Source organism: Eptesicus fuscus, chromosome 13 (genome assembly GCF_027574615.1).
Source record: "Eptesicus fuscus isolate TK198812 chromosome 13, DD_ASM_mEF_20220401, whole genome shotgun sequence".
Lineage (NCBI taxonomy): Eukaryota > Metazoa > Chordata > Mammalia > Chiroptera > Vespertilionidae > Eptesicus > Eptesicus fuscus.
In genome coordinates this window covers 74,167,085-74,298,241 of record NC_072485.1, presented here as the reverse complement: position 1 = coordinate 74,298,241, position 131,157 = coordinate 74,167,085, and the positions used below count along the sequence as shown (strand labels likewise).

The following is a 131,157-nucleotide window of genomic DNA, read 5'->3' as shown; positions in this document are numbered from 1 at the left end:
ACCTTTCTCACATGCTGGCGTGTGAGCTCCTTTTGCTCACCTTTGTATTCCAGTGTCTAATCCATTACCTAACAAGCAGAAGGAGCTAAACCCACGTTTCCCGGGTGAGTGAATGAATGAATGCACGCGCTTTATCTAGTACTATTGATGGAAGGGAGGTTGCTAAGGAGCAGATTTGTGGTTCCACTGAGCCCTGGCTGCAAAACAGCTCACTCACGGATTGCCTTAGTTAGGTGTCAGAATTGAAAGACTCAATAGCATTTCATATGATCGTCACCTACATTTTTATTACAGTGACCACTTTGAGACCTTTCTATGAATATTGTCTGCTTGGATGGCAGTACATGGGGTTGGGGAGGGGGGAGTGATGATGTAAAAGGAGTAAGTTTGTGGAAATAAAAGTTCCTGTGCCGTTCAATAACTCCTGTCTCCCAGTGGGGGAGCTTTGGGTTATGGAGGGCAGGAACAGGAGTGGTAATGCTGAAGGCGGCAGTGGGCTGTGATGTGTTTATGCTGTGCGTTTCACTTGCAGGTGAGGCTCTGTTGATCTACTGGAGGGACAAACCATTCTCAAGTTCACGGTATTGATTAGATGCAGGTACAGGATGGGCTGCTGAAGCGGGCGCGTTGGCAGGATAATGACAGGATACTAATAGATTCAGAGAAGCGGGTTCTCCATCGTGCAACTTGTGGTCAGCCAACTACATAATACGCAAGAGTGAAAACCACTTTCCTTATAAATATTTTCTCATTCGGCGTTTCCTTGATTTGCACAGCTTTGCCCAGTTAATCCAATTAGTGGGGTTCCTTATAATTCAGAGTGCAAATACTCTGATGTTATCTTAGGTACATCTCAAAACATAGTCAAAGAAATAAACAGAAAACTTGAGATATAAACAGAGGAAGAGAGGGGTTTGGGGTGGGGATGCAGCGGAGCGTTTCTCGGTCAGAGCGCCATTCTGGACACACCTTCCCGCGGGCTCTACTAGTAAATGGCCTGCCTCTGGCCCAGGACATCCCAGATGCAGCTCATTTTGTACCCCCTTTACCATATCAGCCAACCAACCAGGTACTGTTTTACTTAATAAGATGGATTCTATTTTTCAAACTTCAAATTTTTTTTAGAAAGGCCAACTAAGTTAATTGCAAAAGAAAATGAATAATGCCAGCTCCAGTGGGTCTGGATTTTTCTGTTCTGCTCTCTGTTGGAGTCCCTCAGTGCCTAATCCAGGGCCTCACGGAGACTCAAAGACAGTTTGTTAAATGAATAAATGTCATTGTCATCACAGAGAAGCAAGTATTTCTCTAGGACACGTTGTCAACATATAGCTAATGAAAACATTTTAAAGTGATCATCTGCTTCCCATGTAAAGTCCCTTTGCGTGCTACCCACCATGCACCACACTTTTCTAGGTCAGAGCAATGGCCACTGACCTCACCTCATCATTTACTTAGGGTCTTTCTCAGCCCCTAGATAGGCAACTCCATTCTTAATGGTTTTGTCCATCCCTATATCCCCAATACCTAGCCCAGTATTTATTCAAATATATAGTGGAACATACATATACCATTATTATTCCCTTGACTATAGGAATATTTATATGCATACACACACACACACACACACACACACACACACACACACATACACATTATATATACACTAGAAGCCCGGTGCATGAAATTTGTGCACGGGTGGGGTGGGGTAGGAGGTCCCCTCAGCCCAGCCTGGACCCTCTCCAATCCGGGACATCCCTCTCACAATCTGGGATCGCTGGCTCCTGACTGCTCACCTGCCTGCCTGCCTGGTCACCCCCAACTGCCTCCTCCACCAGCCTGGTCACCCCTCACTGCCCCCACTGCCGGCCTGGTTGCCCCATGCAGCCTGCTGTTCGGTTGTTACTGTGAGGGTGTCGTGACCAATTTGCATATTACCCTTTATAGATGCATGTAATCTTGAGTTTGCACATAGGATTTTTCCCTTAAGTCTCACTGGTTTACCTAAAACAGAACTTAGTTACATGGCTGCACCCAGCTACCATTGAGCCTGAGAAGTATAATCCATTCTGGGGAAATAAATTAGATGTTTTGTTTAAAAGGTGGTTTTGCTCAGTGGATAGAGCCCTAGCTGGTTTTGCTCAGTGGATAGAGCATCAGCCTGTGAACTGAAGGATCCTGGGTTTGATTCCCGGTCAGGGCACATGCCTGGGTTGTGAGCTAAGTCCCCAGTAGGGGGCATGCAGGAGGCATCTGATCAGTTTCTCCCTCATCATTGATGCTTCTATCTCTCTCTCCCTCTCCCTTCCTCTCTGAAATAAATAAAAATATATTTAAAAATAAAAAATAAAAATGAATAAACAACAAACAAATAAATAAATGGAAGAGGGGGCGACATCTAGCAGTCTGTACCCTAGCCTAGCATCGAAGGCCTTTTAAAGTCAAGAATCAACCCAGCATTCCAGATTTTTTTCACCTTCCCGCGGTTTTAACACTCTGTCCCCACTGAGCTCCTGTGCTGGCTGTCCTGAACACTCAGCACTTTGTCCCCCTCTCTCTGTTTACTCAGCCCTCCTGGAATGCCTTGGTGCTTCATGTCCAAGCCACACCTTTGTTTCCATGAGACGTTCCCCTGACCACTCGACTCTGAGATGGTTTGTCCTGAATCCCAACTCGTCCAGCCATGAGCCTGTGTGTGATTTGCTCACATAGCCACACTCTTCTGCCTCTGCCGGCTCTTCTTTCGATGACATGAACAGCGTTCAGGTTTTCGTTGTTCACTTTTTACACATTTAGGTCTCATCCCCCACACCCACCCCTCATTCTAGATTCCCTGAGGACAGGAGCCCCTTACTCAAGGAACATTCCTTGGCCTCCTGCCTCTCATGTGGCCCTTGCACCATGCCGGGGACTTAGTAGTGAGTAAGACATGGGGTCTCACCTCACAGTCGTAACATTTCCCATGGCACCTGTTTTTAAAACTTGCACACTTGTAGGTGCTTTATCAATTTCTGATGCTTTGTTGAGCAACTGAGCTGACATTTGTTTAAATGATTATTACTTACTAGAGGCCCATTGCAGGAAGATTCCTGCAAGAATAGGGCTTCCTGTGGCCTGAGCGAAGCAGAGAAAGGAGCGAAGCCCGCCAGGGTGGGCTTCCCTCCCGCTGCCGCCCTGTGCTTTCCCTCCCACTTTCTGCTTTCCCCCCCCTCTTCCTTATACATTGTCTTCAGTCTTCATTCCGCCAGTGTATGCAAATTAACCACTATCTTTGTTGGGTTAATTTTCATACTCACTCTGATTGGCTGGTGGGCGTAGCTGAGTGATGGTTAATTTGCATGTTTCTCTCTTATTAGTGTAGATATAACATTTATTGAGTAGTTACTATGTGCTAGGCACAGTGCTAGCCCTTCACATGCATCAGTTCCTTTCTTGTGACAGCTCTGAGGTAGGCACTATTAACTTATACAGGGAAAGAACAAGGCACAGAGAGGTTAAGTTACTTGTTCAAAGTCACTCAGCTGGGAAGGGGTGGAGCTAGGATTTAATCCATGCAGCTCGATTCTTGAGCTTCTAGTTACTGTGCTACGTTAAGGTGACTGGAAAGTAAGGGTGATCTCATGAGGCGAAGACTCAGCGGCATCGTTTACCACAGCCACCGCACTCTGGGCAGTGCCGGCACCTGTTCCAGCAGGAGGCTTTCCTGGGCTAGGATGCCCTTTCCCGAGGAGCGCCCCCAGCTGGGCACTGCCAACCTGCCACTCCCCACCTGAGCCTCAGCTCCCATCCTGCGTCCCCTCTGCGTCCCTACTCTGCATACAATAGAAACATCTCACCACCCCCCTTTATTCCCTGGCGGCTGCCAGGCTCTGCTCTCATCCACTCTGCAGGGGCAGGAGGGAGCAACCAAGCAGATGGTGAAGTCTGGAGACTCCTGCTGGATTAAGACCACCAACTTGTTTTGTCTTGCCCAGTGCTTAAGGGTTTTTAAAATTTTGTTGTCAGCATTTACCAATTGGAAAATGCCATGCAAAATCTGGACTTTCGGCTTCTTAGGAAAAACTGGAAGATTTGGGAAACATCGAGTCAGGCTGCCAGGTTCAGATGGAGCATGTCTGTCTGAATTGACACAGTGCCCTCCCGTCTATTACCCAGATGCCCACAGCCGCAGTCATTTCTCCTACCAGCCTGCAGCAAGTAAGAATAAGAATACAGACACCATCCTAAGCGCTTTCATTGCCTTTCATTGCCTCAGTCCCCTTTGGAAGAGGTGCTGTTACTACCCCACTTTACAGATGAGAACATGAAGGTCCGCACTAACAATAGTGCACGGGCTGCACTCAGACCCACGTGCTGGGCTCCACGCTCTTTGCTTTTCAGGACTATCCTGCTACCTCTCCGTGCAGCATTGGCCTGGCCCTTGTGCTGCCTGAAGTGGACTCACTGAGAACCCGCAGAGATGACTCCCGGCACAAATGGCAGGCAGCAGGGCAAGGCCACCTTTCCTTGCGGCTCTGAACAAAGCCGAGCCTGCAGAGGACATGGGGACAGTGAAAGGACCCGGTGCACACCTGCCAGTCACTTGGGGCCATCTCAGAGCCAGCTGCAGGGGAGCGTTCCCCCTTCTCTCTCTTCCCTCTTGGAACAGAGGGAATTAATTCTACTGAGTCTGCATCCAACACTCGCTTGAAACATTAGCCCGGAAACAAGTGTAATCCATCTCAATCCCGATTCTCCCCCCGAGGTGGGCGGGGGTGAAGCGCAATGCCAGGCTGAGCAACACCTGGGCCTTCAGCTGGGGTCCGAGGTGGCTGCCCAGCCTGCCTGAGCCCCTCCGGCTGCATGGTGAGTCCGCAGGGAGATGGTGGAGCCTGCAGCTCAGAGAGAGATGCATTTGGTCAGGCTAGCTGCCTGCGTCTCCGGAAACAGCCCCCTTCACAGGCTCCCAGTTAGAGGCAGGGGGTGTAGCCACGCCAGGTGGGTGATGCCTGTCCCAAGACCCACTGGGGAAAAGTGTCTCGGAAGCTACTCGCCGAGCACTTCCGTGCGCCAGGTGCTGTGGCTGCAGAGATGAGCAAGCCCAGGACATAGTGAGGGTGATCATAGGATTCCAGTTAGGGTCGGGAGGAGGAAGAGGAGAAATGAAGAGACAGCTGAGGAGGAAGGAGGTGTGGGGGTGGTGATGGAAGGAGACAGCTAATGGAACACTTTGAAGTTACCGCTGTGCAGCATACTCTAGTGCCCATCTCTGCATGAGGCCTTCAGGGGAAGACCCGCTGCTCACGAAGGCCTTCTTGATATCTTGGAGCCATGGTCGGCAAACTGTGGCTCATGAGCCACATGCGGCTCTTTGGCCCCTCGAGTGTGGCTCTTCCACAAAATACCACGGCCTGGGCGAATCTATTTTGAAGAAGTGGCGTTAGAAGAAGTTTAAGTTTAAAAAATTTGGCTCTCAAAAGAAATTTCAATCATTGTACTATTGATATTTGGCTCTGTTGACTAATGAGTTTGCCGACCACTATCTTGGAGGATGCAACAGACTCAGGGTGGGTGGGTGGTGAGAGCTGAGCCCCCAGAGAAGGCTCACGCCACGTGGAGTTCCTGAATGCCAAGTGCTCGCCCTCCTGCTGGTCCACAGGGAAGGCTCCCTAAACCTCAGCTCCTGCTCTTACATGACAACTGTTCTTGTCACCAGGTTCCCCCTCTCACCCCAACCTGCACACACGAAGCTGAAAACTAGTGGGGCAGACAGCACGGGACATGCCCCGTGAGGACAAGGGGAGTGTTAGTCTAGCGCCAATCCTAGGGAAGCCTGGCATTCGGCAGGACAGGGCGCAGGACGGACCTTGGGCAATCCCAGGCCAGCCGTGGGCAGCTCAGCTCCTGGACTGGCCAGGCCCACCTCCGGCACCCCTCCCAGCTGGGTTGTTTGCAGAACCAGAGGAATGTTAATTAATCCTGTTATCTGAGCTGAATGCTTTCTGGTTTAATTTCTCTGATAAAACCTCCCTGAATGGAGAGCTCTCAGAACACCAAAGGAGGCCTTTCTTTGGGATTCCTGAGGTGCAGTGAGACCTGGCGAGGGTGGGGGTGGGGAGGGTAGCCTTTCTGGCCCCAGGAACCCTGAATTCAACAGACTCTTTCTTCTCAGTATTCTGACTGCAGACCCTTCGCCATCCAGTCTTCTTGCCCCAGTAAACATGGCTACACTTCAGAAAGGAAGGGGGAAATATAAGTTAATTGAAAGAAGGAAAGGAAGGAAGAAACCATAGTCTAAAAATCTGTAAGGGGTACATGTAGGAAATTCAAAATTCAGAACATGGGGTTACCTAGAATTTTTGCACCAGATTTAATAATCATGTAATAGTTGCGTGCTTACATGTGCCAGGAACTGTCTTTATTGCTTTATAGGCACTTTGTTTGTAATCTACTCTGAAACACTCAGTTTAGACTGTGACATGTAGCTACCTTATTTAAAGTGACAGCACGGGACAGCCATTGAGGCATCTGTTCTTGAGGGGAGGTCAGCTAGAATTATATCAGAAAAGTCTCCCTCCAGAAGAGGTCATTTTAAGTGTTTTGGCTTTCTTTTTTGTTTTTTAATATGTTTTAATTTTTTTCAGAGAGAGGAAGGGAGCGATAGAAACATCAATGATGAGAGAGAATCATTGACTGGCTGCCTCCTGCTCACCCCCTACTGGGGATCGAACCTGAAACCAAGGCATATGTTCTGACCAGGAATCAAACCGTGACCTCCTAGTTCATGGGTCAATGCTCAACCACTGAGCCACACTGGCTGGGCAAGTGTTTCGGCTTCCTTAACCTCGAGAAAGACCAAATGTTTTGCCAGTTAGCAAACTGTCAGAAACAGGCTTTCCTTGATGACATTAGTGGCATGTTGATAGGTTTAGTGGATATTAGAAAAGGGCTCTCAATTACCATTGGTGAGTGGTGGTCAAGAGCACATAAGAGTTCAAGTCTTGATTGGACGTGACTCTTTAACTGTCTGGTGGTGTGAGGCTGACTATAAAGGTTTGTTCAGTCCCATCTCTGTACAAACCTCTGAACTATTGGGGACCCTCTCATGTGTTATAAAACAAGACAACACACCCAAAATGGAGTTGTGTATGTTATACCCCATGTAACCAAACCGAAACTTAACAATTCCAGTGTCAGCCTCCCAGAAATGGAATCTTAAGTCAATCAGGAATCGCTTGATCAGAACTAGATAGGCAATGTGCCTGATAGACCCCTGTCACCCCCTGAGGAAAGTGACCTTGAAATAACCAATCGGCTTTTTTGCCTAGTATAACTTTCTTATTCCTGCACCCATCCTTCTGCCTGCAAAAGTTTTTCTATTTGTACAACTCCTCACAACTCCTTCCCGTCTGCTAGATCCCATTCTGCAGAACTGGAGGGTATTTTTGCTTTAAATAAACTCTTAAGATTTATAATACGCCTCAGTTTATCTTTTAACAAGAAAGGCAGCAGTTGGTCTGAACATCTAATCTAAAAAAGACAATGAGGAGGGGCTTCAAATGAGCATAAGAGTACAGGTTGTAGAAGTTATATTATTCCTGTTCACTCATAAGAGTTTAGCAAATGTTGGCAGGGTAGGTGAGGGAAAAAAACTTGCCTCTATTCGATTAGGTTCAGAATCTGGGGTATGTGAATTAAACTGACCAAAGACAGATCAACAGGAAAAAAAGGTTTATTTTGTATGTACATAGGGGGTTTCACACACATAAACTCCCCCAAAGTGGTTGGGCCTGAGAACTTACCTACCATTTTAACAACGAGTGATAAATTGTGGCAAGGTGACAAGACAAGGGACACTGGGTTTGGGCTTCTAGGGGTGGTAAACTGTGAAAAGGTAAATATATGGGGGAACTGATGGGAGAGAAGGGTTGTTATGCAGACTCAAGTCGTATTACAATTCTGTGATGCAGGCTTTATTATTACCTCCACTTGCTGCTGAGGAAACAGGTCCGGAGAGATTGAAACACTCATCCAAGGACACAGAGTCAGAATATAAATCTAGGTCAGCGGTTCTCAACCTGTGGGTCGCGACCCCTTTGGGGGTCAAACAACCCTTTCACAGGGGTCGCCTAAGACCATCGGAAAACACAGATATTTACATAATGATTTATAACAGTAGCAAAATTACAGTTATGAAGTAGCAATGAAAATAATTTTATTCTTGGGGGTCACCACAACATGAGGAACTGTATTAAAGGGGCACGGCATTAGGAAGGTTGAGAACCACTGATCTAGGTCATTTGACTTTAAAACCTGTGCTTTTTCCACCATGTGGAAATAAGTTTTACTATTTTATTCTTGATTTTTCAAATATCACACAATCACAGGAAAACTGGAAAACATGAATATTTAAAACTAGAGACCCAGTGCATGAATTCATGCACTGGTGGGGTCCAGCCGGCCCACCCCGATTGGCTGGGGGGAGGGACCTCAGGCGGTTTGCCAGCCAGTCCCACCCCCTGGTCAAACTCTGGTCGAACTTCCAGTTGAGGGGACAATTTGCATATTACCCTTTTATTATATAGGATTATTATATAGGATAGCATAATTCTACTACTCAGAGAAAACCACATTAACTTTTGGTGTATTAGTTCTGGGCATTTGTATGCATATTTCGTTGAGATTGTACAATGCTTATGGTTTTGTCTTGCTTATTTAATGTTATAAAGGTTTCCTTATATCCTTAACAATTCTTCATTAACATTATTTTAATGTGAACTTTTCATCCTGTAGTTGTGTCATACCACTTGTTGTCAGACATCTAACTTTGTTCTGATTTTTCACTACCACAGTAACAATAGGGCCATCTCTGAGGGAAACCTCTTGTTTAGATTTCTTACTATTTCTTCAGGGAAGATTCCTGGAAAGGAAATTTATGGGTCAACAGGCAAGAATGTTTAATGGACATTATGAAGCATTGAACTAGACCACAGTGTGCTCTGCCTCAGTGAACAACAAAGGCACACATTACTTTCTAAGAGAGACCCAAAATCAAGATAAATTACCACTGAAACTGAGCATTTTGGCTAAGAACAGACAGATCAGCAGTTTACCTAGTGGTGCTACTTTTCTAACCAGTAGGGGGCAGCACAAACAAATACCATCAGAGGTCCTCCTTGGCCACTGAACTTGACATTTTTGTAGTGTGTGTGTGTGTGTGTGTGTATGTGTGTGTGTGTGCTTGCTTGCCAAACTTCCTTTGTTAAAATTTAGTAACAACGAAGTCATCAAATTTACAGGGAAGGGCCAGAGAGGAAAATCTATTTGACTCGAAAGATTTACAATTTGTAGGAATGTTCTGGAGAACTGACCCAGATGGCAAAGGGCTAAAGAGAAAAGGGTCTTTCCAATGTGGGCTTGCTCCAGGGGCTAGGGAAGCAGGTCAGGGTGAGAGCAGCAGCAGGAAAAATGGTGTTGGCCCGTGGGATTGATGGCGGTGTTCTGTGCCCTGCAAGAGTGAAGGCTGGGAAGGGACTAGATCGCCCCGAACATGATTGCCAGAGGAAGGAGTCACGTGCTAGGCAGCCCGAGGAAGACCTTTGGAACGGCAGGCACAAGGTCAGTGATGCAAGGAAGGGAGGTGTTAATGAATCACAGAGAAATATGCTGTGTCTAGGAATGCCAAGGGGCGGGTGAGCCTCAGGAAGGAACATGATGGCAATGTACCTGGAGCCGGGGTTGCTGACCCGAGAACTGTGGGCCGTGGAGAGCATCCTAAGGAAGTCAGTGCATATCCCGAATGTATGCAGGGCTCATACTGAAAAGTAGGCACTGTTTTCTGTGGGGGATGGAGGGGGAGAGCTACAGCTTTCAGGAGTCTATGACCCCAAACGATTAGGAACAAGTGATCTATGTATATTCCTCCATCTCCAGGATCAAGAGCGCTCTCTCCCCAGAGCCGAACCCCTTCCGCCCTGTCCCAAAGACACTGGGTCTTTCCCTACAAGTGGCAGGAAACCCTGCCAGATGGAGTGGTAGGTGCACCAGCCTCACGCCTGGGTGATGGAGGGCTTGGCAAGAGGTGTGGGTAGGTCAGATGAGACATGAAAGACCCAGGCTGTGCCCTGGGAGAGCTCAGTGCAGGGCACAAGTGGGAGGTGACATGAGTCACACACCTGGAGCTGCCCACCTCATCCTCTTTGTACGCAAATCCTGCTCTTCCTACAACCTGCTCAAGCCCTGCCCCTTCTGACCACTCAGATATCTGCCTCTCGGAACTCTCTGTCATTATTGCCCACTTGGTAATGCTATGCTGTGTCTCCGCGCATCATAAATGAGTCACTTCACACGTAGGTGTCGCAGCCACAACCGAAAGTGAGATCCCAGAGAACTGGGACTTTGTCTTCTGCATTTCCAAGTGAATAATTATTAATGAGAAATTAATTGAAAACTAGTCATAGGTGTTAAATTCAAAGAGATTGCTGTGTTAGACGCCTTCACATAGAATTAAAATTTAATAATATCCCAACATCCCTTAAAGTAGGTGTCAATGTTCCCAGTTGACTGGTGAAAAATGGGGTTTGGGAAAGTAATTAAGTAGCTCTAGTAATTAATGCAGTACCCCGCAAATATATGAAGGGGCTGGTTCTTTTTAAGTCTCTCAGTGCCAAGCACACAGTCAATTCAGAGTAAAAACGAAAATGCCTTTAGCATCCCACTCTGATGAATTTGAAATTTTAAAAATTGTTATATCTAAAAGCAACTAAGCCCTAGCCGGTTTGGCTCAGTGGATAGAGCGTGGGCCTGTGGACTGAAGGATCCGGGTTCGATTCCGATCAAGGGCACATGCTCAGGTTGCAGGCACAATCCCAGTGGGGGGCGTGCAGGAGGCAGCCAATCAATGATTCTCTCTCATCATTGATGTTTCTATCTCTCTCTCCCTCTCCCTTCCTCTCTGAAATTAATAAAAAAATATTTTAAAAAATAAAAGCAACTAAGTTAAAGTTAAATAAGCAAAACCCAACAAACCATCTGAGCTTGCGCTCGGCCCTTTCTGACCTCTGTTTACCAAACAGGCAGAGGACTCAACCTGGAACTGACCCAGGGCCAGCGGAGGAGGGGAAGCAGGAGGCCCTGGTCGGCGAGGGTTTCCTGCGGGAAAACCCAGGGGCTGAGTGTCCCGCTTCCTTCTGGTCGATTGTTCACAGGAAGGAAGGAAAGGGGCCCCTGTTCTTTCTCCAGAATCCCGTGATGCCCACTGTTGAGCAAGCAAGAATATTGATTCCCCGCCCCCACTAAGAAGCTCTCCACATCTCCCCCTCCCTGGGGCTCATGAAGGGGAGTGTGGGGGTCCTGGTGGGGCACAACTTCCTTTATTTCCTCCTTGATGGCAAATGCATGCAGGTTTAACTTACCACCCTTTTCTGAACTCGTCATTTTTGAACTCGACTCCACACGAGGCATCTTGGGGTAGTCCAGAGGTAACTGGGCTCATTCTTTCCTTTAATAACCAGGAAAACAAAACAAAACAAAACAAAACAAAACAAAACAATAAACGACGAGACCCGCCCGTCACCACAGAGCAAAGGAGAGAGACCAAAACCATCTCTGGCTCTGAGCTCCTGCCTCCTGCCACCTGCTTTCTCTCATCGCCACAAGCCCCGTCCTCATTGGTGCTGGGGGCTCCTTCCAGCTCTCTGCACCATTCAGCCCCCCCAGGATAACGAGGTTCTATGTAATTCTCTCTCAATGTTATTTCCTATATTTGGGGGAGCTAACTGAATTAGGTACATCGCAGAGCAAGCACACTCACCTGCAATATAGTAAAATGGTTAAAAGTACAAATTTCCAAGTGAGACTGCCCAGGTTCAAATCCCAGGTGTGCCTCCTGCAGCTGTGTGGTGTCAAGTAAGTCCCTTAACTTCTCTGTGCCTCAGTGTCCTCATCTGTAAAATGGGCATCTAATCTAATAATAGACAAATATGCAAATTGACCGCACCTTCGCTACACCTAAGCCACGCCCACCAACCAATCAGGATGAGTATGCAAATTACCCCAACAAAGATGGCGGCTAATTTGCATATCAAGACAGCATCCAAAGAAGCCAAGAGCTGCAGAAGGGAGTAAAGCTTCGAAGAAGCAAGCAAGCCGGGGGGGAGGAGAAGGGTGGGGCGGAGGCGGGGCCGGGGGCGAAGGGAAACTCGGGCGGGCTGAAGGAGAAGGCGGGGCAGGTGACAAGGGCGGAGCGGAGGCAGGGTAGAGTGCAGCAGGAAATCCTATTGCAGGATTTTTCCTGCAACGGGAAAGCTAGTAATTAATAATACCCATGGATTTGCTGTGTGTGTGTGTGGGGGGGTCATTTGTGTAAGGTGCTTAGAACCCTGCCTGGCAATTAGTAAGCACTAGAGACTCAGTTATTCAATAATTCCCATAACTTCCAGGACGTCTCTGCCTGTGGCCTGGTCAGTTTCTGTGTTGCTGGAGCCCGTGCCCCGGCCTTTCCTTGAAGGACACCTGCTTTCATTTTCTTCCCTTGTATGATCCCGGGCCTCCCCACGATACATGTGGCTCAGGCTGCAAAGGGAAATGGAGAAATCTTGTTACTTTTTTATGGAAGACAGTTTTAGCTTCGTTTATTTCTACTCCCTCATTCCAGCGTGAGGCAGACAACATTTCATACCTAAAGGCTTCTCACCATGCCTTTCCAAAGAGAAGATCAGTCCCCTCCTCCCCACTCCCCACCCCTGGAACAATAGACAATGCCCCTAACTGTGTTCGTGATGCAGAAAGAGCTTGGTCAGTAGGGTTTTAATAATAGCCTTTGTAGGGGAGGAAAATCTATTTATTTCTCTACCCTCTTAGGTTCTGAGCCTCAGGATTGTAAATGACAGAATAACAGGGGGAAAGCATACATATTTTACTGGATATTAATATTTTTACATGGCCGAGGCCTTCATAGAAAAGAAGTGATCGTCTCAAAGAAACAGACTCGGGGGCTAACATACCATTTTAACAAAGGCGAGATATTATGGAAAAGGGATTAGACAAAGGAAAGGGGTGTAGGCTCCTCGGGGTGGTAAACTGGGGGAAAGTGACTAGGAACTATATGGGGGAAACTAGTGGAAGATAAGGGTTGTTTTATCAAGGCTTATGTGTGCAGGCTCATCTCATTGTCAACTCCCTGTCTTGGGTAATAAGAGTGTTTATCTCTTCCTGGTACCATGGAAATTAATGCCCTGCTTTTAGGCAGAAAGGGGTAGTAGAGTGTGGGCAAGGAAGAGGCAAATCTGCTGACTTTGGGGGAACCACCATGAAGAAGGATTCTGAAGCATCAGGGGCTCTCAGGGGAAGGTGGAGAGAGCATGAAGAGGAGGGAAAACGTGCCTCAGGTCACATACTAGGGGCTGCTGGTAACCCAGGCCAACCTCCTGCATCTCGCAGGGATTTAGCCCTGGAGAAAAGGAGGTGGATTAGGAGTTTCAACCTATAATTCAGGTAGTGATAAGGAGGGCCAGGAGGGTGGGGTGGGGGGAGAGAAAGTCTGAGTGTGCGTGTGTGCGTGTGTGCGTGTGTGTGTGTGTGTGTGTGTGTGTGTGTGTGTGTGTGTGTGTAAGAGGAGATTGCCGAACAGTGAAAAGAGGCAATTGCAAGAGATTCTTACAAGTAAACATAAAGCTTTACTTACAGAAGGAAATGAAAGGAAGGGAGAAAGGGAGAGAGAGAAAGTTCAACTTTCAGAATTTGTTAAAACTAGAGAATTTTAGAGCTATGAGGGCTCACCCCAAACCTTGCCCAAACACACCCCTTTCTCAGATGAAAAGTTGAGTCCAACCGCTTGCAGGAAATCATGTTAGTTCCAGGTTTCAGGGTCAGAAGTTAGATCCCTGGACCCCCAAGCTGCATCCCCAACTTTTCCCTGTTCCTTTCATTAACAGAGCAGGGCAGTGCTAACAGAGGACCTTATTGTCCCTGGCCCATTTCAGCCACTAAGGCACACGTTTTAGGAAGAACAAACTCTTATATCAGGTTTCTCAGCCTCAGCACTATCGACATTTTGGGCCAGGTAGTTCCTTGTTGTGGGTGACTGTCCTGTGTGTTGGAGGATGTTTAGCGACATCCTTGCTACCAGATGTAAAGTGCCATTGACATTTGCTCCTGCCCCCAGTTGTAAGAATTAACAATGTTTCTCGATATTGCTAAATGTCCCCAGTCGGGTGGAGGTGGGGGTACCAAATCACCCCTGGTTGAGAACCAGTGCCTTGTATCAATGTGCTTACAATGAGTTCCAGCATCTCATGGACTAAAAACCCATAAAATCTTAAAGGTCGAGGGTCTTAGGTCATTCATCAATAATTAATATGTACTACTATTTGTAATACCTTAAACAATAAAATTAAACTTTAAAAAAGAATTAAATGATTAATATGTTCCAAATGATCTTTTTAAAAATGTATTTCTATTGATTTCAGAGAGGGAGGGAGAGGAAGAGGGAGAGGGAGACAGAAACATCAATGATGAGAGGGAATCACTGATGGGCTGCCTCCTGCACACCCCACACTGGGAATCAAGCCCGCAACCAAGGCATGTGCCCTGACCGGAATCGAACCGTGATGCCCTGCTTCATAGGTCAACACTCAACCACTGAGCCATGCCAGCCGGTCTCCAGATAATCTTTAGAAAGGTGATTTGTTGATTCATTCATTCATTCAACAAACATGTATTGTTTAAGGACTATATACCAGGGCTGTGGGAGAGCAGTGAGTGAGATGGCTTTCAAGGGTTTAAAGCAGGCATCCTCAAACTACGGCCCGCGGGCCACAGGCGGGTGTTTTTGCCATTTTGTTTTTTTACTTCAAAATAAGATATGTGCAGTGTGCATAGGAATTTGTTCATAGTTTTTTTTAAACTATAGTCCGGCCCTCCAACGGTCTGAGGGACAGTGAAGTGGCCCCCTGTTTAAAAAGTTTGAGGACCCCTGGTTTAAAGCAAGATCAGTGATGTGACAATGAATGGTCATCCTTAGGATTTAAAGGATTCCACAAAAAATGGGAGAAGGGAAAGAAGGCAGAGAACTCAACAGTTAGAGGATGTGGACAGAAAACCAGAGAACAGACCGCCACACAAGTCCATCTAGGATTGGACTGCTGAGAGCATGGACTTCCAAGTCAGATGCACCTGGGTCTGAATCTCGGCTTGCTATGACTTGGGCAAATGCTTTTCTTAACCTCAGTTTCCTTATCTGTAGAATGGAAATAATAACAATCCTCAGCTCATGACTGTTTTGAAGATTCATTAAGATAATGCATGTAAAGTTCTTTGCGCAGAGCCTGGGACCTGGCAAACACTCAGTAATTCTGCGGAAGCTTCTCTACGCATCTTTCAGCTCCTACTAGTCTACAGTCAGGAACAAAGGCGTGCTCTAGGCAAAAAGCACACCCACTGCTACCAAAGAGAGGAGTAAGTCCTTGGGCAGTTATTTTGGGTTCAGCCACCTGATTGTCCCTTATTTATGGCTCGTTGGTCGTGTGTGTGCTTGGTTTTGAGGTGTCTTATGAATATTACAAAATAATCCTTTATTTCCTATATGCACAAAAGCAATGAGAATGTTGAATGTGCTACTTTACAGGAGATGTTTGCTCATAATGGAAATGCAAGTAGAGGTCATTTTTTTAAAAATTGAAAGTCAGATCATGGAGAATTTGCACGTGCATTTGAGGCAAAGCATTGGACCGTGGGGACAATGATACATATAAAGTGCTTAATAACAAGCTTGGTACACAGTAGGCACTCAAGAAATATCTTCCATCATCATCATTATACAGAAAAGAGGGAATCCTAGAGTAAGTAAAAATGATGGAGATTATGCACTCTACAGCTACCAGCCAGAGGCAAGGAAAAGTGACAAGCAAGTTGGAAAAAAATCTCAAATATGTGGCTAGGGTTGAGCATCAACCTCAGAAGCCTCATGCAAATTTAGGAGCCAACTGGGGATTGGAGACACAAGGGCTTAGCTCGAAGAAAGTGGAAATTGCCGCTTGGAGATGTTTGTTGCAAGCCATGGGCGTTCCGTGAATTTAAGGTTCCTTTGAATCTGTTCCTCGTTAAAGTGAATCTTGGGGGATTGGGGTATGGATCGCATAGATCTGTGAGCCCTTTATGGAAACCATCTGGGAAGGGAGTGTCATTTGCCTCAACAGACTCCCAGATTGATGTATTTGAAGGAAACATGCCCAAGAGAAGGCTGTATGACTGCAGCTGGGAGAAACAGTAACTTCAGAGCATAAGCTAACACCTTCTCTTCCGTGGGTATGCAAACTTACACACTGCTTGGTCACCTTAGATCCACAACAACTCATTTTTATTGACTATGCAATACGTGCCAGACAGTGTTCTAAGCATATTTCATGGCCTTTCACCAAAAACTCGATGAGCTGGACACTGTGATGTTCTCATTTTATACATCTGGAAGCTGAGACTCAGCTTGCTTCAGGGATCCATGTAGTCAATAGTGCAAGCAAGAGGTGAGCCAAGCAGTCTGGCTCCAAAGCCCCAGGCCATTAACAACTGGCCCTTTAACACCTGACCTATTTTTATGTATAAAAGCTTCTGTACTATCATCATATCGCTATCAGGGAAACACGGTCATTGAATTGACGTCAAGGAGAATTATGACCAAGACAAAGCCATTTGACCCTTAAGTGGGTGAATTCTGTGAAGCTTACGGAAGTCAAGGGAGGTGAGAAAAGGGAGCCCTGTGGATATAAGTCACTTCCAGGAGATTGGCAGAAGCAGGTGAAAAGAAATAGAATTATAACTACAAGGAGCAGCCAGCCATGTAAAGGCTTGTTTCTCCTTCTCCCCAAGGTGAGGAATGCACATTGGAAGGAAGGAAAGGAGGCTGGTAGAGGGGACGAGGATGAAAGGGAGGAAAGATGCTTCATGGCAACACGTGGGAAGGGATGGTGCTCAGGACAGTAGGGGGAGGTTTGACCTCCAGTTAGATTTGGAGCTGATTTGGGCTTTACTTGTTCACAATCCCCCGATGAATCATTGGTTAAATTTTTAGTAATCTGGACCCACGCCGAACTGAAAGCCCACATCCTCCCGGTGTGGATGGTTCATTTTCTAATTATTAGAGGAAGTGGGTATGCTTCTCAGAGCTGCTACTAAATAGCTCTGTGATCTTGAACCAATAAGTCACTTCTTGTCTCTGAGCCTCAATTTTCCCATCTGTAAAATGGCAGATTTAAATGAGAGATCCTGTGTCTTTTGCAAAGTAGTGACTTCTAATAGGAATAGAAGAATGTCCTGCTCCTTTATGAAGGATGAATTCCCTTACGGTGCGATTCTTACCTTAGAGTGGGAGAGAGGCCACAGTCACTTCCCTCCATGCTGAAGAGAGAAGTGCTGTGACCAAAACTGTAAACAAACCTGTATTATATTCATAAATGCGTATAATGTTCATTGAAATTGTCTAATTTGTTACCAGGATTCTAGGGGCCTCGTTCTAAATACTATGAAAACTCATGACCTTTATTAGCCGTATACATATCTGAGCCCCAGGAACATCATGGATATGGCTGGCTTGTTGCTGGAGAATGACATTATTGTTATCTGAACGTACACGTCCACCCATTGGTTGAGGGATTACTGAGCTCCCTAGGAGCCTCGTTCTCAGGAAGGAGGACCAAATGGTGTATTTGTGTTGCCAAGCATCAGCCATTAGCAGCATCTAATAAGCAGAAGTTCCCCTCGCCATCAGAGCTATACGATTCAGCTTAGCTAATGCACAGAGTGCCTACTACGTGTCAGACACCAAACAGGAAAATGGGGACCATAGATACCAGTTTTGCTGATCAAGGCCTGTAACCACAATACAAAACACAAAACAGGAAACCCTGACAAGTATCTGACTATCTGGCATGCGACCATTAGGAATACAAGGGGCGCAACCCATCAGCTTGAGGGGTGTGTGTGTTTGTATGCCTCTGTGGTGTGTGGTCAGTGTGGAGGGATAGGCTGAATAAGGTAGGAGGTTTTGTGGTAGGCCCCCACAGAGAACACCTGCACAAGTCATGCTTTTATTTCATTATGGCTCTGCTATTGCTCAAGACCATATATACCTGGTGTTCCAGCAGCTCCAACACACACACACTCTCCTACCTCTAGAGTGCCTTGCTGTACACTAATGGCCCTAAACCAGCCATTTGATTCAAGATGCAGGCGATATATTATAGTATTACAGTAGCAGTTCTCGAAATGTGGGCCATTGGGACCTGTGCAGGCACACGAAGGGCCCCAGGCTCAGTTTAATGCTCTGCTGCAGCTGCCTGGAAATTCTTAATAATTTTTTAATTTTGTTTTTAAATCTTCACCTGAGGATATTTTTTCCATGGATTTTAGAAAGAGTGGAAGAGAGAGGGAAAGACAGAAAGAAATAGCGATGTGAGAGAAACACATTAATTGGTTGCCTCCTGCATGACCTTGACAAGGGCCTGGGCCGGGGAGGAGCTTGCAACGGAGGTACGTGCCCTTGACTGGAATCGAACCCAGGACCCTTGGGTCTTCAGGCTGACGCTCCATCCACTGAGTCAAACTGGCTAGGGCCTTAATAACCTTTGAGCAAGGCACCCCACATTTTCAGTTTGCACTGCAAACTATGTAGCTGCTCTTTGTTAATACCCTTTTGTGGGGCCTGTGAGCTTAAAACGATTTTAATAGTAAGAATAATACACAAGAATAATACATAATTTGCCTTTCCCACTCTCCTCTCACACAAGTCCATAGTGGTGTTTTCCTGAGGCTACATGACATAGATATTGCTACAGAGTGAATGCAGAATCGGATACGAGAATCCAGCTGTTTTGTCTGCAGGCAGGCACTGGAGAAACTTCCAGAAGTAAAACCAACGCCACTCTTCGCACTGTATGCATGCTGCTTTTGGAAAATATAGTCAGTTTTCAGAAAAATATGTTACTTGTGTTCTTAAAATTGTTATTAAAGGAATTAATAAATAATTTTAATTTTCCCCCTCAGTTTTAGTTTTTAATATATTAAAAAACGGATAGATACAATTCACCAAAAAATGAAGGTTTTTTTGGGTCACCAATAAATTTTAAGAGTATACAGAGGTACACAATGCAATATACAGATCATGTATCCTAGAAATGTGCCCTAGAAAACTATAGGATCTTATTAACCGATGTCACTCCAATAAATTCAATTAAAAAAATAAAGGGGTATTGAGTTCAAAAAGTTTGAGAGCCATGGTTCCATAGATAACCACTATTTTTACTAGAAGAAAGGAACCATGAAGGAATGCGATAAAAAAGATACAGTGGGCTTGTTGGCTTATACTTGCTGTATTAGTCAGGGTTCCACAGAAAAACAGAACCTTTGGGAAATGAATATAAATGGAGACTTAGAATAGGGATCAGCTCACGTGACTGTGGAGGCCGAGAAGTCCCATGACCTGCCCTCTGCCAGCTGGGGACCTGGGACAGCCAGTGGTGTCGTTCAGTTTGAGTCCCAGGGCCTGAGAACCTGGGGCCCCCGTGTCCAAGGGAGAGAAGACGGCTGCCCCACTCAGGCAGAGGGCAAATCCCCCCTTCCTCTGCTTTGCTTTGTTTTTGTCCCATTTATACTCTCAATGGACTGGACGATGCCCATCCACATCAGGGAAGGCCATCTTCTTCACTTAGTCTACCAATTCACAGGCTGACCTCTCCCAGAAACATCCTCACCGACACACCTAGCAGTAATGTTTCATCAGCTCTCTTGGCATCCTTTAGCCCAGGCAAGTTGACACATAAAATTAACCATCATACTTGTTTATGCAGATAAAGATATGTCTATCCAAAGATGAGGCCCAGAGGTCATCTTTTCCTTACCTTGAACTTCTGCACAATTTCCCAAACTGTCGTCTAACACAATGCCCTTGTTTTTACTTGTTTTTCTCCTTCATAGAAGTTCCAGAGGAGCAGCTTTGGGGTTCTATCTAGACATTGGAGCCTTCCAGATGGAGGGGCTGCTTAGAGAGGCAGAGAACACCCCTGCCCTCAGAGGGTTCCAGCAGAAGCTAGCTGCCCACTTCTGGGGGGTGCTGCCCCCTTCGGGAGGGTGCTGCCCACTTCTGGGGGGAGTTTACCCACTTCTGAGGAGGTGCTGCTCACTTCTGGGGGTGTTCACTTCTGGGGGATGCTGCCCACTCCTGGGAGGTGTTGCCCACGTGTGGAGGGGGTGCTGGAGAGGAGTTGAGCATGAGGCAGAGAATTGGACAAAGTGACCCGAGAGGTCTTTGGCACGTCTGGAATGTTAGTACATGTTTTTCCTGACCACATCCAAACACACAGGGCTGAAGTAGGAATGAATGGGTACATAACTTAAAAGGGAGATAGAGAGAGAGAGAGAGAGAGAGAGAGAGAGAGAGAGAGGCAGGCTATTCTGCCATCCCCAAAACAGTGGGTAGATGCCAGAGGTCCTGGTCTTGCACAGAACGGGCAGCAGCTGGGAGGAGAACTTTCTCCGGGTCCGTGAGGGACAATGGGTGGGCAGGGCAGGGCGCAGTGGGAATGAAGTGGCATGTTCTCATTCTCATGACTCTGACTCACTGAGATTGACATTTTTTAAAGCCACGCTCTCTCCTTCCCTTTTAGGGGCCTTTGTCCTCTACTTTTAGCACCAACGTGGTGACAGCTCTCTCCCCACATGCCTTTGAAAATCCATCTCGTACGGGAATGCTAAGGTGTTTGCTGTTGATAGTTCAGCACATCCGCCCTGGGAAAGGAACAAGGAGATCCCGGAGCCCCTGTCTTTACTGCAAGGAACAGATTTTCCATGGAGGAAATCTGAGACAGTGGGTAAGCGAATAAGGCATTTGGGTGGGTGGATCGGAGCTTTCTAGAATGTTGCCAACCGTGCCTACTGTTCTAAAGGGGTCATTGATTACATCTGACCTCCCTTCTCTGCATCTATCTTTCCCTGTCCGTCCCCATTCTTCCTCTTTTCTCCCATAAAATCTTTTTCGGAGCCTCTTGTTATATCCCAGGCATTGCCTACATACCGTACTGGGGGTTCTGAGATCCATCACCCTATGTTATTCATTCTGTAATTTGTGAGCGGAAACACAGGTGAGCTGATCACTGTGACAGGTGGAGGCAAAGGCTACCGGGGAAGGAGAACCAAATGCTAGGGCTCCCCGCCTGGGATGGGGGGAAGCACACTCCTGGCCTCGCTCCTAGAGGGGAAGTGGGTGTTTAGATGGGGAACGAGAGCATGAGGCGCTCCAGGTGAGAGCACGAGGCACTCCAGGCCCCGAGAGGGGAGGTCATGTGCCCAGGTCTGCACTGGTGCGTTGCTGGGCCAGCGCTGACACCCGGTTCCACAGCCTGGACCCTGGACCCAAACATAAGCAGCTCACCTGGCACAGGGTGAGGAGGAAGAAAAGGAAGAGTGACCAGGAATGAGGCAACTTCACACAGCAGCAGCCCTTTAGTCACTCTGGTGAGCAGGCAGAGGGGCACACACGTAGGGAACACAGGCCAACAAAGCCGCTTCTTTGAGGTGCTGGTAGCTTGTAGTCACAGCACAAGCTGTCTGACATCCATCCATTGAGCGCCTGCCCTGGGCCAGGACAGACATCACTCCCTCCCCCTCCGGAGGAAGGGAGGTTGCTAAGGAGCAGATTTGTGGTTCCACTGAGCCCTGGCTGCAAAACAGCTCACTCACGGATTGCCTTAGTTAGGTGTCAGAATTGAAAGACTCAATAGCATTTCATATGATCGTCACCTACATTTTTATTACAGTGACCACTTTGAGACCTTTCTATGAATATTGTCTGCTTGGATGGCAGTACATGGGGTTGGGGAGGGGGAGTGATGATGTAAAAGGAGTAAGTCTGTGGAAATAAAAGTTCCTGTGCCGTTCAATAACTCCTGTCTCCCAGTGGGGAGCTTTGGGTTATGGAGGGCAGGAACAGGAGTGGTAATGCTGAAGGCGGCAGTGGGCTGTGATGAGTTTATGCTGTGCGTTTCACTTGCAGGTGAGGCTCTGTTGATCTACTGGAGGGACAAACCATTCTCAAGTTCACGGTATTGATTAGATGCAGGTACAGGATGGGCAGGATAATGACAGGATACTAATAGATTCAGAGAAGCGGGTTCTCCATCGTGCAACTTGTGGTCAGCCAACTACATAATAAGCAAGAGTGAAAACCACTTTCCTTATATTTTCTCATTCGGCGTTTCCTTGATTTGCACAGCTTTGCCCAGTTAATCCAATTAGTGGGGTTCCTTATAATTCAGAGTGCAAATACTCTGATGTTATCTTAGGTACATCTCAAAACATAGTCAAAGAAATAAACAGAAAACTTGAGATATAAACAGAGGAAGAGAGGGGTTTGGGGTGGGGATGCAGCGGAGCGTTTCTTGGTCAGAGCGCCATTCTGGACACACCTTCCCGCGGGCTCTACTAGTAAATGGCCTGCCTCTGGCCCAGGACATCCCAGATGCAGCTCCTTTTGTACCCCCTTTACCATATCAGCCAACCAACCAGGTACTGTTTTACTTAATAAGATGGATTCTATTTTTCAAACTTCAATTTTTTTAGAAAGGCCAACTAAGTTAATTGCAAAAGAAAATGAATAATGCCAGCTCCAGTGGGTCTGGATTTTTCTGTTCTGCTCTCTGTTGGAGTCCCTCAGTGCCTAATCCAGGGCCTCACGGAGACTCAAAGACAGTTTGTTAAATGAATAAATGTCATTGTCATCACAGAGAAGCAAGTATTTCTCTAGGACACGTTGTCAACATATAGCTAATGAAAACATTTTAAAGTGATCATCTGCTTCCCATGTAAAGTCCCTTTGCGTGCTACCCACCATGCACCACACTTTTCTAGGTCAGAGCAATGGCCACTGACCTCACCTCATCATTTACTTAGGGTCTTTCTCAGCCCCTAGATAGGCAACTCCATTCTTAATGGTTTTGTCCATCCCTATATCCCCAATACCTAGCCCAGTATTTATTCAAATATATAGTGGAACATACATATACCATTATTATTCCCTTGACTATAGGAATATTTATATGCATACACACACACACACACACACACACACACACACACACACACACATTATATATACACTAGAAGCCCGGTGCATGAAATTTGTGCACGGGAGGGGTGGGGTAGGAGGTCCCCTCAGCCCAGCCTGGACCCTCTCCAATCCGGGACATCCCTCTCACAATCTGGGATCGCTGGCTCCTGACTGCTCACCTGCCTGCCTGCCTGGTCACCCCCAACTGCCTCCTCCACCAGCCTGGTCACCCCTCACTGCCCCCACTGCCAGCCTGGTTGCCCCATGCAGCCTGCTGTTCGGTTGTTACTGTGAGGGTGTCGTGACCAATTTGCATATTACCCTTTATAGATGCATGTAATCTTGAGTTTGCACATAGGATTTTTCCCTTAAGTCTCACTGGTTTACCTAAAACAGAACTTAGTTACATGGCTGCACCCAGCTACCATTGAGCCTGAGAAGTATAATCCATTCTGGGGAAATAAATTAGATGTTTTGTTTAAAAGGAAGAGGGGGAGCCCTAGCTGGTTTTGCTCAGTGGATAGAGCATCAGCCTGTGAACTGAAGGGTCCTGGGTTTGATTCCCGGTCAGGGCACATGCCTGGGTTGTGAGCTCAGTCCCCAGTAGGGGGCATGCAGGAGGCATCTGATCAGTTTCTCCCTCATCATTGATGCTTCTATCTCTCTCTCCCTCTCCCTTCCTCTCTGAAATCAATAAAAATATATTTAAAAATAAAAAATAAAAATGAATAAACAAACAAATAAATAAATGGAAGAGGGGGAGACATCTAGTAGTCTGTACCCTAGCCTAGCATCGAAGGCCTTTTAAAGTCAAGAATCAACCCAGCATTCCAGATTTTTTTCACCTTCCCGCGGTTTTAACACTCTGTCCCCACTGAGCTCCTGTGCTGGCTGTCCTGAACACTCAGCACTTTGTCCCCCTCTCTCTGTTTACTCAGCCCTCCTGGAATGCCTTGGTGCTTCATGTCCAAGCCACACCTTTGTTTCCATGAGACGTTCCCCTGACCACTCGACTCTGAGATGGTTTGTCCTGAATCCCAACTCGTCCAGCCATGAGCCTGTGTGTGATTTGCTCACATAGCCACACTCTTCTGCCTCTGCCGGCTCTTCTTTCAATGACATGAACAGCGTTCAGGTTTTCGTTGTTCACTTTTTACACATTTAGGTCTCATCCCCCACACCCACCCCTCATTCTAGATTCCCTGAGGACAGGAGCCCCTTACTCAAGGAACATTCCTTGGCCTCCTGCCTCTCATGTGGCCCTTGCACCATGCCGGGGACTTAGTAGTGAGTAAGACATGGGGTCTCACCTCACAGTCATAACATTTCCCATGGCACCTGTTTTTAAAACTTGCACACTTGTAGGTGCTTTATCAATTTCTGATGCTTTGTTGAGCAACTGAGCTGACATTTGTTTAAATGATTATTACTTACTAGAGGCCCATTGCAGGAAGATTCCTGCAAGAATAGGGCTTCCTGTGGCCTGAGCGAAGCAGAGAAAGGAGCGAAGCCCGCCAAGGTGGGCTTCCCTCCCGCTGCCGCCCTGTGCTTTCCCTCCCACTTTCTGCTTTCCCCCCCTCTTCCTTATACATTGTCTTCAGTCTTCATTCCGCCAGTGTATGCAAATTAACCACTATCTTTGTTGGGTTAATTTTCATACTCACTCTGATTGGCTGGTGGGCGTAGCTGAGTGATGGTTAATTTGCATGTTTCTCTCTTATTAGTGTAGATATAACATTTATTGAGTAGTTACTATGTGCTAGGCACAGTGCTAGCCCTTCACATGCATCAGTTCCTTTCTTGTGACAGCTCTGAGGTAGGCACTATTAACTTTTACAGGGAAAGAACAAGGCACAGAGAGGTTAAGTTACTTGTTCAAAGTCACTCAGCTGGGAAGGGGTGGAGCTAGGATTTAATCCATGCAGCTCGATTCTTGAGCTTCTAGTTACTGTGCTACGTTAAGGTGACTGGAAAGTAAGGGTGATCTCATGAGGCGAAGACTCAGCGGCATCGTTTACCACAGCCACCGCACTCTGGGCAGTGCCGGCACCTGTTCCAGCAGGAGGCTTTCCTGGGCTAGGATGCCCTTTCCCGAGGAGCGCCCCCAGCTGGGCACTGCCAACCTGCCACTCCCCACCTGAGCCTCAGCTCCCATCCTGCGTCCCCTCTGCGTCCCTACTCTGCATACAATAGAAACATCTCACCACCCCCCTTTATTCCCTGGCGGCTGCCAGGCTCTGCTCTCATCCACTCTGCAGGGGCAGGAGGGAGCAACCAAGCAGATGGTGAAGTCTGGAGACTCCTGCTGGATTAAGACCACCAACTTGTTTTGTCTTGCCCAGTGCTTAAGGGTTTTTAAAATTTTGTTGTCAGCATTTACCAATTGGAAAATGCCATGCAAAATCTGGACTTTCGGCTTCTTAGGAAAAACTGGAAGATTTGGGAAACATCGAGTCAGGCTGCCAGGTTCAGATGGAGCATGTCTGTCTGAATTGACACAGTGCCCTCCCGTCTATTACCCAGATGCCCACAGCCGCAGTCATTTCTCCTACCAGCCTGCAGCAAGTAAGAATAAGAATACAGACACCATCCTAAGCGCTTTCATTGCCTTTCATTGCCTCAGTCCCCTTTGGAAGAGGTGCTGTTACTACCCCACTTTACAGATGAGAACATGAAGGTCCGCACTAACAATAGTGCACGGGCTGCACTCAGACCCACGTGCTGGGCTCCACGCTCTTTGCTTTTCAGGACTATCCTGCTACCTCTCCGTGCAGCATTGGCCTGGCCCTTGTGCTGCCTGAAGTGGACTCACTGAGAACCCGCAGAGATGACTCCCGGCACAAATGGCAGGCAGCAGGGCAAGGCCACCTTTCCTTGCGGCTCTGAACAAAGCCGAGCCTGCAGAGGACATGGGGACAGTGAAAGGACCCGGTGCACACCTGCCAGTCACTTGGGGCCATCTCAGAGCCAGCTGCAGGGGAGCGTTCCCCCTTCTCTCTCTTCCCTCTTGGAACAGAGGGAATTAATTCTACTGAGTCTGCATCCAACACTCGCTTGAAACATTAGCCCGGAAACAAGTGTAATCCATCTCAATCCCGATTCTCCCCCCGAGGTGGGCGGGGGTGAAGCGCAATGCCAGGCTGAGCAACACCTGGGCCTTCAGCTGGGGTCCGAGGTGGCTGCCCAGCCTGCCTGAGCCCCTCCGGCTGCATGGTGAGTCCGCAGGGAGATGGTGGAGCCTGCAGCTCAGAGAGAGATGCATTTGGTCAGGCTAGCTGCCTGCGTCTCCGGAATCAGCCCCCTTCACAGGCTCCCAGGAAGAGGCAGGGGGTGTAGCCACGCCAGGTGGGTGATGCCTGTCCCAAGACCCACTGGGGAAAAGTGTCTCGGAAGCTACTCACCGAGCACTTCCGTGCGCCAGGTGCTGTGGCTGCAGAGATGAGCAAGCCCAGGACATAGTGAGGGTGATCATAGGATTCCAGTTAGGGTCGGGAGGAGGAAGAGGAGAAATGAAGAGACAGCTGAGGAGGAAGGAGGTGTGGGGGTGGTGATGGAAGGAGACAGCTAATAGAACACTTGGAAGTTACCGCTGTGCAGCATACTCTGTGACGCAAGTCTAGTGCCCATCTCTGCATGAGGCCTTCAGGGGAAGACCCGCTGCTCACGAAGGCCTTCTTGATATCTTGGAGCCATGGTCGGCAAACTGTGGCTCATGAGCCACATGCGGCTCTTTGGCCCCTCGAGTGTGGCTCTTCCACAAAATACCACGGCCTGGGCGAATCTATTTTGAAGAAGTGGCGTTAGAAGAAGTTTAAGTTTAAAAAATTTGGTTCTCAAAAGAAATTTCAATCATTGTACTATTGATATTTGGCTCTGTTGACTAATGAGTTTGCCGACCACTATCTTGGAGGATGCAACAGACTCAGGGTGGGTGGGTGGTGAGAGCTGAGCCCCCAGAGAAGGCTCACGCCACGTGGAGTTCCTGAATGCCAAGTGCTCGCCCTCCTGCTGGTCCACAGGGAAGACTCCCTAAACCTCAGCTCCTGCTCTTACATGACAACTGTTCTTGTCACCAGGTTCCCACTCTCACCCCAACCTGCACACACGAAGCTGAAAACGAGTGGGGCAGACAGCACGGGACACGCCCCGTGAGGACAAGGGGAGTGTTAGTCTAGCGCCAATCCTAGGGAAGCCTGGCATTCGGCAGGACAGGGCGCAGGACGGACCTTGGGCAATCCCAGGCCAGCCGTGGGCAGCTCAGCTCCTGGACTGGCCAGGCCCACCTCCGGCACCCCTCCCAGCTGGGTTGTTTGCAGAACCAGAGGAATGTTAATTAATCCTGTTATCTGAGCTGAATGCTTTCTGGTTTAATTTCTCTGATAAAACCTCCCTGAATGGAGAGCTCTCAGAACACCAAAGGAGGCCTTTCTTTGGGATTCCTGAGGTGCAGTGAGACCTGGCGAGGGTGGGGGTGGGGAGGGTAGCCTTTCTGGCCCCAGGAACCCTGAATTCAACAGACTCTTTCTTCTCAGTATTCTGACTGCAGACCCTTCGCCATCCAGTCTTCTTGCCCCAGTAAACATGGCTACACTTCAGAAAGGAAGAGGAAAATATAAGTTAATTGAAAGAAGGAAAGGAAGGAAGGAAGGAAGAAACCATAGTCTAAAAATCTGTAAGGGGTACATGTAGGAAATTCAAAATTCAGAACATGGGGTTACCTAGAATTTTTGCACCAGATTTAATAATCATGTAATAGTTGCGTGCTTACATGTGCCAGGAACTGTCTTTATTGCTTTATAGGCACTTTGTTTGTAATCTACTCTGAAACACTCAGTTTAGACTGTGACATGTAGCTACCTTATTTAAAGTGACAGCACGGGACAGCCATTGAGGCATCTGTTCTTGAGGGGAGGTCAGCTAGAATTATATCAGAAAAGTCTCCCTCCAGAAGAGGTCATTTTAAGTGTTTTGGCTTTCTTTTTTGTTTTTTAATATGTTTTAATTTTTTTCAGAGAGAGGAAGGGAGCGATAGAAACATCAATGATGAGAGAGAATCATTGATTGGCTGTCTCCTGCTCACCCCCTACTGGGGATCGAACCTGAAACCTGACCAGGAATCAAACCGTGACCTCCTAGTTCATGGGTCAATGCTCAACCACTGAGCCACACGGGCTGGGCAAGTGTTTCGGCTTCCTTAACCTCGAGAAAGACCAAATGTTTTGCCAATTAGCAAACTGTCAGAAACTGGCTTTCCTTGATGACATTAGTGGCATGTTGATAGGTTTAGTGGATATTAGAAAGGGGCTCTCAATTACCATTGGTGAGTGGTGGTCAAGAGCACATAAGAGTTCAAGTCTTGATTGGACGTGACTCTTTAACTGTCTGGTGGCCTGAGGCTGACTATAAAGGTTTGTTCAATCCCATCTCTGTACAAACCTCTTAACTATTGGGGACCCTCTCATGTGTTATAAAACAAGACAACACACCCAAAATGGAGTTGTGTATGTTACACCCCATGTAACCAAACCGAAACTTAACAATTCCAGTGTCAGTCTCCCAGAAATGGAATCTTAAGTCAATCAGGAATCGCTTGATCAGAACTAGATAGGCAATGTGCCTGATAGACCCCTGCCACCCCCCTGAGGAAAGTGACCTTGAAATAACCAATCGGCTTTTTTGCCTAGTATAACTTTCTTATTCCTGCATCCATCTTTCTGCCTGCAAAAGTTTTTCTATTTGTACAACTCCTCACAACTCCTTCCCGTCTGCTAGATCCCATTCTGCAGAACTGGAGGGTATTTTTGCTTTAAATAAACTCTTAAGATTTATAATTTGCCTCAGTTTATCTTTTAACAAGAAAGGCAGCAGTTGGTCTGAACATCTAATCTAAAAAAGACAATGAGGCGGGGCTTCAAATGAGCATAGGAGTACAGGTTGTAGAAGTTATATTATTCCTGTTCACTCATAAGAGTTTAGCAAATGTTGGCAGGGTAGGTGAGGAAAAAAAACTTGCCTCTATTCGATTAGGTTCAGAATCTGGGGTATGTGAATTAAACTGACCAAAGACAGATCAACAGGAAAAAAGGTTTATTTTGTATGTACATAGGGGGTTTCACACACATAAACTCCCCCAAAGTGGTTGGGCCTGAGAACTTACCTACCATTTTAACAATGAGTGATAAATTGTGGCAAGGTGACAAGACAAGGGACACTGGGTTTGGGCTTCTAGGGGTGGTAAACTGTGAAAAGGTAAATATATGGGGGAACTGATGGGAGAGAAGGGTTGTTATGCAGACTCAAGTCGTATTACAATTCTGTGATGCAGGCTTTATTATTACCTCTACTTGCTGCTGAGGAAACAGGTCCGGAGAGATTGAAACACTCATCAAAGGACACAGAGTCAGAATATAAATCTAGGTCAGCGGTTCTCAACCTGTGGGTCGCGACCCCTTTGGGGGTCAAACAACCCTTTCACAGGGGTCGCCTAAGACCATCGGAAAACACAGATATTTACATAATGATTTATAACAGTAGCAAAATTACAGTTATGAAGTAGCAATGAAAATAATTTTATTCTTGGGGGTCACCACAACATGAGGAACTGTATTAAAGGGGCACGGCATTAGGAAGGTTGAGAACCACTGATCTAGGTCATTTGACTTTAAAACCTGTGCTTTTCCCACCATGTGGAAATAAGTTTTACTATTTTATTCTTGATTTTTCAAATATCACACAATCACAGGAAAACTGGAAAACATGAATATTTAAAACTAGAGACCCAGTGCATGAATTCATGCACTGGTGGGGTCCAGCCGGCCCACCCCGATTGGCTGGGGGGAGGGACCTCAGGCGGTTTGCCAGCCAGTCCCGCCCCCTGGTCAAACTCTGGTCGAACTTCCAGTTGAGGGGACAATTTGCATATTACCCTTTTATTATATAGGATTATTATATAGGATAGCATAATTCTACTACTCAGAGAAAACCACTTTTGGTGTATTAGTTCTGGGCATTTGTATGCATATTTCGTTGAGATTGTACAGTGCTTATGGTTTTGTCTTGCTTATTTAATGTTATAAAGGTTTCCTTATATCCTTAACAATTCTTCATTAACATTATTTTAATGTGAACATTTCATCCTGTAGTTGTGTCATACCACTTGTTGTCAGACATCTAACTTTGTTCTGATTTTTCACTACCACAGTAACAACAGGGCCATCTCTGAGGGAAACCTCTTGTTTAGATTTCTTACTATTTCTTCAGGGAAGATTCCTGGAAAGGAAATTTATGGGTCAACAGGCAAGAATGTTTAATGGACATTATGAAGCATTGAACTAGACCACAGTGTGCTCTGCCTCAGTGAACAACAAAGGCACACATTACTTTCTAAGAGAGACCCAAAATCAAGATAAATTACCACTGAAACTGAGCATTTTGGCTAAGAACAGACAGATCAGCAGTTTACCTAGTGGTGCTACTTTTCTAACCAGTAGGGGGCAGCACAAACAAATACCATCAGAGGTCCTCCTTGGCCACTGAACTTGACATTTTTGTAGTGTGTGTGTGTGTGTGTGTGTGCGCGCTTGCTTGCTTGCCAAACTTCCTTTGTTAAAATTTAGTAACAACGAAGTCATCAAATTTACAGGGAAGGGCCAGAGAGGAAAATCTATTTGACTCGAAAGATTTACAATTTGTAGGAATGTTCTGGAGAACTGACCCAGATGGCAAAGGGCTAAAGAGAAAAGGGTCTTTCCAATGTGGGCTTGCTCCAGGGGCTAGGGAAGCAGGTCAGGGTGAGAGCAGCAGCAGGAAAAATGGTGTTGGCCCGTGGGATTGATGGCGGTGTTCTGTGCCCTGCAAGAGTGAAGGCTGGGAAGGGACTAGATCGCCCCGAACATGATTGCCAGAGGAAGGAGTCACGTGCTAGGCAGCCCGAGGAAGACCTTTGGAACGGCAGGCACAAGGTCAGTGATGCAAGGAAGGGAGGTGTTAATGAATCACAGAGAAATATGCTGTGTCTAGGAATGCCAAGGGGCGGGTGAAGGAACATGATGGCAATGTACCTGGAGCCGGGGTTGCTGACCCGAGAACTGTGGGCCGTGGAGAGCATCCTCAGGAAGTCCGTGCATATCCCGAATGTATGCAGGGCTCATACTGAAAAGTAGGCACTGTTTTCTGTGGGGGATGGAGGGGAGAGAGCTACAGCTTTCAGGAGTCCAAACGATTAGGAACAAGTGATCTGTGTATATTCCTCCATCTCCAGGACCAAGAGCGCTCTCTCCCCAGAGCCGAACCCCTTCTGCCCTGTCCCAAAGACACTGGGTCTTTCCCTACAAGTGGCAGGAAACCCTGCCAGATGGAGTGGTAGGTGCACCAGCCTCACGCCTGGGTGATGGAGGGCTTGGCAAGAGGTGTGGGTAGGTCAGATGAGACATGAAAGACCCAGGCTGTGCCCTGGGAGAGCTCAGTGCAGGGCACAAGTGGGAGGTGACATGAGTCACACACCTGGAGCTGCCCACCTCATCCTCTTTGTACGCAAATCCTGCTCTTCCTACAACCTGCTCAAGCCCTGCCCCTTCTGACCACTCAGATATCTGCCTCTCGGAACTCTCTGTCATTATTGCCCACTTGGTAACGCTATGCTGTATCGCCAGGCATCATAAATGAGTCACTTCACACGTAGGTGTCGCAGCCACAACCGAAAGTGAGATCCCAGAGAACTGGGACTTTGTCTTCTGCATTTCCAAGTGAATAATTATTAATGAGAAATTAATTGAAAACTAGTCATAGGTGTTAAATTCAAAGAGATTGCTGTGTTAGACGCCTTCACATAGAATTAAAATTTAATAATATCCCAACATCCCTTAAAGTAGGTGTCAATGTTCCCAGTTGACTGGTGAAAAATGGGGTTTGGGAAAGTAATTAAGTAGCTCTAGTAATTAATGCAGTACCCCGCAAATATATGAAGGGGATAGTTCTTTTTAAGTCTCTCAGTGCCAAGCACACAGTCAATTCAGAGTAAAAACGAAAATGCCTTTAGCATCCCACTCTGATGAATTTGAAAATTTAAAAATTGTTATATCTAAAAGCAACTAAGTTAGCCCTAGCCGGTTCGGCTCAGTGGATAGAGCATGGGCCTGTGGACTGAAGGATCCCGGGTTCGATTCCAGTCAAGGGCACATGCTCAGGTTGCAGGCGCAATCCCCAGTGGGGGGCGTGCAGGAGGCAGCCAATCAATGATTCTCTCTCATCATTGATGTTTCTATCTCTCTCTCCCTCTCCCTTCCTCTCTGAAATTAATAAAAAAATATTTTAAAAAATAAAAGCAACTAAGTTAAAGTTAAATAAGCAAAACCCAACAAACCATCTGAGCTTGCGCTCGGCCCTTTCTGACCTCTGTTTACCAAACAGGCAGAGGACTCACCTGGAACTGACCCAGGGCCAGCGGAGGAGGGGAAGCAGGAGGCTCTGGTCGGCTAGGGTTTCCTGCGGGAAAACCCAGGGGCTGAGTGTCCCGCTTCCTTCTGGTCGATTGTTCACAGGAAGGAAGGAAAGGGGCCCCTGTTCTTTCTCCAGAATCCCGTGATGCCCACTGTTGAGCAAGCAAGAATATTGATTCCCCGCCCCCCACTAAGAAGCTCTCCACATCTGCCCCTCCCTGGGGCTCGTGAAGGGGAGTGTGGGGGTCCTGGTGGGGCACAACTTCCTTTATTTCCTCCTTGATGGCAAATGCATGCAGGTTTAACTTACCACCCTTTTCTGAACTCGTCATTTTTGAACTCGACTCCACACGAGGCATCTTGGGGTAGTCCAGAGGTAACTGGGCTCATTCTTTCCTTTAATAACCAGAAAGAAAAAAAAAATACGACGAGACCCGCCCGTCACCACAGAGGGTTCAGCAAAGGAGAGAGACCAAAACCATCTCTGGCTCTGAGCTCCTGCCTCCTGCCACCTGCTTTCTCTCATCGCCACAAGCCCCGTCCTCATTGGTGCTGGGGGCTCCTTCCAGCTCTCTGCACCATTCAGCCCCCCCAGGATAATGAGGTTCTATGTAATTCTCTCTAATGTTATTTCCTATACTTGGGGGAGCTAACTGAATTAGGTACATCGCAGAGCAAGCACATTCACCTGCAATATAGTAAAATGGTTAAAAGTACAAATTTCCAAGTGAGACTGCCCAGGTTCAAATCCCAGGTGTGCCTCCTGCCAGCTGTGTGGTGTCAAGTAAGTCCCTTAACTTCTCTGTGCCTCAGTGTCCTCATCTGTAAAATGGGCATAATTAATAATACCCATGGATTTGCTGTGTGTGGGGGGTCATTTGTGTAAGGTGCTTAGAACCCTGCCTGGCAATTAGTAAGCACTAGAGACTCAGTTATTCAATAATTCCCATAACTTCCAGGACGTCTCTGCCTGTGGCCTGGTCAGTTTCTGTGTTGCTGGAGCCCGTGCCCCGGCCTTTCCTTGAAGGACACCTGCTTTCATTTTCTTCCCTTGTATGATCCCGGGCCTCCCCACGATACATGTGGCTCAGGCTGCAAAGGGAAATGGAGAAATCTTGTTACTTTTTTATGGAAGACAGTTTTAGCTTCGTTTATTTCTACTCCCTCATTCCAGCGTGACAACATTTCATACCTAAAGGCTTCTCACCATGCCTTTCCAAAGAGAAGATCAGTCCCCTCCTCCCCACTCCCCACCCCTGGAACAATAGACAATGCCCCTAACTGTGTTCGTGATGCAGAAAGAGCTTGGTCAGTAGGGTTTTAATAATAGCCTTTGTAGGGGAGGAAAATCTATTTATTTCTCTACCCTCTTAGGTTCTGAGCCTCAGATTGTAAATGACAGAATAACAGGGGAAAAGCATACATATTTTACTGGATATTAATATTTTTACATGGCCGAGGCCTTCATAGAAAAGAAGTGATCGTCTCAAAGAAACAGACTCGGGGGCTAACATACCATTTTAACGAAGGCGAGATATTATGGAAAAGGGATTAGACAAAGGAAAGGGGTGTAGGCTCCTCGGGGTGGTAAACTGGCGGAAAGTGACTAGGAACTATATGGGGGAGACTAGTGGAAGATAAGAAGATAAGGGTTGTTTTATCAAGGCTTATGTGTGCAGGCTCATCTCATTGTCAACTCCCTGTCTTGGGTAATAAGAGTGTTTATCTCTTCCTGGTACCATGGAAATTAATGCCCTGCTTTTAGGCAGAAAGGGGTAGTAGAGTGTGGGCAAGGAAGAGGCAAATCTGCTGACTTTGGGGGAACCACCATGAAGAAGGATTCTGAAGCATCAGGGGCTCTCAGGGGAAGGTGGAGAGAGCATGAAGAGGAGGGAAAACGTGCCTCAGGTCACATACTAGGGGCTGCTGGTAACCCAGGCCAACCTCCTGCATCTCGCAGGGATTTAGCCCTGGAGAAAAGGAGGTGGATTAGGAGTTTCAACCTATAATTCAGGTAGTGATAAGGAGGGCCAGGAGGGTGGGGTGGGGGGAGAGAAAGTCTGAGTGTGCGTGTGTGCGTGTGTGTGTGTGTAAGAGGAGATTGCCGAACAGTGAAAAGAGGCAATTGCAAGAGATTCTTACAAGTAAACATAAAGCTTTACTTACAGAAGGAAATGAAAGGAAGGGAGAAAGGGAGAGAGAGAAAGTTCAACTTTCAGAATTTGTTAAAACTAGAGAATTTTAGAGCTATGAGGGCTCACCCCAAACCTTGCCCAAACACACCCCTTTCTCAGATGAAAAGTTGAGTCCAACCGCTTGCAGGAAATCATGTTAGTTCCAGGTTTCAGGGTCAGAAGTTAGATCCCTGGACCCCCAAGCTGCATCCCCAACTTTTCCCTGTTCCTTTCATTAACAGAGCAGGGCAGTGCTAACAGAGGAGCTTATTGTCCCTGGCCCATTTCAGCCACTAAGGCACACGTTTTAGGAAGAACAAACTCTTATATCAGGTTTCTCAGCCTCAGCACTATCGACATTTTGGGCCAGGTAGTTCCTTGTTGTGGGTGACTGTCCTGTGTGTTGGAGGATGTTTAGCGACATCCTTGCTACCAGATGTAAAGTGCCATTGACATTTGCTCCTGCCCCCAGTTGTAAGAATTAACAATGTTTCTCGATATTGCTAAATGTCCCCAGTCGGGTGGAGGTGGGGGTACCAAATCACCCCTGGTTGAGAACCAGTGCCTTGTATCAATGTGCTTACAATGAGTTCCAGCATCTCATGGACTAAAAACCCATAAAAGCTTAAAGGTTGAGGGCCTTAGGTCATTCATCAAGAATTAATATCTACTACTATTTGTAATACCTTAAACAATAAAATTAAACTTTAAAAAAGAATTAAATGATTAATATGTTCCAAATGATCTTTTTAAAAATGTATTTCTATTGATTTCAGAGAGGGAGGGAAAGGAAGAGGGAGAGGGAGACAGAAACATCAATGATGAGAGGGAATCACTGATGGGCTGCCTCCTGCACACCCCACACTGGGAATCAAGCCCGCAACCAAGGCATGTGCCCTGACCGGAATCGAACCGTGATGCCCTGCTTCATAGGTCAACACTCAACCACTGAGCCATGCCAGCCGGTCTCCAGATAATCTTTAGAAAGGTGATTTGTTGATTCATTCATTCAACAAACATGTGTTGTTTAAGGACTGTATACCAGGGGCTGTGGGAGAGCGGTGAGTGAGATGGCTTTCAAGGGTTTAAAGCAGGCGTCCTCAAACTACGGCCCGCGGGCCACAGGCGGGTGTTTTTGCCGTTTTGTTTTTTTACTTCAAAATAAGATATGTACAGTGTGCATAGGAATTTGTTCATAGTTTTTTTTAAACTATAGTCCGGCCCTCCAACGGTCTGAGGGACAGTGAACTGGCCCCCTGTTTAAAAAGTTTGAGGACCCCTGGTTTAAAGCAAGATCAGTGATGTGACAATGAATGGTCATCCTTAGGATTTAAAGGGTTCCCCAAAAAATGGGAGAAGGGAAAGAAGCCAGAGAAGAACTCAACAGTTAGAGGATGTGGACAGAAAACCAGAGAACAGACCGCCACACAAGTCCATCTAGGATTGGACTGCTGAGAGCATGGACTTCCAAGTCAGATGCACCTGGGTCTGAATCTCGGCTTGCTATGACTTGGGCAAATGCTTTTCTTAACCTCAGTTTCCTTATCTGTAGAATGGAAATAATAACAATCCTCAGCTCATGACTGTTTTGAAGATTCATTAAGATAATGCATGTAAAGTTCTTTGCGCAGAGCCTGGGACCTGGCAAACACTCAGTAATTCTGCGGAAGCTTCTCTACGCATCTTTCAGCTCCTACTAGTCTACAGTCAGGAACAAAGGCGTGCTCTAGGCAAAAAGCACACCCACTGCTACCAAAGAGAGGAGTAAGTCCTTGGGCGGTTATTTTGGGTCCAGCCACCTGATTGTCCCTTATTTATGGCTTGTTGGTTGTGTGTGTGCTTGGTTTTGAGGTGTCTTATGAATATTACAAAATCCTTTATTTCCTATATGAACAAAAGCAATGAGAATGTTCTACTTTACAGGAGATGTTTGCTCATAATGGAAATGCAAGTAGAGGTCATTTTTTTAAAAATTGAAAGTCAGATCATGGAGAATTTGCACGTGCATTTGAGGCAAAGCATTGGACCGTGGGGACAATGATACATATAAAGTGCTTAATAACAAGCTTGGTACACAGTAGGCACTCAAGAAATATCTTCCATCATCATCATTATACAGAAAAGAGGGAATCCTAGAGTAAGTAAAAATGATGGAGATTATGCACTCTACAGCTACCAGCCAGAGGCAAGGAAAAGTGACAAGCAAGTTGGAAAAAAATCTCAAATATGTGGCTAGGGTTGAGCATCAACCTCAGAAGCCTCATGCAAATTTAGGAGCCAACTGGGGATTGGAGACACAAGGGCTTAGCTCGAAGAAAGTGGAAATTGCCGCTTGGAGATGTTTGTTGCAAGCCATGGGCGTTCCGTGAATTTAAGGTTCCTTTGAATCTGTTCCTCGTTAAAGTGAATCTTGGGGGATTGGGGTATGGATCGCATAGATCTGTGAGCCCTTTATGGAAACCATCTGGGAAGGGAGTGTCATTTGCCTCAACAGACTCCCAGATTGATGTATTTGAAGGAAACATGCCCAAGAGAAGGCTGTATGACTGCAGCTGGGAGAAACAGTAACTTCAGAGCATAAGCTAACACCTTCTCTTCCGTGGGTATGCAAACTTACACACTGCTTGGTCACCTTAGATCCACAACAACTCATTTTTATTGACTATGCAATACGTGCCAGACAGTGTTCTAAGCATATTTCATGGCCTTTCACCAAAAACTCGATGAGCTGGACACTGTGATGTTCTCATTTTATACATCTGGAAGCTGAGACTCAGCTTGCTTCAGGGATCCATGTAGTCAATAGTGCAAGCAAGAGGTGAGCCAAGCAGTCTGGCTCCAAAGCCCCAGGCCATTAACAACTGGCCCTTTAACACCTGACCTATTTTTATGTATAAAAGCTTCTGTACTATCATCATATCGCTATCAGGGAAACACGGTCATTGAATTGACGTCAAGGAGAATTATGACCAAGACAAAGCCATTTGACGCTTAAGTGGGTGAATTCTGTGAAGCTTACGGAAGTCAAGGGAGGTGAGAAAAGGGAGCCCTGGGTATATATGTCACTTCCAGGAGATTGGCAGAAGCAGGTGAAAAGAAATAGAATTATAACTACAAGGAGCAGCCAGCCATGTAAAGGCTTGTTTCTCCTTCTCCCCAAGGTGAGGAGTGCACATTGGAAGGAAGGAAAGGAGGCTGGTAGAGGGGACGAGGATGAAAGGGAGGAAAGATGCTTCATGGCAACACGTGGGAAGGGATGGTGCTCAGGACAGTAGGGGGAGGTTTGACCTCCAGTTAGATTTGGAGCTGATTTGGGCTTTACTTGTTCACAATCCCCCGATGAATCATTGGTTAAATTTTTAGTAATCTGGACCCACGCCGAACTGAAAGCCCACATCCTCCCGGTGTGGATGGTTCATTTTCTAATTATTAGAGGAAGTGGGTATGCTTCTCAGAGCTGCTACTAAATAGCTCTGTGATCTTGAACCAATAAGTCACTTCTTGTCTCTGAGCCTCAATTTCCCCATCTGTAAAATGGCAGATTTAAACGAGAGATCCTGTGTCTTTTGCAAAGTAGTGACGTCTAATAGGAATAGAAGAATGTCCTGCTCCTTTATGAAGGATTAATTCCCTTATGGTGTGATTCTTACCTTAGAGTGGGAGAGAGGCCACAGTCACTTCCCTCCACGCTGAAGAGAGAGGTGCTGTGACCAAAACTGTAAACAAACCTGTATTATATTCATAAATGCGTATAATGTTCATTGAAATTGTCTAATTTGTTACCAGGATTCTAGGGGCCTCGTTCTAAATACTATGAAAACTCATGACCTTTATTAGCCGTATACATATCTGAGCCCCAGGAACATCATGGATATGGCTGGCTTGTTGCTGGAGAATGACATTATTGTTATCTGAACGTACACGTCCACCCATTGGTTGAGGGATTACTGAGCTCCCTAGGAGCCTCGTTCTCAGGAAGGAGGACCAAATGGTGTATTTGTGTTGCCAAGCATCAGCCATTAGCAGCATCTAATAAGCAGAAGTTCCCCTCGCCATCAGAGCTATACGATTCAGCTCAGCTAATGCACAGAGTGCCTACTACGTGTCAGACACCAAACAGGAAAGTGGGGACCATAGATACCAGTTTTGCTGATCAAGGCGTGTAACCACAATACAAAACACAAAACAGGAAACCCTGACAAGTATCTGACTATCTGGCATGCGACCATTAGGAATACAAGGGGCGCAACCCATCAGCTTGAGGGGTGTGTGTGTTTGTATGCCTCTGTGGTGTGTGGTCAGTGTGGAGGGATAGGCTGAATAAGGTAGGAGGTTTTGTGGTAGGCCCCCACAGAGAACACCTGCACAAGTCATGCTTTTATTTCATTATGGCTCTGCTATTGCTCAAGACCATATATACCTGGTGTTCCAGCAGCTCCAACACACACACACTCTCCTACCTCTAGAGTGCCTTGCTGTACACTAATGGCCCTAAACCAGCCATTTGATTCAAGATGCAGGCGATATATTATAGTATTACAGTAGCAGTTCTCCAAGTGTGGGCCAGGGGCCTTGAAGTTGCCCCTGGGACCTGTGCAGGCACACGAAGGGCCCCAGGCTCAGTTTAATGCTCTGCTGCAGCTGCCTGGAAATTCTTAATAACCTTTTTTATTTTGTTTTTAAATCTTCACCTGAGGATATTTTTTCCATGGATTTTAGAAAGAGTGGAAGAGAGAGGGAAAGACAGAAAGAAATAGCGATGTGAGAGAAACACATTAATTGGTTGCCTCCTGCATGACCTTGACAAGGGCCTGGGCCGGGGAGGAGCTTGCAACTGGAGGTACGTGCCCTTGACTGGAATCGAACCCAGGACCCTTGGGTCTTCAGGCTGACGCTCCATCCACTGAGCCAAACTGGCTAGGGCCTTAATAACCTTTGAGCAAGGCACCCCACATTTTCAGTTTGCACTGCAAACTATGTAGCTGCTCTTTGTTAATACCCTTTTGTGGGGCCTGTGAGCTTAAAACGATTTTAATAGTAAGAATAATACACAAGAATAATACATAATTTGCCTTTCCCACTCTCCTCTCACACAAGTCCATAGTGGTGTTTTCCTGAGGCTACATGACATAGATATTGCTACAGAGTGAATGCAGAAGCAGATATGAGAATCCAGCTGTTTTGTCTATAGGCAGGCACTGAAGAAACTTCCAGAAGTAAAACTGATGCCACGCTTCTCACTGTATGCATGCTGCTTTTGGAAAATATAGTCAGTTTTCAGAAAAATATGTTACTTGTGTTCTTAAAATTGTTATTAAAGGAATTAATAAATAATTTTAATTTTCCCCCTCAGTTTTAGTTTTTAATATATTAAAAAACGGATAGATACAATTCACCAAAAAATGAAGGTTTTTTTGGGTCACCAATAAATTTTAAGAGTATACAGAGGTACACAATGCAATATACAGATCATGTATCCTAGAAATGTGCCCTAGAAAACTATAGGATCTTATTAACCGATGTCACTCCAATAAATTCAATTAAAAAAATAAAGGGGTATTGAGTTCAAAAAGTTTGAGAGCCATGGTTCCATAGATAACTACTATTTTTACTAGAAGAAAGGAACCATGAAGGAATGCGATAAAAAAGACACAGTGGGTTTGTTGGCTTATACTTGCTGTATTAGTCAGGGTTCCACAGAAAAACAGAACCTTTGGGAAATGAATATAAATGGAGACTTAGAATAGGGATCAGCTCACGTGACTGTGGAGGCCGAGAAGTCCCATGACCTGCCCTCTGCCAGCTGGGGACCTGGGACAGCCAGTGGTGTCGTTCAGTTTGAGTCCCAGGGCCTGAGAACCTGGGGCCCCCGTGTCCAAGGGAGAGAAGACGGCTGCCCCACTCAGGCAGAGGGCAAATCCCCCCTTCCTCTGCTTTGCTTTGTTTTTGTCCCATTTATACTCTCAATGGACTGGACGATGCCCATCCACATCGGGGACGGCCATCTTCTTCACTTAGTCTACCAATTCACAGGCTGACCTCTCCCAGAAACATCCTCACCGACACACCTAGCAGTAATGTTTCATCAGCTCTCTTGGCATCCTTTAGCCCAGGCAAGTTGACACATAAAATTAACCATCATACTTGTTTATGCAGATAAAGATATGTCTATCCAAAGATGAGGCCCAGAGGTCATCTTTTCCTTACCTTGAACTTCTGCACAATTTCCTAAACTGTCGTCTAACACAATGCCCTTGTTTTCACTTGTTTTTCTCCTTCATAGAAGTTCCAGAGGAGCAGCTTTGGGGTTCTGTCTAGACATTGGAGCCTTCCAGATGGAGGGGCTGCTTAGAGAGGCAGAGAACACCCCTGCCCTCAGAGGGTTCCAGCAGAAGCTAGCTGCCCACTTCTGGGGGGTGCTGCCCCCTTCGGGAGGGTGCTGCCCACTTCTGGGGGGAGTTTACCCACTTCTGAGGAGGTGCTGCTCACTTCTGGGGGTGTTCACTTCTGGGGGATGCTGCCCACTCCTGGGAGGTGTTGCCCACGTGTGGAGGGGGTGCTGGAGAGGAGTTGAGCATGAGGCAGAGAATTGGACAAAGTGACCCGAGAGGTCTTTGGCACGTCTGGAATGTTAGTACATGAGAGAGTGTTTTTCCTGACCACATCCAAACACACAGGGCTGAAGTAGGAATGAATGGGTACATAACTTAAAAGGAAGAGAGAGAGAGAGAGAGAGAGAGGCAGGCTATTCTGCCATCCCCAAAACAGTGGGTAGATGCCAGAGGTCCTGGTCTTGCACAGAACGGGCAGCAGCTGGGAGGAGAACTTTCTCCGGGTCCGTGAGGGACAATGGGTGGGCAGGGCAGGGCGCAGTGGGAATGAAGTGGCATGTTCTCATTCTCATGACTCTGACTCACTGAGATTGACATTTTTTTAAAGCCACGATCTCTCCTTCCCTTTTAGGGGCCTTTGTCCTCTACTTTTAGCACCAACGTGGTGACAGCTCTCTCCCCACTTGCCCTTTGAAAATCCATCTCTTACGGGAATGCTAAGGTGTTTGCTGTTGATAGTTCAGCACATCCCCTCTGGGAAAGGAACAAGGAGATCCTGGAAACCCTGTCTTTACTGCAAGGAACAGATTTTCCATGGAGGAAATCTGAGACAGTGGGTAAGCGAATAAGGCATTTGGGTGGGTGGATCGGAGCTTTCTAGAATGTTGCCAACCGTGCCTACTGTTCTAAAGGGGTCATTGATTACATCTGACCTCCCTTCTCTGCATCTATCTTTCCCTGTCCGTCCCCATTCTTCCTCTTTTCTCCCATAAAATCTTTTACGGAGCCTCTTGTTATATCCCAGGCATTGCCTATGTACCGTACTGGGGGTTCTGAGATCCATAACGTTGTGTTCTTCATTCTGTAATTTGTGAGCGGAAACACAGGTGAGCTGATCACTGTGACAGGTGGAGGCAAAGGCTACCGGGGAAGGAGAACCAAATGCTAGGGCTCCCCGCCTGGGATGGGGGGAAGCACACTCCTGGCCTCGCTCCTAGAGGGGAAGTGGGTGTTTAGATGGGGAACGAGAGCATGAGGCGCTCCAGGTGAGAGCACGAGGCACTCCAGGCCCCGAGAGGGGAGGTCATGTGCCCAGGTCTGCACTGGTGCGTTGCTGGGCCAGCGCTGACACCCGGTTCCACAGCCTGGACCCTGGACCCAAACATAAGCAGCTCACCTGGCACAGGGTGAGGAGGAAGAGTGACCAGGAATGAGGCAACTTCACACAGCAGCAGCCCTTTAGTCACTCTGGTGAGCAGGCAGAGGGGCACACACGTAGGGAACACAGGCCAACAAAGCCGCTTCTTTGAGGTGCTGGTAGCTTGTAGTCACAGCACAAGCTGTCTGACATCCATCCATTGAGCGCCTGCCCTGGGCCAGGACAGACATCACTCCCTCCCCCTCCGGAGCTCTTCGGGACAGACTGTGCTAAGCAGGACTCGCTGTTCATGGCTCAACATCATTTCTGTAGATGCTGTGGTTGCGCTTCTCACCGCTTCCTCCGAAGACCTCCCGCCCCTCCTCCTAACAAAAACCCCCGACTCACGCCTTTTCTCTCTCCTTTCCTTCCTCCTGCCCCCACCCCAGTCAGAGGTGCGGAAGAGTTGTGAGCTGACCCAGGGCAGGTTTCCTGCGAAGAGGGGAGGCAGGGGCCCTGCGGAATCAGCAAGAGTTGACCGATGCCGGCAGCTCGCTTGACAAAGGCAGTTGGTCTCCTTTACCTGCCTGACGCCACGGCTGAGAGCTTCCTCTCCCAGAGCCAGCGGGCCCAGGGAGAGTGGCCCACCCCTCCCACAAGAATGCAAACAAACAATTGGCTATTAATTTCAAGTAGGAAGGACAGGAACCCATCCAGCCAGGAAATCTAAATTGAAGAGTGATTAAGTCATTCAAGCTCCCTGGCTGGGTTTAACTTCCAGGGCCGCAGATGGCTCTGCATTCCTCTCAGAGACTGTTTTTTTGTTTTGTTTTGTTTTTTTGTTTGTTTGGTGTTTTGTTTTGTTTTTGCCACAGGTCTTGGGAGAGGACTTCACCTTTCAATGAGGGGCCTCCTTGTTCTTATCTGGCAGCTCTCTGGGTGGGTCAGCCTGAGGACGAGGGAGCCAGACTGCTTGGCCTTGAATCCTGCTCTGCCACTGGCTGTGGGACTTTGGGCAGGTTATTTAACTCCCTGTGCCTCAGTTTCCTCATCTGTGAAATGGAAATAATAATAGGGCCAGCCTCATACTGCTGTTTTGTGGTATGATGAGAATGACATTAGTTGATATTTGTGATGTGCTTCCAACTATGTAAACGCTTTAAAGAGTTAAACTAACAAAATAAATACATGATGCAGCTGCGGGTGGTACTTGCTTCTCTCTTGTCCTTCTCTCAGGATGTTAGTGACTGGACAGAAAGAGTGGATTTAGCAAAGAGGCTTAAGGGCCAGGAACTTTGGGGTCAAACTGTCTCAGTTTAAGTCCTGACTCCACCACTTAATGAGAACTTGTCAGAGAATCTCTCAGTTTCCTTGTCTATAAAATGGGGTTATGACTGTACCTATTTCTTAGCATGGTCCTGGGGAATGAGCTGTGTCAAGTTCTCAGTATAGTGCCTGGAAATAGGAAGTATGCACTAAACGTTAGTTATTATTTTCAAGCATTCTGAAAAACAAACAGCAGCAACAGTGCTGTCTAAACACAGCAGTTTTAATGGCACACGTTACAGTCAGGCCAAAGCTAACACGCTGAGCAAATGTGGCCGCAGCCCCAGCCAGCTCCTAGAAGCTGGCCGTGCGCTAGTTAACGAACAACTTGGCAGCGTGGCGAGGTGTGGCCGAGCTCAGCTGTCCTGCCGCTGACTCCTGGCTCTCCGGCTTGCTAGAGGCGCGATGTTGGGCAAGTTAACATCTCCAAACCTCAATCTGCTTCCTTCCTCCCACCCTTCCTTCCTTTAATAAAGATTTATTGAGTGTCGACTCAGTGGCGGCACAGTGCCAGGCTCTGGGTCTTCCCCCACGGGACAGGTCAGGGATGCATCCCAGGCAGCTGTGAGGATTGGAGGAGTCACTGTCTGCTGGGGCCCAGCCTGGGACCTGGGGCCCAGTGAGCCCTGCTCAGGCTAAGCTCCTCTCAGATGTCCTCAGCTCACATCTGTACTCGGTCCCATCACCCCTTCTCCTGGCTGGTTCTCCAGCCCCGTCGAGGGGCTTGGACAGGTCCGGGGAAATCATGGTTCAAGGTTACTCGTTTGGTTTCTGTAGTGGCAAGTGAGTGGGGATATTTCCCCCCAGTAAATTTAGGATATTATTGGTAGATTGGTCATCCAAGAAATTAAAAAAGCAGAAAGCACAGTCTACTGAGTAGACTCAATTAAGATTCCCCCTTGACCTTATTTAGTCCTGGGCTCTTTTCAAAGCAAACTTGACCAACGTACAGTTTTTCTGTCTAGGACAGCACTTCCCCAATTGCACTGTGGAACACTAGATCCTCAACTGTTAATAGCATTCCATGGAAAGAAATGAAATTATTGAACGTTTCTCTCCTGCAGACCACCGCCAAGTTCTTTTTTTAAAAAAATACTTTTATTTTTATTGATTTCAGAGAGAGATAGAAACATCAATGATGGGAGAGAATCATCGATCGGCTGCCTCCTGCACACCCCACACTGGGGATTGAGTCCGCAACCCTGGGCATGTGCCCTTGACTAGAATCGAATCCGAGACCCTTCAGTCCGCAGGCTGACACTCTATCCACTGAGCCAAACCAGCTAGGGCCAAGTTCATAATATACTCATGCATATTATGCTATTGTATGCGGTATTTCCAAACATTATTTAACTAAGGGATCTTTCTCCAGCAACACTGGCCACATCCTTCCTCGGAGACCAATTTAAGAAATGTCCATCTGGGAGACCTAAGATAGACTTCATTGACGGAAGCCAGGCTGAAATACCCAAACTCTGGTAATGTGAGTATCATATTTATAAGGAGAAGTGAAACAGGTGTTGAGTGAGGGGCTGGTCTGTGTTCTTGTCAGACCAGAACTGCCCCAATTAGTGGTGGAGAACAAACGGAGAGTCTTTGTGAAGGGCGGCCATCTACACGCTGGCTGGGCTTACCTTGACTGGGGCGGACACCAGGCCCTGCTAGGGACAGTTGTTCCAGCGAATGGGGCATCTTGGCTCTACCCACTTTCTACCACTGCGGAATTCTCCTCATTTCCCACGTCCAGCAGGGAGCCTCCCGACAGTTGGTGGTTTGGATGAGAGAATATTTATCTTTCCCAAACAGCTCTGCAACTTCCTCTTCCTAAATTGGGAGGTCAAGGTGACTAAAAGTCGGGAAGAACTTACAATGGGAAAGAAAACCGTGTACTTTGTGGTTATTTCTACCTCTGAAGAGCTGTGTGACCTTGGGAAAGGACTAAACCACTTATTTTAGTCTCAATTTTTTCATCTGTAAAATGGGGATAATAATAGCATGCATGTCATAGTGTTGTCTGAAGTGTGAGAGTTGTAATGGTTACTACACTCTGTGTGTGTGTGTGTGTGTGTGTGTGTGTGTGAGAGAGTGAGAGAGAGAGAGAGAGAGAGAGAGATTGTGTCTTTTCTCCTTTTAAAGGGGCTATTAATCCCATCATGAGGGCCCCATCTTCATGACCTCATCTAGCCCTCATTACGATGGAGAAACATCCATGTGAGGAAGGCACATTGATTGGTTGCCTCCCACACGTGCCCTGACTGGGGCTGGGGGTTCAAACCTGCAACCCAGGTACGTGCCCTTGATCGGGATCAAACCCATGACCCTTTGGTGCGAGGGCCGATGCTGTAACCACTGAGCATGCAGGCCAGGGCACAGGGGGCAAGGAAAACAACTACTCTTTCTCTCCGTCCAGTGATACAGAGTGATGGAGAGGAACCACCATGAGAGAGGATTTTGGGGGGAAGAGGGTCCTCAGGGGAAAGCCAGGGTTCAGAACAGCGATTCTCGAAGTGTGGTTTGGGAACCCAGGGAGTCTCTGAAAACTGTCAGAGGCTCACAAATCCAAAACTGTGTTCATGGTAATCCGAAGATATCTTTCAGCCGTTCCTTCTCATGCTCTCAAAAATGTACAGTGGAATTTTCCAGAGGCCAAATGATGTGTGATAACACCACAGATTGAATGCAGAAGTGGTTGAGAACCCAGCTGTCTTCTATTATACCAGAACTTAAAGAGATTCGCAGAAATGTAAATCAATGCCATTCTTCCCCTGACTTAGAAAAATACATAGTGGTTTTTCATAAACTATGTGATAGTTTTATTATAGTTATTTTATAATAAATTAATTTTAATGTTTCATTTCAAATCCAGGAAGTATTGATAGATATAACCCACACACACAAAAGCCCTTCGGGTTCCCCAATAATTTTTAAGAGTACCCTGAGACCAAAGTGTGTGAGAACCACTGAATTAGGGCACAAAGGCTAACAAAATGTTCGGGAAAAAAAGGTGAAGATATAGAGATTTTTGCTGATGATGGACTATGAGTTGTAGAACAATGATTAATTGATTAATTCCAATGGGTTAAATCTGAAAAGAAAAGAAAAAAACAACAGGATACACACTGTTAAATGTGTATAAATTTTTTGGGGGGACACCCTGTACAATCAGATGGAATTAAATACCAGCGCTTTAGAATGGATGACATATTTTCAAAGACAAAGAAGAGAGTAAAAAAACCAACATACAGGAAATACCCAATTGCTACCAAGAAAAGGGTGTGAAAACTGTTTTATTTGTATCATCCAAACTTCTTCCAAAAAACAAACTTCAGGCTCTCAATTTCCTTCTGGAAGTTAAAAAGAGCGCAGAAGGAAGGAAAGCTATTTTTCATTTGTGCATTAAGCTTTGCTGCTGGGCCAAAGGTCACTGATTTTACACCCTGGTGTTAGATCAGATGCTGAGCTTATTCTCCAATAGTCCTGTTGTTATGGATGGTGCAATACTGCTGATGTATAGTGTGGGCTTATGCAAGTTCTATATCTCGATGAGTATTTCTCATGAGTAACTACATTAACTTATTTTATGACTGGAGCTCTGAGGGCCTGAAAAACTGTGTGTTCCTGGGGGACCTACCTCTACTCCTCACAACCTCTGTGCCAGGCATCAGCAAAGGATCTTTCCAGGGCCTCTGTGTGTTCCATCTACATAAAGGAGCTAAGTTATGGAAAAGTATGAGGCTTTCCTTCACTGGCATACATTTTTTTGACACAGTATGAGACGCTGAAGTATTATGGAAGGAAGTCCAACCTGGAGATTAGACCTTGACCACCTGAATTCAGTTTATTTCCTACCTATGATAGATCAGATCCCAAGGCATTAAATGCCATGATTCTGTAAAACGGAAGTGGGTTTCCCTAATATTCTGGGATGGATGCAATCAGGCCTAGAAGGAGTACAGTGTCGCTCAAGAGCACTGAATTGGCATCAGGGATCCCGGTCCTGTCCGTTCTTGTCTGTGTATAACTTTGGATGAACACCTAACCCCGAACTCAGTCTGGTAAGTCTTTGGGGATAGACGTGCGTCACGGGGATGGCGTGGGCAGGCACTGTTACGGGAACAAAGGAAAAGTAGCAGAACAGGCCTCTGGGTGCACAGGAAGTGGATGGTACTTTTGATCCCAAGGCCCTGGGGGGCCTCTGCGTCTTTGCCCCGTCTTGAGACGTGCCAGCCTCCCTTCTCTAGCTGCATCGCTGGCAGGGGAATGGGTGAGTAGGTTGGGAACAAGAGAAGGAGGGGGTAGGGAGTGCCCGGGCTTGTGGCAAACTGGAAGCTGCGTGCCCTCTCTAAGGGGAGCAGGGTGCCCCAGCTCTAGCTGACGGTGGCCGTGCGGGCCCGCAGCGTGATCAACGCCAGGTCTTCCAGGGTGTTCAAGGCAAGCCGAAAACCATTTTTTTTTTGCATGACGTTTTCTGATGGTCACATGTGAGCCATTACTTTTTTTAAAATGTTGACGTGCTGGGGATCAAAAGATAAACACGGAATGTACCTTTACCTGGGCCACGGGTAGCCCATCTGCAGCTGCCGGAGTCTGGAGTTCAGATGGTCATGACCTCTTAGCTTTTGTTCTGGATTCCTGCTACAGTGTGTGTGCGGGCCGTGCGCAGGTTCACATTCCTGAAAAGGAATCTGATGGCTCAGGGTACCTTTTGCATGCCAGCGTTTGTCACAAAGTTTGGCTGCGTTTGGGTCAGGTGCTGAAAAGGGGCCGCCAGAGGCCTACCTTGTCAGCAGACACCTGGATTGGGCCAAATTCCATTTCAGAGGCTGGTGTGCCTAATAAAGGCCTAGAATGTCCTCTTCCATAAACGAGCGTTTAAATAGAGTGATCTGTATTGGTTTGTCCTTAAAAAAAAATATTCTGTTTCTTAATAAGAAAAGGCAAGGTTCCAGTGACCTTTAGTTTGAATTTCGGTAAAAATTTGGGTGATGACAAGTACAATATATTAACCATCCTTAGGGCAAAGTCCTGATTTACACCAAAATGTCAGCTACTTCTTATTTTAAGAAAATCCCGTGTACAGCCCGGCCAGTGTGGCTCCTTGGTTGAGCGTCGACCCATGAACCAGGAGGTCGCCGGGTTCCATTCCCTGGCAGGGCACATGCCTGGCTGCAGGCTCCATCCCCAGTAGTGGGTGTGCAGGAGGCGGCCGTTCTTATCCACGATTCTCTCTCTCTCTCCCTTTCCCTTCCTCGATCTCTAAGAATCAATAAAAACATATTTAAAAAAAAATTAGCAACCTCTAGGGTTAGAAGAGACTTTAACCTCTATAAACCTCCGTTCCAGTCTCTGAATACGCTTTTATGGCATCGCCACAGAGTTGGCATCGCCTACATTGTGAGGGAGTGTACTTCTCCCAGAGGGAGCTTCTTTTATCCTTGGATAGGCCTGGTGAGTATGTTTTAGCTTTTTTTTTTTTTTTTTTTTTTAATTGCACAGTGCCCAACCAGCCATAAGCACTCAGTATAGAATAAATTTTTGCTAAATGAATCCACTTATCCCTTATCATCATGTACTGTGTGCACGGGATGTGCCAGGCACTGTTCCAGAATTCGGGGCAGTATTCGTGAACAGAACAAATCCATGATCTTGTAGAGTTGAGTTTGCCTGGGAAGTAAGAGGTGGTGCAAGCCATTTTTCTAAAGAAGTAAATTGTGTGATATGTTACAAGTCACAGATGCAATGGGAAAAGAAAAAAGTAGAGTTGACTGAAGGTGGGGGAGGGAGGGAGTTACCATTTTAAACAGACCCAGTCGGATGGACCTCATTGAACCAGGGACTTGAAGGAGACGAGGGAGTTTGCAACATTTAATGACTGTTCCCCGGTCAGTCTTCCTGTTGCCTTGTAGAAATAGTTTCCTTTTCACCTCCGGGACCTGCGGGATAATGGTAGTAATAATAGCTTAATATCTGTTGAACCCCAGCAGAAACTCGAAGCACTTTCTCTGTATGAATTCATTGAATCCTCCTAACAACCCTACGCGATAGCTACTATGTTTATACCCATTTTCCTGGTTGCAAACTGACACACAGCACAATTAAGGAACTGGGCTCTCTCCCCCTGCAGCTCAGAGAAAGATGTGGCACCCAAGCCTTCACCTTCCGGCTCCAGGCTTTGGCGCCTAAGCCCCTGGAACAGCTGCCTGGGAGACATAGCTCACATTCCCTCCAGACCACACTGCCCCCTCAAGCCTTTCTTTCTCTCTCAGGCACGTGCCTGGGGCCGCGTTCCTTTCAGCGTATGTGATTCTTGGGATAAGATTTAAAGTGTCTCCATCATGCAGGGGTTTGTTCTGAGAATACCTGAGCTTTCACCGATGTCACTGGACAAGTGGGGCACCCAGAGCTTCATCAGTGGGGCACACCCTGACCAGCCCCTTACGAGGTATTGTAAGGCCACAGTGATAAAAATAAACACGATTCTCTGCCTTCCTCCCCCCAGTTCTGACTTAAAAAGACGTATCTTTTCTTCAGCAAATGTCGCTGTGGTTTCAAAGCCTAAGTGTGATGTGTAAGTGGGCAGCATTTTTAAAGTATTTCCTGCTCAACCATAGGGTGAACTTATGCAAGCCGGTGGGTCCTGAAAAACAGCTGCATCTAATTCTTAACACCTGCAAAAAAAAAAAAAAAAGTTTTGAAAATAATTTTACGGTTTTTTTATTTTTTAAATTTTGGGATTGGTTGGTGTTTTGTTGTTTCAGAACTCCGAGGGACCTTCCAATTCATGAAACCTTCCGCTGGAAAGAGAATCTGGGAGCTCTCAAAGCGTGTGCAGATCTAAGGGCCAGACTTCCCTGAAGCGATACTTTCACAAATGCACTTAGAACAACTGGAACGGGCCATGGGGCTGCTCCTTAGAACAACAGACGCTCTAATTCTCTAGGGAGACTGGGCTTCTCGGTGGTGTTTCTAGTCCGGGGTGAGGGGTGGGGAGGGATGATCCCGTCGTGGAGCTGGGGGGGGGGGGGGAGACGCGGGTGTGTGGTCCTGTGTGAGGGAAGCGCAGCACTGGGCTCGCAGACCTGATGCATCCTCCCAGGCTTTTCAAGTTCAAGAGTTGGATTTCCTGAAATTGTTGAACTGGATGTAAGTGCAGGCGCCCCCTTCCCCCTTCTGCCCCCCTTCCCTCCCTGGCAGCGCGAGAGTGGCTGCTGGGGAGGAGTGGGATGGAGGGAGGTGGGGACCCTCGGAGAAAAACTGAAGCGATGAACACTGAACAGGAAAAGTGGGAGGAGGAGGGGGGTGGAGAAGAGGAGGAGGAGGAGGAGGAGGAGGGGGAGGAGGAGGAGGCTGTAAGATGAGAGAGGAGGGAAACGTGTCACCAGCTCCGCAGCCGCCTGGTTTGTTGACTCGCGCTGGAGAGGACTTAAGGCTGGACGGGACCCCGCGCGGGCAGAGCTGGGAGGGGACGGAGGAAGGAGAGCTGGGCAAAGCGCGGGGGGAGAGCCCCCCAAATCCCTCATTTCTCTCGGGTGAGAAAACTTTCCCGGGAAGACCGGAAACTTTTTCCTAGGCGCGGCGCGCGGCGTCTGGGGAGGCGGCGAGCCGCGGGTGTGCACGACTCCAAGTGACTCACGCCGGGGACCCCGCGAGGGTGCGCGGGTCAGTCTCGGGAGGGGCCGGAGCCCTCGGCTCGGCAGTGGCACAGGATTGAGAACAGAATTTCCCGGCACCATCCGGTGGGCCACAGGGAAAGGGGACTTGGGGAAAGCGTCACGTTTGGGGTCAACCAGCTGGGGATCCTCCAATCAGACGCCGCCGGCGGGCGTAGAGGATCGTGGGGCCGGGAGAAGGCGCGCCCCGCGTCCGCGATTGGGGTGGGCGAGGCACCCATGCGGGCTTGGGGTGGGGGGTGCCGCCGATCGTGGGACCCAGGCTGAGCCCAGAGACCGAAAAGGAAAGTTTGCTCGTCTCTCTCATCCTCCATAGGCCGGTGGGGCAGATCGCTGCCGTACTCGGGCGCGGGCGACTCTGCGCCCCCAACAGCCCATCTTTTCCTGCCGCCCCCTTTTTCCGGAGGGAGGCGTGGGAGGGGAGGGCAGGGAGCGCTGCCGCTTTGTCCCGCGCGCAGCTGGACCCGCGCCGACTGGGGGCCGGGGCGCAGCCCGCGGGACGCCCGGCTGGGGCTGGCGGTTCCCGGCGCCGGCGGGCGTCCCCTTTCGCTTCATCTTTCCCGCCCGCCCTCCATTCGGCTGGGCTTTCCCCTGCGCGCCTACTGTGCGTGCGCCGTGTGCTCACTGCGCACAGGGGGCGCTCGGACCCCCCCTTCCCAGTGCTCTTCCTAGCCGCTGCCGCCCCGGATCGGATCGGGTCGGGTTGTGTACTTGAAGACTGTGCTTCAGGAATCGGCTCTGGGGTGCCTCCCTGGTCGGCAGTAGGGTTTTCCCCTCTTCTACCCGGCCCCTGCCCTCGGTCACACGCCGCCGCCTCTTCCCCCGCGGTGGCGGGAACCCGCGCTCCGTGCGTCAGCAGAACGGCGGTATTTATAGATGCCGCTGCGGCCCCGCGGTGCGCAAGGTTTCAATTACTGCGATGCGCTCCGCTAGACCGACGGCTCGGCTCCCGCTCCGCGGCGCTGCAGCACGTCGCTTCGCAGACCCGCACGGACAAAGCTCTAGGCTGGAGGCTCCAGGCGTCCTGACTGGGGGGCGCAGCTCTGGACCAGAGGAGACGTGCACATTCCAATGACCCATGCAAAGGACCAAAGCAGTCAAGGGCGCTACAGGTCCAGGTGACCTCCATCCTCTGCCCTGCACTCCCACCAAAGGGTGCTCACTGGTCAAGCTTTGGAGACCGCCCCTTTTGACCTCCGGTGGGTGACTCTGAGCACCCTGCTTTGCAGACTTGACATTCCGTTGGCCTACATTGCAGCGAAATGTCACAGTGCTGCGCTCCGGTACACTGTTCTGGGCTAGAAAGCTCTATTATTGACAACAGGCAGAGGCAAGTGAGTCAGAAGGGGAAATGGAGCTTGCAGAAACGCATTGAGCCACATTTTAAATTTAGCTCGCGGGTGAAGGTTCCTAGTGCGACCCAGGGTGGTGCGCTCTAGCCTGGCTGGCCTGCCTTCTCTGCTTGCAGGTTTGAGCCCCAGAATCTGACCTAGGGTGCTGTGCAGAGCCTAGAAGGTGTGGAGCAGATAAAGGAGACAGTGTTTGGTCCATTCACAAAGTTGTCTTCGGGTTTTCCAACCCCAACCACGGTCCTCTCGGTATTGTAGTGATGCTTCTAACAGCCGGAAGCATTCATGGTGTGGAAAAGAAAGGCATTCGCCGTAAGTGTGTCCAGTTGGCTTATTTCTCAAGGCTTCAGTGTAGACGAGCTTGTTTCTGAATGAGACCTCATTTCTTTCAGATCCAGAGGGTTATGGGCGTATATTTCAAGGGGTAAGATTGTGATAATAGTCTGTATTTAAACATTACAAAAATGTTCCCTATTTTAAAATGGTTCAAAGTCACACACACGAGATGGAGTTGAGAATGGATTCCAGATTGGTTACGCCAGGCTTACAGTGCCAGCCTGTGCTGGAGCTCTCTCCCTTCAGCTCCTCAGATGTTGATTAGATGTATAGTTGATTAACCCCTTAGCTCCCTCCCTCCCTCCCTTCCTTCCTTCCTTCCTTCCTTCCTTCCTTCCTTCCTTCCTTCCTTCCTTCCTTCCTTCCTTCCTCCCTGTCTCATAATACACAGAATGGCTCAATTATTGAAAGAAAAAAAAAAAAAACGCCCTGGTTGGTGTCCTCCCATGCCCGGAAAGGTTGCTGGTTCGACTTCTGGTCAGGGCACATGCCTGGGTTTTGGGGCTGGAGCCCTGGTTGTGTGTGTGTGTGTGTGTGTGTGTGTGTGTGTGTGTGCAGGAGGCAGCTGGATGTTTTTCTCTCACATTGATATTTCTCTCTCTCTCTCTTCTCTCTCTCTCTCTCTCTCCCTCTCCCTCTCCCTTCCTCTCTCTAAAATCAATAAAAACATATTTAAAAAGAAAAAAGATTCTAATATTGTCTTTAGAACGTTGTTACCCTGCTATATGAAAACTTTATGCTGGCAATCCAACCTATATATCATAATCTTTTTTGTTCATTGGTGACATATATGCAATATTTAAACTATTTTTCAATAGAAATTTGAATTTAGTAAGGACTTAGTGGCTTTCTTAATTATTTCTCTATCCTAAGGGCTTGTATGCATGTGTATACATTTCCCTGTGCACTGCCCTTTGTTGGTAAAACGTACCAACATCTTTCTTGAGTTGCAGCCTTTTTTCTTGTAATCTTTTTGCAGAGCTAGATCAATACAGAATTGATTGGAGAAATGGAGTCTGAGTCCCTCGGAAAGTTCCCTACTGTGTTTAACATCCGTCATTAAAAGGTTGTTGCCTAGAGTTGCCTCTCCATGCAGAATGCAAATGCGTGTTAAGAGCAAAGCTTAATAGAAACAACCAGCGTGAATGAATATCACAGTTGCTGAAATTTGGGAATCAAACGTTTTGTGGGGTTTTATGGGGGATGGGGTTAGGAATTTGGCAACAGAGAGAATGGTGACCGGTTAAGCAGAAGGCACAGTTTTACAAGGAAGATTCCACTTTGGTGCCTATAAGGAAGAGGGGAATGTGGATGGTGCAAGGTGATGATGGGGCAGTAGAGGTGAATTTGAATCAATTTACATGCTTGTTAAGGGCTGGGGATCTAAGGTTTGCTTTGAAGCTTGCCCAGTTAAATGAGCTAACTGATGTATTGGGCAAATACTGTGAGCCAGGTACAGCCACGGTTAGGTTATCTGAGCCACCCAACAACCTGAGCAGATAGATATTCTATTCTCTGTGTTAATATGTGAAAATGGAGGTGTAAAGAGGTTCGTAACTTAAGTTAATGTCACACAGCCATTAACCTAAGCTCCTTGTCCTTCTCAGGACATTCTGACATCTAACCTTGAAGGCCTTCCGTGAAGAACCCAGGGTCCCAGGTACTCAGGAAGGGCCTAGTGGTTCACGTGGAAGTTTCTGGATCGGAAGTCAGGACCAGAGCAGCGAAGGAGCTCTGAGATGAGGGCATAGGAGGTGGGTGGACAGTAGGGGGACTGAGGGACAGTCAGGATAGTCCTCAGTAGTTATTCCACGGAAGAAGGAGAGAGGCCCCGTAGGAAGTGTGAATATGGAGTTACTAGCCCTGATCTGGCAGGGGATGGCTGTCAAGTTGCAGAGCGGGACCCGCAGAGCAGGACCCGCAGAGCAGGACCCAGCGGCTGGCGTGCCAGACGAGGTGCCCAGAGGGAAGATGGGGGTGGGGGGGGGGGTAGGAAGTCCCCTTGACCTCCTTTGGCATATGAATTAGGGAGCCCCGTGAGACCTGCTTTCATTTTCATTGGACTTGGCCCTTTAACATTTGCCCAATTACTCTCTTTAAATATTCTTTTCTTATGCTTTGCCAGTTTGTGGCCTTTGTAGGTCAATTCTTGCATTTTATTTAGAGGAGAAGGGAGGGAGGGAGAGGGGGAAAAAAAAAGCAAGGATTACTGATTACCAAAATTGGATTAAGTCTGTCTGGCAGGGTTTAAAGAAATAGTGTTTACTCTCTAATTACCATCAACTAGGAATTTAAACGGTCTATTAAATTTGACTTTTTTTTTTTTTTTTTTAAAACCCTCGATTGTTCCAGCTCTAACATGTTCTGGGATTTGGGAGGCTTTTGCTATTCTTCAAATGTATAGAGAAAATTCTCTGCCTCCCCCCACCCCGCTTTTTAAACATATTATATTCCTGTAGCAGGATAGTAAATATTATATATACTGGTTTCGTTAAAAAGCGGAAGCTTGCCCGGCCAGCATGGCTCAGTGGCGGAGCATCGACCTATGAACCAGGAGGTCACGGTTCGATGCCCAGTCAGGGCACATGCCCGGGTTGTGGCTTGATTCCCAGTGTGGAGTGTGCAGGAGGCAGCCAATCGATAATTCTCTCTCATCATTGATGTCTCTCTCTCTCTCAATCTCTCTCTCTCTCTCCCTTCCTCTCTGAAATCAATACAAATATATATATTTTTAAAAAGCAGAAGCAGGTGCAGCCGGCTCTGCCAGCCTCTGGAGAGCAAGCCGTTCATCAAGTTCTTGGTCAGAAATTTAAGGAGTCCTGAGCGATGCCTTTTGGATGGAGTGTGGCTTGTTCCTTCTCCCCCTGCCCCCGTAGTAAAAGGATAGGCCTAGAATGAAAATCAACCACCGTTACTGTGTGTTTGAACTTTGGAAAAAAGGTATGAGCATTCCTTATCAAAGTGGGTGGTGTGTGGGCGTGGGACTCGGCTGAGGCGAGTTGAGGCATCCAGGGTGTAAACCTTAAGGGTATGACCCTGAGGGAATGCCTCGCTGGCCTGACCCTGTTCTCCTGGGCCCTCGTGTGCTCATGGGTCAACTGTGCGTTGAAGGGTTTGGGGAGCTATGAAACTCATCGAAAGATCGCTCTCCCTCTTTCTAAAAATAGGTTTTTATTGATTTTTCAGAGAGAGAGAGGAAGGGAGAGATGGAGAGAGAGAAATGTCTATTGGCTGCCTCCTGTGCGCCCCCTACTGGGGGTTGAGCCCGAAACTGGGGCATGTGCCCTGACCTGTAATTGGCAACCTTTTGGTGCATGGGATAATGCTCAACCAATTGAGCCACACCAGCCAAGACTCTCTCTCCCTCTTTAAAAAAAAAATGTATTTATTTTTTTACTTATTTATGTGTTCACTGGTTGATACTTGAGTATGCCCTGACTCGGGAACAAACACGCAACCTTTGCATCTGGACAACGATCTAACCAACTGAGCTCCCAGGACAGTACTCTCTCTTGAACTTGGCCTGTGGGAAAACCTGGTCAACATCTACCCGTTCCTGCCCAAACTACCTCGCATAATTATTGAAACAATTTATTTTGCGTATAATCATAGGTTACATAAAAGCACGTGTTTACCTCTCCAGGCTTTCATCTCTTTCCCTCTCCTCAATTTTGAGGTGTAGATTCCTGTCATGCACCCTTCAGTGTTCTGTTTCACTTTAGGGCTTGCCAAACACCAGCAATACCTCCAGTTTCTTTTCTTTCTTTCTTTTTTAAAATATATTTTTATTGATTTCAGAGAGGAAGGGAGAGGGAGAGAGAGACAGAAACATCAATGATGAGAGAGAACCATTGATCGGCTGCCTCCTGCACAAGCCACATGGGATGGAGCCCACAACCCGGTCATGTGCCCTTGACCTGAATCAAACCCGGGACCCTTCAGTTCGCAGGCTGATGCTCTATCCACTGAACCAACACTGGGCAACACCTCCAGTTTCTTGCTTCTTTCCTCACTGGTTCCAGAATTTTCTCCAGTTGGTTGGTTCTTTTGGACACAGGTTGGGTTCTGTTTTCTTTTCTTTTTTTTTTTAATAGTTTATTGATTTTAGAGAGAGAGGAAGGGAAGAGGGAGAGAAAGAGAGAGAGAAATTTTGATGTAAGAGCATAGTAATATCCATCAGCTGCCTCATGCATGCCCCCTACCAGGGATCGAGCCTGCAACCTGGGCATGTGCCCTGACTTGGAATCAATCCCGCAACCTTTTAGTGCATGGGACTACGCCCAGCTGGTGAGGTACACCGGCCAAGGCCAGATTCCAAGTTTTGTTGAAGGCATCTGTATCAGCAGTTAGATTTCAAGCACATACTAGCGTTAAGGGACCACTTGGGCTCCCTCAGCCATCCAGGAACTGGACTAGGCGTCAGCTGAAGCTGAGCCTGGGAGAATACCCGCGCGCATTTGTTTTTTTGTCTTTTTCCCCAAGGACTAGGGCAAAAACCCAGCAAGGGCTGTGATGTGTGTCTGCGTTATTCTGCACTAAGCTGCCTGACGCCCTGCCACAACCTGCTCATGACCTCAGTGGTGTAAACCCTCCGTGGAAAGCCTTTTACACTTGCTGGTTCTTTCTGAACACGGCTTTGGAACGGGTTTGGGACCGCTCCCCAGTGGTCTCTGGGGGAGGCCACGTCAGCTCCTGCCGTCATTTTGGAGAACTCCGCTGCGGCTTGCTGGCGGCTGGCGGCTGGGCCCACCGCCGTGGGAGCCCCGTGGCCACTTTCATTGTGAAGATCTGGAGTCGGAATTAGTGGGCAAACACGGGAATCCTTTGTGGTGTTCGGAGATAGTTAAAATTATTGTTGACCGACAGGACAATCAGTTCCTTCTAGGCTTCCCCAGAGCTCTCAAACCACCCCAATGTCCCCACAGGCCGCACTCCCCTGCAGAACAGGCCGAGGCAATGGGGACCTCGCCCTTTTCGGCTGACCTTCCCTTGGTGTTGCCTTGCAACTCGAGTAGGGGATTTCACCTCTCTGCCTCTGTCTTGTTTCCACTGCCTTCAGTGACGGCCCATGGTGCCCAGCTGCATGTATAACGTGGCTTTGGAGTGTTTCCTGCGAGCCCCCGAGCCCCTGGGGCACGGGAGCCCAGACTCCCTTCTCCTTTGCCCCAAACGGCTTCCTCTCCTCAGATCCTGGCACCCAGTGGGCCTGCCGCCGTCTGGTGTTGCATGCACCGGAGTTGAACTCGTGACCTCCGGGAGACGACGGCTCTGAGAGCCCCTTCGGCTTTTTGACCCCCCTGATGTTCAAGGCTCTCAGGCCTTGACTGCATGACCCGGGAGAAGGTTCCTTTCCCTTCATCTCCTTGTCTTCTGAAAAGGCGTTTCATCTGCCCGTGCAGCCGAGAGAGAGAGCGCAGCTAAGTCTTAATAAGTAGCACATGTCCGTCTCGAGCACATGTCCCCGTCGTTAAAACTCCCGGCGGCTGCCAGACAGTAGCGTCGGACGGCTCTGTCCCCGACCGAGGCTTTATGTACGTTACGTGTCAGAAGTGTAATTGCTCCCATAATGGCCAGTTAAGCTCCCGCTGGCTGATGTCTAGACTTTGGGTTTGCCGTCTGCGACAGGCCCTGCAGAATCACCCTGGATGGCGTGCACGGGCCACGCCCCAGCGATTTGCACTCCGAGAAGCTCGGTGCTTAAACGTGAGGCTTAGAGATGAGTCAGTAAGATGTGTGGTTCTTCCCCACAGTTTTGCTTGACTGGTACCAAGGCGGGGGCGTTTTCTGGTGATTACACAGTGGTTTGCAGGCCCGGGGGGTGGTGATGGGGTGATGCAATAGTCCTCGCTAGACGACGGGTCTAAGCTGTCAGTGCCCGGAGTCCTGTGGACCTTTAGCGGACGCCGTTAAGCGGAGATAGACCCTCGAGGCTGCATCCCGTGTGCGCAGTGTTTACTGCCTCACGCATTCGGACTTCCAGCCTCTTCAGTCTGCACTCGGTTTCCAGTGAAGTGCTGAGAAAGTTGCCTCATTCTTCCTGGGGAGCCTTTTCCGTAGTCCAAGCGTGACCTTAACCTTTTCTCCTTTGTAGAAGTGAGTGTCTGTCCCTCGGCCGCCCTTTGTCTCCTAAGAGTTGGGAAGTCGGTCCTCGATCAAAACAAACAGGCTGCACTGTGCAGAAGGCGTGTCCCCTCTGCCAAGTTTGTAGGCCCCACTAGGCAGCAAACAGACCCAGGGTCCACGGTCAATAATACTTAGGTGGCCGGCGTGGCTCGGCGGTTGAGCGTCGACCTATGAACCAGGAGGTCACGGTTCGATTTCCAGACAGGGCACATGCCCGGGTTGTGGGCTCGATCCCCAGTGGGGGGCGTGCAGGAGGCAGCCGATGGATGATTCTCTCTCATCATTGATGCTTTTCTCTCTCTCCCTCTCCCTTCCTCTCTGAAATCAATAAAGTTATTTAACAAATAATCATGCTTAGGTGGATCTGAGTTCAGTCCACTATGAAAGGGAATGTTTCTGGTCCCTTGGAAATGGGAAGACCGTTCTCCCTGGTGGCTTGAAAGCCCACGTTTCATTCCGTCACTCAAGACTACTTCCTGGGCGCCTTCCCCGTGGCCAGCGCTGCGCCCACAGCAGGAGGCTGCAGTGACCGAGACGGGCAAGGTCTGTGACTTTGAGGAACTTGCAGGCTCTCAGGGCTGGTCAGACCGTGAACATGTAAACAAACACGGTGACTTCAGCCCGCTTCCTAAGTGCCGTGAAGAAACACAGCCTCCTTCCTGTAAGGCGCGGAGAGCGCTCGCTGCCTGGATAAGGTAAGAAGCTGTCGGTGACCTTCGAGAGGGGAAGCCGCAGGTGGCGTTCAGCTCACGTCTCTGCACTGGCAGACAGTGTTGCTTCACGGAGGGGTTAGGAGCTCACTCAGGCCCTGGAGTCAGATAGCATTTGACTCTGGGTCCCTCTTACCAGTCTTCTGACCTTGGGCAGCTTCATTCCCGTGCTTCAGTTTCTTCCTCTGCAAAATGGGAATAATAAGGCCTACCTCACGGGTGTAGGGTGGAGGTGAACGGAGATGGCAGGTGCCGAGAGTCTTGGTGCCCTCCGGCCATCATGACCAGCCTGTGACGATAGATACTATATTCTTATCAGCAGTAAATGTGATAAAACAGTCGATGACAGGCAGTTGATTTGCAAAATGGTCTCGCTGGTCTTTGAAAACCTACTTCTGAGTTGGTGTCCGTCCAGTGGGCGGGGCGTGGTGTGGAGTTCAGACCCCGTTTCTCAGGTTGGCTCGGTGGGTTCTGTTCGCTGAGTGTTTCTTTCAGCCACAGCCCGGGCGCGGCTGGCGGGGCCTGTTGGAACCCTGTAGATCTGTGGGTTCAACACAAAGGGGAATGGAGGACTCGGGTGGTGGGTCAGAGTGAGATGAGACCGAGAGCTGGTCAGTTAAGAGGCTGGCCAACTAGATGATGTGGCAGGTGGGAGTGGAAGCCTCGGCTGAAGGTTCTGGGTTTGCACTGTGCCGCTTGCTCTCTCAGAGGGGCCCGGGCTCTCAGGTAGGGGCTGAATGTGTACCTGGCGATGCTGAGAGATCATCGCGGCCATCGATGAGGCTGAACTCTTAATTGATAAGTCAGAAGCCCCAGGGAAGGGAAGGGACTGGCCCGAGCCCACAGTGGCAGCGTAGGCCTTGGGTAAAAGGTGTGAGCAGGCTGGTGGCCGCAGCTGGGATGGGATCCAGTAAAGGTCACACACCTATAGGTCAGGCTCCTAAAGTGCTCGTCGGCTTGGCGAATTCATCGCCAACACTTACACAAAAGTCGGGTGATTTTGCATCCCTAACAATCGGGATTTCTGGCTTTTCCTGAAAAATTCAGATCTGGCAAAAATTGGGCTTCTAGCCTGAGATGGTAAAAACCAGATTGGACCGAGTCGTGGCTGCCTCCCGCAAGCGGGTGGCGTTGGAGGAAACGAAGGCAGGCCAGGGAGCTGGCAGCCGTCGCCGGAGGTGAGGGTGTTGAGTGGACGGACTGTCATGGACAGAGCGCTGAGCTTGGGACCGGATCAGAAGCCACGTTGGAAGCCCGACTCCCTCCGTGAGCTGAGCGGCTTTGGACAAATCCTATAAGCTGTCTTTCCTTTTTAGGGGGCAGGGCAGGGGGCTCACGGTGGTCCTCACTTACGTATTTGGGTAAGTCATACATTTTCATGTTTCAAGATCCAAAGGGACAGGAAGGCTTATAGAGACACGTCTTCCCCACCGTGTTCCTGTCACCCAGCTCCCTCCCCCGCGGGAAACCAGTCCTTTCAAAGGCATCTTACTCACATTGAGTGAACTATGTAGACGCTCTTCTCACCTTTCTTTTACGTCGATGGTGGGGTGGTATGTACACCCACGATTCTGCGTTTAGCTTTTTAGCACCCTTGCATTTAGTGTGTCCCCTGGAGAGAGCCCCCCGTCAATGCATAGTTTTTGCCCTTCTTAGAGCTGCATGGGGTTCCAGCGCACGGCACACTCTAGGTCCCACAGCCAGTCCTCTGATGCCCGGCATTCAGGTTCTCTCCCACCCGTTGCCGTCATAAAGAAGGCTGCAGTAAAATCCCTCGTGATGTAGGTCACTTGACACGCCTGGAGTCAAATTCCTGGAAGTAGAATTGCTGGGTCAGAGGCGGTAACCTTTGTCATTTTGGCCGGTCTTGTCCAATTTCCCTCCCTAGCAGCTGCCCCACGCTGCGGTCCTAGCGGTGTGTGAGAGGGCCCGTTGCCCCATACCCTGGCCCTGTGTCACCTGTTGGAGTCTATGAGGGTTTAGGGAAGAACACAGTGTTTTATAAAAATGTTAATGGTAGCTACAGTATTTTTTTGGGGGGGACCCTACCAGGGGCCAGGCTATGATCTAAGCCATCTTATTTAATCTTCACAACGTTGAGAGCAGTGTCACACTCATTTGACACGTGAGGAAACAGATTCAGAGAGTTTGAGTTGTTTACCCAGGTCACACAGCTCATACTTTGTAGAGGCTGGATTTAACGTGGAATGATCTCATTTCAAAACCAGGATATTTGCATCGGGAAAGCCCTAGTTTTAGGTGTTGGTGTCCTCAGGTGACACTTGCTTACAGTTCCTGTGTCCCTCCCAGCCATAGCTCGTCTCACATGGCTGGTTCCTTTGCTCATTCATCAAATATCTGTGAATCTCAGCGCTGCAGGAAGCCCTGGGGATGCTTCTGAGAACAAGATAGACACAGTCCCTGCCCTTATGGACTGAACAAAAGCAATAAGAAATAGATCCATAGTCATTTATTGTGATAGACTGTGATAGGACGATAAAGGAGGTGAGGAGGGTGGTCTGTGGTGTGGTGTGATCTAATCAGGGGTAGAGGTGAAGGAGGGCCTCTGAACAGGTGATAAAATGTGTGCGGGTTTGAACCTGGAGAAGTGGGGGGGGGGAAGTATTTCACACCGAGGGCACAGCATGTGCAAAGGTCCTGGGGTAGGGAAGAGCAGGTGGTGTTGGAGGAAATGAAGGAAAGCCAATGAGCTGACATGCCGTGGTGGGAGTGAGGGTGTGAGGATGGGGTTGGGGGATTTACTAGTATTCTGAGAGCTCTATGGAACCTTGGAAGGCATTGAAGCTGCAGGGTGATGTGAGTGTAGTGGGCTCTGGACTGTTGGGGTTCTTGCCCCAGCACCTCCTGTCACAAGCCGTATGACCTTAGGCAAGTTAATCACGTGGCACTTCCATTTCCTTCTCTGTCACCTGGGGATGGTCATCGCATCCTGGAGGTTGTGAAGATCGGACACGGGGGCTCTCACACATTTTGACTGCTACCTACAGTATGAAGTATGTGATCCATTTTCTGTGGGTTCCCATGAGTACCCATGTAAACTATATGTCTCCCCGACATGCGATCGATGCGCTCTGATGTTTTCCGTTCTAACCTATTTCATTGAAGATTGTTGGCCGAGACCCCCTACATTCATTTTAAAAACATTGAAACGATCCATGTCCCACAGTTGGCCTCGTTAAAGGGTCCTGTTGCTCTCATCCTCGCCGTCATTATAAAGGTAATTCTGGTGGCAGTTAGAGTGGATGGGTCGAGGTCAAGGACAGTATCTGAGCCCCGGTGGCGCTGAAGGACGCTGGTCTCCCTGCCCCTGTCCCGGGCCGGGGGAGAGCCCCACGCTGGGCCTCCGAACTGCGGGAGCTCCCAAGGGGCGCCAGTGAGCCGGGCTGGCTGAGTGGTTTCCCCGGGAACTGCCTTGCCCTCCTTGTCAGGCAGCCACAGCAGGCTGTGCTGGTGTCTTTGACTTCTTTGTTACTTACGCGCAGAGTGGCTTTTTCCTGGAAGCCTCAGTCATTACAGGCCTCCCACTTCTTTATTTTAAGTTGTGCCACGATTCGACTTCCCTTTTCAGAGTCAAGGGTCGGTGCCTGAGTGGAATTCATTTGCATTTTCCACGAAGAGTACCACCTTCTTCTGCCCGCTGGCCCCGCCTGCTGGCTGTGCCCGCTCCCCGTACCCTGGCCTGGGCGGCCGGGATGAGAAAGCAAGACCCCACCTTCTCTTTCTCCAGGAAACCCCTGCGCGGTGAGCCCGGAGAGCAAGGGCAGCCATCAGGCCCAATCACCCCGTGACGGCCACAGCGCGTCACGAGCCCAGGACCCCAGCTTTCCAGGTAATGGAAGCGAACCCTTTAAGCACCAAAAACTTAACCTTGAAATCATGTTAGAAGCATGTTTTCCTAAAAGTTAACCGCCTTGGTCCTTCAAAAGAGAACACCTACTAAAAGACCGTGGTTTCTTTATTTTTAATTTTTATTCAATATATTTTATTGATTTCAGAGAGGAAAGGAGAGGGAGAGAGAGAAAGAACCATTGATCGGCTACCTTCCTGCATGCCCCCTATTGGGGGTCGAGCCCACAACCCTGGCATATGCCCTTGACCGGAATCGAACCTGGGACCTTTCAGTCCACAGGCCGATGCTCTACCCACTGAGCCAAACCTGCTAGGGCAACACTGTGGTTTCTTTAACTCAGAGACATTAGATGAAGAACTTTTTGTGATGATGATGATGATGATGATGATGGTGATGGTGATGGCAATGATGATGATGATGGTGGTAGTTGTGGTGGAATTGTGTCCTCCTAATATTCATATGTTGAAGAGCTAGCCTCCAGCACCTCAGAATGTGACTGTATTCGGAGATAGGGCCTCGAAGGGGAGGGCAAGTTCAAATGAGGTCGTGAGAGTGGGCCCTCTCCAATCTCTCTGGTGTCCTCGTAAGAAGAGATTTGGAGCCACAGAGGGACACACCAGGGATGCTCGCACACAGAGGAAAGGCCACGTGAGTGAGGACACAGTGAGATGGTGGCCCTTTGCAAGCCAAGGCGAGAGGCCTCAGAAGAAACCAAGCCGGCTGCCACCTTCACCTTCAGCTTCTAGCCTCCAGAACTGTGAGAAAATTAACGTCTGCCGTTTTAAGTCTCAGTCTGTGGTATTAGGTTTTGGCAGCCCTAGATGGTGGTAACGAAAATAAATAACAGGTACTATTTATCAAGCACTTACCGCATGCCGGGACTATTTTAGGTGAATCATCTCATCCAGCCGCTTAGCAATCCGAGGTCACATGCCCTGGTCACACAGTAAGCCTGGCGCTAGCACCTTCACTTGACCCTCCACTGCACCTGTGTCTTGCACCTGCTTAGTTCCGGGAATCATGGCAGGCACTTCATAGGCAATCGTTCTCATCGCCACAACGGCTCGCCAGGGTGGCTTCCTACTCCCACTTTTCAAATGTAGACACTGCAGTTCAGAGAGGTCCCACAGTGACCTTCTTGTGGTTGCAATAACAACTGTGGCTGCTTTAAACAATAGAAATTTATACTCTCACAGTTCTGGAGGTCAAGAGTCCAGAATCAAGGTGTCACAGGGCCATATTCCCTCAAGAGGCTCCAGGGGACAATCCTTCCCCCGCCCCGCCCCCAGCTTACCAGTTTCTAGCTGACATTGGGAAATCGGTTTCTTTTCTCTTCCGGCTTCTTTGGTGGCTGCCAGCATTCCTTGGCTTGGGGCTGCATCCCTCCAGTCTCTGCCTCCATCTTCACATCACCTTCTCTTTGTAACTCTGTGTGTTTTGTTTTCCCTTTTCTGTTTCCAGTCTCCTTCTGCAGCCCTCTTACCAGGAGACAGGTGATTATATTTATAGCCCCCGCCCTCCCGGATAATCACATCTTTTGCCATCGAAGATAATATTCAGAGGTTCCGGGGACTAAGAAGTGACTATATCCTTAGGGCGCCAGCTTTTTGTCCACCACAGTCAGTGAGCGGCAGAGTAAGCGTTGATGCCAGGGGTGGTCTGACTCCAAAGCTTCTAGTGGCTGCTCATGCTTTGGAGCTACAGGCCTGGGGCCTCTCGGCTCCTTTCTGCAGGGGGCGGGTGTGTCGCTAGCTAAGAATTCCCGGGCGCTTTGACCCTGCAGTTCCACTTCTGGAATGCATCCACACAAAGGGTCATGTGGTTGCTAAGACTGGCAAAAATGCTCATTCTTTGTGGTAACAAAAACTGGAAACTGCTGAAAATCCACCTGTAGGGGACTGGTTAAGTGAAGTTATGGTATCCCTTAAATGAAATAGTTAAGAAACCATCCTATATAATAAAAGGCTAATATGCAAATCAACCGAACGGCAGAGCAACCGGTCACTATGATGTGCACTGACCACCAGGGGGCAGATGTTCAATGCAGGAGCTGCCCCCTGGTGGTCAGTGCGTTCCCACGGGGGGGGCGGGGGGAGGCGCCACTCGGCCACAAGCTGGGCTCATGGCTGGCAAGCGCCTCTCCCACTCCACAGCAGCGCTAAGGATGTCCATCAGTTGGACATCCCTGAGGGCTCCTGGACTGAGAGAGGGCACAGGCCTGGCTGAGGGACGCCCCCTGAGTGCATGAATTTCGTGCACCGGGCCTCTTGTTAAAAATAATGAAGTAGGTAAATGAATAGCAAGTGATATGGGAAGACGTCCATGATGTATTATTAAAAGGAAAGAACAAATTACCCATTTTTATTAAAATATTATGTGTGCACTTGAGTATGGCTATTAAAAAGTAAATTAAAATTCAGTTCCTCAACCATGAAACCATATTTCAAAGACTCAGTAGCCACATATTGCTCGTGGTTATTGGATTAGACACACAGACGGAGAATGTCTCTGTCGTCTCAGGAAGTTCTGGCCAGAGCTTCCTATGTGATGACATGGCCAGAGGGAGGCCTTTCATTCTGTATGTGGTAGCCTTCTGTGACTGTTTACATTTTTTATAACAAATCAGCAGGTTTGCCTTATCAGAAAAATAGAAGCACATTCTATTTCTAAGAAAACATTCTATTTCTTAAGTTGGCGGTAGTTTATTATCATTACTAGAGGCCCAGTGCACAAAATTCGTGCACGGGTAGGGTCCCTAGCGACTGCCGGCTGGGGCCTTCCTTCATTCTGTGCCACCCCCTGGTGGTCAGCGCATGTCATAGCAAGTGATCGAACTCCTGGTAGGTCGAACTCCTGAAGGGACACTTGCATATTAGGCTTTTATATATATAGATTTGAGGTGTATGCGCTTGTGAGTGTATAACCTCCATTTAAAGTATATCTCATCATGAAAATATTTAAAAATACACAGGAGGAAAAGGAGACCTGCCTGGCGGGCAAACATGGCAGGCCAGGCCTGAGGCTGGAGGACTTGCAGCCGAGTCTGGTTCCTGGACCCAGCGCTTCCCAGCTTAGCCACGTCCCTCAGCCGGTTTGAGCCTCAGTTTCCTAATTTGACAGAATTCTGCTCGACCTGCTTTATAGGGTCAGAGTAAACTTTAGAAGTGTGATGATGTCTGGAAAAACTCCGAAACTGCCTGGCCTGTGTGGCTCAGTGGTTGAGCATCTACCTATGAACCAGGAGGTCATGGTTTGATTCCCGGTCAGGGCACGTGCCCGGGTTGCAGGTTTAAAGGTTGATCCCCAGTAGGAGGCATGAGGGAGGCAGCCAATCAGTGATTCTCTCTCATCATTGATGTTTCTATTTCTTTCTCTCCCTCTCCCTTCCTCTCTGAAATAAACAAAAATATATTAAAAAAAAAACCCACAAACCACGAAAAGAAAAACTCTGAAACTGAGGAACATGCTAGAGAGACTGGAGGAAGGGTCAGTCAATAACACGTGAGTTACCAAAGGCCTGAGGAGGTGAGGTCCCAATACAGCACTGTGACCACCCCTGGGACCAGCGACCTTGCCTGCTCCCGAGAATTTTCGAGGTCTTGCTGAGGTCGCCATGAGCAGGAGGAAGTGTTGCCAGAGTCCCACTAATGACCTTGCTTGGAGTTTTAGAAATAACCGTTTATTTTATTTATTGAACAAGCAGTGATGTGGCGCTTGCTGTTTGCCATGCACAGTTCTAGGTGCTTTACAAATATGTACTCGTTTTATCCGAATACAACCCTGAGGTAGCCACTGTGAGCATGCTCATTTCATGCAGGAGGAAACAGAGGCTCAGCGAGGTCAAGTAACTTGCCCCAGGCCACACAGCTAGTGAGGAGTCCCTGCTTTCTCCTTTCATCCTATTCCCCTTGCCCCCATCAGATGTGGTCAGAGGGTCCCTTAGGCCAGTTTCTCTATCTCAGGGGCATGAGGTTCCCATTTTGATATGAAGTCTCGTGACTGAGTATTCCTGACTAACTTGGTAGGCGCAATGCCAATGTTCTGGCTGAGCTTGGTAGCATGACTAGGTGGGAGTGGGCTGTAGCATTAGGCCAGTCTGGGCACCGGTCCGTGATCTGCCGCTCGTGAGCTGTGTGACTTCCGGCAGCTTGCTTCACGTCTCTGGTCTTCCAGCGGGGTTTGGTGAAGGTGAAGTTTACCTGCGGTGACAGTGCTCGTCGTCCTGTCGGGCAGGCGCCCGAGGCCCCCCTGTCGCTCTCCTTTCCTTCCTCCTGGCCTTACGCAGCAGTGTGCTTCAGAGACGAGGTCCCCATGCCTGCCTTCAGGGAGTTTACAGAAGGGCCTAGGTGGGGCTGGGGAACCTTCGAGATCAGGAGCCAGGGGGCTTGTGTTGGTGGCATGGACAGGTTTCTCTGATTACCTGTCCGTGGGGGCCTGGGTGGGCAGCACTCCGAGGCCCCATCTATCTCGCTGCTTTCTGATCTGTCACATTTAGGCCAGGACAAGCCTGTGCGGGCGGGGCCAGCGCCGTGATGGGTGGGGATGGGGTGCGCCAGCTCTTCTCTTCAGGCCATCTTGTCACTGCTGTCGCAGCTCCCTCTCCACGGCGCTCTGCAGAGCCTGCTGGCTCTGTCCGGGGTCGGGGTGGCGGGAACAAAGACAAAGACAGCTTTGGGTGCCCTCTGCCTGCCAGGACCTGGGGGTGGCAGGTTCTGCAGGTGCAGCATGAGTCAGACGCAGCTTCTTGTGCGTTCCTCTGCGTGTGTGTGTGTGTGTGTGTGTGTGTGTGTGTGTGTGTGTGTGTGTGTAGGCTGTGGGAGCCTCAGGCATCATCCCTTTTGGCTGAAAATTATGAAAAAGGGTCATTTGTGTGGATGGGGCTGCCCATGGGTCTTGTTGGATATGCACGTGGCTTGGCGTGGGAGGCCTGGGAGACACCAGCTGAGAAGTGGGGGCTGTGGGGGGGGACAGGAGCCAGCCCCGTGACCCCCGGTGTCACGCAGCCTCCTGGAGAAGTGGCCGTCTTGGCAGGCAGCCGGAAGGTGAACACGTGGAGGAATCCATCCAGCTCACCTTCCTCCTTCCCCGTACAGCTGCCACCGAGGGGGAGGCGGTTCCATCACCCCAGGTTTAAGATTCTCGTAAAGGGAGTTAATATCCTGTAATGGCACGGAGGAATTGCACTTAGCAGGCCCATTTAAAGAAGGGCCGGGAAATAAACCTCTTTTAATAGTGTGGCCTTTACTGAGCAAGTTAACTCCCCAAGCCAGCCAGTGTCAGGATCTGAAGGGTTGTCTGTGGTTTTAGGGCTTCTTTGCCTCATTCATTGATTTGTATAGATCTTTCCAAATTCCGGTGGCACTTGTGGGGTTACGGAGAGCAGGCGTATATGATGACTCCCCCAGCATTCATTGATAAATTTTCGACACTGTTGACTCATTCCGAGAATGGGGTGGAGGGGCAGGAGACTGGAAAAGAAAATGGGGCACGACTCTGCTTTCCTCTGAATTTCACAGGTGGAGGACAAGCCCTTCCCTCCTTAGCTCTTGGCCTCACAAGTTCATTGTCACTGGGCCCTTTGCTTGTGGACAGCGGCAAGCCCCTCCCACGCTCTCTGGATGGCTGGCCTCGGTGCCTGTCTCACAGCCTCGTTCCTCTCCCGACCAGAGCAGCATTGAATTGGGAGGTGACACCACTGTGTCTCCTTCTTCAAATGCAAAACCCTCTCCCCCTCTCAACCAGGATGGACATTTATGGCCAGAATTTCTCCTTTTCTTTCAGCGTTGGTTTTTGGGTCATAGCAGAGATAGCCGGTGAGAGAAGTGGTTGTGGGAATACTTCTGGGCTAACCTGTAAACCTCGGAGAAAAATAGTAACCATAACCTTGGTGGTGTTTCCTTTTGTTCTTCACTCGGATGGGCTCCAAAACTCACTCTAAGCCACCAACTGGGACTTGAGGTTCACTAAAGAGTGAGAGACTTACAGGACAGGTCTAGAGGTGCCGAGAAAGGATGCGATTGGTCTGACAAATTGGTAGTTACAAAGTAGTCATGGGATGTAAAGAACAGCATAGGGAATAGAGTCAATAACATCGTAATAACTATGTAAGTGCCAGTGAGAACTGGAAATATCGAGGGGAACACTAGGTTGGGTATATGATTGTCTAACCACTAAGCTGTACACCTGAAGCCCATCTCTGTATATAAAAGCCTAAGCGACCATCTGACCATCTGACCGGTAGCTATGACGCGCAATGACCACCAGGGGGCAGACGCTCAACACAGGAGCTGCAGAGCTGCGGAGACTTGGCAGCTGTGGTTCTCGGGCAACGCACCCAGAACCAGAGAGGAGGGAGCCCGATTCCAGGGTGCATCTTCTAAGGACTGCCCTCTTGCAATTTGGGACCCCCTCGGTGGATGTTGGAGAGCTGGTTTTGGCCCAATCCCCACAGGCCGGGCCGAGGGACCCCACCAGTGCACGAATCCGTGCACCAGGCCTCTAGTACCAAATAAAATTGAAAGGTAAAAAAGAAAGGAAAGCTATCGGTCTGAATGGACATAGACAGCTCCTGTGGGTCTTGGGTCTGACGTCTGCTGGGTATGTCACGTGACCTCATTTCACATCTCCTCAGCCCTGTGACGTTGGCGGCTGACAGCTGAGGACTCTTAGACTCCGTGTGCCCAAAGTCTCACCACTTGGGAGTGGCCTCATTAAGACTTGAACCAAGGTTCCCTCCAAAGCCATTGCCATTAACCAGGAAGCCATAAAGTCTCCCAGGAACTGCTCAGGGGACAGTCTCCATGAACTCAGCCTGCAGAGTGAGTTAGATTTAGATACGCAGAGAGGAAAAGGAAGAGAGTTCTGGGTAAGAGGAGCAGTCGATACAATCAGAAAGCCCGGGAAAGGGAATAAGAATGAGGACATGGAACAGTGCCTGCTGGGTGTAAGCTCCAAGGGCAGAGGTCATGCTCTCCAGGGCCACCATGGTATCCCCAATGCCTGAGTGAGGGCCTGCTGCATAGTAGGTGCTCAACAAATATTTAATGCATGAATACCCGACAGTTATCTTCTCCACAGACCAGGAGCCTCTTGAGGTCAGGGGCCAGGCCTTAGAAATCTTTGGATGCCCCACAGCTCCTGATGGTAGTAAACACGTAAAAAATCAGTTCTGATGGGATGAATGAATGAATGGCAGGCCAGGGATGGTGGGAGGTGTGCCCGAGTGAAGAGACACTGACACTTGAGGAAATGCTGAGCAATACACATGGGCTGGCATGGTGAGGGCATCCCTGGAAGGCTCTCAAGTGCCAGGACAAGGAGCGCTTGTGTTTTCCTTGAGGCATTTTATTTTTAAAGCTATCTTTTAATGTAACTACACTGGGGGTCTGCAGAAACCCAGCCTGTGCCTAAACTTTGATGGCATTGCAAAGGAACTACAGTCAAGCACAGCTTAGAAATCACTTTTCTTTTTTCACTTTCTTTTTTAAATATATTTTTACTAGTGACCTGATGCATGGATTCCTGCACATTGAAAGGAAATTAATTAGAATTCCTGGGGCGATGCCACGGCTCCAAGGGTGTGTGTGGAGTGAGTAGGGTTCCCCTGGCAGGTGGGGTCCCTCGGCCTAGCCTGCGGGGGTCAGGCCTCCGACATCACCCAAGGGGTCCCGGAGTACAAGAGGGCACTCTGCAAAGTTGCTGTTGTACAAGGTGTGGAACACAAACCAAGTGTGCAGTAAACCAGATTTGGGGCTGACAGTGGCCCAGCAACAACATAACCCATGGCTGAAGGTGGAATTGCGCGGCCCCACGAGGAATCCGGCTCCCTCCTCTCTGGTTCCGGGGTGCGTCACCTGAGAACCGCCGCTACCAAGTCACTGCAGTTCAGCAGCTCCTGCGTTGAGCATTTGCCCCCTGGTGGTCAGTGCGTGTCATATGTACTGGAGGTTTTATATATTATATAGATTGATTTCAGACAGAGGAAGGGAGAGGGAGAGAGAGATAGAAACATCAAAGACGAGAGAGAATCATTGATCGGCTGCCTCCTGCATGTCCCCCACTGGGGATTGAGCCTGCAAACCCGGCATGTGCCCTCACCAAGAATTGAACTGTGACCTCCTGGTTCATAGGTCGATGCTCGACCACTGAGCAACACCAGCTGAACTAGAAATCACTTTTCTGTCAGGCTGGTCTCAAACTGGCCCCCTTGGCACTGCCTTCCTGCTGTGGGGTGACCACACTGTTTAAACCAAAACATCCTGTTAAAACTTTTGCATGGGACCCCACAGGGTAAAGATGTTATAGGGCGGCGGGGGGTGGGGGGGGTGGTCCTGGAGTTGTTTTTCGGATCATTTGGCTCGAAAGTCCCAGCTGACTTCCTCCAAAGTGTGGCCTAGGAGTTTTCAATAAACGCTGCCCTCTCTTTCCAGGTGTTGGCTCAATTTGTGGTTTTAAGAAAACCTGAGAGCTTGAAGGCAGCTGCCCTGGGAGAAGCCCTTTCCGGGGGCAGCCGGAACCTTCTGGTCCAGAGGAAGAAGCCGTCCCCTCACCTGGACTTATGACCCGTGGCTTGGCCCCCAGCCTGCCCGCCGAGGTCCACAAGATGGGCTCCTTCCGCAGGCCCAGACCGCGCTTCATGAGCTCCCCGGTGCTCAGCGACCTGCCCCGGTTCCAAGCCACTCGCCAGGCCCTGCAGCTGAGCTCCAACTCGGCCTGGAACAGGTAGAGGAGGCGGCCAGGGGTGGGGTGGGGCCGCCGGGGCCAGGCTTAGCTTCTGCTGCTTCCGCGATCTCTGCGTCAGAAGGTCATAGTTACAGGGCCAGTTGATGAAGAGAGGATGCCTTCCTACGGGGACTGTATCCGAGCTGTCCTTGTTTCAGCAGAGGCAGAGTGGGCCCCTGGGGGCCTCCAGGCCAGCAGAGCCAGTTAACTAGCCCTGGACAGTGGGGTGGGGACTGACAGTGACTGTTGATGCTCATTGGTCACATTCCCACTCAGAGGACCCATGGGTGGGACCATATACGTAACCTCAAGTCACCTTCTACCTATTTGGGGCGGTAAGATGTGTATCTGTGAAAAGCTCAGAGACCATCACATGACGAGTGAGCCGCAGGTGGCTGGGAGAGGAGACACGGGGCTTTTTTGTTTTGTTTGTTTTATTACGATGTCTACTCCTCTGTCTACAGTAGAAAGTCCAAACTCTAGAAAGAGCAAGTCCTTTGTGCTAGTAACATTTCCAAATAGGGTGATAAATAATCGCTACCCATTTGCTGAGGTTGTTGGAGGCACTGGGCTTCTTTGTAAGGTGTCTCGCCGACCTTTTGCACAAGCAGAGTAGAGCATCAAAACCCTGCCTTGCGCTCCTGTGGCCACTATTTTTCAAATTTCTGCACTTACTCTCTGGATAAATGAAAGGCAGAGTTTTCTGGGAGTGTCACTAACTGCTTTGGGGTCAGAAGTTTGGATGGTTATGGATTTTCTCAGTGAATACAGCTCTCATGATGGGAAGGGAGAGGGGGCTCTGAAATGTTTTGAGGTTAACCGGGTCCTTGTTCTTTAAAAAAAGGCCCGGGACCCTTGGAATCAGCTCCTTGCGGAAATATTGGGGTCCCAGAGAAGGTGGAGTGGAGACTTGACTGTGGCCCTTTAAGGGATTAACTTGGGTGGGAGTGGAGGGGGCAGTGAGGCTGGCCCCGGTGAGATTCTTCCAAGGAAAGTGCTGTTAGAAAAAACAAGACAAGGAATTGTCATTTCCCACGAGCCCCAGGCTGCCCTCTGTAGACAGGGCCTCCTGGGAGAAGGGGCCCCAGGTCTAGGTCCCGCTTTGCAGAAAGCACCATCAGGTTCCTCCAGGCTCAGCGGGGCAGGCCGCCCCTGCCCTTTATTAGCAGGGCTGCCAGGGAGGGAGGAGGAAGGCTGCCGGCCTGGAGAAAGTGGGGGGAGAGGGCTGCCTTGGGGTCCTCTTGACTTTAGTCTTCCTTCCTCTCCAAGAACCCTGGAAGGAAAAGGATGGGCTCCGTGGGTGAAAACATGGCCGTGTTTATGCTGCATTTTTTGTTTGTTTGTTTGTGTTTTGTGTGGGTTTTTTTTGCCCTTCCAGCCCCCTTCAGCCCTGAGCTGTTTGCTGACGTGGCTGTGGGGAGGCAGATCCTCTAACCAGGACTTGCTTCTACTTATTTCCCTGCAGCGTGCAGACCGCCGTGATCAACGTCTTCAAAGGCGGAGGCTTGCAGAGCAACGAGCTCTATGCACTGAATGAAAACATCAGGTACGCGCAGGCCAGGCCAGAGGGCAGAGGGCGCTACCCCACCGGGGGCCTTACCTTAAGTTTTGTTTTCTGCTTGATTCTTATTGCTGCCTCTGTTGGCTTTGTGTGTGCCTCTTATGGCTGTTAAGTTCTGAGACCCTTATTGGTCTAGACTTCTACTCCAGAGGGGGTCCATCCATTTGTTCATGGATGTAGTGTGTGTGTGTGTGTGTGTGTGTGTGTGTGTGTGTGTGGCAGGGGGTAGAGGGCTTATGGATGGTAAACACTGACTGTCCCTGCTTAACCTTTCGGCACCATGTTAGGCAAGATGCCAAGCAGTTGTAACCACCATGCTGCTGGGGATTTTATTGCGGTTCTTTTTACTAAGTGACTGACTGACTTTTTTGTGCCTCAGTTTCCTCTTATGTGAAACATGGATAGAAAATGTGTCTACTTCCATAGGATTCTTGTGTAGATTCGAGTGGGTTCTTACACAAATAACCCCTTAGAACAGGGTTGGAACACACTAAGTACCTGGTCCTTGTTGCTCTTTTTTGTTGTTGTTGTTGTTGACAGGGGACATTTATTCTTTATTGTTCTCCCCATGTGTGAACTCACTTCATAATTGCTGTTATGAGGTGGCATATCAGAATACACGCTGCTGTAAGGAACACAAATCTGACAGATTGGACTTCAGCAAGTAAGGGATTTAATTGTCCCACTCTCTAGGGAGGCCAGTCTGGGGCTTGAGTGGCAGCTACACTTGTCCTTCAGCTCTGCCATGGGAATCTTGGGGCCTTTGTGCCTAGGGCACCTGTAGGCATCACTTCTTCATTCAAAAAGAAATTAAAGGCCAAAGTGCCATACAAGTCCAGTTTTCCCAGAAGCCCTTCAGGCAGGACTGGGTCCCTTAATTGCAAGGGAGTCCTTTTTACTGGGCACATTACCTTCAACAAAAGGAGCCAGCGTGAATACCCATCACCACCCAAGTCTGGGGTGTGTGAGTCCCTCTAGTTCTTAACATTGTTATCAGTTACTGTCATTCCTGGTAGGTTTTGGGGATACAAACCTCAGTAAGACATGATCCTTGAGGAGTTTATTGTCTTCCAGAATCTTCCAAGTGGAGTAGTGTCAGCTTTCATTCATTCATTCATTCATTCATTCATCTACTCATTCATACATTCATCAAATACTTGAGTGCCTCCCTACTGGCCAGGGACTAGAGAGACAACAATGAGCCAAGACAGACATGGACCTTGCTCTCCTGGAATTTATATTCAGTCAGGGAGATAATCATTAGTCAACCAGTCATGCTTGTAAAATGTAGAAGTGCAACCGTGACAGCTGGTACCACACAGCGGAGCGAGGAAAGCGTATGTCCCCTGAACCCAATCCTGCCAAGGAGGCCAGGAATGGTGCTGGGATGCTTGTGCTGTGAGCTGAGGCATCAGTGGGAATTATCTAGGTGAAGAGGGCTCCAGGTGGTGGGAACTGCAGGTGCAAAGGTCCCGTGGTGGCAGTGAGCAAGGACCTGGGTGAAGACCCCTGTGCATGGAGCACCAGAGGTCGGGTGGTGAGGGGCAGCGAGGTGGGCAGGGCCCTTGAGCACCAGGGTCTCCTGGGGACAGGAGGTTAAATATCAGATCTTTTCATGCCCTGGTGTTCATTCCTCTCTGCTGTGTTAAGTACAAGACATCAAGGCAGAAGATCCTACCCTGGAGTGGGCAGAACAATAAACAAGGCCATTGTTCAGGTCCTGTTGACATTTAGTTAAGATCTGTGTTAAGGGTCAATGAGGTGCTTTAAGAGCCCTGCTTTCATGAAAACCTTCCCAGCTCAGAAGTAAACAGGGTTGTGTTACATTTCTACCCAGGTGCTTGAATTTCACATCATAATTACACAAATATGGAAAGAGTCCGTAGATAGCATCTAGCCCAAGGCCTCCTCCCACAGAGGAGGAAACCCAGGCCCCAAGACAGAGGCAAAGCTGGGTCAGCCAAGCCCAAGGTATGGGAGCTCAGTGTTACTCTCAGAACTCAGGCCCTGGCCTCTCCTGGGGGTTCTTCAGCTCACAATCGAAGCGTAAATAAAAACGGTGACTCAGGAATGAGCTGATTGTTCCTCACCTCGGGAGACCGATCCTGAAATTGTATCTGAAACCTTTGTTTGTGGGCAGCCAGGAAAAGTAGAGGCCTGGCCAGATTTCGCCAGCTCAGGGCTGCTAACTCAGAAGCCTCCGGGTGCCAAGCCAGTCTTCGACATGGGTGAGCTCACCCCCTGGGAAGCGGATTACCCCGGCAGAACACAGGTCCAGTGACTTATCATCTTATTTCTCAAGAAGAACGGGAAATTAGGATTTTTATGTGAAATTTCCTGGCTTTTAAATGTTGATAAAGAATCCACATTTCCTCAAACATTGGTGCAGGCCAAACAAAACACATCTGTGGGCTGAATTTGACCAACGGGGTACCTGTTTATAAGGTCAGCTGTGGCCTGCATCAGGGACAGGCATCACTTACAGGGGGTGTCGCATCCCAGAGACTAGTCCCAAGGCCACTCGAGGGGGAAGAAGGGAGCCTGGAAAAGCCAGGCATCTTTCACATCCATCAACACATTTACCTTCCTCACTGCCCTGTGAGGCAGCCACTGTCATCAGTAGTTTATCCACAGAATTGTGGGTAAGTAAAACCAAATACCTTGTCTAAGGTCATGCAGCCATAAGGGTGGAATCGGGATTCGAACTCCTGTCTGACTTAGATGCCTGTGTTAGTTTGCTCAGGCTGCTATAACAAATGCCATGGACTGGGTGGCTTAAACAGTAGACATTTGTCACTGTTTTGGAAGTGGGAAGTGTGAGATCAAGATGCTGGCAGATTTGGTTCCCAGTGAGAGCTCTCTTTCTGGCCAACATCTTGCTGTGTCCACATGGCTTCTTTCTTATGTACACCAGGGGGGAGAGTATGCTCTCTGGTGTCCCTTTTTAGAAGGGCGCTAATCCCACCATGGGGCCCCACCCTTATGGCCTCATCTAACCCCAATTACCTCCCAAAGGCCCCATCTCCAAATACCATCGTGTTGGCGGGGGTGGGTGGAGAGCTTTGATATATGAATTTTCCGGGGGGACACAATCCAGTTCATAGCAACACCTGTGCTCCTTGCACTCTATTGTAGTGTCAGAGAGAGGGTTTTGGGTTGGAAGAAGGGTTAAGGCGATGGTCTTGAACTTCCTGCCATCATCCCTTTCATGAGCCTGTGAGCCCATCCCTCCCTCATCATGTGCTGTGATTCTTAACACCCTCTGAGGAGCATGAGACCCCCCCCCGACCCCCTCGCTGATGGGTTTTGGGGGCTGCTGGATGTTCCCCTCTCTGTTTCGAGCAATTTTCAGGCTGATGGGAAATACATATGGTTGGGGTTTGCTCATATGTGAATTGAACCTATAGTCAAAGCTGTTAAAAACCGGAGCGTCTGTTACCCGTGTTCTGTACTGTCTATCTCCTGGCCCTTCTCTGGGAGGGTGGTTGGACTGGAGCTTTCACAATGCAGGAACAACTCAGAGTATAACCGAGAACGTGAAACACGACCCAGGCCTCTATGGGACCTGGTCCTCGAAGTTGAATGAAGTGGGCTGACCTGCACATGTGCCCACCTCTGTAAGTGCCTACACAGAAATGAAATACTGCCCTTATTTCAGCAATTAAAATGCCAACAGAGACGTGCTGTTCTCTACTTGCCGTTCATATCGGCAGTTGGGATTTGCTTTTCCTTTTCTCTTCTTTTTCCTTTGTAACACCTGTTGGCAGACCACATCCAGAAACCCCACAGGGTTGAAGCATGACCAGTGGTGGGGTGCGTGCATGGGGGGTGAGGGGGCACAGGACGGTAGGAACACAGGGAAGAAGATGTGGAAGGAGAGAATGTAGGTTACTCTCAAGCCCACTTTTCAATCCATTGTGACAGCTCTCTGTGCAAGAAGATCTGTCCCAGGTTTGGTAGAACATTTTTAACTTCTTAAAAGAGTGGCTTTTGGATTCGAAGAGACTGGGGATCCAGATTAGACTAGCTGTGCCTTGGCCAGTGTGGCTCAGTGGGTTGGGCATCATCCTGTGCACAGAAAGGCTGCCGGTTTGATTGCCCGGGTTTTGGGCTTGATCCCCAGTGAGGGCCTGCGGGAGACAACAGATCGATGTTTCTCTTTCACATTGATCTTTCTCTCCCTCTCTCTCCTCTTCCTGTCCCTCCCTTCCCCCGCCTCTCTCTCAATCAATAAGAAATCTTAAAAAACAAAAAAAAAAAAGATTAGACTAGCTGTAGAACCTTGGGCCCAGCACTTCTTTTTCCTATGATTCCTTTTTTCTTTTATATAATGGGGGCAATGAGGGCATCGATCTCAGGGTGGTCGGGGAGTGAGATAATGCTCAACATGTCACTGGTACAGCGTCCAGCGCATAATAAGCCTCAGCCATTATTATCCTGTTACCGTGAACATTTAGCCATACTAACGCGATAAATGATGGGAGTACCACGCGTGGGAGCATGGGGCAAGGCGATGGATTTCTCTAACAGTCTGGATGAGGGGAGCCACTTTGAACTAGAGGGATCCTGAACTAGGGGCTCCTCCAAGGACATGCTGGATTTGACATTTGGGTGAGGCTTGGTTCCTACAAGGAGAGCCAGCTGTGTCTCCTTTCTGCAGAGGAAATGACCCTCTCAGTTCTCTATTCTACTCGGGCCAAACAGCGGTAAATCTTGTTGGATTGTACAAGTTCAGTGTCAAAGCCTTCATCCACCAGCTTCCCCGGGTCACCCCAGCCACGCCCGACCGTCTTTCTAATTGTGGAGTGTGCATACCCCCTGGGAAACCTGCATTCCTTTAAATACATGGTGGGGTAAAAGTAGACTTACAGTTGTGAATATGCAAAACAGAGTCTATTCCCATATTATTGTGTATGAATGATTGAATTATTTGCCATACAAACAACTGCAAACCTACTTTTGCCCCACCCTGTATTAGCCAACGTGAAGTTTTGCATCATGGGGTCCTGAAGTGCAGTTGTTAAAAACAATTGGTCCTTTCTTCTAAGACATGTCATCAGAAATGAACTCCGGGATACATTTTAGCAGGTGGACTTTGGGCCAGCTATGAGGAAGAACTTGGGACGGAGGATGGTCAAATTCTACATCACGTTATTAGCTCAAGAGAAGGATGTGGAGACCCTGTAAGAACAAATTCATTGGGAAGGGCCCCCCTCAATAAAGTGGCAAATTTCCCCCAGATAAAAGTCAGGGCACGTGCTCTGTCGGTAGGAAGAACATACTCCGAATGTTTTCTATTGAAACTGCCTTAGGAAGCAGGGTGCACTCACGTTATATCCCTCATGGCAAGGAAAAGGTGACCTTTCAGAATAGATAAGTCGCCCTGGCTGGTTTGGCTCAGTGGATAGAGCATTGGACTGAGGGGTGCCGGGTTCGATTCTGGCACATGCCCGGGTTGTGGGTTCGATCCCTGGTGGGGAGTGTGCAGGAGGCAGCTGATCAATGATTTTCTCTCATCATTCATATTGCTCTCTCTCTCTCCATCTCCCTTCCTCTCTGAAATAAATAAAAATATATTTTTGAAAAAAGAATAGATGCAGTCTAGTCATCACAACCTACCCTCTGCCCGCCCTGAATTTCCGTCTGCCCTGGCCTTGGCAGGCCCTGCGTGTCTTCTTCGTTAAAGTTCTCTGTGGGACATGGTTGGGGTTTTTCATGGCCCTCTCCCGCCTCCGGCCTGCGGTGGCTGCATTTGGCAGTGGGGATGATCAGGGTTAGAGCCGTGGGTTTCACGAGCTCTTCCAGGAAGAAGCTACCGGAGCACGCTCTCCCGAAGCAGTCTCTTCAGCCAACTATTCTACTGATTGTAGGTGACCACGCAGAACCGGAGACGTGTGCGCAAGCTGCGGGTTCTGTCTGGTTTCCTATAAGAACCTGTGCAAATAGGTTCTTCAAAGTGCTTTCCTTCCCTTTTGGACTGGCTGGAGGGGGTGTGTAGAGAGGGAGGGGTCATCGATTCTCTGATTCATGGCCTCAGTGGGTATCTGTGGGGTGTCTGCCAGGTATGCGGCCAGGTTCTGGGGTAACTGTTGAGGTGTGCGGTTCTTGACCTTGGAGAGCCTACCGCAGAGTGAGAGAGGGGGACGGAGCAGGCTGTTACACGATGCTTTAAGTGGGGTGATGGCCGAATGCAGAGGGCTGGGGAAGTGTGGAGGACGGGCGCATGATTCGATTTAGGAGAAAGTGATGCCCCAGTTGAAATGGGAAGGATGAGCAGGTGGGAGTCTGGTGGAAACCGTCTTGCCACCCTTCTCTCCCTGCCCTCCCACCCCTTCCTTCTCTCGCGCGGGATATTGTTTCTTTGCAGAAATACAAATGCTCAGAGATGAGGTTCCCGGAAACCAGAGATGACTTATCTGCAGCTGGCCCGAGGCAGGAAACTCACATTTTCCTCCTCTCTCCAACCACCCTGCTTCTGTGTGTGCGGGGAGGAGGGTGTCAGGAAGGAAACCCAGAGATTTTCAGGGAAAGAGGAGGTTCCAAGAACTGTGCTCGATCGTTACCAGGTCGGAGTTGAAACGTCGCCTTCAGCTCAGTTGGCTGCTGAGCCCCCGAAGGGAAATCCACCTCCAATTTTCCCATCCACCTGAGGGAGCCTCGGGGACCCACAGCTGGGGATGGGCTGGGAGGAGATGAGAAGGCCGAGGCCTGGGAGAGCCTGGGTCTAACGCCCGGCGGCAGAGTAGACAGCCAGGTGATGCTCCGTGAGGGAATGATAATCGCAGACATTTGTGTAGTGTTGGGTAGGAGCCATGCTTTAGATATGGCCACTCTTTTAAAGCTCACCACCTCCATATGGGACGGGTCCTACATCCTTTGTCTCATAGATGGGGAAATCGAGGCGCAGAGAGATGGATTGACTTGCCCAGAGTTGCATAGCTAGTTAGTAGCGGAGCTGGGATTTGAACCTGAGCCTCCTGCGTTCTTAAAAACACAGGAAGTAGGCTGCAAGAAGTGCACAGAGCTGGCGTTGTCCATATTCAGGCCTGACGTGCTGGGACATAGATGCCCTCACAGAGCAGAGCTGGGCGGTCACCAGCCTGGACCCTAGTTTGGGAGGGCGTCAGTAAGGTCTTCTCTTGTGTTGGCCCAGGTGGCTGCCTGTGTGTTGACACCTTTTGTCTGCTCTGGTTCAGAAACAGACTTGACTTTGGGGGCGGCATGAAGAGTTAGAGGGGAGTGGCAGATCTGAAACCTGGGTCTGGCTTGTGTGGAGTTTGGCCTGCACAGTGTTTAGAAAAAGACATCTCCCCTGAAAAATCCAGGCCTCTCTGGGGCGCTCACATTGGGCACTGCTGGACCCACAGTCCGGCCTGGTCCCCGTCAGCAGGAGCCGGAGCCTGGCTGCTGGCTATAGAGCAGTTGGCTGCAGACCCACTGTGCGTGCCCGGGCGCCTGCCCCCGTGGGCATGGGAGGTGCCACTGGCTGCCGTTCAGGCTGCCTCAGTTTGAGTTGGGATCTTCCAGTGTAGGCCCTGGACAGGGCTCCGAGCATCGCTCCCCTCACCTGCACGGCCAGGATGCCTTCCTGCCTGAGAGGCTGTGGGAGAACTCAGGATGCTCTTTGTTGGTTTTCTCCATCTTTTCCAGGGTCCCCACTGCCACCCACTGGGGTGCAGAAACGGGGGTGGGAGTACTAGCATTTCACCCACCTCCGATGGGCCCCACAGTGGACCCAGGAGGAAAGGGTTGTTTCCATGCGCTATGGCTTGAAACATTTCCTGCGGCAGAAGCGAGGTGGGTCATTTTGGGGGCGTTTAGCGACCAGGTTGGGTAGGTACTGACCTGCTACAGGCCAGGCCCAGGTTCCCGGGGCCCCTGCTGGTCCATGAGGAGGCCCAGCAAGATCCCGCCAAGGGGTCAGGGCGGAGGGTCTGGGTACTTGGGGGCGGCCCCTAGTTGCCGAATGGCATGGAGATATTGGGCAACCGATAGGCTGTCCCGACTCGTGCTGACTGACCTTGAGCCCCGCTGCACCTGCCTCCAAGCTGCCTCGTCCTCCTTTGGGGTGTCGCTGCCTTGGGTCTTTCTGGGTGCACACAGGAGATGATGGCTTGGATCAAAGGGATTTCTCTACCTCATTTCTGCCGCTCCCCACTCTCCCGCCATCCTGCCACCCCTGTGCCTCTCACCCAGCTGGACCCCAGCTCCAGTCACGCCTCCCTTACCTTCAAGCCCCACACGTGGGAAGTGGAGGTGACAAAGGCATGAGGGGCGGGTCGTGTAACAACAGGAAACCCTGTCCTCTGGGGTGGCGTCTCACCCGGTCAGCCTGGGAGGGACCGGGGATGAGATGATACCGACAGTGAGTGGTTCCCCATTTCTTGTTTGTTTGTTGTGGTCCTGTTGGCTTCTGCCCGGACTTCATGCCCCCCTTCCCTTGGGGGCTGGGTCCCACAGAAGCGCTCCCTTCCCACTGCTTCCGGTCCCCACTTCCTTCTCTTTCTAGCGGGCGGGTGGCACCAGGACTCTGTGTTCAAATGAAGTCCAGTGTGGGAAAGGGATGAATGGGAGCCGTGTAAGCTGGGATGTTGCTTTCACCACAGGCTTCCCCAGAGCTCTGCCCCGATCGTCTTAATTCCCCCTTTTATCGGGGTGGTGTGGCCCCTACGCTGCGGCCCCCTTCTTGAGCTTCACCTGTGTCCTTAATGCCAAGTTCTTTGCTAGTCTGGCGACACTCTCAAGAAGATGCTGACAGGCAGGAGAATGGAGCTGTTAGAGGAGTAAGGGCTCGGGGGTCAGACCACCTGGGTGGAACCCTCCCAGCCAACACTCACTGCTGTGCGCTAGGAACTCCCCGTCTAGGGTGAATTCCTTCAGCCCCTGCAGCAATCCTGGGAGTCCGTGTCTCTCTATCCCCAAGTTCCCACTGGGGAAACAGCCACAAGGGACTCCCCTGTGAGGGGCACCTGCCCAGGTTATCACTCAGGCTACAGGCCCAGGCACCGCCTCCAGGCCCTGGCCACCAGCGAGGCTCCTCTCCGGGTGGGCTTGCTGCACGCCCTCCCAGTCACCTCCGGGGGAGCCCCTTTCCTTGGGTATGGAAAGTGGAGACGTTACTGCTGCCTTAGAGTTTCGTTTTAGCCTTAAATGAGGAAACACATGGACCTTGTTGACAATGGCGCCTGCTACCTAGTAAGTGCTCAGTAAACTTGATCTGGGGGGAAAGCCAGGCCTCATCCTAGCAGCAATTTGGTTTGTGTTCCTTATTCACTGATCTGCCTGTCCGTCTGTCTGTCTGTCATCTATTTTTGCTCCAAGAAGTCATTCCTTTCCTGTTTCCCAGGCTAGGGCGGGTGGGAAGGGTGGAAGGAGGCCGCAGGGTGCCAGGCCGCTGTGCCCGGGAGGAGCGCTCATCCTAGCATGGGGGTTTCCGTCTCTTTGCATCTAGGCCAGTGGTCGGCAAACTCACTAGTCAATAGAGCCAAACATCAACAGGACAACGATTGACATTTCTTTTGAGAGCCAAAAACCAACTTCTGCGCATGGGCCATGAAGTTTCAATCGCACTGTACATGCGCGCCCGCACGTGGTATTTTGTGGAAGAGCCACACTCAAGGGGCCAAAGAGCTGCATGTGGCTCGAGAGCCACAGTTTGCCGACCACTGATTTAGGCAACCACAACCCACAGGCTCCTGCATTCTGGTGTTTTTTTCCTGCCTCTCTTCTTCCCTGTGCTCTCCAAGCTGAACTGGCTCACGTTGTGGGGCAGGGGGCGGGCGAGCTGTCCCTCTGCGATTTTAGGTCTGGGACCCCCAATGTTTGGAGCAGGAGGTGCTCCTGAGAGAGCGCGGCCCCCGTGGGAAGAAATCGTGTCCGAGCTCCGGGTGGCCCTCTCCTTCTGGCTCCCAGCGCCACGTCTAACACAGCGCAGGCTTTCGGTAAAGGCTAGGAATTCCCAGGTCCCTATTCCCCATCAGCCGTTCTTTCCTCGGTTGGGGGAAGCCACTGCCCATTCCCCCTGGAGGCGGTGCTTCCAGTCAGAGGGGTGGAAAATCCCTCTTTCTCTAGAGTTTTCTGAAGCACCCTTTCATTGTAAACCAAGTGCTGGCAGAATAAACACAGAGTATAGAAATAGAAGGTGGATTTTGCATATGACTCAGCTCTGGTCTGTTCCCTGGCAGCTGGGCCAGCTCTGCCCTCTCCTCACCCCTCCCTCCCTCTCTGGGTTAAGCCCATGGGGTTACCGGCCCGAGGGGCTGGGGCTGGCAGGTTCTCGGCTGTGGGATTCTCTGAGGGCCCTGGGACAGCCTGCTTCCTGCTACTGTGCCCTTGATGGGAACTCCCTGCTACCACTTCTTCTGGGCTTCAAGCCATCCAGGTCACCTTCGTGGCGGTGACTGTTAATAAAAAGATGTTTTTTTAAAAAAAACACATATATATGTTTATTGATTTCAGAGAGGAAGGGAGAGGGAGAGAGAGGTAGAGTGATGAGAATCATTGATCGTCTGCCTCCTGCACGCCCCACACTGGGGACCAAGCCTACAACCCAGGCATGTGCCCTGACCGGGAATCGCACCGTAACCTCTTGGTTCTCGCTGCTCAACCACTGAGCCACGCCAGCTGGGCAAAGCCCAGTGCATCCATACATAATTTTTAAAATGTATGTGTGTTGTGCATGTTTGAAAACCAGGGTGCTAATTTCAGCACCAAGGGCCTCCTAGGAAGCAACTCATAGAGCCATTCCAGAGTGAGCAAGTGGGGGCGGTTTTGACAGATGAATTGGTTGACATTGTGTAAATAAAAATGTGTATTTCCCCCTTTTTCACAAGGGAGCGTGTTACCCACACGGTTCTGCATCTTGCGTTTTTCTCTTTCCTTCATGCGACTTAGAGCTCTTCGTAGCATTGCTCAGAGCACTTCTGCATTCCCTCGTTCTTTCTCACAGGTGCATGGAATCCCAGTGTCTGAATGAAGCACTTTTTCTGGGGGCACCTCCATGGGGCCCACGGCTAGACAGGAATAAGACAGGTTGTTTTTAAAAATATATATATTTTATTGATTTTTTACAGAGAGGAAGGGAGACGGATAGAGAGTTAGAAATAATGATAGGAGAGAAACATCAATCAGCTGCCTCCTGCGCACTCCCCAATGGGGATGTGCCCGCAACCAAGGTACATGCCCTTGACCGGAATCGAACCTGGGACCTTTCAGTCCACAGGCCGACGCTCTATCCACTGAGCCAAACCGGTTAGGGCAAGACGGGGTTTTGTAAGGGACAGAGGAGCTTACTGACTTGCCCACCCAGGACAAGAGAGGGAGGACTTGAATGATCAGAGAGGGTTGGTGCTCTTTGGATAATTCTGTGACGATACCTAGTGGGGAAGGTCTTGAACTCAGGAAGCCTGTACTCCCAGGAACTCCCTGGACCTGGGAGCCAGTAAGTCTTGGTTTTAGCTCCCTCACCTGGTTTGGATCCAATTAAGGGAAGAGCAGTAGGGAGAGTCCCGTGATGTGTCACAAGGAGAAGGAGAGCTGCTGGTGCCCACAGCCCTATTTTTATTTTTTTTCTGAGCACTTGGACTCTTGGAACTTATCTTGTGAGGGTGTTGATTGGCAAGCTATCTGTCCACACCCCCTCCCCCCTCGCTCCCCCTAACCCCCCCGGAATAGAAGCTGCATGAGAGCCAGGCCTCCCCTGTCCCGTTCACTCCTGTGCGCCAGGGGCCGGAACAATCTCTGGCACATCACAGGCAGTAGCTGTTCGCTGCCTGGATACATAAGTTCTGTCCTCCCCACCGTGGTCCCCTCCCCACTGCCACAGTCTCTCGGGGATGGGCGGTAGGACCACCCAAACCATGGCACCAAGTTGCATGTCTCCCATGGATTTGGAGGAGAGACGGGGTGGTTATGGGAAGGGATGTTGAGTTTGCAGAAGGTCTGGGTTTGAATCTTAAACTCAGCCACTGACTTATGTAGGGGCCTTCTCTGCACCTCAATTTCTTTATCTGTGTAGGAGGGGTAATCATTGCCTCTCTTTCTAACCAGACTTTATCATCTTTGGTTGAAGAATGCATGGAAAATGCATTTAGGCTGTAAAGTCTGCAAAATTGTGGTCTTTTTCTTCCTTGGTGTTTTGTTTGTTTGTTTGTTTGTTTCACATGAAGCCAGGCGCCCTGCCTACCTCCACCAGCTCCATTTCTGGGACCTGCCTTCCTGAGAAGGCTGTGTTTGTGAGCTAAGGAGCGGACCCCCTGTAGGATGTTCATCACCCCCGTTCCCTGAGAACATTGGCGGAGCGGTCTCACCAGGGCCGAGGGATGTTCACCCTCCGAGGCCTGGCCTGGCCTGGCCCCCCGTCATTGCCCAGCAACCAAACCATGGCACCAAGTTGCATGTCTCCCGTGGATTTGGAGGAGAGATGGGGTGGGGTTATGGGAAGCGTTGTTGAGTTTGCAGAAGGTCTGGGTTTGAATCTTAACGCGGCCAAGGTAAGTTCCGAGAGTTCAAGTGCTTGGTGTTGAGTCCGTGACCCGGACAGCGGGAGCTGTACCAGCGAGGGCTGCTTGACGGTGTTTTCTCTCTCCCCAGGCGGCTGCTGAAGAGTGAACTCGGAGCGTTCATTACAGACTATTTCCAGGTAAGAGTGTGGGTCTGAGCATCCGTCATTATTGTGCCTGTGGGGACAGGTACCTAAAGGGATGGGCCCTACTGTGCACCTGGGCCTTCGTTCAGTATCCCGAGTTCCTGCAGGGCACGGGGCATGGGGCACGTGTGGTCCTGCTCTTATGGAGGTCACCATCTCAGGCTGTGGTTCCTGGGCTCTTTGGTCTCAAGATCCCTTTATGCGCTTAAAATTTTATCTTACTTGGATTATCTCTACCTTCATTCACCATAGAGATTAAACCCAAGAAATGTTACGATATGCCGTAATTCACTTAATCATAAACCTGTTACATGTTGGCAGAAACAGCACTTTTATGAAAAATAACTTTCAGCGTAAAAAGTGGAAGAGTGGCATTGTTTGGTATGTTTGCAAATCTCCGCCCCATCTGGCGGAATTCGTAGAGGGGCGCTGGATCCTCAAATCTTCCCGCTCAGTCTGTTGCGATGTGTAGGGGGTGTCTCTGGAGAACCCCACAGGACAATCACGGAGGACGCGAGGTAGATAGCCCAGTGCTACTAAGGAAATAGTTTGGACCATGTGGATTAGGTCTGACGGGTGCCCCAGGGAACCCCAAACCGCACTTTGAAAACTGCTTCTCCAGTGACTTTCCCTCCTTAGCCCTCCCCGCCCCCCCCCCCCATGTGGCAATCTAATTGGGTTAATTATATGACCCGTTAGCCAAGTTATTTCTTGTGGGGAAGCCTCTTGGTCTGCTCTGTTAAAGACAGAGTGGTATCAGATGACGTAATGTTTTTCCTGCCTAAACACGATTGTTATGGGGCAAAGGAGTTCCAGGTTCCATTAGAGGATGGTTTCTTTCTTTCTTTTTTCTTTTTTAAAATATACTTTTATTGATTTCAGAGAAAAAGGGAGAGGGAGAGAGAGATAGAAGCATCAACGATGAGAGAGAATCATTGATCAGCTGCCTCCTGCACGCCCTCCACTGGGTACCCGAGCCCGCAACCCGGGCATGTGCCCTGATTGGGAATCGAACCGTGACCTTCTGGTTCATGGGTTGACACTCCACCACTGAGCCACAGCTGCTGGGCAGAGAATGGTTTCTAATCACTGACACAGCTGCCTTCCTGACTCTACCCAAAGGGACACGAGGAAAGGCTGTGGGGCGGTGTCCTGTGATACCTGAATGGAATCCAAGTGCCCACCAATTGGCTGAGGGGTCTTGGGAAAGCTGCTTTGCCTTTGTATGCCTCTGTTTCTTCATCTGTAAAATGGGAATAAAAGTATGAGCTACCTTATAAGTCACTGTATGATTTATATGAAATAACACATGGGAAGCACTCAGCACTTAGTGTATCGGGGGCAGCAGAGGGGGGTGGTCAAGAGCATGGTCCTCAGAGTCAGGCTTCCTGGGTTCAACACGCACCATAGCCATGTACTAGCTGTGTGACCTTGAGCAAGTTGCTTTACCTCTCTGTGTTTAGTTTCCTGTTCTGGAAAAAATAGGGGTCATAGGACCTAACCTTATAGAGTTGTTGTGAGGATTAAATACATTATTATTTGTAACGTGCTTAGAACAGGACTAGCACAGAGTAAGAAGTACTACATATTCATTAAATTTTTATATATTCACCCCGGCTGGCATGGCTCAGTGGTTGAGCATTGACCTATGAACCGGGAGGTCACGGTTTGATTCCTGGTCAGGGCACATGCCCGGTTGTGGGTTCAGTCCCCAGGAGGCAGCCGATCAATGGTTCTCTCTCATCATTGATGTTCTCTCTCTCTCTCTCTCTCTCTCTCTCTCTCTCTCTCCCTTCCTCTCTGAAATCAATAAAAAATATATATTTAAGAAAATTTATATATATCCATATTTGTTATTCTAAAGTGTAACTCACCTCTTTTAATGGGAGAGTGACAGAAAACTAGATAACATCTTGGTTTCAGGTTGGTGGTATTATTCTGTATCTGAGGAGAACATGCTTCTAAGGCAGTTTAAAGAGTTTTTAGGTTTTCAAGACAACACAGACATCCTTTTGTTTATTTTTTCTAATGAGTCAGGAAGCATAAACTTTTATGTGTCCTTTAAAAGAAAGACAAATGTCAGGCGTTTCGCACACACACAGTGGAAAACGGCCACGCTAAATGTGGACCAAGCAAGACCTTACAGAAGCCTGGATCCCACTGGGTCAGATGTCTCACTGCTGGGAAGAAAGCTCCTGCCCCGAGAGAGAGGAGAGACGGACGTAAAGATTAGGAAAGAGATAATTAGTCACAAATGTGAGTCGTTTCAGGCGCCCTTGACGTGAAGGTCAGTGTTGTCCTCACTCCCTCCTCTTGCTGCCTCTAATGATTGATTTTTTAAATCCCACTGCAGGGAAGTGGGTTTTCAGTCGGTCGTGGAGAAGCCTGCCGGCCCAGCTGCCTTCCCCGTTGACATTTAAAATAGACAGGGTTTGGTGTGGTTTTAACCAAGTTTTAAATGTCAATCGCCTTTTGGCATGGGGTGGGGGGTGGGGGGCCGGTGGGGCAGGGCATTTGGGTGGGGACTTGTTTATCTGAGGAGGCCCTGAGGTTTGCGGGGTGGTTAAGGCTGCTTGCGAAGCATGCCAGACACTTCACAGCTAATAACCACATGCCATTTTCAATTGAGAGCTTCATCGGAGGAACCAGGAACCGCTGGGTGGATGCTGAGTCGCTGGGGGTGTGGGGTGGGACCCGGAGGAACTGCTGGATGGATGCTGAGTCGCTGGGGGTGTGGGGTGGGACCCGGAGGAACTGCTGGATGGATGCTGAGTCGCTGGGGGTGTGGGGTGGGACCCGGAGGAACTGCTGGATGGATGCTGAGTCGCTGGGGGTGTGGGGTGGGACCAGGTTTTCACAGTTTCGAATCTGGGGTTTTCCTGAGCTTCAGGTGCTAGACTGGAGAGAAGGCTATCCTAGACACTTTATTTAAATGTAGGTTTTACGTCTCATGTGGTGGGTGCAGAGCCATTTTAGTTTTAATCTTTTTTTAAAGACTATTTTTATTGGTTTCGGAGAGGAAGGGAGAGGGAGAGGGAGATAGAAACATCCATGATGAGAGAGAATCATTGATTGGCTGCCTCCTGCACGCCCCCAACTGGGGATCGAGCCCACAACCCAGGCAGGTGCCCTTGATCAGAATTGAACCCGGGACCCTCCGTGGCTCGGCTTTGGGAGGTGAACACGTTGAAGTTGCAGCTTTCAAGAAAGAACCTCAGAAAGAAAATCTTCAGTGGAGAATAATGAAAACGCCCCGAGGGGCGGGCAGGAGGGAGCGCACGTGGAAATGGGGCTTATCTCCCGACTGCACACAGGGAAGCTGCCGTTTGAGCCGCAGAAGCACAGAGATTTCCGTGAGACGCTGGCCGGCAGAACCCCTGGCATTTCCAGTGTTGAGTTTCCTTTTCCCCCTGTCTGTTTGGAATTACGCCTGGAGGGGAAATTGGGGTTTCTAAGAGGAACTCTCTATCCTATCGGCAGCTCCGAGAGATAGTTGGTTCCTTATAACTCCGGAAACTGATGCTGTGAAATGCTCTGCATTTTTCTGCCGCCTAATTAGGTACCTTGTGGTTCACGCCTCGGGACGGGAGGTTTGCACTTGCTGTCTGTCTGCATCTGCCGCTGCATTGAGTTTGTTAAGTAAGAGCTTTTCCTGGAGCCCGGGAAGTCCAGCTCCTGGTGGTTGGAGCTAGTTTTGCTTGATACAGAAACTCAGTCTCTTGTCAATGGCTCTGCACAAGGCAGCACTTAGGAGAAGGAAAAATTAGTCACAATTGCCAATAGTGGTGACCAATAGTGTTTGATATAAATATTTCCATTTGCGACTCATATCTGAGCAAACTAGCTTCCCCTGAGCTCACTATGACCAGAGAAGGTTCATGATGCTTATGGCACCTGCTGGAATGCCAGAGGAGGAGACCCCACGTCCTGGTCCCCATGGAGTTTGAAACTGAAGACGGCGCAGCGATAGGGCTGCATCCACACGGGTAACACACAGCGTTGTGTTAACCGAGCACCCGGATGGGCGGTGAAGGCCTCGAAACAGGCCCAGCATGAATATGTTTTGCAGGGACAAAGATGGGACTTGGGGAGGATTCCACAGGAAGTTGGGGGGAGAGATGATACAGAGTGGGGGGGGTGGGTGGAATATTTTTCGACGCTCAACCACTGAGCCACGCCGGCCGGGCCAGCTCTTCTTTAAGCAATCTGGGAAGGTTTCCAAATTGAGTGGCATTCCCAAAATGGGAAAAGAGCCAGTTAGGTGGATAGAGGGTAGTAAGGGACAGCTCACCTGTACTCTGCGTTGAAGGTAAAGTCGGGGCCAGTGTACAAAAGGGCTCTGAACAGGAGCTGGGCTTCAGTGAGGAGACAAGAGAGGGAGAGGATGGTGGCTTTAGGTGCGAAGGTCATTAGAGGTCGCATTTTGGGTTTGGCCCATACCTGGAGGAAAGACATTGTGGAGCTTGTAAACATTGGGATGGCCACTGTGAGGGGAGAAGATGGGATGGCGCCCCCCGAGGGCTACACAGAGGACCCCCGGATGTTTTAGGCCACTGTCGGGGGGCGGGGGCTGCCCGCCAGCCATCGGTTACCTTTCAGCAGCTGTATTCTACGTACTCTCCCTGGCCGTTACAATGATCTGAATATTGTTATTATACTCTTCTCAAATTTTATGAAGATAAATGGAAAAAATGAATCTTGAAATTGATAACCACAGGGCTCGATCTAATTGAGATAAAGGTGAAAATCAATCGGCATGCTGAAATGGCAAATCTTTAGCCTCATTGGACCTAGGTTATTGCCCATTCGATGGTTAAAGAAAGAACATGTGGGCGCAGCATGCCGAGAATACATCACCCGGAGATGAGCTGCGAATACAAGGTTAATTAGGGATTTTATAGTCCTTTTCAGCTTTACGGGCACAGAACGCCTCCTTCTATCCGGTAAGCGGCTCGTTCCACAGGAGCACTTGTTTTCAGGAAGCCATTATGTGTGAGGTTGGGTGACTTCCTACAGGCCAGGCAAGGAATCCAGGAGCCAGCTTTAGGGCACGCGGAGGTGGGGGTACGGGTGGGGTGGGAGGCAGGGAGAGACCCTGGAAACGGGGTGTTCAAATAAGAGGGGACGTTGAGCACCTCAGGGGCCGTGCGAAGTAAAGACTGAGCTAGAAGGGCTGAGAAATACTGGTTAGACAGGACAGCTTTGGCTGAGGCGAAGCGCTCCAAGGAGGACGAAAGTAATGATCATCACACGGGCTAACACGTCCAAGACTCCTGTGCCGAGCATTGTTCTCAGCCGGCGGCTCTCAAAGCGCGGTCCCCGGACCAGCATCCTTGGCCTCACCTGGGAACCTGTTGGAGACACAGATTCCCAGGCCCTGTTCCGACAGATCAGAAACGGCCATGATTGCGATGCGCACGCCAGTCGGAGCCCTTCTCCAGCCGCTTTCCCGTGCTGCGTCGTTCCACCTCCTGACAACCTGCAGGGAAGGTTGTGTTTGTACCCGTTTGCAGATCCTGCACCCGCAGCTCCGAGAAGGGAGGTTATCCAAGATCGTACAGCTAGTAAAAGGTCCAACCAGAGCAAAGATCCAACCCAGCCACCTGGCCACGGATGAAAAGAATTTGGATTATGCTTTCAATGTTAAAATGCCCTTAAGACATCCCCTGAAAACTCCAGAGAAGAGAAATTTCAGGGTTTTTTTTTTTTGGGGGGGGGGTTGGGGTGGGGGGGAAGGGAGAAGAGTGTTCAGCAAAACAGAATGGACTGTTTTCCTGCTTCTTTGTAAAATGTCTTTTTTAAAAAAAATCCCCATTCACCTTTTAATAACCACTGACAGGGCGCCAAATGAAGAATTAGCATTTGTGCCAGGTTTTTAATCTTCTGCGTTCTCCACCTGGGCGTTTCTCTCTGGTCTCATCACACTCACACACACCCCTGCAGAACTGATTTATTAGGGACTCTCTGGGCCCATCGGGGTGAGCTGTGTTTATAAGACTTTTCGTGGCTTATCTGGGAAGGATCAGAGTTCACAGGAAATGCAGGCATCCTCGGAGGTGCTGGCTGCACTTTCAAAGGCACCGAGGGAAGGAGCGGAGGCGGCCACGATTTCCATCGCTGGCTGGGTGCCAACCGCAGGAACTTTCGTAGACACAGATGTCCCTGCAAACAAAAGCCTGGGGTGGGCCCTCACTGGTTTGGCTCAGTGGATGGAGCATCAGCCTGCGGACTGAAGGGTCCTGGGTTCGATTCCAGTTAAGGGCATATGCCCAGCTTGCAGGCTTGATCCCCAGTGGGGGGCGTGCAGGAGGCAGCCAATCAATGATTCTTTCTCATCATTGATGTTTCTATCTCTCTCTTCCTCTCTGAAATCAATAGGAATATATTTAAAAAAAAAAAGCCTGGGGTGGAATCGCTGGTTCCTACAACGTCTCGGGAGGCAGAGTGACACACTGCTCGGCCCTCTGGGGTCGGAAAGAATGTCTCCTTTGGGGGTAGACTCTGCCTAGGAGCCAGGTAGTCACTGTGTTAGACATCAACTGTGGATGGTGGAGACCAAGGGCCCGGAAAAGACTTCGGCGACGTGTAAGTTGGGAAGCTGGTAGCAGCAGGAATGACCCGGCTGGATGGAAGCTTTGGGCAGGGGGAAACCCAGTTCCATGGCTGGAGATTGCCCAGCCAACTGCCCCCAGCATCTGGGAACCTGAAATGGGGTCTCTTCTACCTCCCCCCTGTGGGCAAGCACCTAAGAAACGCCTCCATTTGACAGGGCAGGAGAGGGTGATGCTAAAAGCGCCAGCCCTTTTGCCAGGTAGGTCTGGATTCCAGTCCGGGCTAGAGCACTTATTGGCTGTGTGACTGCAGGCAAGTTACTGAACATCTCTGGGCCTCCGTTTTCTTAGAAATAATCTAGGTGTAAACATGGTACTTACTTCAAGAGGTTGACGAGGCTAGTAGGTGAGATGCCATAGGCAAAGTGCTTGGTGAATAGAGAATGGTTGTACCTTAGTGTTTTTTATTAGCATTAAGTATAAACAAGAGGAATATATTGGGGGGAAAACATGGGCATTGGATTCAGACCAACCAGGGAGCAGATTCTAGTCTCACAGGTGCTAGTTGCTTCCCTGAGCCTCAGTTTCTTCATCTGCAAAAAAGGGAATAGGATTGTGGCAAAGGGAAGTGAGACATGCATGAATAGAGTCTACTCCCGGGGCTGACAAAGAGTAAAAACCAGCACACAGCTGTCATTCTCCCTATTATCACTGCCATCACCACCGCTAAAGCATCAGACGTGAGGGAGGGCTGGCAGCCCTTGCATTTACAGAACTCCTGCTGTGTGGAAAGTCCTTCCTTCCAGAAAGATACAGGCAGTCACATCACTCTCCCTGCCCCTGGCCTTGTTGGTTCCCCGGTGTCCTGAGTCCCTGAGGCCGGTTTACGGAGGTGCCTGCTTGACCAGCCCCGCACTAGGGCCACCCACCCTCCCACCCTCCCCTCTCTGCTGCCCTCCCTCTGTGATTCCCCAGAAGGAGCTGGGTCTTCCCAAGCCCCTGGTGATTGGATGGTTTGGGGTGCCTTTCCCCAGACATCTTTGTTGTTTGCCTTTTTCCTTGCTGAACCTAATTTTTTTTTTTTTGTGGGCGGCCCATTTTTCGATGCCTTAGAAAATATATGTCAGCTGTTTTTCATTTCCGGGCTTGTCTGCCACTTCATTAAAGTGCTGTGTATTCCATGTCTAAGTTCAAGTAACAAGGGCCCAGATCCAAGTCCCCAATCATTTCCTAGGTGGCTGCTACTTAATGCAACTGTTTGTTGGCTTGAAGCCCTGTGGGCTGGAGAAGGGGTGGGGCTGGTGCCTCGGGGCAGGAAACGGACGGAGAAAATCGGGTTCTTCTGCAGCCCTGTTGCCATCCAGCCCCAGCCCCGCTGCCCGCAGCAAACATCGCCCAGCCCTCCAGAGTGCGGCATTTGTCAGGGGCTGGGAGTACTGGGAGGTGAGGCCTGGGGAGCACGGATGCTTAGAAAGACAAACACAGTGCAGATCGCTGCCCGAGTCAAGGCCGGTTTTCTTTCCTTCTTTCTGCCTGTCTTCAGGTCTCGGCAGCCTTAAGCCCCCCAGACGTCCAGTTGGCGTGTCCTTAGGCTTCATCATTTGCAGGGCCCAGTGCAAAATGAAAATGTGGTCACTTCCGATGGGCCCTGGACGGGTGACCCCCAAGAGATTGTTACCTCTGCATTCTGGGTACATAGATTAAGGGGATCAAGAGGCCCCTGTGGAGTCACCAGCACATGCATCAGGGCATTGCCCGCCCAGGTCGGGAAGGGCTACTCCAACCCAAACCTCCCCGGCCCTCTCGGCCCCAGTGCCTGAGGGCCCCTCTCCCCCCCCCCCCCCCCCGGCCACACACACACAACACTGTCACCATTTGGGGGCTAGGATGACAGTAATGGGGCAAGGTGGTGGTGACCCCCCTGGGCCAGGCTCCAGGAGGTGGGGAGCAGATACCTAAAAACCCTTCCGGGGAGGTGGTAGGAGGCAGGACCATGTGTGAGCTGAGGCCCCAAACCCCCGTGCCTGCTCCATTGCCCCATCAGACTTTGCTTACGCAAATATTAAGAAGTGTAGGTGGCAACGGCAGAACATTGAACCCCAAACGCAGGCCCTTAGGCCTGCAGGACCCACCGGGGTCAGGTGACTGCAGATTCCCAGGAGAGAAGATGATTGGCTCAGTGTGAGACGAGGTGGGGTAGGGGGCAGGAACCAGGCAGTCCACTGGAGGGAAGATGGGGGTGCAGTCGAGGCAGTGAGCTTGCACGATGGGACAGGCTCTACTGCGTGGACAGCGGGGCTGTGCGAGGCCGATCCGAAAGAGCCTTCTCTAGTGGCCTGTGCTCCATCGTAGGAGACGGAGACCCTGCACGTAGCCTCAGCTTATTCAGCTGAGAAATAACAGCATCTGCCAACTCCCAGGAGTCTGAGCATTTTCAAATGCGTCTTGAAGGTGCTTGAGCTCCCTTGAAAGCGGGTCCACCCAACTGTCATCAAAACCGCATGTGACCATTGAATTTGACCACAGGACTGGGGACGGGGAGCGGGGAGAGAGACTAGATGGACTTTGAGGCTCCTTTTAACCCCAGTTCCAGAATTTCCATGCTGTGTATTATGAGGATTTTAAAAATGTTTTCCATCTCTCTACAAGACACAGTACCTCCTTTTCCTTAAGAAAAACATCCTCCCTCCACCCCCAAATGTCTTTTGGAAGGGGGAAGAACTGGAAAGAGAGGAAGGAGAACCCAGCCGTTTTTAAAGTTGATTCCTTAGGATACAATGTGATTTTTGTATCACATGGAGGAAATGTCAGCAGACTTAAGGACGGTTTTACTGTCTGAGTCTGGTGCTCACGGGTTTTCTTGCTTTCTGACCCGGAAGCTGCCTTTGCTTGGCAGGAAGGTGGAGAGCAAGGTTAGGGTTTTACCTGTCCATCCCATCATGTTCTGTGAAGGGATTCTTTGTAAATCACTTTGATTTTAGGGTTTCATCTGCCATCTGGAAACTGGTGACCAGTTTTTAAAATGAGGCCGAATCTTGTGAGTTTTACGAGGACCTATGAAATGTGGTTTATGTTATATTAGTCACAAATGTGACAGTACCTCTGAGAAAACATTGTAATGTTTCGGATGTAGGCCTCTTTTTTACAGACTCCCACTCCTTGTGTGAAGATAGCTGGGCTAAGAGAGCAATTATTGTCATCACCACCCACCACTGATTACTAAGGGCGTAAAATACCGTGAGTGTGTGTGTGTGTGTGTGTGTGTGTGTGTGTGTGTAGCGATTATTATTATTTTAAAAATATTTTTATTGATTTCAGAAAGGAAGAGAGAGGGAGAGAGAGAAACATCAATGATGAGAGTGAATCATTGATCGGCTGCCTCCTGTACGCCCCCACTGGGGATCAAGCCTGCAACCGGGGCATGTGCTCTTGACTGGAATTGAACCTGGGACCCTTCAGTCTGCAGGCCGTTGCTCTATCCACTGAGCAAAACTGGCTAGGGCATGATTATCCTTATAAGAACTTTATGGTATTGCTGGTATGATGCCATTTTACAGATGAGGAACTCAAGGCTCAGGGAAATTAAGTCCAAGATCACAGAGCTTGAATGTGGCCGAGCTGGGACTTGAACCCTTTGTCTGAGTCACAGTTTTTTCCTCTCTGCCATTCATGCCCTCATCATCTCTGTGACAGGGCTCTTTATAAAGGAGAGTACTAAGAAACGCATGACGTTTTGTTACAGGATACATGTCTTCTTGGGCCCCCCACCGCATAGCGTAGGCCTTGCATAACCTGGTAACGAGGCGAGTGGGAGGCAGCAGCTCACTCTTGCTCTCTGAGCTGCTGGGACTTGCCGAGAGGCTGCTCGGTGGCTTAGGGGACCAGCCGGAGCTTTCTGAGGGAGGGAAGGGGTCCGGGCGGGAGGCCTTGCTGGAAGGCAGCAAAGCAGAGTGGAGAGAACACAGCTCCTGGCGCCAGGCGGACCAGCGCCGCCTCCTGTGGGCAGCCTCGCTGTGAGCGCCTGTGAAGTTAGGGGAATGGCACCGACAGACAGGATGGTCCGGAGGGTTGGAATTCAGTGAGATGAGGGGCCTGAGCCCTCTAACACAGTGGTCGGCAAACTCATTAGTCAACAGAGCCAAATATCAACAGTACAACGATTGAAATTTCTTTTGAGAGCCCAATTTTTTAAACTTAAACTTCTTCTAACGCCACTTCTTCAAAATAGACTCGCCCAGGCCGTGGTATTTTGTGGAAGAGCCACCCTCAAGGGGCCAAAGAGCCGCATGTGGCTCGTGAGCCGCAGTTTGCCGACCACTGCTCTAACAGACCCAGAACGTTCAACTGTGGTTAGTTGCAGCTGCAAAGGGACTAAATCTTCCTCTTCCCACAACCTTCCATGCACACACTTGACGGACACATCCTTCTGCTTAACGATTTTGCGTGCAGTCTCTTTCATGCCAGCGTGAGAAACCTAAATTTATCCTTTTAAAACACCTATTCCCTCAGCCTACTTTCCCATTGCCGCCTCCAGGTTCTCCTTTCTGAGTTTAGAGGAAAGGCCAGAAGGACATTAGGTATCCATGTCCGTCCATAGAGCCCATCTAGGCTCGCGGCACCTGCTTTGGTGGTTGGAGGGATGGCATTGGAGGTGGGGTTTGTCTTCTCCCGAAGCCTCCGGCCTTACGTGAGGACAAAAGGCGTCTTAAACGTGGAGGCCCAGCGAGCTCCCAGCACCCAGGACGCTGGAAGTGGGAGAGGCTGCCACCTGCAAAGGAGCTCAGCTCTCGTGTCCTTTGTTCTCTTGGCAGAACCAGCTTCTTGCGAAAGGACTGCTGTTTGTGGAGGAGAAGATCAAGCTGAGCGAAGGCAAGTATGAGGCTGCCCTCGTGGAGCGGGGTTCCCCGGACCCAGCCTTTGATGTTGGGACAGCCGGAGTGCTTCTGTCCAAACGTGGCCGGCTCCCCGTGAGTGATTCACCCTGGCCCTGCCTCCCCGGCGAGGCGGCAGCATTTCGCTCTGAGTCAGCCTCTCGTGCCAAGGCGAGCTGCAACGGTGCTTCGAAACAGGAAGTGGAACCGGGAGGTCGCTTTGCAGACCTCGTGTAGGGGGGGTTTTCGCGGGGGTGGCCGGTGGTCTGCTGTGATGGGATGGGTTACACAGTAGGTCCCGTTATGCTGTTCTCGCTCGTCTGATCCAGGCTATTTCCTGTGGGCCTCTGTCCTCTTTCTTGTCATAAGTGACCGGAGGGCCTGTCCACTAGAGAAACAGGCTAAGCTGACAGCCACTTCAGGGGGTCTCGTGTGATGGGCAAAGGGACGTTTTCCGGCTGTAAAAGATGCTTAGAGCACATCTGACAAGGCAGAATGGGATTGGACGGTGGGTCCAATGGCAAGAATCGCCAACCCCACAGCTCCAGCTGGCACTCCGTCAGCTCCCACCGGTGTGGGTCCCCATCTTGGCTGCCCCTTCCTTCTTGGGTGATGCTTGGCACGTGTCTAGCTTCTCTGAGCCTTGGTTTTGAGTGTCGTTAACATGATAAAATGGGGGTCGGGATGGTAGGGAGGATCAAGTGCATCACCAACGCAGCAACATACCCAGCGCATAGTAGGTACCCAAACTGGTTCCTCCTTCTTTTGTTTGAGACCTCTGGCTGTAGGACAAACTTCCTTCTAGACCCCGACTTAGCAGGCATTAGGTCACCCCTTTTCCTTCCCATTCCCTGGGAAAGACAGGCGTCCGGGGAAGTGGCTCCCGGACAGGCAAGGCAGGAAGAGAAATGCGGAGCCGGCAGGGCAGAGGGCGCCGTCTGGCACACAGTGAGTGCTCAGCAGCCTGTGAAGATCAGAGGTTAGACACTCGCCTCTCTCTGTCTGAGAGCTGCCTCAGCCCGTGGCCTTGTTTCCCCGGCATCCATCTCTGCTGAGACTCCTCACGCTTACAAATACCCACCAACCCAAGGCCTTGCTTCCAGCGACGGGCGCTGATGAGCACTCAGCGGGCCTTTTGCATTTTGGTGGCAGGCTAGGAAAGAGGAAAGAGAAGCATGGTCTCTGGGCACATTATTTGCCTGAAAGCCATTTGGGGAATTATTACATGCTCTTGCCAATATGGACAAATACCAGCTTTATGAAAAGGATGCTGAGCAAAACCAGAGATCTGAGTGCCCTTAAAAAGGGAAGGGGGTCCTGGCCGGTTTGGCTCAGTGGATGGAGCAGCGGCCTGCGGACTGAAAGGTCCCGGGTTCGATTCTGGTCAAGGGCACATGCCTGGGTTGCGGGCTCGATCCCTAGTGAGGGGCGTGCAGGAGGCAGCCGATCAATGCTTCTCTCTCATCGTTGAAGTTTCTATCTCCCTCTCCCTCTCTGAAATCAATAAAAATATATATTTTTTAAAAAGGCAAGGGGAATGTCTTTTGCCCAAGTGACACTCAACAGTCACTCAGAGTGAAGCCTCAGAATGGAGCTAGATGGGTAGGCAGGTCCTCCAGGGTTCTGGGCTGCAGCCCCAAAGTGGGCCGGCGAGCTCCGGGCCCGGGTGGTCTCTCTGTGGCCCCTGGTCCTGGGGTCTGGGTGCCAGGGTTCTCTCTGCACAGCCAAGGGGCCTGAGGGGAACCTTCCAGGGTTTCATACCTTCAGCCAGAACGTCTCTGCTCTAGTTGATGTCTTAGACTCCAAGAAAGGTTTCGTTTGAGGGAGAGGATTCTCTGGCTATGAAGTATAGTTTGGAAAGGACTGAGAGGACCCTTCCTATCGCTGAACAGACTGCACTTGATCGACCTTTTTGCTAATATACGTCCACGCCGCCTCGTGGCCGCAGAAAGGGCAGAGGCAGCTCCTATCCGCGGGCGTTCTGTCGAGGACATGCCACGTGACTCGCAGCCATCCCTTCTGTCCCTTCTGAGCTTTAGTGACCTAGACGTGAAAGATGTTTCCCGTTCCTAGTCTCTGTATCTCTGGTGATCTACACTCCCATGGTGCATTAGAAGGGAGTTTTCTAAGAGAGTCTTCTAGAACCTTCCATCCAGGGAGGACTTTGCAGGGAGCGGAGTCCTTGACTTGGGGGCTGTTTCTGGAGGTGACGTCACCTCCTTCCTTGAACTCTTGCTTCCCCGGGGCTACCCTGTGTCTGTCTGAGGTTCTTTCCCGAGCACGTTCCAAGCCTCCGTTACTCTCTGGTGTCTGCAGCCAGCAATTCGGTCCAGGCTCCCGGCGCAGGCGCCTTCTGGCTGCGGGGCTGAGGGACGGCCTCACGTGCCCACGAGCTTTCCATCTGGGTGGGGAAGGGGAGCAGACAGGCTCCGGCAGGCCCGGCATCGGCCTGCAGGATTCACCTCCCTTCCTTCAGGGCAGGGGGGCCTCTGCTTGTCCGTGTACCGGAAGGCTTAGCATAAGGGCTGTCCGTGAGGAGCTGGACCAGCCTCTTCTCCTTTGAGGCACATTAATCTGGGTGTTGGGGTTCACCTTGGGTTTTCGGTACTGGGCTGACTCGTTGCTGCAGAGAACTAGCATAGCCTTCGTTTGAAAAGAGGATGCTGATGGACTGAGTCAAACATTTATTGATTATCTTCTATATACCAGGTTCTTTCCTAGGTGCTGGGGACACGGGGGTGAACAAAACCATCCTAGGACTACAGGCCCTTGTGGAGCTCACAGCCTGGTAGGGAGACAGATGTTAACCAAATCATCCCCAAATATAAAACTGCAGCTAGGCTAAGTACTAAGAATATCAGGCCACCCATAGTAGGAGGATTTGGCCACTTTTCTGTGGTCAAGGGCACATGCCTGGGTTGCGGTCTCGATCCCTAGTGAGGGGCGTGCAGGAGGCAGCCTATCAATGCTTCTCGCTCATCATTGATGTTTCTATCTCTCTCCCTTCCTCTCTGAAATCAATAAACATATATGTTGGAGCTGAAACTACAGAGATAAACAGATGTAGGTTAGGCAGAGAGAGGAGGGAAAGAACGGTGTGGGCAAAGGGACTGGCACATGTAGAGGCCCTGAGCACGAAGGGACCTGGTGAGTGGGAGGGGCTGAAATAAAACCCACAGAGTGAGGGCTAGAGGCTGAGGGGATATAGAAGACGATGAAGACACAGGGAAACAGACTCCCCTGGCCAAGGTGCCCACATTATGGAGTGTTTTTTTTCCAGGCAAAGGAGAGTGTTGGAGCTAATCATGAAGTCCTGTTCTGTCTTGTCCCATACCCGGGTTAAATGGTTACCTTCCTCCACTCAGCAGCCCTAGTGTTTGCAAAAAAACCCCACTACCGCCTGGCTGGCGTGGCTTGTGGTTGAACACCAACCTATGAACCAGGAGGTCAGAGTTCGATTCCCGGTCAGGGCATCTGTCCAGGTTGCAGGCTTGATCCCCTGTAGGGGTGCATGCAGGAGGCAGCTGATTGATGATATTTCTATCTCTCCATCCCTCTCCCTTCCTATCTCTCTAAAAATCAATAAAAGCATATAAAAACAACAACAAAAACAACTCCACAACCCTGTACACTTAACACTTGCCATTCATTCATTCATTCATTCATTCATTCATTCATAGATGTCTAGAAATTGATTTATCATGCTAAGCACTAGAAATATAATGGTGAGCAGGACAGAAAGAGCCCAGGCACTCACTCCAGTCCTGGTGGAGTCAGAGTAGTAAAATAAGCATTAGCGATCCCAGCAGAGTGTCATTAGCGCCGTGCGAGGGAAAGGGGAGGGCGCTAGGGGTTTGCATTCCCCCCGCGTACATCTCACGCTGACCTTCCCAGATCTGCGTGTCTTCGGCCCTGCTAGCTGCCAGTCCTGCCCTTGCTCTGTTCTCTCTCCCAGCCGCTGCTTTTATTGTCCATTAAATTAATAGATGGAACGTACTAAATGGAGCTCTGTACCAGTTCAGTGCAACTGGCGGTGTTGGGCCAAGCGCCGCTCCCGGTGTCTAATCTTGGTTGACCCAGTTTCTCTGCCTCAGATGAGCAAAGACAGTGCCCAATCAGCTCTGTTATCTGGGTCATTAAACAGCAGCCACCGTGCAGGCCCCTCTCAGCCCGCGCTGCCCGCCTTTCCGGCAGGGGCCAAGTTCCTCACACAGCCTTCCGGTGGCCCTGGGTGACCCGTGGACATCTAGCCTGGGGGCGGGTGCTTGGTCACGGCTCAGGCTCCCTGATCCCAGGGGTGAGAGTAGGCACTGCCTCGGGATATGGGTCCTGTGTCCCACACGTGACTGAAATGCTGCAAAGCAGTGGGTGGAGGTGACAGTTTCTGTGCCCTCTTTCCACCTCCCTCAACTGACAGCTCAAATCCAGAATAAAAAGCCATTGTCTTAGTGGTCGAAAAACAACAACAGAGCAATATATAAGTGAGGACAGGGTTTGCCCAGTTTATGTTGGTCCAGAGCACGGCTCTGGAATCCCGACTCTGCCTTTTTGCTGTGTGACGTTGAGCCAGGTACTTGACCTCTCTGAGCCTGTAAAATAGGGTAATGGAGTCTACTTATGAGATGTCTCATGGATAAGTACTTCAGCACAGAGACTGATAATGTTGTAACCATTCTCGTGATAATAACAATTACTTTACGATTTTCAAAATGCAGCTCCCTTTTCTGGGTTGGGGCCAGAAGGCATATTTGCGTATTTCCAGTTGAGTCTTTCCATCCAACCCTGTGGTTACTGTAGTCACACCTTACAGATCGGATGTAGGTGATGGGCCTTCGTCCCCTGCGCCCCCTCTCTCCATGCTCCAATGGATGGAGCTGTCTTCTGGCCTCTCCTGCAACTAATGACAAGTTCTTTTCTTTCTCCCCCTCCCACCTTCTCGCCCCCGTGTAGGTGAAAATCGCATTGAGGTTCTGGCTGAAGTCTGGGACCACTTCTTCACTGAGACCCTCCCCACCCTGCAGGCCATATTTTACCCAGTTCAGGTCAGTCTCGCTGGAACCGCCTCGGCTCGGCCTTGGCCGCTCGCAGCCTCCTGGGGATGGGGGAGGACAGGAGGCCGGGCGCCTGAGTTGGCTAAGGACGCGGAGGTCTCTGCAGGGCGCTGGGTTCCATCCTTAGCATCTAACCTGGAGCAAAGAGGAGGCCACGCAGAGGGAGCGTGTTTCTTACTCTCCCTTTCCTTTCCCTTTTTCCCCCGTTTCTCTGAAGCCCGGTTTTTTAAAAATATATTTTTATTGATTTCAGAGAAGAAGGGAGAGGAAGAGAGAGATAGAAACATCAATGATGAGGGAATCATTGATTGGCTGCCTCCTGCACGTTGGACCGAGCCTGCAACCCAGGCCTGTGCCCTTGACCGGAATCGAACCTGGAACCCTTCAGTCCGCAGGCCAACACTCTATCCACTGAGCCAAACCGGCTGGGGCTGAAGCCCGGTTTTTAAGCAGCTTCCCTGTTGCTCCCAGATTGTGGGAGAGGAGTGGTGTTCCTTGCCCTCCACAAAGGGATCCTGAAGACAATGTGGCAGAAAGAACCCCAACTCAGGATCTCGTGGGGTTTGGGCAAACCCATCTCACTTCTCGGAATGTAGCTCCATTTTGTCTCCTGCGAAGGGAGGAATTTAGGCAGAAAGAGGAGAGGTGCCCCCTGTGACCCCAGCTCATTGTCTCACTTATTTCCTTCCAGCCTCCTGCAGGGCTGGTCAGTGCCAGGTCAGAATGGACACCCGCAAGGCAGGTGGACCCAGGTGTCACAGCCCGGCGCTGCCATGCGCACTGCCCCACTCCTGCCGCCCCAGTTCAGGGTCCTGTCTACTCGGGTTTTGGTGAAGTGCGGGCATGGGTGCAGCCATAACCCAGCCGTTAGCTATGGTGGGAACTGCCTTGTGCCAGAGGTAATGGCCCACGTGCTTTGTTTGCTCTGAGTGCTGTTTTAAAGGAGCCTGGAATTCTTTGAACTGTTGTCAAATGTTTAAAAATTGGGAGGTTATGCCTGTGGAGTCCATCTCCCATTCTGGGCCTGCCCCTGACAATTGTGGTGGAAACCTCCAGCCTGCAGCCCACAGCTCTCCTCCCCCCATCCCCAGCTCGTCCTGCTCCCCTGAGAGAGGAGTGAGAGCACTGACGGGGACAGCTCAGCCCCCCATGCCCATAAGCTCTCCCTTCCCTGCAGTGGTCACTCCGCGGCCAGCAGTCCTGGGAGGTAGGGTGGGCAGATCTAGCCAATGAAAGAAGGCAGTCCTGGGAGGTAGGATGGGCAGATCTAGCCAATGAAAATACAGGATGCTGAGTTAAATCTGGATTTCAGATCAACATAAATAATGCAAAGTCTGAGACATAGACTAGAGAATAATTCATTCTTGGAATGGCCTGCTTCAGGACACTTTGTGTTTTACAAAGGGGGTTTGCCATCCTGGGTCTCTCTTAGGGCCATTTGGGCGTGAAAATCCCAGGGGAGGGTACCCGGATGGGTTTAGGATGGGGCGTGTGGGGTCTGGGTGGGCGTTGTCACGGGACAGTTGCCAGAGGGCCTAGAGGAGCCCAGTTGTGCAGGTCTGAGGCTGGTACCACCCCGCTTCTCTTGAAAGATTGTAAGACCTGGCAACAATTGGTTTTGCTCCTGTCCACTTCCCCCTAATTTCCCAAGTGATGCTGCTGCTGCTGGTCCAGACACCCCACTTTGAGAACCCCTGACTTAGGGGTGCTCGTTATTGGCAGTAACACCCTCTGAGGTGTCTGTGAGTCCAGTCGGATCCTCCTCACAACTCCCTGTGGGTTGAGGTGTCTGCGAAACCTATTCCTCATTGGACAGTTGTGTTTCTGAGCACCTGCTGTGCTCATGGGGGTGGAACTTTGCTGTTGTTTTTCCCTCTTGTAAACGGAAAGGGCTCTAGGAGGTGAAGTGAGGGCACAGATACCTACCAGGTAAGTGGCCAGTGCCAAGTGCTGGGGCATGATGCAGAAAATAGAAACTGCAGGACCTTGGAAAAGATTGGGGAGCGGGTGGGCCACTGCCAGTGAGGTGGTCAGGGCAGGCAGAGGGGTGGTGGGACTGCGCCTGGAAGGCGTGGGTGGCATTGTGGGTGTGTCTTGGGACTGGAGGGTAGAGGGATGCAGGGTTGGCCACACCACAATTGCCCATGTTTCTGTAAAACCTTCCTAAGGACTTGTAAGAAATGCTAAACTTTCGCATGTCCTGTTGGCAGGATATACTCCAATGATACCTTTGTCTCTACTGAGAGCAATTGAGTTTTGGAGTGTTCTGTGCAAAGGAGAGCCTGGGAAATGGGCCCTTCTTTCCCTTTCTGTTTTGGCAAACTTCGGGAGCTCCAAAATCAAATAGTTTAGTTTTAGCCCGGCCGGCGTGGCTCAGTGCTTGAGCATCGACCTATGCATCAGGAGGTCACGGTTTGATTCCAGGTCAGAGCATATGCCCAGGGTTGTGGGCTCCCTCCCCAGTGGGGGGTGGGCAGGAGGCAGCCAATCGATGATTCTCTCTCATCATTGATGTTTCTATTTCTCTCTCCCTCTCCCTTTCTCTCTGAAATCAATAAAAATATATTTTTTAAAAAGTTCAGGTCTGTAATCCAGCTGTACGGGCTTTAGGATTTTTCACCTTGAAGTGGGTTTTATAATAGTACCTCGCTCAAAGGCTGTTCACGGGCACTCAGTTTACATCAGGAATATCTAAATCACGCCTAGCCATGGTCTGAGCTTCGTGTCAGTTCTTAGGGTTGCTAGCTATTATTTCCTTTCTCTGTCTCTCTCCCCCCCCCCCCCCCCGCCACGTGGTTGAACAAGTCCCTTCCTTCTACTCCCCCAGCTCTTTTTCTTCCTGAGTTACTTGCATGTGTATGAATCTAACAGACCCCATGCTTCCCTCCTACACCTGGCATGCGACTGGTGCTCAAATAGTTACCGGATGAAGTTGAGGAAGCAGCCTTGAGTGTGGGGAGGAGGTGGTGATCTTTTCTCTTGTTTATCCCATCTTCCTCTCTCTTCCTTCTTTCTGACCCTCACGGGGCACTCGGGACAGCCTGGCCCCCAGGATACGTGTCTGGTGTCACCTGTGGGTTATGTAGGCAGGTCCAGTCGCACCTTATGTTAAGCCAAGCTTTCATTCTGAAGGATGGCGGCCAAGTCTCCGCCTCTTTGACAGCCCCCATGTGGCTGGTGGCCGGTCCAGGGAGTGCTCCCCTCCCGACGCTGCCTCTTCTCTGCTCCAGGGCCAGGAGCTGACCATCCGCCAGATCTCCCTGCTGGGCTTCCGTGACCTGGTGCTGCTGAAGGTGAAGCTGGGCGACCTGCTGCTGCTGGGCCCGTCCCAGCTGCCCCCGTCCATCGTCCAGATGCTGCTCGTCCTGCAGGTGAGGCCCCGGTGCAGACGCGACCCCAAGGCCGAGGGAAGAAAAGCAGGAAAGAGCCTGCCGCTGTGGTTAAGGGGGGAGGAACCGAACGACCAGAGCACCTGAGCTGAGTGTAGTGTCCTTTAGTCGTTCATGTCCCTTAGCTCATTTTCCACTGGCTGGACAGCCCCTGAGCCTCTCTGAGGTCCCTGGCGCTGAGCTCTGTGCTGGGTTCCCGGTGGGAGGGAGACGCAGTCCAGTCATTCAGGCAGGGGGCGCCCATCCCTCCTCCCTGTTCTGTCAGGGAGTCAGGAGTTACAAGTAGCAGCAAGAACCCACCGCAACCTAGCTCGAGCCAGACCAGGGCTCTCTGGAAGGTTCCTGGGGCAGGTGGGCTTCCTGAAAAGACAGCAGCCAGAAGGGAGAGCGTGTCAGGCCTCTGAGGGCTTGGCTCTGCCCTTCAGGTCTAGGCTCAAGTCTCCCGGGCTAGGTTGGGCGCTTCGGGGCTAGGGTCACCCGTTCGGGGCTAGCTTTACCTCCTCAGGCCTCGACTCGACTCCTTGGGGCTATGCTAGGCCCCTCGGGGCTGGGCTCCGCCCTTCAGGACTTGGCTCAGCTCCTTGGGGTTAGCCCAGAAGACTGTTTTGCTTGTTTTTTAAATATGTTTTTATTGATTTGAGAGAGCGAGAGAGATAGAAACATCAATTGAGACAGAAACATTGATTGGCTGCCTCCTGCATGCCCCCTTCTGGTGATCAAGCTCACAACCAGGGAATGAAACCAGAGACCTCCTGGTGCGTGGGATGATGCTCAGTCACCGAGCTACACCATCTGGGCACCATCTTGAAATTCTTAATAATTTTTTTGAACAAGGGACCCCGCGTTTTCATTTTGCACTGGGCTTTGCGGAGTGGGAGGGTGACTTAAAATCCATCCCACTTGGAGAATTTGACAGGACGGCCGTTGGGCTGAGCACAGCACCCATGGGTCCTTGCCTCTCTGCTCCCCAGCAGCCCCTGGGTCCCAGCGCGTGGCTTGGAATCCTTTCTAGCGATGAGTCCCCTAGGGGTCTGCTGGTTTTCTAGAAAACCTTGGTCCCTTCTGGCTCCTTTCCGGATCTGGCTGCTGTGGTCATTGTTTTAGCTGGTGTTTGCTCTGGCCTGGGCTCTGAGGACTCCAGTCGTGCTGGGCGTTTTGAACTGCCTCTTCATCTCGGGGCTCAACACACATCTCGTTCCACTGTGACTCCCTTTCTTCTGCTGCTCTGGACTTTTTTTTTTTTTTAATATATTTTATTGAATCTTTTACAGAGAGGAAGAGGGAGGGATAGAGAGTTAGAAACATCGATGAGAGAGAAACATCGATCAGCTGCCTCTTGCACACCTCCCACTGGGGATGTGCCCGCAACCGAGGTACATGCCCTTGACCTGGAATCAAACCTGGGACCCTTGAGTCCGCAGGCCGACGCTCTATCCACTGAGCCAAACCGGTTTCGGCATGCTCTGGACTTTTTCGTGCTCAGTCCCCCTTTCTTTTCTAGCCTCTTCACAAGTGGCAGGAAGATGTGCTCGGAGCCAGACAGCCTGGGTTCCATTCCTATATTTTCTGTTTTTGTTTTATGGATTTCAGAGAGGAAGGGAGCGGGAGAGAGAGATAGAAACATCAATGCTGAGAGAGAATCACTGATCACTGCCTCCTACACGGGATGGAGCCTGCAACCCAGGCCTGTGTCCTTGACAGGAATTGAACCTGGGACCCTTGAGTCCGCAGGCCGATACTCTATCCACTGAGCCAAACCGGTAGGACCCATTCTTGGGTGTTTGCCACGGACCGGCTGTGTTCTCCGGGGCAACTTGCTTAAGCTCCCTGGGCCTTCTTTCCTCGTCTGTAGAGGGAGATGATGAGACTGTCGCCTTCCGCGGGTTGGTGGGAGGCCTCTTTGCTTTGATAGTGTCACGTGCTTCTAGAAAGTGCCTGCATGCCGAGTGTGACCGTGGGGGTGGGATTCCTTTGGTTGGGGCCAATCCTCAACCTGGGAGCTGGGGCGGGGACAGTCCACCCACGCTGCATTGGTGGGACCCGTGGGAGAGGCGCCATGGCAACGATGATGGCGGGTGATCACAGGGACCCATGATGCGTGGCTCGGGCTGCAGGCCTCGGTTCCCTGCGTTCCAGCCACGAGGGCCTGCCTGCTGGTGTCACTGCCTTGGACGTGGCCGGAGGGCCCCGCTGGCCTTGGCAACGCTGACTGACCTTTGCCCCTCTTGGATGTTTGTTTCCAGAGTGTTCATGAGCCCACAGGCCCCAGTGAGGGGTGTGTGCAGCTGGAGGAGCTGGTGAAGCAAGTGGTTTCTCCTTTCCTGGGCGTCAGCGAGGACCGCGGCGTCTCGGGCCCCACGTACACGCTGGGTAAGGGCCACAGGTCCCGCTGGGTAAGGGCCACAGGTCCCGCTGGGTAAGGGCCACAGGTCCCGCTGGGTAAGGGCCACAGGTCCCGCTGGGTAAGGGCCACAGGTCCCGCTGGGTAAGGGCCTTGATGATAATGCTACCAGCCACAAAGATGTGCCAAGACTCCTGCCTCGGATGCAGGCCTGTGCAAATGTGTGCACGTTCGCGCCTCGCTTTTCCCCGCTGGCCTGTGTCTTGGTAACCCTTTCCCCACCCTGGGATTCCCCCCGGGAACCCCTACTGTGCCTCCGCAGTGGTGCTTGTCTGGCCCGCATCTTTGACCCGTGGTTCTGATCTTCCCCTGGTGCCTGCCACGTTCACTTCTCCTGGATCTGATGCCAGAAACTGCCTGTCGTACCCGCCGCCACTGAGTGGGGAAAACCGAAAGTGGTGGATTTCCCTTTTGAAATCACCTGGAAATGGGAGGCCAGCTCTTCTGCACGTGTGGCCAGATGAGGTGGAGCTGCTGCTCCCGCTCCGTGTCTGTAGGTACCGCCAGGGCCTGCGCACCTAGGGAAGGGGCTCCTGGATTTGGGGACCAACCCTTTTGGGGCCGTTTTTTGGTGTCTGGAAAGTTAGCATTAGTGAGCGTCAGGCTCGGCAATAGGCCCCCCGGAGAAGCTAGAGTAGAAGCTAGTGGAGTGTGACCTCCATCTAGATAGGGAAATAGCTCTATAATAAGGCATTTTTTATCGCAAAAGACGTTTCAGTTGCCGTCTGAAACAAAACTTCCCTAAATGTAGGAACTTCCTGTTGGTTGTTCTATTTCCAGTAACTGGAATAGTGCCTGGTATACAGTAGGCACTCAAACATGTAAGCTAGATGGATGGCATCTGTACCCCGAGGCCAGGGTGACCAGCACCCACAGAGGGGTGCAGGGCCGGGAAAGGATTCCCTGGATTTAGAACCTTTTGCCCTTCTCCTTGCTTGACTGGAGTTGGAGCTGTGGTCAGAGCACAAAGCGGAGGGGCAGCTTCCAGCATGGTTCTGCCCCTTCCCGGGCCTCTCCTGCAGAGAGAAAGAGAGAGAGGTTTTGCCCCTTCCCGGGCCTCTCCTGCAGAGAGAGGCAGGGCTGCCTCGGTCTTCACCGCCCCTTCGTGTTTCTCTGGAGACATCGGCTTAACCACAGCCACCGCAGACGGGGTGCTGCCCCAGCCTGCTGCCTGCCAGGCCCCCCCCCCCTCCCTGGCTCGCTCATCACTTACTCATTCCACCCAGGAGCTGGGAGGAGGCGGAGTGGAAATGACAGCTGAAGGAACCCTGCCCTCCCAGCTGGGCCTGGGCGCCTGTGGCCGCACCCTTCCTGGAGCCCAGCTTCCTGCTCGGTGGCCACGGGCTCCCCTCACGGGGCGGGGCGGGGATCCAGGCAGATGTCAGGTGCCCCCAGGTTGGGCCATGGCAGGGCTCCACCCACCATCGCTGGGCCTAGAGCCGGGAGCAAGGGTAGACCCAGAAGTTTGTTGGGTGCGGGCTTACTCTAAGAGGCTTAGCTTCAGTGTTCTGGCTAAAATAATACAATACGTGCTTTTGTCCCATTACAAAGCCAAGGCGGGAGGATTCATTCTTGAACCAAGGACTGTCCTTGTCGCCCAGGGTGTTGTCTCAGTAGGAGCCGAGAGGGGAGGAAATGACCCTCTCTGGGTTACTTCTGTGTTGTCATTCCAGCAAGGGCGCCCTAAGACCCTGTCCAGGCACCTTTTGAGGTGCTGCCGGTCTATCCCTGAATAAAGCTGACCCTCCCCTGCCCTCTGGCGAGCACAGTCAGGTGAGGAAGGCACAAACAATAGACGAGGACTCATCCGTGTACAAGTGCTCTGAGTGGGGAAGTACAAGGGCTGTGGCTCCCTACCACGGGGGGACTTTACCTGGACGGGGAAATCAGGGAAGGCTCCCTGGAGGAAGTGAGATCTGCTGGGACCTCTAGGCTGAATATGAGTTAGCTGAGTAAACAGGAAAGGCAGCCTGTCCCCAAAGCAAAGGGAAGGATCTTCGGGAGGGTTTTGGAGTGGGGGGTGGGGAGCAGGAGGGTGCAGCATTTGAGGAACTGAAATTGCTTCAGAGTTGCAAAGTGGCTGGTGGCAAGGGAAGGCTGGGTGGCTGGACCCTGGGCCACAGTGGAGGCACCATCGTGCCCATTTCACAGGTGAGGGAAACGAGGACTGAGGGCACTTGGCGAATGGAGCCAGGCTTCCGAGTCCCCAGGCTGGTGCACTGCCCAGCTTTCCCACACGCTCCACCTCCCCTTGCACACCCTCACCCCTGGCCACTCCTAGGAGACGGCTGTGATTTCACCGGGGGCGGGGGGCAGCTGAGGAGTGGTCCTTCCCTCCCCTCCTCCCTTAGTCCAAGACGCAGCTGAGACCAGACATTGGCCCTCCAACCTCGGCCACTATCAATCTAAACTGGCCACAGCGGTGCCCTTCCTTATTGGGGACACTCCTTTCCAGACTCGAGGACTCCCGGCCTCAGTCTGCCCCTCCGTACAATGGAGACCATGGCATTTATCCTGCCCCTGGGAGAGGAGTGTAGCAAGGACCCAGGAGAGGCGTTGGGCGTGCGAAAGCCTGTCCCCACAGGAGGGCTTTGCCATGGTCCTGGGGCCTGGCTAGGGGTGGGAGCGGTCAGTGGCAGCTGGATAGTCATCTGAAAAGCCACCACTTACCAAATGCCTGCCACATTCCAGGTGCTGGGCATGTATTCATTTCGTCCTGGCACAACCCGCTGCGGGTGGGGACTGTGGTGTCCTGGTCTCAGAGTCATTAAGAAGCTTCACACAAGACGGGAGGTGACCAGAGCTGGGGAGGTGGTTTTTTGACATGTTTGATCTGGGATTCTTGGGGTCTCTCTCTCTCTCTCTCTCTCTCTCTCTCTCTCTCTCTGCCAGCCAGGCCCATGGGCTTGAGGAATAAGCCTCATTCCCTGGATATACAAGGCTCGCTTCAAGAAAAGATGAGTCGGAGTCCGTGATTGGGGGGCGGGGTGTGTGTCTCCCCCCTCCAAAACTGTCGTTTCACTGGGACAATGAAATCTTCAATAGGCTGATTTGTCAGGACCCAGGCCCTCACCCTACCTTTCTGTAGCATTCCCAAAGTATCCAAGCCGCTGCCCGGCTGCTTCCAGGGCCCTCTGAGCAAACACAAAAACCCTGGCCTCCCCTCCCCCGCCCCCCACTGTGCCTCCTGCAAGAGGGGGGTGGCGGGGGGCGGGCGGGAGAGAGCCTTTGCCTCCAGATACCATAGTTCTCTTCCTGACAAGTAGGCATTCAGGGCTTCAGGTGCTGGGCCTGGCGGGGACGCCCACAGTGGCCTGGCATGCAGGGTCACAATGCCTGCATTATGGCTGCCCCTCCGGTGGGGCCCAGCCCGTGAGCCCTGCAGATCAAAGGCTGGGAACCGAGTCCCCAACAAAGGGCCAGGGAGCGCCTCACCCGCGTTCTCTCTGGAGTGTGAAAGGAGCTGCCATCGCTGGCTCCCTCCGTGCAGAGGGGACGGATGCCAGAGCTCAGGGGGGCGGCGGGGTGGGGGTGGGGGTGTCCTGGTGCGGGAGGAAGGAAAAGAGGCGTCCCCTCCCCCACCCTGTGTGACAGGCAGGAGGCGGAGGCCTGGAGGTAGGTGCCAGCAGAGGGGGCAGGGGGCGGGACCCGGCCCCTCACCCTGCTCAGAGGGCCCCAGGCCCCAGGGGGCACTGACAGCTTCATCAGTCCCTACTTGGGAGGTTTTCTCCTCTGAGTGGCAGGCCCGGCCTTCCCTGGTGTGAAGAAGACAAGTAGGAGAAAGCAAAGGCGACAGTGCGGGGCACGTCTGTCAGCTCCAGGCCTCCCTCAGTTTTAAGGCCTCCCAAGCCGGTGGGGGGGGCGGGGGGGGCGCGCTTTGGGGGCTGACCCCACTGGGGAGGCAGCTGACACTTGTCTTGGGGGTGGCCTCTGGAGTCTGGTGGGAGTTTAGCGAGCAAACACTGTCTTCCCAGGGGACTCGACACAGCCCAGCGGCCCCTGTGGTCTGGGCTCTGCCCACACTCAGTCTTGGGAACCAAAACATTTTGCCCAGAAAGCAGAAGGAAGAGCGGTAGGCCTCTCGGGTGAGTCATGGCACGGAAGGCAGAGAGCAGCAGTGAGGGCAGAGGTGGGGCCAGCGAGGAAGGAGGAGGGCCTTGGAAACCACAGGCCTGGGCTTCAGCTGTGTGGCCTGGAGTCAGTTAATCAACCTCTCTGAGCCGAGCACCACCACGCAGAAAGAAGCTGCCCTGCCTTAGGGCAGGACCCAGGCAGAGCTGCCACCTGCGGGGATTAGGAGCCGGGCTAGAGGTGGCCTGGCCCCAGGGACCATTCCCGGTGAGGCACGCGTGTGCCTCCGCCTCCCTCTCCGGGACCCCAGGCCACACGCTGAGCCCTCTGCAGGACGTCTCTGAGTCCCCGGAGTGCCGTGTTGACCTGAGTTAATAGTATTTGAGTCGGGGCCTCCCAGTGGTCACAACGGGGGATGGGGGGGTGGGGATAGCTCTGCTGGTGACCTGGGCCTGAATATAGATCTCGACCTCAGATTCCTTTTCTACAAAATGGGCTCTTCATGTTGGTGAAGCACGCCCTTCTTTGATACAGAACCTAGCACATAATAGGTGCTCAGCTTATGATTGCCCCTGAGACAGCTGCCCACCACACACACACACACACACACACACACACACACACACATGCATACGCATGCACACACTGGGCTCAAGCCCCTGTGGCAGGCCCCACATCACATGTATGCTTCTCTTTCCCCTGCTGTGAGCCCAGCATTTCACATGTTATGAAGTGTTTATTGCAGGAGTCACGGGGACCCCCTCCTCCAGGGTGCCCACCTCCCTCTGGCTCCAGCTCTCGGCAGCAGCCCGGCAGGCCTCTCTTGTCAGCTTGCTGCCCGTTAACCTTCCCCGGGCTTTGGGCTGCTGGACTAACAGTGTCAGAGAGGTGGGCGACTTCCAGGCACCCAACCGAGACACCTTCCCTGGCTCATTCTACCAGGCCGGGGCCCCTGGATATCATCCAACGAGTTCCCATTTCTTCCAGAGATAACGCCTGGGTACGCCCGGCACATCTGTCCCCTGTACCCCCAAATCTCCTGTGTCCTGGGCCCAGCTTCTGTTCTAGCTCTTTCCTCTTCCTGGACCTGCACATAGGGAATGCTCAGCGAACAGTCCAGCCCCACCTCCTGCCTGGCCGGCTGTACAGTTGGGGCCACAATACGGGGGGCGGGGGGGTGTTTCAAGTGCCAACCTCGGGTGCTTGCTTTTGGCAGCCGTGGGAGAGGAATGAATTGTGTTCGAGGGCGTTTTTAAAGGCTGGTTCTTTAACGGGGTTGCTGCTGCTTTGAACTCTCCTGCGGCTTCTGTTTTATAGGTATCGACTTTTGTGATCATAAAAGTAATACGTGGCGATTGTAAAACATGTGGGAACATGACAGGAATGGGTGCCTCTGGCCTTCAGAGAGCGCCTCTGCCACAGGCTGGCATAGATCCTGTCTTGGTGGCCCCTTGGCATGCGGCCCCCTAGTCACTCTTCCCCATCGATTAGGAGTTTTGGACACCCCCCCAGGCCCCCTCCCCCCACGCTATTTCCTCCTCCATGACAGCCTCTGTGGCTTTCTGTCTTGCAGCCAGGCGCCACTCCCGGGTCCGGCCCAAGGTCACGGTCCTGAACTACGCCTCCCCGATGCCCACCGGCGGCCGGCCCCTGAATGAGATGGCCCTGACCCCTCTGACAGAGCAAGAGGGGGAGGCCTACCTGGAGAAGTGTGGCAGCGTCCGGCGGCACACGGTAGCCAACGCCCACTCGGACATCCAGCTGCTGGCCATGGCCACCATGATGCACTCAGGCCTAGGCGAGGAGCCCGGGGCCGAGGACCAGTGCCTCCTCCTGCCGCCCCGATTCTCGCCGCCGCCCCACCGCCAGTGCTCCAGCGAGCCCAACATCACCGACGGCCCCGAGGAGCTGGAGGAGGTGGCGGGGGGCTGCCCGGAGGACTCGGAGCCCAACTGTGCCTCCCTCAGCTGACTGCCCACCTGGGGACCTCCCGGCTCTGCCCAGCAGCCAGCATGAGGACAGCCCCAGCCTGTGACTCCCCAGCGGGCTCTTCCTTGGGGCAAGGCTGCCTCGTGTATTCTTGGGGACAGGCCTAGTCTGAGTGCCCGGGAGGGATCCCCTGTTGTCAGCCACTCCGTTTTCGTGCCTGTGACCACCTCTTCGCAGCCACACAGACCCGGTGCCTGATGTCCACTTTCTGATTTCCTGCCTGGCCCGGATTTCGACTCTGGGCTTCCCCGCTCAGATCCTGGACTGCCCCCTGCCCCCCAAGGACACAGCCCGGTGCCCTTGGCATTGCTGTGGCAGGAGGCGGCCTGGGCCCCACCTAGAGCCCAAAAGGATGTGCTGGAGTTCCCCTTTGGGTCCGGGGAGGCAGAGGCGTGTGGGTGAAAAGGTACCTCTCCTTCCCTGTTTGTGGGGAGTGAACGGAGACGCAGCCCCTACCAAGCAGGGCGCTGGGAAAGCGCCTTCCTCATTTTAGTTTCAGGATTACAGGGAGAGCGGTGCCCCCCTGGTGCTGAGGGTCCCCTACATCACATCCGGGAGGCCTCCAGGCTGGATGAAGCCTCTGCATTCCCCCCCAGGCTTCCTCCCAAGCTCACAGAACCAGCTTCCCTGGGGGCGTTGCCGCTGCCTTCATCCCTCTCTGACGTCAGAAACTGACCATTTTCCTGTTGTGGGTGAAGGGCCGAAGGGCCGGCTGATACCAACCAACTAGTCTTGTTCCTGGATTTGACTTGAATTTTTAAAATGTGCATCCTTTCAAAACAAATTGTTTGCGAATATTTGCACCGGGGGTGGGTCTCGCACTGCTCCTTCCCAATGGAGTGTGTCTTCCACACCCTCCGGGAAAGGGGACGGAGCGTTTGGGGGGTGAAAGGGACCCGTGGTGGGCAGGGCTCACGGGCTGCAGAACTCTGGAAGCAGCTGGGCTCGGATCCAGAGTGGCCTGTGTTTGTGAGTGTCATGGCTTGTTGGAGGAGCCGCAGGGAGGTAGGGAGACGGCCGCATGAGCAGAGGGCTGTAGCGATGGAATGTCTCAGTGTTTTACCGTGGGGTGTCAGGGGAGGGAGAGTAAGGTGGGGGTATATAGGGCCTTGTGGAGAGATGTTCATTCTCTGTGAATAAAGGGAATTCAAATGCCTGGAATTTCTAACCCGTGAGGCCTCCAAATGCCTTTGCTCGCGTGCTGTCTCCTTGCCGCTGCTGCCAGGGCCGGCTTTCTGTCCGCCTCGAACCTCTGTTCTCTTTGTCTCTGCCTGTTGGCCCCACTCGGAACAGCTCCAGAAGGAAAGAGCAGGCTCCCTGGGACCCTTCTGGCACCTTCTCGGTATCCTGCTAGACTCGGAAAGTTTGTTCATAAAATCTCAGCGGCGAGAGCCAGCTTGGCTTCGAATGAGGCGGGAGGAGGCCGAGGGGGGATGAGGGCAGGTTCGCCGCCAGCAGGGGAAGGGCCTTCTCAGCGCCTCTGAGCCCTGACAGCATCTCCCTCCCGGGCGGAGATCCGGACCAGGACCAGAGCTGTGCTTTGGGTGGCTGCTAATTTGGAACGTGTGTTTTAACAAGTTGTTTCATGTTCCTCCTTCCACGAGAGCGATGGAAGACAAGTGTCCAGCGGAGGTCTGAGAACGTCCGACAAGCACAACCAGAATCTCGGTGGGCGTGCGGGATAAAACCCACAAGTTGGCGGATGTGCGTTAGCCGATGGTGATGTACTTACTTAATGGATGGCTTCGGTCCTTTAGCACCCGGAGCACTTGGGACTGGGCTGGATTGATCCAGGCAAAGTAATTAATCATGCTTGGGTTTGTGGGTTTGGCTTTCTTTCTTTTTTCTTCGTTTACAATGTTAGCACTACATACGTGTTTCAGTGCCTTTTCCATATAGTAAGTGGCCCCGATGCGGATAGCGGTCATCAGTGAAACACGTGAGCTCCCAGGTGGAGAAGGGGAGTGTCAGCCCAGACCCAGGGAACTTGACTTTGCTGAGGGCTGTTGGCCAGTTTCACCTCTCATGTACACACCGGGTGTTTGCACAGTAAACACGTCAGACTGTACCTATACACACGTTATCGATGTCCCTGGGCATTCCAGCCATCGGCGTGTTGGAACACTTTCTCCCCTTCGTGACGTGAAGATTCCTTTTCGTCGCTGAGTGAGGATCTTCCTGTGGCTGAGGTTCAAGGACAGGAAGCGGTCACTCTAAACTCCCAGGGAGCTCACAAACCCGAAAACCTCTCGTGCTGTCTGTTTCCGAAACGGATCCAATAAACATGGTTTCGTCCACGCCACCTTCCCTGCTCCCTGGGGTGGCGCCCGGACGGAATCCGCCAGCGCAGCAGACCATCGGGCGCCCTGTCCTCGCACTCTCTGTCCTCGCTTTTCCCGCCTCCACGTCCCTTCTCCTGTTGCCTCCCCTCGGGGTTCGGCAGCGGCCCTCCCCAGCTGGCCCCCCTGGGTTTTGTTTGCCGTCCTTGTCTGGATTGGCAAGTCATTTCCTGGAGCAACGGCCTGTCTGCGGAGCCTGGAAAACACCGTACAGTCTGAGGAGGCAGGACCTCTGCCCAAAGGGGCTTGGTCTCTTCCCGGGGTGTTTGGGTTCGGGGGGTGTGGGGGGGGATGCTCACCCTGTTTACTCATGGGTGTCTCATGCATTCCCCTCTCGTTCGGTTTGGCAGAAAGTATTTATAATGTTTTATACTCTTGGCCTAAGTGTTCCTAGGAGGGCGAGAGCAGCAGCAGCCTGAGACCTCTGAAGGCTGAGGAAGCGCATTCACAGTGGCGTGACCTGAACTGAGAGACAGTTCTGGAGGACGGAGAGCGGGGAGTGTGTACACTTTGGTTGAGTCTTCCAAGGCTGTTGCTATGGGAAACAGCCGCCAAGCATTCAGCCTCGGCAGGTTTCATGTCCTCGGTGCACCGCCGCATCCACTCACCCGTCCACTCATCCCCCCATCACGTGTGTGGAGCTGCCGCTGTGCGTGGTGCTGGGGATACAGTGAGGGATATCGCCAGGGTGCCTGTGTTTTTGGAGCTTACAATCTTATTAGGCCAACAGGAATTTCAAATAAACACACCTGATGGAATAAAATGGCAAAAGGCAGTTGAGTAGAGGGTTACCTGAGGTAAGGTGGCTAGAGGAGGTCTCTCTTTTTTAAAAAAAATATTTGTATTGATTTCAAAGAGGAAGGGAGAGAGAGAGAAAAATATCAGTGATGAGAATCATTGATTGGCTGCCCTCTGCACGCTCCCTACTGGGCATGTGCCCTGACCGGAAATCGAACCGTGACCTCCTGGTTCATAGGTCGACGCTCAGCCAGTGAGCCACGCCAGCCAGGTGAGAATGTCTCTCTTAACATTGACTTGAACTGAGACCTGAGTGATAAGGAGCCAGCCTCACAACGTGCTTTCATTTTCTATGGCTGGTGCTACAGATCTACCACCGATGGGTAGCTTTACACACATTCGTTGTCTCTCAGGGCTGCAGGCTGGGAGTCTGATGTGGGTCTCCCTGGGCTGGGATCACGGTGTTGGCAGGGCTGTGTTCCTCTCTGGAGGCTCTAAGGAGACTCCACGTCCTCACTTGGGAGCCTCCAGAGGCTGCCCTCTTCCCTGGCTCCTGGCCCTCTTCCTCCACCTTCAGAGCCAGCGATGGTGGGTGGACTCCCTCTCGCCAGCCTGCATTCTGCCTCCCTCTTCCACTTTGAAGGACCCTTGTGGGTCCATCGGGCCCATCCCAGTAATTCAGGGTAATTTTCATGTCAAGGTTTCTGTGGGCACTGCCTTTGCCGCTCTCTCAGTAGGAAATAGGCCAGCCACATGGTGTGCTAGGGGCCCTTGGAGAATGAGACTGCATCGGGCGGGTGGGTGGGTCTCAGTGGCCAGGGCACACTGGCTGGCCTGGCCCAAAGGCCTCGGAGCCCGGCCTCCACCCATCAATGCCTGGCCTCCCCAATGACCCTGATTCTGGAATCCCTTGCTCAAATCTGTTACTTCTCAGCTCATATGCCTGTCAGGCCCTCATCACCCCTGTCTGGACCTCTATGACTTGGTATCAATTTGTCTGCAGATTTCATCTCTCCTGTGGACACCCCCAACTGAATTTTCTAAAAATCAGTCCTTCGTAAAACGTCTCCCTGCCTTCCAATAAAAGCCACACACATGAACTTGTCTTACACAGTTGCCTAGTTCTTCACTCGACCTTCAGAAGTATGCCTTCTCACCAAGTCACTCATTCAGTTGGTTCTTAATTTCTTTGGCCTTTTGGCCTACATTTGAGGACCTTTGAGAAGAATCCTAAGCAATGTGAATATCTTGAATCTTAATAGTATCCTGAATTCTTTCATATTCTTAGGACCACATAACTTTTAAGAAATACCTAAACTTCTGTCTTATATCAGTTAAATATCTCATAGTTTTGTCTGGGGTCCAACTTATGAGGTCATTCCATTCTCTGGAGACTGATCTAGGATCAAGTCAATCGCCTGTCAACAAATATGTTGGCTGCCCATGCTAAGGTAGTTTGGAGATGGGCTCAATAAGTGGAAACAGCGTTAAGACTTCTGGTTCTGGCTATAGGGGAATGGCTTGTCTCAAATTAATCTTCCTGCCAAAATAATTATAAAAGTTGGACGAAATATAGAAAGCATCTGTTTGAAGGAATTGGAGAACACCCAGTCCAGACGGGATCTGAGAGGCTATGACCTCTAAGAGAAGGGAAATGTATTGGGCAATCTTCACATTCACCCTGGTTTTCCCTGAGGGCATTTTGCCAAATCACTGGTGCGGGTGGATGGAAGGGAAGAATGGTGATAGCAGAAGCAGCAGTCTTACGGGGCTGAGATCAGAATTTAAGGCTGCCAGAGTAGCTGGGACTCGAAGGGAGCATGATGGAGAGGATGTAATGAGACAGCTACTCTTCAAGTTGTTGGCTGACTCCTCAGCTGAGCAGACAGCGAGAACTCCAGGAAACCCAGCAGAAGACAGCAGCTGGGAAGCTAAAGAGCTGAACAGATTTGAGCTGTTGCACAATGGTGAGGAGACAGAGGCTCATGTCCCACTGCGGTAGAGGGGCTTTGACAAACATCCTGGGCTTTTGGTTAAAGCCCCAGAAGGGCCATACTCTAGGAGTAAAAGTCATGCTCAGTAGGAAGATGGTAGACTAAAACACAACTATACCAGTAATTACATTAAACGTAAATAGACTAAACATTCCAATGAAAAGACAAAGATAATCAGACCAGATTAAAAAATAACAATATGCTGTTAATAAGAGACATTTTAAATGCTGAGACACAGAAAGATTGAAGAGAAAAAGATGGAAAAAGATATATATATATATGGTATATATATATATATATATATACCATGTAAACACTAGCAAAAGAAATTTGGTGTTGCTAATTTAGTTATGCAAATTTCATAATGATAAAGATTCATTCAAAAGAAAGATATAAATTATAATATATTAATTATCATGTATTGGTCATCAATTATATGCTAAACATCACCTGAAGTATTTCACATTCATTGTTTTGTGTAATCCTCTGAGCAAATTTACGAAGTAAATGTTATCATCTCCACTAGATGAGAAAATTGAAGCTCTGAGAGACTGAGCAATTCGCCTCAGGTCACACAGCTGGAAAATAACAGAGACAAGATTCAAACCTAGTTCTTTCTGACCTCTTGCCAAAGAGCTTTTAACTGTCGCTCTGCTTTCTAATCACCGCACTGCCATTTGGAGAGGACCCCTGAGGGCACGGGAGAGGACATTCGGTGGGACTCCTGGGTCTCTACCCTGGAAACCCTTTAAGAACTAAGATTCTCTAGCAGACTCTTGCGCATGCGTGCACATCACACACACACACACACACACACACACACACACACACACACACACACGTGTAAATGCTCTGCTCTTCCATATACATGATCCCCCAAAGGTACAGAGACCTTCAAGTTGATGGACTACTGATCTCTTTGCATTTCTTAATCCAAGTTCTCAAGAATCAGGTCTGGTTAAAGAATCTTGTATTCGTCCCTGATTCAGTCAATGGTGGAATCCACAGAGAAACCAGGGGATGCTGTTTATAATTTAATCTTTCTCCTCAGTCACTCTGCTGCCACTGTGGTCAGTCAGACCCTTTTCCATGTCCAGGGACTGGGTGACCTTTGAACCTCTCTTTTCTTCTTCTGCAAAATGCAGTTAATTTTGCAGAGGAAAACGCACACACACACAGACACACACACACACACACACTGGAAACAACTTAAACATCCATCGATGGACGGATGGGCAGACAAAACGAGGTATGTCCACACAGTGAAGTTCTATTTGGCATTAAAAAAGGAGAAGCCCACGTACGACATGCTACGTCATGGACAGACTTCAAAGACGTTATGCTGAGTGAAAGGAACCAGACACAGGAGACCACATGGTGTATAATTCCATTCATGTGAAATGCCCGGCAAAGGAGATTTATTGACACTGAAGATAGCTTACTGCTTGTCTGGACGGTGGGAATGGGGATTAACTGTACATGGGCCTCAGGGTTCTTATTGCGGGGATGGAAATGTTTATTCTAAGATTGATTTATGACTTAGTAACTTATAAAGTTACTAAAAGTCTTTGAACTGTATACCTAAAATTGCATTTTTTTCTTTTTACCTGTGGTAAGAAATACATAACAGCCTTAACCAGTTTGGCTCAGTGGATAGAGCGTTGGCCTGCGAACTGAAGGGTCCCAGGTTCGATTCCGGTCAAGGGCATGTACCTTGGTTGCGGGCACATCCCCAGTAGGGGGTGTGCAGGAGGCAGCTGATTGATGTTTCTCTCTCATCGATGTTTCTAACTCTCTATCCCTATCCCTTCCTCTCTGTAAAAAAATCAATAAAATATGTTAAAAAAAGAAATACATAACAAAATGTGCCATTTTAATCATTGTTAGGCGTGTGGTTCTGCAGCATCAAGCACATTCACATTGAACCCTCATTGCTATCCACCTTTAGAACGTTCTCATTTTCCCCAACAGAAGCTCTGTCCCACTAAACAACTCCTAACAACACCCCCTCCCCAACCAACCCCTGGCAAGTACCATTCTACGTTCTCTTCTATGGTTTGACTATTCTAAGTACCTCATGTAAGTGGAATCATACAATATTTGTCCTTTTGTGACTAGCTTATTTTGCTTAGAATAGTGTCTTCAAGATTCATCTGTATTGTAGCATGTGTCAAAATTTCCTCTTTTTTTAAGGCGGAGTAATATTCCACTGTAGGTATATCCACACTTTGTTCATCCATTCATCCACTGATGAACATTTGTGTTGTTTCCACTTTTTTTACTATCATGAATAAGACTGCTATGAATATGGGTGTATAAATATCTTCAAGTTGGTGGATTTTATAATATGTAAAATATATCACAATAAGGTTATTTTAAAATAAAAAACAATATTTTTCTCAAAATCCAAAGAGCTAATAAAATGGTAGATGCTGTTATCAATAACTTAAAAATTGGTAAATTTGACCAACAAAGTGAGTTTTTAAAAATTAAGTTAATTTAATAAAAAGATATGTTCATGATTTAAAAAAAGGAAAAATACAGAAAACTATAAAGAAGAAGTATCTGTAATCTCACTTAGAGATAAATAAACACTGAAAGGTTACGACACAAAAGCTACTAAGTTTTAATTTTACTTTAAATGAGTAGAAGAAACTGAACTGAAATGAAGAAGTTGCTGAGCTCAGGTTCTCCATTTACAACAAAGCTATTCATTCCTGAACTACCTCTCCAGAGGCAACATAAGTTATAAAAAATATTGAGGCTGTTTTTTTTATATAAATACATGTTTCTTGAGGGTCAGAGTTTAATTCCCCCACATGGACATTTTTTTCATAAAAATCAGAGGACCTTTCTGATGTTTAAACAAATAAAGTTGCCTGAGTTTTTAGATGAAAAACAAAAGAACAAAGTTGAAAATCTTAGCAAGCTTTTAGATAAACTTCAAAGAGAAATTACTAGGGAATGATTAGTTTGCAAGCCAAATAACGACAAAAATGACAGATCACTGACTTAAAAAGCAGGAAAAGCCCTGGCGAGTTTGGCTCAGTGGATAGAGCGTTGGCATGAAGATTGAAGGGTCCCAGGTTCGATTCTGGTCAGAGGCACATTGCCTGGGTTACAGGCTCGGTCCCCAGTAGGGGGCATGCAGGAGGCAGCTGATCAGTGATTCTCTCTCATCATTGATGTTTCTAGCTCTCCCGCTCCCTTCCTCTCTGAAATCAATAAAAATATGTATGTTTTTTAAAAGCAGGAAGGAGCCCTAGCTGGTTTGGCTCAGTAGATAGAGTGTCAGCCTGCAGACTGAAAGGTCCTGGGTTCGATTCTGGTCAAGGGCACATGTCTAGGTTGTGGGCTTGATCCCCAGTAGAGGACATGCAGGAGGCAGCCAATCAATGATTCTCTCTTATCATTGATGTTTCTATGTCGCTTTCCCTCTCCCTTCTCTGAAATCAATGGGGATATATTAAATAAAATAAAATAAAATAAAATAAAATAAAAAGCAGGAAGGAATGATTGTAGCTGGTGTCTAAAATAAATCCCAAGAGGCTGTACATGAATTCTGAATGTCAGTCCATTTTCTCCTCCCTCTGATTTGGTTGGTTCTTGGTTTTGAATGTGTCTGCTCCAGCCCGAATGTTCTCACTCAGAGGTGGTGAGTAGACACATTCCAGGTTCAGCTTTCACTCACTGCAGAAAAGGATTACTTAAAACTTGGATATAAGGCAAAAAGTTAGGCTGCATATCCTTTCGAAGTCATAGTGAAGGTTTACCTCATTTTCGAGGAGAATGTATCCGTGTTTTATTTTGCTATTTATCTATAATAATAAAAGGGTAATATGCTAATTAGACCGAACGTCTTCCGGACGTCATTCTGGACGCCCTTCCTGACAAAGCTGGGGCTGGAAGGAAGTGGCCTGGGTCCTGGGTGCCTGCCAGCAGCTGGAGGAGGGAAGCCCGTGCCCAGGTGCTGGAGGGAAGCCAGTGCCAGCAGCCGGGGGAAGGAAGGCCTACTCTTGCATGAATTTTTGTGCATCAGGCCTCTAGTTATTTCATGATAGCTCAGATACTGTGAAGTTACATGTTAATCTGTATATTGTCTATCTGGTAGGAAGGGAAACTCCAATGGTTATAATTTTAGTAGCCTGAGGGACATGAACAGTTTCTTCTGTAACCTACCAATCTTATTCTAACACTAGAGGCCTGGTGCAAAAAATTCATGCAAGGCAGGGGGTGTCCCTTAGCCTGACCTGCACCCTCTCACAATCCGGGACTTGATCCCCAGTTTGGGGGATGTCGACTGCTGGTTTAAACCCGATCCCGCAGACATCCCTTTTGCAATGTGGGACTGCTGGCTCCTAACTGCTCACCTGCCTGCCTGATTGCCCCTAACCGCTCTGCCTGCCTGCCTGATCACCCCTAACCACTCACCTGCCTGCCTGATTTTGCCCATAAAACTCAAGCTTCTGCTTTTTTTATTTTTAATATTTATATTTCTTCTTTACCAGGTGTACCAGTTAATAATGTGGATTTTTTTTCAATAGATGGAGTTACACATATGTTGATATATATGCAATTTGATATGTATGCTATTTTGTTGTATTGACAGCAAGCTTCAAAACTTCATATGTCAAATTTGCTGAGGTGTTAACATCATAGATATTTTTACGCTTAAAAATGTTGAATTTCATGCCAAAGAAAGAGCATTTTTGGAAAGTTTTAATTCATTATTTTGAAGAAAAAATTACCATATACTTCAGGAAGCTTATGATGACCATGCTCCATCTCAAGATACTTGTGAACGCTGGTTTAAACGCTTTAAAAGTGATGATTTTGATGTGAAAGACAAAGAACGTCCAGGTCAACTGAAAAAGTTTGAAGACCAACAATTACAAGCATTATTGGATGAAGATGCGTGTCAAACTCAAAAACAACTTGCAGAAAGATTAAATGTTGCTCAGCAAACAATTTCCGATCATTTACAAGCAATGGGAAAGATTTTAAAGGAAGGAAAATGGGTGCCACATCAACTGAACGAAAGACAAATGGGAAACCGAAAAGTCATCAGTAAAATGTTGCTTCAACAGCAAGAAAGAAAGTCTTTTTTGCATCGAATTGTGACTGGCGATGAAAAATGGATTTATTTTGAGAATCCCAAACACACAAAATCATGGGTTGATCCAGGTCAACTATCAACATTGACTGCAAGGCCACATCGCTTCAGAAAGAAGACAATGCTCTGCGTTTGGTGGGGATCAGGAAGGTGTGGTGTATTATGAGCTTCTAAAACCAGGTGAAATCGTTAATACTGACTGCTACCGACAACAAATAATCAATTTGAACCACGCTTTGATCGTGAAACGACCAGAATGGGCCAGAAGACATGGCAAAGTAATTTTGCTCCATGATAATGCACCATCACACACTTCAAAAGCAGTTAAAGACACATTAAAAGATCTTGCCTGGGAAGTATTAACCCACCCGCTGTATTCACCAGACCTTGCTCCTTCAGATTACCACTTGTTCCGATCGATGGCACACGCACTTTCTGAGCAGCACTTCAAAACATACGCAGAAGTGGAAAATTGGGTCTCTGAATGGTTTGCCTCAAAACAAGAAAAGTTCTGTTGGGACGGTATCCACAAATTACCCAAAAGATGGGGGAAATGTGTAGCTAGTGATGGACATTACTTTGAATAAAGCACTTTTGATGTTTCTCTTGAAATTACTGTGTTTTCTTTGATTACAAAATCTGCATTATTAACTGGTACAGCTAGTAATTTTTATTTTAAAATTCAAGCTTCTTGAGACCATGAGGCATTTAACATTATTCCATATCCCTTACAGAGACCTAAGCATGGTAAACTCAGCAACTACTTAATACTTATGGGCTTCTATACAAACACTTTCCAACCAGGAATGTTTTCCTAGGCAGTCTCCAAAACCTTGAACCGGAAAACCTAAGAGTAGAGTGCTCAGATTTCAGGCATCGGGTGCTGTCAGCAGGATTTCTATCCCAATTAAACTCTTAATTCGTAGCTCTCCACAGTCTGGACAAACTGCCCTTCACTATCTCCCAAGTTTCTTATTCGTCACTATCCCATTTTCCTCCGCTTCAAAGCAAGGTAACAAATGAAATCTTGAACCCTTTGCACTCGCTTGCTTTTTTCTCGATTCCTTTATTCTAATGCTAACCTTGTCGAGTCACACTCGACATCCGAGTGCAAAAGGTTAATTCTGATCCTCCTCGCCGCCAGGGAACAGCAAACCTCAATCGAAATAATTTCCCGCCAGAAGCCACACTGTGAGACTGAGGACTGCAGGGCTGACTCTGCACAGGCGCAATAGCAGGCTCACGTTCTAGAAGCGGTAGGTGCCCAGGCGTCCTCCTCAATCCCACCATCCTCTGGCCGCGTACTTCCGGCTTTCCACGCTCTTCCTTGAGTGGCGTTTCCTTCAGTCCAGTTGCAAGTCCAGGGGCCGCTAGTTGGAGATGATTTTTCTGTCCTTTGAAGTTGATGGCTGTTTGCTATTTGGAATCAGTGAAGTTTCGGGAGCGCTGCCGCTGCCACGAACAGGTGGGTCCCAAGCGCCCTCATGAAACCACCGCCCCTGCAGTCCTCGGCTGGCGCCCTCCGGGTTCGCAGGGAGAAAGGTACTGTGCTGAGCTGTTTTCCAATCGGATCTTCCTCTTCCTTCCCCAGCACACTCCAAGCCCACCCCCGGCGACAACCCCAACCCCACAGACCCTTAAGACCTTCCCCCCTATTTCTCTGACTTTCCCCCATCAAGCTCGCACCCTATTGCGTTGCCTACGGGCGCCCCTAACCACAACCTGGAGGGCCTGGCCAGCCTGGGCGAGGGGCTGTGGTGTTCTGGTCTCTGGTATTCATTCCGGTCGTGACGCCGTTATGGTCTCTGGCTTTTTATATTATAGAGAGAAGATTCTTTTTTTTTGTTTTGAAAATGCTTTTCCTGGTGAATTACATGCACTCTTTTTCCTTGAATGCTCTTGGAATCAGCTTGACCATCAAATGGTTCCATCATAAGTGAATGAGCTCAATGGTAAGATATGTACACATATAATACCTTAATAAAAAAAAAAAATGGAAAAAAAAAGTGAATGAGCTGAACAAAACCCGTGACACGTGTCCATTCTCCATTGAATGAGAGCCATGATTTTACCGTTTTAACAAATATACTTAACGTAGTGGACAGATCTCAGATGATACTTTCTCCTCCCGTTTTCTGTGACTGTGTGTGTAGTACGTGCTGTTGGGTTGGCTTCGACTCTGGCAACTCTGAATGAGTGATGTCCACAATGTCCTGACCCCACCAGCCCTGCTCAGCTCCTGGAGACCATGCTTATGGCTTCTTTTATGGAGTCGGTCCATCTCATATGGGGTCTTCTTCTTTTCCGGCTGCCTTCTAGTTCCTGAACATTATTGTCTTTTCCAAAGAACCCGGCCTTCTCAGAAGTGCCTGAAGCAGGACAGCTTCAGCCCTGTGATTTCTTACTCTATTTTGCAGAAGCCTCACCTGGATGCCAATTTAGCATGCAGGTTCCCAGTACCCCTTGGGAAGACTAACTTGGGGAGTTTGGCAGGAGGTCTAATGACACGCATTTCAGTAGGCACCCCAGCAGACCCTAAGGCTTTGGCCCTCAGGCCAGACACCTTCAGCAAGCCCTGCCGTGAACTGCCTGGTGGCGGTGGTCCTAACGCCGACTTGGCTCTCACTGTTCAGCGTGGTCAGAGGTGAACGGGGTTAAACACTGGTGCCTTGGGAATGCACTAGAGTCCAACAGTCCATATTCCTAAACCTCAATTTGGCGATAGCAGATAGCAGTTCATCTCAGATGTTTATCTCCCATTGGCTGTATCAGAACAGGGGCAGGGGAGAGGGGGTGACCAGGAATATATTATATATATATGTATATATATATATATCAGGCTGAAATTGCTGATGCTTGACTCTTTCTGACCTTACAATAATGGTGGTTTTGTACGGGTGGACCTAATAATTCCTCAGGTGTTTCTAATTTGAAGCGAATTTGGCAACCAGCTTGTGAGTATGACAGTTGGCATATGGACTTTGCACTATCTGGGGAAAGTGTTTTGGAGCTTTCATCGGGCTTAAAGCAAAAAAGAAAATAAAAATAAAAACCATGGATGCTCTTCCCAGAAAAATGCACAAAGTACAACCTTCTGCATACAATCTCGGGGAGATTGATGGGCTCTAAAGGCCAAGGACTCCTTCTTTGTTAACCTTGTTTCACAGATTTCTTTCAGAAGGCTGCCTCCGCCAGGGATGGAGCTTTGCTGCCCCCTACTGCCACCTGGGTGTCCAACTGGGTTGGTTCTATTCAGGCCTGGGCTCCGGTTTGGAGTTTTGTGGGAGCTAGAACCAGCTGTCATCGCACACCAGCTGATTGACAGTGGTCCCATTCTGGGCGGGGGTGGGCATCACAGATGCACTGTTTTACAATTCACACATTGCACTGAACAGCACTGTTGGTACAGGGCGTGGGGGAAGTTTGTGCTTTGACGGAACACCCATGCATCCCTTCAGGGTCTGATTCTAGGGGAGCTGTTTTGTAGCTCTGTGTTGTAGATAACGGAGAGCGAGGCAAAGCCATTCTTGTTTCTAGACGTCTTGACTTCTCTCCCCTACTGAGAATGAAGCCAAGTCTTGCCTCCTTGTGCACATTCATTCAGATATTCCCAGCCGGTGTGTCTGTTCTTTGGATTCTCCTTTGTCTGGGTTATGGCATCTGCCTGGTTCCTTCAGTCTTTAACACGCGCTCATTTGATCACTGTAGAAGAGCCATCACTGGGCTCTGTTCTGGAAAATGATTCTTTAAAAAAGGCCGGGATCCTATTAGAGATCTCTGGTTGCCATCTGAGATATGGAAGAGCCTGCCCCTTCCTTGAAAGTCTAATTAAGGAGACGCTCAATGTAGCCAGCAACTCTTTGAGATTTAAAGAAACCCCCCTCCTCTCCCCACCGGACTCCCCTTATTCAAACAGGTAGCCCACCACTGCATCATTGCCTCAGGGGAGGGGCGCTGGCAAAAGCAGAACAAAGGAGTCTGTAAGTATTTCTAGATGTTGTTTCCCTAAAGCTGGAGAACTTAGAGGAGCGGTGGAGCTGGAGCAGACCCACATGTTGGAGAGAGAGAGGAGATGGGCCTCTCCTTTCAGTAAAGCGCTGAGGCTGTACTTCCTGCCGAGGGAAGGAGACAGAGGCAGGAACATCAGGACCAGAAAATACCAGGATGCATCAGATGTAGGAAAAGCAAGTGTTTCATAAACTTTTCATTCCTGTTGAGATCAGTGTACATATTATTTCTGTCTATCCATCCACCCACGTATGTAATTTACTGTAGACGGTGAGCAAAAAAAAAAAAAAAAAAAATTGCAAACATTGATCTTAAAGACATTAAAAAAAAAAAAAGCCAAATTCGGCTCTATTAGCCTAGTTGTATTCAGAAAACCTGAGCTTTCTTTCCTTTTCTTCTTTAACAATGGCTCCTAAGGACTATCAGATTAGGTCTGAGATACATTTTACTTTCAGGCTCCTAACTGTTCTAAAGGGAGGGCAGCCACCTTCTTTAAGGACCTTTGGTGGGGCTTTGTGTACTTCACCAAGTTCAGTGACCCGCGGGGGGAAGGCACCTGGGATTGAGACAAACTAAGACAAAGAGACCAGAGCTCCTCAGACAGGGTCTCTTTCCCTTCCCCTTTCCCTTTCTTTTTCCTTTTCCCTTTCCCTTTCCCTTTTCCTTTCCCTTTTTCTCCTCCCTCCTCCCCTCCCTCCCTTTCCCTCCCCCTCCCTCCCCCTCTCCCTCTCCCCATGCCAGTCAGGATAGAGCAGAATGGGAAGCTAATTTTTCAGCATTTTGGGATCTACTTTTCAATGTGGTTTTATTGTGAAGCTTTCAGGAGCATACATTCTGTGAAGATCAGACTCGCTGACTCACGTGTATGTTACAATGTACAAATCCCTACCCACCAAGCCAAAAATTTGTGCTTATGCATCATTCCCCAACAAGGCTGCAATGATTACTTTATCAAGTAACCCTGTCCCTGTTAAATTAAAAAAGTTAATTTAAAAAAATGTGACAAAATAAAAAGTGACAACAGTTTAACAGAATTCACAAGAATGAATCAGAAGTGTGAAGAAGTTACCCCAAAATAGAGGTGGAATGTTTTTTTTAAAAAAAGAAGTGTGGTTTATTCTGAGATTAATACTAAGTATTTCAATTTATGGCACTTAAAGATGACTGTGGAGTTTTGTAAAGCACTGACACGTCTCACCAGCTTCCATACCCCACGTAGGGAAACGGAGTCTGTTTCAGAAGAGACGGGGTGACCCATAGGAAGCTTACTAGAGATGACTTTAATGGCCCCACAATAGGGGCAGCCTCACACTCACGCAGGGAGCTGGCTAGGGGGAGGGAGCCGGCAGCAGGAGCCCTGGAACCCGGAGGACTGCGGTTTCCGTTCATTAGTTAGAAAGAAGTTTGTGCTGTTATCTGTCCGGTTTCACACTTTCTATATACCTGTTTAGCATCCTCTCTCCTAGGGCCTGATTTTGTTTCACCCACATTGGGGATCGAGCCCCTTAATTTCTTTAACCCCCTCCCCGTTCCATACAACCCAGGCATGTGCCCTGACTGGGAATCAAACCAAGACCTCCTGGTTCATGGGTTGACGCTCAACCACTGAGCCACACCGGCCGGGCTCACTTGTATTTTAATAGATACAGATTTCATTTTGATTCAGAGAGTACTTTCTGGGTAAAGATATGAGTGCAATATACAGGCTGATAAGAGAATATCAACAACAAACAGGAGGAATTAATCCTGACAAACGAGTGTTTGTTTTCTTTTACCTAATCTATAATAATAAAAGCATAACATGCTAATTAGACCGGACGTCCTTCTGGATGTCCTTCCTTCCAGACAAAGCCACAGTGGGCGGGGGCCGCCGCAGAGGTGGCAGTGGCGGGCGGGGGCCGGGGCCAAGGCCCTTGCATGAATTTCGTGCATTGGGCCTCTCGTATTCAATAAGGGGCCAT

General features: G+C 49.9%; 1 protein-coding gene across 1 annotated transcript; it reads left to right on the top strand.

Annotated features, from left to right (window-relative positions):
* Nucleotides 1-51,135: 51,135 nt before the first annotated feature.
* Nucleotides 51,136-116,079, top strand: PRR5L (proline rich 5 like). The gene is made up of 9 exons (XM_028153615.2): nucleotides 51,136-51,223; nucleotides 72,183-72,474; nucleotides 73,940-74,020; nucleotides 86,627-86,675; nucleotides 98,044-98,101; nucleotides 103,054-103,145; nucleotides 106,385-106,525; nucleotides 108,787-108,913; nucleotides 114,589-116,079. Exons 2-9 carry the CDS (start codon nucleotides 72,311-72,313, stop codon nucleotides 114,984-114,986), a joined length of 1,110 nt encoding a protein of 369 aa, XP_028009416.1. The 5' UTR covers nucleotides 51,136-51,223; nucleotides 72,183-72,310; the 3' UTR covers nucleotides 114,987-116,079.
* The last annotated feature ends 15,078 nt before the right edge of the window (nucleotides 116,080-131,157 follow it).

Excerpts from the sequence above, each read along its gene's own strand:
- PRR5L (XM_028153615.2), top strand. The coding sequence starts at position 72,311 with ATGACCCGTGGCTTGGCCCCCAGCCTGCCCGCCGAGGTCCACAAGATG. Across the intron at positions 74,021-86,626 it reads GCACTGAATGAAAACATCAG|GCGGCTGCTGAAGAGTGAAC; the intron begins GTACGCGCAGGC and ends CTCTCTCCCCAG. Across the intron at positions 98,102-103,053 it reads GAAGATCAAGCTGAGCGAAG|GTGAAAATCGCATTGAGGTT; the intron begins GCAAGTATGAGG and ends GCCCCCGTGTAG.